This window comes from Phoenix dactylifera, chromosome 2 (assembly GCF_051530095.1).
Source record: "Phoenix dactylifera cultivar Ajwa chromosome 2, Ajwa_hap1_PhDact_Kaust_v1.1, whole genome shotgun sequence".
Lineage (NCBI taxonomy): Eukaryota > Viridiplantae > Streptophyta > Magnoliopsida > Arecales > Arecaceae > Phoenix > Phoenix dactylifera.
Window position 1 is genome coordinate 54,137,721 of NC_143191.1, and position 139,695 is coordinate 54,277,415.

At 41.6% G+C, this 139,695-nt stretch overlaps 7 protein-coding genes and 1 pseudogene across 17 annotated transcripts; 4 read left to right on the plus strand and 4 right to left on the minus strand.

The window, feature by feature from the left end:
* Positions 1-17,190: 17,190 nt before the first annotated feature.
* Positions 17,191-18,012, minus strand: LOC149768411 (uncharacterized). The gene has a single exon (XM_089928463.1). It carries the CDS (start codon positions 18,010-18,012, stop codon positions 17,191-17,193), a length of 822 nt encoding a protein of 273 aa, XP_089784589.1.
* A 10,706-nt stretch (positions 18,013-28,718) lies between these two features.
* Positions 28,719-68,055, plus strand: LOC103720633 (uncharacterized). Of its 9 annotated transcripts, none has more exons than XM_026809824.4 (26): positions 28,720-29,029; positions 34,689-34,769; positions 37,756-37,855; positions 37,965-38,049; positions 38,154-38,203; positions 38,275-38,340; positions 42,231-42,310; positions 42,393-42,437; positions 43,860-43,919; positions 45,300-45,399; positions 45,494-45,571; positions 47,575-47,642; positions 47,716-47,784; positions 47,868-47,945; positions 48,039-48,134; positions 49,176-49,246; positions 52,346-52,423; positions 52,560-52,653; positions 54,983-55,081; positions 58,190-58,407; positions 58,491-58,605; positions 63,994-64,125; positions 64,207-64,314; positions 66,374-66,483; positions 66,567-66,665; positions 67,008-68,055. In XM_026809824.4, the coding sequence occupies exons 1-26, from the start codon at positions 28,985-28,987 to the stop codon at positions 67,489-67,491; spliced, it is 2,709 nt and encodes a 902-aa protein (XP_026665625.4). In that variant the 5' UTR covers positions 28,720-28,984; the 3' UTR covers positions 67,492-68,055. The 9 variants fall into 9 exon arrangements, with proteins under 9 accessions (XP_088573136.2, XP_026665625.4, XP_026665626.4 ...); XM_026809825.4 differs by having other exon boundaries at positions 58,497-58,605; XM_008810434.5 differs by lacking the exon at positions 42,393-42,437.
* Positions 68,056-71,054: 2,999 nt separating this feature from the next.
* On the plus strand, positions 71,055-73,542 carry LOC103720632 (zinc knuckle (CCHC-type) family protein). The gene is made up of 2 exons (XM_008810432.5): positions 71,055-71,180; positions 72,504-73,542. Exon 2 carries the CDS (start codon positions 72,539-72,541, stop codon positions 73,337-73,339), a length of 801 nt encoding a protein of 266 aa, XP_008808654.1. The 5' UTR covers positions 71,055-71,180; positions 72,504-72,538; the 3' UTR covers positions 73,340-73,542.
* Positions 73,543-74,692: 1,150 nt separating this feature from the next.
* LOC148714928 (DNA-directed RNA polymerases II, IV and V subunit 9A-like) lies at positions 74,693-88,286 on the plus strand. The gene is made up of 5 exons (XM_089928464.1): positions 74,693-74,870; positions 74,956-75,031; positions 79,287-79,493; positions 80,156-80,162; positions 87,946-88,286. Exons 1-5 carry the CDS (start codon positions 74,842-74,844, stop codon positions 88,167-88,169), a joined length of 543 nt encoding a protein of 180 aa, XP_089784590.1. The 5' UTR covers positions 74,693-74,841; the 3' UTR covers positions 88,170-88,286.
* LOC113460925 (RNA pseudouridine synthase 1-like) lies at positions 77,694-78,881 on the minus strand (annotated as a pseudogene). Its single transcript, XR_016399596.1, has 2 exons — positions 78,676-78,881; positions 77,694-78,530 (listed from the first exon to the last, which is right to left on the minus strand). The product of XR_016399596.1 is annotated as an RNA pseudouridine synthase 1-like (transcript).
* Positions 88,287-102,693: 14,407 nt separating the features above from the next.
* LOC103720631 (RNA pseudouridine synthase 1-like) lies at positions 102,694-105,526 on the minus strand. The gene is made up of 2 exons (XM_008810430.5): positions 105,136-105,526; positions 102,694-103,839 (listed from the first exon to the last, which is right to left on the minus strand). The coding sequence occupies exons 1-2, from the start codon at positions 105,509-105,511 to the stop codon at positions 103,148-103,150; spliced, it is 1,068 nt and encodes a 355-aa protein (XP_008808652.4). The 5' UTR covers positions 105,512-105,526; the 3' UTR covers positions 102,694-103,147.
* Positions 105,527-109,130: 3,604 nt separating this feature from the next.
* LOC103720630 (uncharacterized) lies at positions 109,131-126,701 on the plus strand. 2 transcript variants are annotated; one of them, XM_088717012.1, is made up of 4 exons: positions 109,131-109,185; positions 109,939-110,061; positions 125,233-125,348; positions 125,958-126,478. In XM_088717012.1, the coding sequence occupies exons 2-4, from the start codon at positions 109,957-109,959 to the stop codon at positions 126,325-126,327; spliced, it is 591 nt and encodes a 196-aa protein (XP_088573138.1). In that variant the 5' UTR covers positions 109,131-109,185; positions 109,939-109,956; the 3' UTR covers positions 126,328-126,478. The 2 variants fall into 2 exon arrangements, with proteins under 2 accessions (XP_088573138.1, XP_008808651.1); XM_008810429.5 differs by having other exon boundaries at positions 109,137-109,185; positions 109,881-110,061; positions 125,958-126,701.
* Positions 126,702-127,317: 616 nt separating this feature from the next.
* On the minus strand, positions 127,318-137,420 carry PRL (Minichromosome maintenance (MCM2/3/5) family protein). The gene is made up of 15 exons (XM_008810428.5): positions 137,204-137,420; positions 137,058-137,125; positions 136,916-136,975; positions 136,613-136,839; positions 135,793-135,970; positions 134,825-134,947; positions 133,275-133,364; positions 132,494-132,636; positions 131,093-131,270; positions 130,493-130,684; positions 129,815-129,987; positions 129,516-129,719; positions 129,241-129,406; positions 128,858-129,079; positions 127,318-127,812 (listed from the first exon to the last, which is right to left on the minus strand). The coding sequence occupies exons 1-15, from the start codon at positions 137,232-137,234 to the stop codon at positions 127,708-127,710; spliced, it is 2,160 nt and encodes a 719-aa protein (XP_008808650.1). The 5' UTR covers positions 137,235-137,420; the 3' UTR covers positions 127,318-127,707.
* Between the last annotated feature and the right edge of the window lie 2,275 nt (positions 137,421-139,695).

Here is a 139,695-nt window from a genome sequence, read left to right on the forward strand (position 1 = left end):
GCTCCGCCGCAGGAGCGGTGGTCGATGGCGTGCCGGCGGGTGGCGTCCTCCTGGGGGGCGTAAGTCCTGCAAGAAAACCGGTGGCCGGGCTCCCCGGCGCCGGCCCTCCGATGCTTAAGTCAGAGGGGGCAAATATGTGGAGAGAGCAGGGAAGAGAGTATGTGGAGAAGACAGAGAGAATATTTGGATAAGATCAAGAGGATCAGTTTCCTCAATTGTCTGTGTTGTTTACTTCTTTCCACCCGGTCTAGGAGGGTTCTCTCCGGCTTCGGGTTTTTCCTCCCGTTTTTGGTCCTCCCTCCCTTTTCCCCCCAGGTTTCCTTTTATAGGAGGATTTTTGTTACCTGGGAGGTGACAGGAGGTTTGTCCTGTTTTGTAATAATTGGGCACGATTTGGCCCATTAATGGCGTGGTGGAAAATAAGGCCGAATCAGACCGGAACCAGGGAGTTGTCACGGTCGATCGGACCTGTTGGGGTGGTTGAACCGCCGGCCGTGGTAGGCCTGGGGTCCGTGGATGGTAAGTGCATTTATTACCGAGTGAACCGGCGGTCAGGGAGAGCCATACACTTTGATGGTTCCGTGATCCGGAGATCGCCTTGAGCCGTGTTCATTAAATGACTGAGTGCATCGGAGACTCGAGGGGGTCTCATGCATTAATGGCAGGTCGTGCCGAATACCTGCGGAGATCTTATGCCTTGATGGCTTGGAGATAGCGGCAGGTTGTAGTGGAGTTGTGAGGTCCCTCAGGCTTTAGAGGGTTAGGCGGAAGTTGAACATTTGGTCCAAGGCAATCGGCTCGGCAGGGGTGCCGAGCCGAGCTGGTCGCCCAATGGGGCGCCCTGTGGCGGGGTTGCTTCATAGTACTTCTGCTCGGCGCCCTTTGGGCGAGCGTCTTTACTTGCGCTCTTCGGTTGGTTTCCTGGTCGGCGCTCTCTAGCCGGGCGCCCTGCTGATCGGCACTATTCGGTCGAGCGCCTTTCTGGCCGAGCATCCCTACTTGGTCATTTCGGTTGGGCGCCTCTTCTTGGCGCTCTCTGGTCGGTGCTCTCTAGCCGAGCACCCTGCTGGTCAGCACTCTTCGGTCGAGCGCCTTTCCGGTCGGCACTCTTTGGCCGAGCGCCTCCGTGACGGTATGACTTGGGGTTTTTCCCCCCAACACTACCTCCCGACTTCCGAGTTCCAGTTGGCTACCAGCTGGAGCGTGGGAAGTAGCTTCAGTTGGGTCATTACGGATTCCGAAAATCCTAATTTATTGCGCATTTTGAATTATCAAGCGCTTCGAGGTGTCTTTAATAGGCGGCGTCTCTTCCTTTCCGAAAAGTCTCATTATTGGGACGCTTTTTGCGAAGCGTCCTCGCGTCGTGGGCTCATGATGGGGCCGCACGATCCGTTGGGGCGCTTCGGCGTCCGAAGCGCTAGCCCTAATTAAATGCGTCGTTCTGTCTTTTGGACCGACACGCGTCGTCATCTAAACAGGATACAGCGTTTTTCTTGCTGATCCGGGCCGTTGGGGAGGTCTATTTAAACTCTCCCCTGGCCCTCTGTGTTCTTCCTATTGTTTTCTGCTTCCAGCTTTCTATTCTTCCAGTCTTCCTCAGACCGAAGTCCCTTCTTTCCGGCATCTTCCCCAGGTCCCCCCTCTTTTTTTGATTTCTTTTTCTCTTGCAATGGGTTCTCTTCCCAGTGAGGTCGAGTCCACCATGAGCGTCCTGGAGGTCGAAATGACCGAAGAGTGGTTCTTCCCTCTTCACGGGTTCCGCTTGGAGCCCGCCAGGCGAAGGGATCGGATAACCGGTCCTCCGGTAGGCCGGATTGGAGTGCACCAGGAATCACTCTGGGCCGGTCTCCGATTTCCTCTTCACGGTTTCGCGAATGAGTTGCTGACAGTATGCCGGTTAGTTCCGGCGCAACTCACTCCGAATGCCTGGAGGACAGTGATGGGTTTCCTATCACTGTGTTTACTGCAGGGGATTCCGACCTCTGTCAATGTTTTCCGGCGACTTTTCATTTTTAAGTCGAATCCGGGAGACGGGGAGTGGCTTTACATCGCCCTTCGGGCGGGTAGGCCACTCTTTCATGGTGCCCCCTCGTCCATTCATGGCTGGAAGGAGAAGTTCTTCTTCCTTGGCTCTGAACGGTCCTGGGGGTTTGACCCCAGGTGGGGGCCGGCCCAGCTTAAGTCTATCAACAGGCCCCCCCAGCTTTCTCCGCGTGAGCAGGAGATCCTCGACACCATCCGCGGCCTTGGGGACGGGATCTTGCTGAACGGCCTCATTAGTGAGGACGCTCTGGTGAACGTGGGGCTGAGCTCGGCACGTCCTCAGGGTAAGGATAATAGCAATGCCTCTTTCATTTCCTTAATTGTTCTAATGTTCTAATTTTGTTCGTCTTTGCAGACATCGACAAGATGGTGACCAAGAGCGAGATCCTCTACGCCCGCTACCAGAAGAGGGCAGCCGAGCTCTCGGGTGAGCCCACCGAGCCGAGGAAGAAGCAAAAGGTCTCGGCAACCTCGACTCCCTCGGCGGCGGCAGTAGCCGAGGCGGGTCCTTCCCGCCCCGCGCATCCCGAGGCGGGCCCCTCTCGTCCCGCACATCCCGAGGCGGGCCCTTCTCGCCCCGCGCGCCCCGATGCTGGTCGGGGGGACGGCGCGGATTCCGGGGGCTCGGGCTCCAGGGGAGCCTCAGGGGCGCCCCCGTGCCCGGCGCCTTTAGCGCAAGTTCCTGGTCGGCAGGATGCTTCAGTTGCCGATCAGGGGAGGAGATCCGCGGGTCCCGTGCTTGCACGGCCCGCTATAGTCGTGCGGCGGTCAGATCGGCCGCTCGTCCGACCCCAGCCCCCTAGCTCCGAACCAGGGAGCAGTCAGGGAGCTTTGGGGTTGGCTCCACCTAGGCCAGCCGACGCTGGCCTCCCGGGTTCGTCAGGCTCGGAAGAGCGGGTGCCCTTTGCACCCACCTGGTCAGTGTTTGAGGGCGATTCGGCCCTCGAAGATCCTCGAGTAGCGCGCGAAGTATTTCAGCTCGCGCTGCTCCCGGCTGACCGGGCCGCGATGCAGTCCATGAGCTACAACGCTTTCATGGACATTACTCGCTGCAACGCCGTTCGGGTAAGTAAAATTTTCCTTCTGTGTAATCTGTATAGATTTTTTACTAGTGGCGCCTTACGTTTTTCTTTTCGTCTCTTTTATAGCGCTTGCACGAGACGGAGATGCTGATGCACCTAGTCCAAGAATACCGGGAGAAGGCCCGGAGGTGCCAGCGCAGTTACGACGAGGCCCAGGCGAGGTACCTAGCCGCCGAGGCGAAGTACCAAGCCGCCGAGGCCGAACGTCAAGTGCTCCAAGGAAAAGTTGGAGCATCCGAGGAGGGAGTCCGAGCTCTGACCGCAGAGCTTGAGGAGGAGAAGGGCGCGCACGCATTGACGAGGTCCGAGCTGCGTGATAAGTGCTAAATAATGCATAAATTAATATCTTATTCATAGCACTTATCATTATTTTAATTCATATATTTAGTGAATTTAACATAAGAAAATGTGTTCCCCTTCATCATGGCATTATTAAAAATAATTCGAGTTTGCTTGATTTTATTGGTCAATTCTAATATGTGCAGATCGAGTCAAACTAATTGGGATGATGTCTGAACTAATTTGTGCAGGTCGCTGAACCCATGTCCACGTCACCCTTTTAGTGCTTAGAAATTAAGCTTCTACGTCACTTTCACTCCCATGTTCAAAGAATGGAACCAAGCCATCCTTTTCTTCTAGCTTAAACTCACAGCATCCTTATCTCTTCTTCGGAATAAATCCCAGCTTCTCCCCTGTTTCAACCTCCATGTTCTTCCCAACGTCCTTGTTCCAACAACCGGATCAAGCTTATCCTATAGAATCATCCCACGATTTGGCTTCATCCCATTCGAACCAACATCCAAACTTCCCCTTGCATCTGTGTCATCTTCCCATCGCTTCTTCATCACAGCGAACATCCCCTGCTACCAGCTCATCACAAATCAAGCCAAGCCATATCCCAGCGTTCATCCTTAGAGTACATCCTCTCCCCACTCCAAGAATCAGCATCCCACGGTCAGCCATCGTTCGGATAAATCCAAACCTCCACGTCCTTCCCGAGCTTATCCTCCCAAAATCAAGTCCTCTGTTTCTCCTCATCATCTTCTCCAGACCACACCAGTGAATATCCGAATCACCCGCGAGCGAGTTCATCTTCCTAACGTCTCTCTCAAACTTCTCTTCATCGCACGAACCCAACGTCCTCCGAGATCCTCTCAACAGACCCTGCTTCGGAACAGGGGTTCAGATTTCACAGATGGATTCTTTCCTCCCAATCTCCTCCCATTCCGGATCAACTCCATCTTCATCCCACGTACATGATTCTCTTCTGCCGAATTCCTCCCATGCATCTCGGCATGCCAACGGGATGAGTTTCAATCTCAGCATCCCATGCGATCGTTTCTAGCAAATCTAAGCCTCCGCATGCACCCCAGATTCCACGGAAATCAGCTCCCAGTTCCGTTCCCAACAACCATCAACATCCTCTGTTTCCGGATCACCTTCTCCCAGCTATCTTATCTTCAGTTTCCGGATCCGCGCCCTCCTACTAGCGAAACAGCCTTGCATCCAAGCTTGATCCGAGTTCCTCCCAGATTTCCTATCCTCTCGGAACAAATCTCATCCCAACGGCAGCACAACCAAACTCCCAGCGTCCAAGGATCAAGGAACAGAGCCGGGATCTTCTCAACCGCATCTCGCTTCATTTCATCCTTATCCCTTGCGTGATAACAGAGGCTGTGAAGGCTATAAAAGGGAATCAATGCATGCAGGCTAGAGGCATTCCTCCTCTTCCCCACGAGGGGAGGGGGCTGATCCCATTCCTTCTTCCCCCACCGGGGGAGGCTATTCCTAGCTCTCGGAGGCAAGTCCCACGGGAGAAGAAGAAATAAAAAATAGAGGGAGAGAGAAACATTTTGGGCATTTCGGAAATGAATTTCCATAGAAGTTCAAGAGGGAGAGTAAGCCGGCGAAAGGAAGAGATGAAAGCCCGCTGCCGTCTCCAACTCTATGCAGGGCTGATCTCCTCTCTAGGGCTGGATGCAGCCCTAACACAGGGACATGGTTTTATATTTTATTTTATGTTCTTGGAGTTGTATGAACTTATTGTTTTTAATGGAATCTTCTTTTGAATCATATTTAATTTCTGTGATTTTAAGTATGATGTTCGTACAACTGTTCTTCATGATCACTAGGTAAATATAAGATAGTCCATATTTAGGGAAGATGCGATGTGCTACCACCTTAGATTAGGGTAGACATTTCATGCCAACCGAAGATGGATTATGCCCAAATTACTTTTGTGAATTTTTATTTAAATGCTTATTAGGCTTGTAGCCAATTTGCATGTTTATCCAAGAATAAATTAAAATATAAATAACCCTTGTTCCGATGTTAGTGGTGAATTCCTTGCCCTAGGTTCTTCCAAATTGATATCATTTTAATTGCATTTTTTTTATTCAATTGCTTAGTTAATAGTCTTCACAAATTCATCATTTTAAATATTTTTATTTTTAAGAAAAATAACTATACCCCAATTCCTGTGGATCGATACCCGTAATTACTATCCTACTAGATACATGCTATTGCGTGGTCTTTAAAGTTGACTATCAATTTTTGGCGCCGTTGCCGGGGATTGGTAGCATAGTTGTTTTTCTTTTTATTAAAAAAAATTTTTTTAAAAAAAATCGAAAAATAAAAAAAATAAAATAAAAATAGTTTCTATTTTTACTTTCCTTATCTCCTTCTCCTCTCTTACTAATTTTTGATTTTTCTTGGTATCATTTGATCAGGAACCAAAGAGGAAGTTTGGGACAATTAGAAAGGGAACGACTGAAAAAGGAATACTGTAGAGTTTTGCTTTTTTTAAAAAAAAAAATTGCTGGAAATTCTGGTAACATCTGAACCTTTCTTATTTAATTTAAATTCCCTTTTGTGGTGATTGTTTGATTTTAAATTCAGCAAAAATGTGAATGCATGCCTGATACACATACACCAATTAATCTGCACATCATAAGGGCAATCACCCCAACAAGATAAGAACTGGATTTCATCACCAGATTCTTGCCCAAATTAGGTGAATCAATTCTCACATAGCCATCATTTTAAATTAAAATCAATTAGACATTGGCCCCTAGGGACATTCGAGCTCAATAGGACGAAGATCACCGAAAGTTGCACCAATTTCGCTCTGTGGCTCAGTTGATGTCTAGGCAAGCTTTGTCCCAAGGAAGACAGTTCATCTGTTCGAGGCAAGTGGTTTTTAAGTGGGACCTTTGCAACGCATCGTGACCCCCCCACTTACCTGGGAGCTTACCTGGTCAACTCAGTTCATTAGACCAGATTGGAGGCTTAGGTGCCCTCTTCAAACCAGTTAGGAGCTGTCTAGTGATTTTAGGGCAAACATGAGGAATTGATGTGTTTTTCTTTTAATGCATGCTTAACTGCACCTGATGCGTCTGGCTGAAGACGTTAAACTTAGCGCTTGTTGGGAGGCAACCCAATTTTCATAGGTTATTTTTGCATATTTTCTTGTCGCATTTTTTTTTATTTTCTTAACAGGATCCCTCATATTACTGATGCAACTACGGTAAAATGCTTCTATCCTCCATATGCATCATATTTTCATCCAAAAAAAAAATATAAAACAATACAAATAATAATATAATATTCAAAAAAAAAAATTCATCAAAAAAAAAAACATTGAGGACAATGTCTGATCTAGGTTGGGGGGTATAGGATTCGAATTTTTGAAGAAATTTTTTTTGCATTTTCACATTTTTAAGTGAATTTCAAAAAAAAATGAATTTCAAAAAAAAAAAAACTAATTTCTATGCTTTAGTGCTGAAATGATAAACACACAAAGTATATAAAATCTAAAAAGCCCAATAACTAGGCAGGAGTAAGTCAATTTGAGTTCTTTTTATTAAAAGTTCTTTTAGTAAGTTGTAAGATAATTTTTACTTTGGAATTTCACAACACACATGGCCTGCACTTCTAAGAGTTAGGTTCAACATGATGTTGTTAAGTCTGGTAGCAACTTGAGTCCTGATGAATCATACCTATCTAATTCACTATTAAAAAAAAAAAAAGAGAGAGATAAGTGAATTTAGTCAGGTACATCGAAAAGGGCTACCTATTGTCAAAGGTCAGCGGGCTTGTAATAAGGAACCCGAGCATAGGTCCGTAGGGGAGTCTTGATGCCCAACACCTTACGCCATCTGGTGTGGGAGTGTTGACTGAGTGCTCGCTACACGGAGGAATCATTACAAGAGTAAAAGTGCGTAATTTATAAATCTCAAAAAAAAAAAGAAAAATAAAAAAAAATAAAAAAAAAAGAGAAAAAGAGAAAATAATATTGACCGTGAAAAAGACGATAGTGTGAAAGCCGTCGTTGTAAAAATTCGAGTAAACTGGAATATTACAGATAAAGCCCATGAGGTATTAAAGTAAACATCCACAACTCTCGAAATCCTGCAAGGTAGGATGATTTTGAATCAGTGATTAGGTCTTATCTGACCAATTCTTGGAAGCTACTAGTTTTAGCGGTATTTTGGAGAATCTAAAGCCTTAGCTTGTGTATGGTCCAGATATCACCGAGCACCCAAGTATGAATTAGCCTTACAACTCTCTAACGGAAACTTAATGACTTCAACTTAAGTTGCATCTTGACCTAGGATTTGGGCTGACTTAGTAATAAAACTTTGTGTGCTTTTGAAATTCTTGGCACTTATGCATTTGAAATCAGATTTTATAAAACAGTAAAATAAATTCTTTAGGTAGGGACAGCAGTTTGTGGGTATCTGAGCCGGAAAACCTCACGAGACAAAACTCGTCCACTAGGGCCACCTAGGGGTTTAAAGCCTTATTGCATACGGTAAATGCAATCGCGATTCCTGCGAAAGTGAGTTAATTTCTTTTTCTATTTTTGCTTGAGGACTAGCAAAATGTAGGTTGGGGGGTGTGATAAGCGCTAAATAATGCATAAATTAATATCTTATTCATAGCACTTATCATTATTTTAATTCATATATTTAGTGAATTTAACATAAGAAAATGTGTTCCCCTTCATCATGGCATTATTAAAAATAATTCGAGTTTGCTTGATTTTATTGGTCAATTCTAATATGTGCAGATCGAGTCGAACTAATTGGGATGATGTCTGAACTAATTTGTGCAGGTCGCTGAACCCATGTCCACGTCACCCTTTTAGTGCTTAGAAATTAAGCTTCTACGTCACTTTCACTCCCATGTTCAAAGAATGGAACCAAGCCATCCTTTTCTTCTAGCTTAAACTCACAGCATCCTTATCTCTTCTTCGGAATAAATCCCAGCTTCTCCCCTGTTTCAACCTCCATGTTCTTCCCAACGTCCTTGTTCCAACAACCGGATCAAGCTTATCCTATAGAATCATCCCACGATTTGGCTTCATCCCATTCGAACCAACATCCAAACTTCCCCTTGCATCTGTGTCATCTTCCCATCGCTTCTTCATCACAGCGAACATCCCCTGCTACCAGCTCATCACAAATCAAGCCAAGCCATATCCCAGCGTTCATCCTTAGAGTACATCCTCTCCCCACTCCAAGAATCAGCATCCCACGGTCAGCCATCGTTCGGATAAATCCAAACCTCCACGTCCTTCCCGAGCTTATCCTCCCAAAATCAAGTCCTCTGTTTCTCCTCATCATCTTCTCCAGACCACACCAGTGAATATCCGAATCACCCGCGAGCGAGTTCATCTTCCCAACGTCTCTCTCAAACTTCTCTTCATCGCACGAACCCAACGTCCTCCGAGATCCTCTCAACAGACCCTGCTTTGGAACAGGGGTTCAGATTTCACAGATGGATTCTTTCCTCCCAATCTCCTCCCATTCCGGATCAACTCCATCTTCATCCCACGTACATGATTCTCTTCTGCCGAATTCCTCCCACGCATCTCGGCATGCCAACGGGATAAGTTTCAATCTCAGCATCCCATGCGATCGTTCCTAGCAAATCTAAGCCTCCGCATGCACCCCAGATTCCACGGAAATCAGCTCCCAGTTCCGTTCCCAACAACCATCAACATCCTCTGTTTCCGGATCACCTTCTCCCAGCTATCTTATCTTCAGTTTCCGGATCCGCGCCCTCCTCCTAGCGGAACAGCCTTGCATCCAAGCTTGATCCGAGTTCCTCCCAGATTTCCTATCCTCTCGGAACAAATCTCATCCCAACGGCAGCACAACCAAACTCCCAGCGTCCAAGGATCAAGGAACAGAGCCGGGATCTTCTCAACCGCATCTCGCTTCATTTCATCCTTATCCCCTGTGTGATAACAGAGGCTGTGAAGGCTATAAAAGGGAATCAATGCATGCAGGCTAGAGGCATTCCTCCTCTTCCCCACGAGGGGAGGGGGCTGATCCCATTCCTTCTTCCCCCACCGGGGGGGGGGAGGCTATTCCTAGCTCTCGGAGGCAAGTCCCACGGGAGAAGAAGAAATAAAAAATAGAGGGAGAGAGAAACATTTTGGGCATTTCGGGAATGAATTTCCATAGAAGTTCAAGAGGGAGAGTAAGCCGGCGAAAGGAAGAGATGAAAGCCCGCTGCTGTGCTGCTGCTGCCGTCTCCAACTCTATGCAGGGCTGATCTCCTCTCTAGGGCTGGATGCAGCCCTAACACAGGGACATGGTTTTTATATTTTATTTTATGTTCTTGGAGTTGTATGAACTTATTGTTTTTAATGGAATCTTCTTTTGAATCATATTTAATTTCTGTGATTTTAAGTATGATGTTCGTACAACTGTTCTTCATGATCACTAGGTAAATATAAGATAGTCCATGCTTAGGGAAGATGCGATGTGCTACCACCTTAGATTAGGGTAGACATTTCATGCCAACTGAAGATGGATTATGCCCAAATTACTTTTGTGAATTTTTATTTAAATGCTTATTACGCTTGTAGCCAATTTGCATGTTTATCCAAGAATAAATTAAAATATAAATAACCCTTGTTCCGATGTTAGTGGTGAATTCCTTGCCCTAGGTTCTCCCAAATTGATATCATTTTAATTGCATTTTTTTTATTCAATTGCTTAGTTAATAGTCTTCACAAATTCATCATTTTAAATATTTTTATTTTTAAGAAAAATAACTATACCCCAATCCCTGTGGATCGATACCCGTAATCACTATCCTACTAGATACGTGCTATTGCGTGGTCTTTAAAGTTGACTATCACTGCGCGCCGCAGAAAGCCGCCTGGCCAAGGCCGAGCAGGCGCTGGCCGCCCGCGAGCAGGAGGTGGAGAATGCCCGCGGCCGCCACTTAGAGCTCGAGCGGGGGCTAAGGGACCTTGAGCGGAAGGCTGCCTATCATGAAGCCCGGGAGCTCGAGGCTCGAGAGCAGGCTCAGAACGCGGTGAGGCTCTTCCGCGAATCGGCGGAGTTTCGCGACCTCCTAGAAGAGGAGGGCGTGAATGGGCTAATCCAGGGCTTCCGGGATTTCCGCAACCAACTGCGGCAGCTCCTCCCGGATTTTGATGTAAACCTGCTCCAGCCGGGAGCAGGGGTCGAAAGGCCGGCTGCGGAGGCAGAAACTCCGGGGACCGAGGCGGCCATAGCCGTCCCCGAAGTGACCGAGGTCGCCTCCGAGGCTACTCCTATCGCTGCCGAGGCCACCGAAGGGGTTCCGGCTGCTGAGCCAACCACTCCTGGCACTGCTGAAGCCGAAGTGGTCGAGCTCGAATCTTAGTGTAATTTTTGCTTTATTTTGTTTAAGTCGGGATGGCCCCCCATACTTGTAAGGGCCAAACCCGAATTTTCGTACTTAGCCTACGGGCTTTTTGGAATGAATATCTTTTTCGGAAACTCGCCTATTGTAGTCCAAGTTTCTCTGCTCGGATCCGTTTTAGGTTCCGAGGATGTGGGCTCTAGGGCCTCAGCTTTTACCCGCCACAGGGCTTTTAGGTTCGGCTTGCCGAGCTCCACTGCTCGGTCTTTCAACGCTTATGCCAAAGGGATTTGGTCTCGGAGAGTCTTTCCGAGCTTAGTCCAGAATTCGACCAAGCCCTAAGGCGGCCTCTGGGACTTAAATTTTAACGAAGTTAGTGAACTTTGGGTCCGAGCCTCGAGTTACCGGGGCGGACCAGATTCTTTCCCACCAATTGGGTTGAATACTCGTCAGCTCGTGACAAGGATTCACCATAGTATAGTAGTTTGGTGTCGTGAGCATTCTTTCGCCGAGGCGATTGAAAATGCACTTCTGCTCGGAGTCCATTTTTTGAGGACGTCGGCAGAGATCCGAGGACAATAGATAATGTAAAAACATTAATGTAAAAGCATAAATGGGTACCTTGTACCGTGTGCGTCCTCGCGCCGAGGCGACTGAAGACGCTCCTCTGCTCGGGGTCCGTTCTTCAAGGACGTCGGCAGAGAGAAGTCCAAGAATAAAATAATGTGAAGACATTAAATGAATGGGTACCTGGTACCAAGTGCGTCCTTGCGCCGAGGCGACCGAAGACGCTCCTCTGCTCGGGGTCCGTTCCTCGAGGACGTCGGCAGAGAGAAATCCAAGGATAAAATAATGTGAAGACATTAAATAAATGGGTACCTGGTACCAAGTGCGTCCTTGCGCCGAGGCGACCGAAGACGCTCCTCTGCTCGGGGCCCGTTCTTCAAGGACGTCGGCAGAGAGAAGTCCAAGAATAAAATAATGTGAAGACATTAAATAAATGGGTACCTGGTACCAAGTGCGTCCTTGCGCCGAGGCGACCGAAGACGCTCCTCTGCTCGGGGCCCGTTCCTCGAGGACGTCGGCAGAGAGAAATCCCAGGATAAAATAATGTGAAGACATTAAATAAATGGGTACCTGGTACCAAGTGCGTTCTTGCGCCGAGGTGACCGAAGACGCCCCTCTGCTCGGGGTCCGTTCCTCGAGGACGTCGGCAGAGAGAACGAGCCGAGCTCGTGGGTTGAAGTCGGTGGAGAACGAGCCGAGCTCGTTTGGTCAATGAAGACCACGTCCCAACGTATTGGGGCATCCCGGTAACCGGGGCATCCCGACGTCTCGGGGCATCCTGACCGTGGTCAGGGTAGGCGAACGAGCCGAGCTCGTCTGGTCAGAGAGGACCGCAACTCATAGTCGGGGAGCACGAGCCGAGCTCGACGGTGGAAGCCGATGGAGAACGAGCCGAGCTCGTCTGGTCACCTAAGACCGCACCCCGACGTCTCGGGCCATCCCGGTAACCGGGGCATCCCGACGTCTCGGGGCATCCTGACCAGGGTCATCTTGACCGTGGTCAGGGTAGGCGAACGAGCCGAGCTCGTCTGGTCAGAGAGGACCGCAACTCATAGTCGGGGAGCACGAGCCGAGCTCGACGGTAGAAGCCGATGGAGAACGAGCCAAGCTCGTCTGGTCAGAGAGGACCGCAACTCATCTCGACGTCTCGAGCATCCCTTTAGCCGGGGCATCCCGACGTCTCGGGGCATCCCGACGGATCGGGGCATCCTGACCGTGGTCAGGGTAGGCGAACGAGCCGAGCTCGTCTGGTCAGAGAGGACCGCAACTCATAGCCGGGGACGCACGAGCCGAGCTCGTCGGTGGAAGCCGATGGAGAACGAGCCGAGCTCGTCTGGTCACTTAAGACCGCACCCCGACGTCTCGGGCCATCCCGACGAATCGGGGCATCCCGTTGTGGCAGGGCATCCCAATATATTGAGGCATCCTGACGTCTCAGGGCATCCCGACGGATCGGGGCATCCCGACGTCTCGGGGCATCCTGACCGTGGTCAGGGTAGGCGAACGAGCCGAGCTCGTCTGGTCAGAGAGGACCGCAACTCATAGTCGGGGAGCACGAGCCGAGCTCGACGGTGGAAGCCGATGGAGAACGAGCCGAGCTCGTCTGGTCACCTAAGACCGCACCCCGACGTCTCGGGCCATCCCGGTAACTGGGGCATCCCGACGTCTCGGAGCATCCTGACCGTGGTCAGGATAGGAGAACGAGCCGAGCTCGTTGGCTAACCTGAAAATAGATAAAATATTGAATTTATTTGAAGCCAAAGTGGCGTCCTGTACCTTTTGAAGATATTTTGATAGCTCTCGAGCTTTGAAGTCCCTCAGGGCTTGGTTCGGCACCGGCTTTCTTTGGCTTGATTTTTTAGGAGGTGTTTTGCGCTCGGGTTTCTGAGCTCGGTCTGCATGAGCTCGGCGGGGGCTTCAGTGATGGCGACGCTCTGAAAGGAGAGCAATGTCGCGGGCGCCGTCCCAAGGACTTACGCCCGTAAGGAGGGAGTACATGCTGGTTTCTTGCTTGCTGCCGGAAGACAGAAGACTTGGAAGGATAATGGGATTTAATGGGGCTATACCCTTTGTCACAGAGGCTTACAATCCCATTTTAAAGCTCCATAACTCTCCTTCTCCAGACCTCAGCTTTTATTTCTCTTTCCCCCCAACTCGTTGACGTGAGACTTGGACTACTACTTCTCACTGGTTGCCCCCACATACGTCGTTGCAGCGGGAGCCATGCCTGATTCGAGATGGCTCGGGAGTCAGGAGAAAGTTTCTTCCTCTGCTTAACATGATTCCGTGGAGGCGGCACAGGAGGGGCCTCCACTTGTTGCAGGCTTTGGGCTGCAAATAGCTAGCGCTTGGACTTGCTGCACAAGCGCATCGAAGTGCTCGAGTTGGACTTGTGGAACTTGATCTACCGGAGATCTTGATGGTGAATTTTGGACTGAGCGTTCGGGACTTGGAGCATGATACTCGAAGGGGAAACCCGCTTGTAGGGGGCTCCGGTTGAACTGGAGCCAGAGGAAGCGGTGCCGTTGGGATGCCCCTGGGTTGCAGGCTTTGGACAGCGGTGGCCAAGGCCTGCACCTGTTGCACCAGGGCATCGAATTGCTCCGGCCGAACTTGATGAACTGACTCGGTCGGAGGTGGTGAGTTTCGGACGGAATGCTCAGGACTGGGTGGAGGACGTCGAGAGGCGTTAGAAGCCCCTTTGCTTCTTAGCTTCATGGCAGCGAACTCGGGCCCTTCCTCTAGCGCCAACTATTGCTGGAAATCGGACCCGGGGACCGCCACGAAGCCAGGGGAGGAGGGGCTCCCGCCGCAGGGACGGTGGATGACTGTGCGCCGGCTACTGGCGTTCTCCTGTAGGGTGGAGCTCCGCCGCAGGAGCGGTGGTCGATGGCGTGCCGGCGGGTGGCGTCCTCCTGGGGGGCGTAAGTCCTGCAAGAAAACCGGTGGCCGGGCTCCCCGGCGCCGGCCCTCTGATGCTTAAGTCAGAGGGGGCAAATATGTGGAGAGAGCAGGAAAGAGAGTATGTGGAGAAGACAGAGAGAATATTTGGATAAGATCAAGAGGATCAGTTTCCTCAATTGTCTGTGTTGTTTACTTCTTTCCACCCGGTCTAGGAGGGTTCTCTCCGGCTTCGGGTTTTTCCCCCAACAAGTAGGTTATCAAGTTATAAATTTTTTCATGTGTTTTGAAGGTCCGTTATTAATTAATTCTAATTTATAAATTCAATATAATATACCATATATGAAAAAATATGAAACCTTTCCAAGTTTGAGTATACTTCATCCATTTTTTTGTATGCTGTGAATTATAGGCATTTTATCAATTAAAATATCTCCTACATGTAAACTGGAAGAATATTTGATTTTTAGTAAAAATAATAAAAAATATTTTTTAAAAAAAAGCTCGTTGTCTCGGTACTGAAATCTATATCAGCGCTATGCTAGCATTGTATCCGCACGATACGTGCAGAATCTTTTCGATGTATCAAATACTGGTACTTCTTTTATACCGGATACTAGTACCGAACTGATACGGTAAACTTTGCTTCTCTTCGTATTCATATCATCTCAAAGCATACTGAAAATTTCTAATATTTAAAATAAAAAATCAAAAACTTCATTTTTTTGTACTTTCTAATAAGATTAATATTTAAAATAGCATCATAATATTATTCAATTATTTGATAAGATATTTTGGTTAATGAAAAAAATATCGGTAAATATATTAAGTAAATATGAACAGTGTATACTGCGCTTGAATTGCATGTTCAATTTACTAGAAATATATATATATATATATATATATTGCTAAGACGGGTGGATTATATCTGACGAGTATGGATACATCCAATAAAATCGAAAAACAAAATATCTCGGAGTATCAGAAGCAATTTCCCATCTCCAGCCTACATAGTACTACCGGAGAGACTGGCTACATAAGCAGCCACCCAGTTCACAGCCTCATTAGCTTTACAGAACACGTGCTTGATCTTGAAGGCCCTCCAGCCTCACTACTGTCCGGATATTTCAGAGCAAAGGATGTTGTTTAGCACTTTCATATGACAAGCAATTTACTATTTGACATGGGTTCGATAATGATTGATTTTAAAAAATGAAGTTAAAATAAAACAAAAATGAAATATTTTAATACAAATGATGTCATTATCCTGGGCATTTATTCCACATTAATAAGTCTCTTGCCCTGTTTGTTTTCCATCCAAACTTACACCAATGCCAAAACAATCACAACTGCTGGTGATCAATTATTAGTTACTAAAAAACATGAGTCAATTCCCGCATGTGGAGCCCACCTTGTCCCACTCGCTATGTTTAATCCATTGGATCTCTAGCCTCAGTAGTTTTTGTTTAATCGTTTGCCTCGTTTAAAGTTCTAGAAGGATCTTGATCTGCTAACTAACCTAATAGGCTAATATATTGAACACATTATTTATTGCAATTTATGATGTTAACGTTACTCCAAGTTGTTATTTGTCCATGCTTATTTTTATATGCACTATGGTTAGGCCAAATTTTGAGAATGCTTAAGTCCGTGCCTACCGGTTATGTTCTAGTTTATGATTGCCATTTTCACTTAAATAGATTAAAATAAATTAGATATGTCTGGCCATCCAGATAAGGTTAAGTATAATCTAAAACCAATCCATAATGTTTTAGTCCATACCGACTCGTAATGAAATTTTAGATGAAACCATCATAGGTGTTATGTATCATTTAGCATCACTTCCACTTTTTTATTTTAAAAATAAAAATAGGATTTTATTATTTTTCTAAATTTTGAAATTTTGACATGCATGTTCAGTATCACTTGTATTTTTATTTTTTTTTTATTTTAAGAATAAAAATATTTTTTGTTTTTGAAAATTACTTTCATTAATTCTAAAAAAATAACTAAGAAATTTTTACTTTCAATATTTTTCAAAAATAAAAAATTCATATTTTTTTTTACCACCAGCATCAGCACTGCCTCTACCATTACCACCACTATTGTCACTATTGCTTAGAGCTAGTCGTGGGCCAGGCCTTGGGCCTAAACCATATTCATTTTTAGCCAAAATTCGGATTGGGTCTATTTATTTTTCATACTCAAATTCGTTCATTATCAACTCTACTATCATTGTTACCGCCACCGCTTTCACTTCATTGCTGGTGCCTCTATTGTCACTTCCTCTACTATAGCACTATTGTCACCATCATCTCTATCATGCTCTTGATGCCTTTGTCACTATCACCATTGGTGTGCGGCCATTGCCACCACCACCATCTCCATCATACCACCACGCATTCACCATACTGCTGCAAAACCTACCACCAACATTGGTGCCGCCTCCCCTACTTTTGCTTAAATACAAAATAAATGGATCTTCTTTTTACTAGCATTTAGAATTACGAAGTAGCCTGTTTTTGTCCTCATTAAATGGGTCTGGTCCTGCTGTTAAAAATGCAGATGAAGCCATGTTTAATTTCTTCTATCGGAAACAAAATGGGTGTATTACATTTGACATGGGATAAAGCCAGGATATAAGTGGAATAACTTCTATGTTTCCTGAAAGCATTCTTTCTTTCTTTTCACTTTTCCCTCACTTCCCCTTCTCTCTCACTCTCTCTATCTCTATTCTTTCTTTCTTTTCTTTTTTCCCCATTTCCCCTTCTCTCCACTCTCTCTGTCTCTATCTCTCTCTCACTCTCCTGTGTGCGACTAGAAATAAGCATTCTTCCTTGAGGCTTTATTTATTTATTTTTTTGGTAAAAATAGCAATTTCATATAATTCTAAAGTGAGTACATCCTGCCAGATCAGAAGAAAGCAAAAAATACAGCAGGAGCGGGAGCTCTATAGTCGAAGTCCAGCAGATCTCCCCTGAATGCCGCGCAACATAAGAGGTGACCCAGTCTGCTGCTCTGTTCGCCTCTCAAAAACATGTACTACCTCAAAATCGTCTATCTCCGAAGCCAGCCTGCGAGTCTCACGAATAAGAGGATGACCATCACTATACCTGTCCGCACCCCGAATCCAATCGATAACTATAGATGAATCCCCCTCGAGGTGCACACGCTTGGCACTGAGCACCCGCCTCGCATAGGATACGCCCTTCCAAGCTGCCCGCAGCTCAGCCCCCACTACTGTGAGCTCTGGCGTACATCGGCCACCTGCTGCAATCAGACGCCCAAGGTGATCCTTGATGACAAATCCAACCCCTTCGGACCTCCCATCCAACGCCACGCTACCATCAAAGCTCACCTTGAGATGACTAGGGGATGGGGGTACCCAAAAAGCAACGACAAATCTAGGCGCTGAAACAGCACAACGAGTACCCCATATGTCCCTGGCCATCCCAAGAGAACACACGTCGAGACCGGAGAAAACCTCCCCAACCTGAAGCACAGCTCTATCCACCACCATCCTCGCTGAGAACCTCCTGCCCTCAAACAATCGCGCATTTCGGTCCAACCAAATGTGGTAGGCCAGATATGCTCTAAGTATCCCCGCCTGGGCAAACCTGGGACTCCGCACGGATACTCTCAGCAGATGTAACAAATCCTGTGCCGACTCCACTGAACAAGGAAGAGGGGCAGGTGACCTCCTCCATATCTCCCTAGCCTTGGGACACTGCACCAGGACATGCTCAATGGTATCCACAGTGCCTGAACACATCTCGCAATACTGAGGGATCCGCACACCTCGCCTGGCTAGCACACTCCTGGTAGGTAGGTAGCCCCAGGCCACTTTCCAGATGAAGAGTGCCACCCGCGGATGAATTCGCATCCTCCAGATCCACCTTTCCTCAATCTGTCTGACTGGCTCCCCATTGAAAAGAGCCAGAAGATCCCTAGCTCGCACCTACGACCCTCCCGATGGCACCCAGATCAGCCTGTCAGACTTTCCCTTGGTGGGCACCGGGAGAGCCAGGATCATCTCTGCCAGCTGTTCCCCAAACACCTCTCGGACCAACCCCATCCTCCACCTACCCTCATTTGGGATCATCAGGTCGCTGACCCTACAGCCCGCTAAGCATCCCGAATCCACCATAGTCGACAGACGGCTGATCGGTTGCGCGGTCACCTAGCAATCCTCCAGTACATCGATCAAGCGTCCGTCACCAACAACCCATCTGATCTCCGGCAGTACCACCTCCGCTCTGGCACATATCTCCCTCCACACCGGAGGGTGGTGGCGGGCTGTTCTTGCTCTGGGTATCAAAACTCCATACTTAGCCCGCAATAACGATGACCACATGCTGTCAGACTCCATAACAAATCTAGCGACATGGCGCGCTGTTAAAGCCTCCCGCCTCTCCAGTAAGGACTGCACTCCTAAACTTCTATATCTGGTCGGCTGACACACCACTTCCCATGCCAGCAAATGAATACCATCTCTACCACCTTGCCTCTTCCAGATGAAACTTCTGAGAAGCTGCTCAATGGTCCTCAGAACCGCCACTGGGATGAAGGAAGTGGAAAGTAGATAGGTAGGGATCGAAGAAAGGACTGACCAAACCAAAGTAATCCTCCCCATCATAGATTGTGAGTGCCTCTACCAACCCTCCACCCTCTGCCTGATGCTGGCCTCCAGAAAAGTACAATCCCTGCCGCGCAGTCGCTGACCAGAAAGCGAGACCCCCAAGTACCTCATCGTGCCATCCTACTCGGCCACCCCCAAAATCTCCATGATAGAGTTCTCCTCCTGTCTGGTCGACGGGCTAAAACAAACTGCAGATTTCGATAAGTTAACCCGTTGACCCGACATAGCACAGTAGTCCCGTAGAACCCTACCAAGCACCCGGGCATCCTGCCGAGCCGACCGGGCTAATAGCAAACAATCATCCGCAAAAAGAAGATGAGAGATCGAGGGAGCACCCACTATTGGCCTGTAAGTCTCCAACTCCTGAGTGAGCACAGCTTGATGCAAGGATCTGGATAAAGCATCCGCACAGATAATAAACAAAAGGGGGGAAAGTGGGCATCCTTGCTGCAATCCTCCTGACGACACAAAAAAAGGGGAAGGTGTGCCATTCACCAGGATGGCAAAGCCCTGACACAACCCATAATCTACCAAATCCATGTCTCCGAAAAACCAAACACCTGCGGAGATTGATGCACAAAGTTCCACCACATCCTGTCATAGACCCTCTCCATATCAAGCTCGACCCCCATCAAGCTCGACCCCCATCAAGCTCCTCCTCATCGGGGCCCTCCCCATATCGAACATGAACTCCTATGCTATCAGTACATTCTCGGAGATGCTCCGACCACCTATGAAAGCACCCTGCTCCGAACTGATCAGCCTCGGAAGTAAATCCCTCAACCTGACGGCAAGAATCTTCGCCATTGCCTTGTACAAAGTGGTGCACAGGCTGATCGGTCGGAAGTGACCCGGCTCAGTAGCATCCTGCCGCTTCGGTATCAGGATAATGAAGGTTCTCTGTCAGTCCGATGACATCACAGATGTAGTAAAGAACTATTGTATGGCCGCCGTCACATCTTGTCCCACTATCATCTAGTACTTTCGAAAGAACAACGGTGGAAAACCATCTAGCCCTGGTGCCTTGTCCTTCTCAAGGGACCGCATTATCGCCCTAATCTCCTCCTCTGATACCGGCCTAATCAGTGCAGCAATCTCCTCCTCTGACCCCCTCACAGTAGGCATCGGCATCTCTACTCGATGCCCCTCACCTAACTACTCCGTCCACCTCGCTCTGAAGAAGCTCTCCACAATCCTCCGGATCATGTCCGGATCATCCGACATCTGCCCATCCTCACTCCTAATGGCTCTGATCCTGTTTTGATGCCTCCCGATCACCGTCGCCTGATGAAAAAAATCTAGTGTTTTGATCTCCCTCCAAGATCCACTGGACCCTGGACTTCTATCTCCATAATGTATCCTACTGCCTAAGGAAGAAATCATGTAAGGCCAAGTGCGATCTGAGCTCCCCCATCTCCTCTTCCGATAACCCTCCCCTCTGTGCCTCCTGAGACTGTAATCTGTTAATGGCCTCCTCCTCCTCCTCTGTTCTCCGAAAATGTTCCCCACCTCCTCACAATTCCACCTTCACAGCCGCCTCCTAGTCAACTGCAACCTTCGGGACACCTGATTCATAGCATCACCCCAAATCGGGGTACTCCATGCCCCCCGCACCATTTTCCAGGACCGTGGGTAGCACAATCAAAACTTTTCAAACCTGAAAGGGGATCGAACTGGGATATGTGCCTCAGTACTCACCAACAATGGATTATGGTCCGATGCAATCCTCGGCAAATGTCTGACATGATGATCAGGAAAGCTCTAGACCCACCCAGCTGTAGCATATGCTCTGTCTAGTCTCTCCCACACACGTGCCCGCCCCTGCTGATTGTTGCACCATTAAAACCTAGGGCCCGAGAAGCCCAAATCAATCAGACCATTGGATGTAAGAGAGTCCTAAAACTCCTTAATCTTCCTTTTGTAGGAGAAAGGTTTCCCCCCTATCTTTTCCTGAGGATCAACAATGCAATTGAAATCTCCTGCCACCAACATAGGATGGCCCAGACTAATCATCTGATAAGCCTCCTCCCACAATATCCTCCTCACCCTGTAATCAGTGCTAGCATATACCGCTAACAAAACCCAAGGACTACGATCTCCCTCTGAAATCACCAAAATCACCTCCTGATTGCAAACATTGAAACAGTCCAATCTACACCGACCCTGTCCCCAAGTAACAATAATGCCTCCTGACAAATCTTGAGATTCCATAGTATAGAACCCCCATGATCTCGGAATCGCCCTTCTGGCCTTCTGTAAACTACCTCCAGAAAGCCGGATCTCAAATAGTACATAAATATCCAGGTTGTGCTGCTGCACCAACCTACGAAAAGCCGAGGCAAAGGAGGGTTTCCCCGCACCACGGCAATTCCACAAGATGATCTTCATAAATCACCCAATGAAGCCGCACAACCCGCATCTCCTGAGCTGTTGCTACCACCTGTGTCCACTTTCATACCCTCTCCATCTCCTTGAGGTTCCATGTTCACTCCCTTTGCTGAAGCCATCATTTGGAGAAGAATTTGAAGATGCTACCCTCCACTATTCCCTTATGCCATATGGCACATAGTGCTCACAGAGCCCGTGCCACAAGCCACAGACTCTCCCTGCTTCCTCCCACTGTCAGCCAAGTTCTTCCCATCCACCAAATCCACCAACTCCCTCTGTTTTACCTTCCCCTAGTTTGGCACAAAATCGGAGCTAGAAATGTTCACCCATGCCATTTGGCACGGATGAGACACAGAGGCATAGTCGGATGAAGAACTTACCTCCTTCTCCCGGTCACTACTGATTCCGCCATCCCTATCAGCCTGTCGCGCCGCCGCCTCCTCCGGACAAGGCCCGAGCGTCGCCGCCGAGTCTCGCTCCGACAGATCTGCCGCCAGCAAGAATGCTCGGGTCAGCCGACGTTTGTGGGGTACCGCATCCCCGTGCCGAGAAGCACCGCTGCCCAGCAAGATCGGTTGCTTTGCCCGAGGAGGTCGTCCTTGCACCGACGCGAGGGGTGGTGGCGAGCTCTTGCTCCTCCGACGGACCACCAGCCGACCGCCCTTCGCAGAGAAGGGAGTCTTTCCCCCGTTCGACACCGATGGGCCCACGAGCGAGCCCACCCCCATCAGATTCCTCGGCAGGCTCCTGAACCGCTTCAACGGGCTCAGGCCCGGCCCGCCCAGGCGAGGCCCACCACTAGAGCTGGGCCTCACCTCGCTCCGGCCCAGATAGGGCGCAGCCCGACTCGAGTCCGACCCTACCCTTAACTCAGCGCGCCACTCGGATCCCGAGTCGAGTTGGCTCGGTCCCCCTGTCGTCACGCCTACACTCGCCACCGCAACATCCTTCTCCGACATTCTCCGGCGAGCCACCTTGGATGGTTTCTGCCAGCCTTCAAGGTTGACTGAAGAGGTCGACGTTGCCGGTTTGTCTCCTGTCGTACTCGAATCGGGACTCGGAGGGGAGGGTACTGGCTTCTTCCTCGCACCGCTGCCCGGCACCTCCTTCTTCTGGGGAGCCATGGAGAATGGTCCGATCCGGTTTGTCACTAGCCATGGTTCGTAGACGCCTTCCTCCCCGGATCGCATACCATCCCTCTCCACTCGTTCTAGGACATCCGCACCAGACTTCCCCTTGGCACCCTCCTCAAATCCAAGCGTCTCCACCACCGGATCCGCTCCCACCACCACTGGAGAAGAAGACTCGCATGCTGTCGCCGAGTGACCTATCCGCCCACATTTGGGACATAGGACTGGTACGTCTCCCCATCACCATCGTTCCGGCTTGAGCGGAGTCCACCTTCACCCTCGCAAAACCATACCTACGCCTCTGCTCCGTGCATTCGTTCAGCGCCAGGGGATTGCCGGCCCACGCCGCGATCCTAAAGATCGTCTCCTTCTTCCAATAGTCCAGCGGCAACCCGAGTAGCTGAAGCCAGACTACCACCCACCCGACATCCTCGATCCCCGGGATGAAGTTGGGGCGCCACCTCTCCATGGCGAGCAGCTGACCTGCCACCATCCAAGGACCATTCCCCATTGCAGACTCTCGGTCGGATTTGTTGGCGAATCTGATGGCGATGACGTCGTCCACCAACATGAAGCTTCCAACATCGTAGTCCAGTTTTTTGGACTGTCGGACCTCCTTCGCCACCCAATCCGCTGGGACACTCCTCCCCAGACTCCGCACTAGAACCGTGGAGCTTCGCCACTCTGACCGCATCTCCTCCAGCTCCTCCTATGGAACCTCAACCACCTCCGAGAACCTCTCCCGCAGCACCTCCAGCTCTTGGGGAGAAATACGATGACTGATCCACACCGGTTGCCTCGGGGCTCCTTTCGCCACCTCTACCCACATCAGGCGCTTAGCCGGAATCCTCGGGCCATTGCTCCTCGGACCTCCAACCTTCCCCGGCCCCGGCGACACCAGCGGTCCAGCCCCAGGTTCGGCCATATCACCCAGGCAACACCCGTTCGACGGAATTCCCGATATGGGTGCACTACAGGCCAGTCGTGGGCCACGTAGGCAAAAAAATAGTAAGCTAGGCCTTCTTCCTGAATAATGGAAAAATTAGTCCACAAGCCTGCCATCTTCATCCCAAGTTATGCATCTATGCCTTCGCACAGCGAAGCAGCTTAACTAATTTGACTTTGACCTTTCATATCTAACGAGAGACTAATGCTTTTTGAAAAGTCCTTTTCTTCCCTCTTCTACCAGGACAAAAAATTGGAAATAATGGAGATGATATCTCCTTTGAAATGCATTTGGATGCACTAAGAAATCATAATATTTTATTTTCTTTAAAAAATACGATTTGTAATTTCTTCTTGGTTAAAAAAAATAACCTCCTGCATTTTGTATGAATTTGCAAATATTACGTATATATCGATATCAATTTTGTGTTTCTCACATTGTTGCAATGTGGCACACTCTCCTCCTAATTAAGGTCAAAGCTCTCCAATTGTGTCTACTTGTCAGCATCTGATGTGGATATAATTCGTCGGAAATGTCTACTTGTCACCTGACGTGGAAGTGATTAGATGATGTTGAGGTAATTAGGTGATGGACAGATAATTAGGTGACTATTATCACCATAACCCTTACAAACAAAATCTATCCTCAAACTTTAACCCTAATCCTATCCCATCCCTTAACTCTAACCCCCGACCCTCCTCCCTAATATGACCACACATCCCTCATTGTCAAACCCCTAGGCACCGTTGCCGCCACCACCATCCTCTCGGTTGCCGCTACCCCTATCCTCCTTCACTTCTCCTCCTATCAATGGCAACCAAATGGCTCTATTCCTGAGAAACCCCCCAACCCCACTACTTCCACCACCTCCTCTTTTGCTCTTTTGCTGCCCCCGAGAGAAGCCATAATGGAAGGAGGAGGAGGAGAGTTGGTGTGCCTTTCTTGTGGTCCTCTCCTACCCCCACCTCGTCCTCCTAATCATCATTGGTGCCATCGTCCTTGGCATCAAGCTTTGCCTCTCCCTTCTATGTTTCTAGTGGCCATGACTTCTACAGTGCCACACCAAAATCCTAGATCCTTCTCTACCTCCGCCACCTCCTCCAAATTCGGCATGGATTCTGGTGAGAATTTGGAATCATGTGGTTTGGATTTTGTGAAGAAGGGCGCGAAGCCAGTAGATTTAAAGAAGGTGGAGAGGGTCAGCGAAATGATCGAGGACCTTTTTGCCTCGAATCGGAACATGGAGGCGGTGCTGGACAAGTGTGGTGTCGATCTCGACCCTTCTCTTGTGATATATGTCTTTTGAGAGGTTCTAGCATGCCCACTAATAACATACCTTAATTTCTCTCTATTCAAATTCAATTTTTGAATTCAAACTATTGTTGTAATTTTTGCACTATTTTTTTTTATTTTTCTTGAATCTGAATTGTTGTTGTAATTTTCTCTCAATTTTTCTCCTATAATTACTCTTGTATATTCTATATATATATATATATATATATATATATATATATATATTCAATACAAACTTAAAGAAAAACCAACTAGTCAAGTTGGATTTTAGCCATCACATTCTGTTTCTTCCTCCCACAAGCCGGTGTGCGGATTCTTCTGATGGACTGGCAGGAAGTTAGGATTCGCACACGACTTTAGCACCTACAACAAGATGTTGAACACTTTGGGGAAGATGAGGCAGTTTGAGACTATGGTGATATTGTTGGAGGAGATGGGGAAAAATGGGATTTTTATGATGGAGGCATTCAAAATATTGATTAAAACCTTTATTTCTGCTAGGGAGATGAAGAAAGAGCTTGGAATCTTCTAGTTGATGAAAGTTACAATTTGGAGGTAGGGTCGGAGATGATTGTTTTCCTCAAAGGCTACAATATGACTGTATTATGGGACATGGTTGGGGGAGGAGATGGGTTTAAGGTTAGGATTTGTTCATGATTGTGATGGTGATGACAGATCTACATCGTTTAATTATCTCCACGTCAGCTGATAAGTAGGCACCTTTTGTGAACTACGTCCATGTCAGCGGACGAGTCGGCACCGCCTGCAAGCTCTGACTCCAATTGAAAGGAGGGTAGGCCACACTGCAATAACAGGAAGAATGCAGGATTGAAATAGGGCGTATTTGCAAATTCATACAAAATACAACAAGTTATATTTTTCAACCTTTCTTCTTTAAGTGGAATTTTCAAACTCATATTTTTATCTGCCTCTTATCTTCAAAAAATTCTCTCTCTAGACTCTCTCTCACTTTAATAACTATCATGTTAATAACCAAACATTCCCTAAGAATCTCAACTTTTAAAATCATAAGCTTCAAGTACATAGTCGAAACAAAATTATATATACTTTTAAATCTAAAATCTCCAAGCATGGTTCGATGGCTGCACCAATGTTTTGAGTTCATACCCCACCAACCAACCGAAACTATGAACTCTAATATCATTTTTACTACTATTTGAAAGATTAGGCATATAAATTTCTTGTTGTTTAATAGATAAAAAGACCAAAAAAGAACCTTCTTATTTGGCTAGCAGGTTTGACACGTTTCACAAAACATTAATGGGCTTTTGTCAAACTATAAGAAAACCAGGTCAACCAGACTCTCAACCAATCCTTTGGACTCCTAATTTTGCTATCATCATCTTGATTTCTATTGACCATACTAAAATTTGAATATGTTCCATTCCTATAAGTGGTCGTGTCATCTCTTGTATCACCGTACGTTAGACTCCAGGAAATTGTTCAACTTCAGGAATGCAACATTGGTTAGAAGTTGGCCTGCAATAGATACTCATTGGTGTTACGTAAACATTTTAATATATAATTCAAAAGGAGGAAAAAAAGGGCTCTCCAAGAAAATCAAAAGTAGGGTGGTTGTGCATGTAGTATGCATTTCATTAGCTCATTTTCTTGAATCATATTGCGAAAAAATAGTCGAAGCAACAGATTTTTTAGAAATACATCTTATGAATCTTTTTTGCAGGCATACCAATATCCCCCCCCCCCCCTCCCCTTTTTTTTTTTGGATACAACGGTTGCTCACCCTACTCTAGTGTTAATGCAGCCAACCGAATTAAGAGCAAGAATCTAACAGAAGGGACCCCCTGATGAGTCCAAAAGACCTCTCTAAAATGCTGAGCCACATAGGTAGACATCCGATAAGCAGTTCAGTTTGCCTCCCGGTAGACATGCACAATCTGAAAGGTGCAGCATACTCCCAACATCTATCGGATATCATGAAGTAGAGGGCTTGCATCCCCCTCCACCCCTCCTCTCGTGTCTAATCTATCATCATGATCGAGTCCTTCTCTAGAATTATGCGCCATCCCTTTCACATGAAGAGGAAGAAAGATGGCAAGACTCCTTCGTGGAACTTTACCTTTACGTCCCATTGATCCATCCAATTCTCTTATAAATATGAATAGTTCTATCTTTCCAAAACACTGTGGTCATTGATCTGTGATCCTCTCACCCTTATGTTGCCACTCATAACCACTCACAATCCTCTCACCGCATGTTGTCCTTTTCCTTCTTATAAACTGGTCTCAAACATGTCTTTGACTTTGAGACGGCAGCGATCTAATGTTCACATCACTCAAGAAGATCTGCATGAAAAAAAGCTCCAAACATCAATGCGAGAGGAATGTATGATCATGAATTTGACGAGCTCATCGTGCTGCTATTTGTTATAATATTCGATGAAAACTATACATGTTATTCTATGGGCCTAGGTGCATTTATTTTATATTGGGTATATATTTATGATGATGCCACCTGCCGATGGTGTATAAAATATGGTTTATAAACAAATATAAGAAGCCACCTGCCAATATAGTTGAGTAAGATATTTCCATAAAGCTTTCTTAGAGATTGTGATTTCCTCTCTCATAGCTGCGAAAAGATTCTTAGAAATCCTATCCTCATGATACAATACCAACACAAAGGTAATATAAGATTGCACTTCTCGATCATGTTTAATAAAGAACCCACATCCAAAAAGAAGTGGAGAAGAAAAGTTTAAAAAAGAAAAGTTGTAAAATAGAAAGTCAAGAAGAAATGGAAAATCAAGAGGAAAGCACGTTGTTAGTCTTAGTTTCTTATGTTCCATAGATTTATAAGTGTCCCAAGATAGCATACGTCTGAAGTAATGTAAGTACTTGGAGTATGAATATTGCACACGTTTCTTTTTAGAAAGATGCAACCATGCTTTTTTTTTTTTTTAAATGTTGTAGATATAGACTTTTCATCAGCGAATGCCTAATGTAGTTTTATTTTCTGAAAAAAACTAATATTATTAGGGAATGGTAAGACATATGTATGTGTTGGTTGCATGACAAATAGTCCATATATTTTTCATGAAAGATCTCAATATATATATATATATATATATATATATATATATATATATATATATATATATATATATATATATATATATATATATATATATATATATATATATATATATATATATATATATATATATATAGTTGATAGTATTAACAAATTGGAAAAAAACACTATATGAAGACCAAACCTCGTCTTCATTCTTGCACAAAAGTTTGCTAATTCAAACGTGTGCATAACATCGTTACTATTCATATAAAGATAGAAGAAAATCAACTTGCAGTCTGCCTTACAAACTTGGTTATAATTTTTCTTTTTTTTCACTTAGGTGCTGCTTTTATTTTATAGAATAGAAGAAAAACAAAAAACGTGTGCTTTTTTTCTTTTATCTTTCTAACTTTCTATAGACTCGATGTATTTTGCTATCTCGTCATTCTGTCCTTTTGGAATTCCTCAATCTCTCTAATTGAGTTTGTCCCACAACTAATGAATTACAAAAGAGAAAACATGAGCACAATAAAATCATATCCACTACAAACAACTAATGCTAATTCCTATCCATTGTTCATGACAAGCCCATCAAAATTAACTTGCTAGAATGTCAAGCTTTCTATTATTTTATAATCCAGTGCAAGCCACACAATACAAAAAAGCTCATTTTCAAACTCCAAAAAGGTGTCATCTTTTACAGCAACAATACAAACTTAAAAGCCCATGAAAAATATGCTCAGAAAATGAATTTAATTTCCCAAACACAAGAATCTTAATATATATGTAAGAAAGCAAATAAAAATCATCAATATATTTAATTATTGGTCTCCCATTAACTTCCCACGTGTGGTTCCCACGGGGCCACATATAGACTCAATCAATTGCAATTTATACGTGTCATACACGTGGAGATTGGAGAAGAAGACCAGCTATGGACTCTTCCCACGGCCAAGGTCAATCCCGTAATTGTCCCAAAGTCCATGGGCACTCGAAACTGCCCTCCTCCCGTCGTATATTTACACCGGAGTCGTGGAGGGGTTCGGGCTGCGGTCCTGCGGTGGACATAATAGAGAGCGAGAAAAAGAGAGAAAGGGGAAAGGGAGGGCTTCGCTGCGACGTTAATGGCGGTCAGGGTTTTCTAATTCTCCACCTAAACCCCGCCTTTTTTCTGCGCCTTCTGCTCCAAGAATCCTCCCCCCCGTCCCCCCAAACCTCGCCTCTTGCCACGAATTCGTCGATTTCGCTCTCGAATTGCCGTCCGGGAAGCTCCGTCGGCCGGAGTCCGCCGATGGCCGCGCACGGGAAGGTCTCTAATTCGCCGAACTCCTTGCAGGTCAGTGGCTCCTGGGGTTTTTCGTACTTCGTTCCCTCTTCTTGAATTCTCGGCTCCTTTTGGTGCCCTAGATTCGTACTTGGTGGTTTCTTCGATTGAATCCGCGGAAGGATTCTTCGGAAAGGGTTTCTTTTCTCCTCCCCTATTTTTTTTCTCCCGTCGTTTTGCTTTACTTTGCTTATTGTGCTAATTTTGTCCTCTTCACGAGCTACGAGCTTGGCTTATTCTTAGCTCTCCAATATTAGCAAAATTTCCAGAACTCTTCATTTGTTTTCTTGGCTCGTTCTTTGAATTTTTTTTTCGGAGAATCACTTTTGACTGCTAGTCTGTATGGGTAGCTTTGTGTGAATTAACAGTTGAAGTTGTTGTTGCGTCTTAATTGAGTATATTAACTTCTTTAGTTGAACACACTAATTGCTTGGATTCTGTTGTGGAAAGTGAGTATTTTTGTTGCTACATTGAGAGTTCTATATGAGTATTATTTTTGGTTCCAATTAGGGTTCTTTTTTTCTGACAGTATGGCATGAGTGACTGTGCTTTTGTGTTTGGGCCTTGCCTGTGTTTCTGACAGTATTTTTTGTTGTTGGAAGTGACTGTGCTTGATGAAATCGTGATTGTATTGGTGCCCTTTAATTGGGATTTGGAAAGAGATTTGTAGTAAGTTTATTAGTCCAGTATACTGGTCGAGCTAAGTGAAAAACTGAACAGTAAAGGCATTACGAAGCACAGTCATAATGTTGCCCATGGAGCATTTAAAATATAATTGTGGCAATGATGATATTCAGGCCTCCTTGTATTAATTTGCAAAGCAATACTTGGGAACAAGTTGGGATTAAAAATATGTGTGCATCGACGTGAAGGGAAGTAGATTAACACTTTTCACATCTCTCTCCTCCTCCTTTATTCTATAACATTAGGAGAAACGGAAAGCTTGAGTCAGTTATATAAAAATGATTTGATTGTCAGTTATGTTAAGATTACAAGTTAGATTGCAACTGCTTCAGAGCATGGAAGGTGAATGTCTTTCTATCAGCACACAGACACTTGAAAAGAATATATTATCTGCAGGAAGAATATGTAAATGTTTTCAACCTAGAGTTGAGTCATTTTAGAACACATTTATAAGTCTCATGGGTGACGATTAATAGGTTAACTTTAAGTATGGTGTATGTGTCACTCAGAGGGTCTTGTGAAAGGTGCATTGACTGCTTAATAACTTTTCTGGAACACATGTACATTTAGTCAAATAATGGAAGAAAAGGATAAATATGCATTTTTCTTGCATAGTCGTGAATTTTTGAATGCTGAAAGTAGGTGTTGTAGATAGTGATGGATTTTTGACACCTTAAACCTCGTATAGACAAGTTATCAGGATAATGCTGAACTAAAACAAGTTACATTTTGATGCTTCACCTTTGCAGTATGCAGTGGGAGATCATTATTTTTCAAGGTCAAATACGGTAACCATATATTAACATAGTATTTATAGTTAATATTGCAAGTTGCAACCTTACTCATTATCATGCAATTAAACTCTAGAAAAACTGTAAAGTGGAAAAAATTCATAGCACATTATTCATACTGATGTCTTATCGCGTTCTTGGTCTTTGCTCTTGTTATTCCTTTCTTTTTATAGTTGAATGTTAACGGTACAATTATGGGGATTCTGTAGTGTTTTTATTTATTTATTTTTTACAGCTCAAAACAAATGTGGGAACAACTGTATTATAATAATCTTTTGCATAGCCATCTTGAAGGGAGTGGCAGGAAACAATTTTGAAGGAGTGTAAAAACTCAAGGTGGTCTGACAGAGAGAATCTAAGAAGAGTTGGACATGAACTATGTGTCTCAAAAAATTACTATTTTTTTGTTATTTCCTTGCAACAATGCCATCCTTCCAAAGAGGCACAAACACGAACTCAATGTGGAGTTATGGGCATTGATCTAGTTTGCATGGACAAAAATACGAGAATCAGATTTGGACATGTATCCAAGTGTTTGACTCTGTAAGAGGGAAAGGAGATATCGGATACGTAGGATAAATTACAGTTTTAGCTAGATTATATATATCAATACCTTTGATATCGTTTGTTTAAACATTATAAATGAACATTAAAGGGAAATTGTTTGTTAAAGTCTTTCAATGTACATGCTTCTTATTTATACTTGTAAAAGTATATAAGAAAAATAATATTTTTCAAGTTATTTCAATACCTATATCCTTGGCCAATCACTAAAATGAATGAATATTTAATTCTAACATGAAAGGTAGGGTCAACTCATTATTGGAACAATTCAACTTTCTGCCAATCTTTGAAAGTTGTAGCTGTAGATTTTTATATGGAGCAAAGTGTCTGATACGTATCTGACACTGATTTTTGGAGCCAGACACGAGTGCCAAAGTAACACAACATTTCTCTTAGGGTGAAAAATCAGTATGGCTTGCCTAGAGAAGACTTTAAGTTGTTTGGGTTTATTTTGCTTTATATTCACAAAGGATGAGTAGCTTGGCTTATTTTTGCGTCGTTGGACTTATAGCTAATTGGCTGGTTTATAATGCATAAGACTACTGATTCACTTTTATGCTTGTGGTGAAACGCAACACCAGAGTTCTGCCTTTTCTCATCAAGAGTTCAAGATATAGGGGGACACTTAAAGTCGGTTAGAAGAATTTTCTATTATTTTGGTTGTTATTTGCAATGGGTAAGTGTTAGTATTCCACGTAAATGAGATTTGGTCATTTTATGGATCATGAGAAACTATTTGAGTTGACAAGTTTTGAATGTTAAAAGAGGAGAAGAATCTTTGTTAAAAGAGGAATTGAAGTGATTGACCATGTGCGGGTCCCAATTATTTAAGAGGGGCATGAGTTAGCCTAGAGCATTTTAGGCACATGGGTTCACAAGTCCCGTTTCTTAAAGTCCCATTTCTTAAAGCAAACTGGCCTATATGGAGCCACCTATAAGCACCTAGATTGCATATTATTTTGGTGTGAAAGGAAACAGAGAAGTTCGAGCAGGTGAATGATACAGCTGAACAATTCTAAGATTCTATGGGCAGATATCCCCAATCAAACCCTTTTTTTGCATCAAGGGTAGAAGGAAAGAAACATTTGCACATCCTTGAACGGTTGAACTTTCAATCTAATTGGTGTTTTAGAAGCTTGCGAGAATGGCCTATTAATTTTTTAATCCCACATTCAAGAATATTAATTTTCTGATGTTTTAAGCTTGTGGCTGATCAGTGACAACTTCTGGATGTTCCAGACTGTAGTCTGTAGCTTGACTTTTTTCTTTTTCTTTTTTTGGCGTATAAAACATGTTTGACTATGGAGAACAATAAAAAAGTTATTTTAAACAGCAAATACATTGATGGAGAGGGTGACAACCTCCTCTATGAAATTTTGACAACAAACAAGGGTTTTAGGGTGCCTTTCTATCAAAGGTCATTTTCACGAGATAGAAGACCATCAAATGGTTTTTCATATTGCTCGAAATGCATAGGAACTGCTTAATTACTTACACATCTTCTTCATGTTTATTTGAAGCTCAGTAAGATGCTTTAATTAACAAAAGGATTCTTCATTTGTTTTCGTATGTAAACCACCCTTCCCCAACAAAAAAAGAACTATTTTCATTTGGTAATTACATGGAATGTTTGTCAAGGCAAAGATAGACATCTCTTTTAAGTCTTGTTTCATTGCCAGAGCAACGTCGTTTCAAGTCATTGTCAACATCATCAAAGTTGGATTGTTTTTAATCCACACTAAAATTCATATGATTACATAGTGTGGGACCTAGAACCTTCCTTGTGATTGGTGTGTTCGTACATTCACTTACAATGGGCTGAACATTGTTACAACTTGTACAAAGCTACTTAGGATCGGATTTGAATATGCAATTAGTTTATAGAAGGCTTGAAATGTGGTGCTTAGGCTATAAGCATTACATTGGCACATGAGGTCAAAAAAGCTATGGGATTTGAACTTGGGAGAATGTGGACACCACAATGGGGAATTATCTTCTTTTCAATTATATACAAGTGCACACATTGTGAACGTGGATCATGGTCTCTTTTGAGATATGAATCTCTTTATAGTGGATTTGGAGGGAAAAAAAGTGGTTTTGCTAGCATTTTGGTGATGTTATGCCAGCAACAGGAAAACATGAATTTTAATGCTTGATGCATGGAATGCCGTACCGGCCGGTACGGGCCGGTACGTACCGGTCCGGTCTTAGACCGGTACCGGAACCACTAAAAAACAGGTATTTCCTGGTTTCTTAGCCGAACCGGCCGGTACGGGTGCGTACCGGCCGGTACGGAGCCCGTACCGGCCTGGTACGGGTGCGAACCCGGTTCGCATCGGTACGATTTTTTTTTATAGAACCACAGCGCCTCGCGCTGTGGTTTTTGAAACCACCGGTACCGGCCGGTACGCACCGGACCGGGCCGGTACGCACCGGACCGGGCCGGTACGCCGGCCGGGCCGGTACGCCGACCGGTACCGGTACGGCGGACCTTGGAGCCTTGATGAATGAATTTGCTAGAATATAGCCTTTGAGAGGATTAATTAATATAAGTAAAGCTGATTTTGAAGGCGCGAGCCAATCAAGACATGTCTGTTCATCTGTTAAATGGTGAGAAAAAGCACGAATCTTTCCTTGTTTCATTTGCTTCAAGTAATGGATGAAAAGTTACATCGCCATGGCAACAAGACATTCAAACCTTGTCAACAGTAGAATGCTTCTGCATTGCTGAGGCCCTTCTTGTTCCTTGAGAAAGAAGGTTAGACTGAGTATGGGTGAACAGGATGGTTCTATTCTCCATTTTGCATTAAGTCGAGTAAGGATCTTCATTGTGGAATTTTACATATTCCTATGTGCAAAAGGAAGCTCGTTTCTGCATTTATCGCTTAAACCTTGGTACTGTTATCGTCGAAATACATGCAGCTGGTAACCAGTGAGCTTTCATTCCGTTGTCCTGTATGCGGGACTCATGACTCATAATTTGATTTGATCACCCCTCTTGAATGCTTAATAAGAGTTTTCGTAACTAACATGTTTGTTTTCTTCTTCTTAAAATTTTATGATTGTGGTTTAATATGTGTATTTAGGTTTGTTAGTTCTATCTCTTTGCTAGCTCTTTTTCTTCTTTTGGGTTGGGGGGTGGGTTGGTAATTCTATGTATATGTTCATTTTTCAGATATTGAAGCTCTTTTTTTCTGTCTCTCTTTACTTTTGCAAGCTCATGTGTAAAAAAATTTCTTAAACTGACTTTGTTCTTGTTCATTGTCCATATACACCTCATTTATTATTATCATGCTGCTGATCTGCATTAGAGTTTTTGACAACTAATTCGTTGTCTAATGCTAATACACATTCCATAGTTTCAACTGGAATGTTTACGGCTAAATAACTTTATGTTATCGATATGAATATATCATTATACTCCATGGTTTATTTTGTCATTTGCTTCATTTACATTCAATGGTTGGTGGTTTTTAATTAATTCAATTGTATGGTTCCATGGATTTTTTTTTTTTTTTGACATATTTAACGACATTTTGGCCCGTTTGTTCATTTTACTGTTGTGACATATCTGCATTGCAACTTCTGGAATATTTGACATTATTAACTGATTAGTGGAAAAAATATTTCAGCGTGTCAAAGTTTATCGCTTGAATGATGATGGCAAATGGGATGACCAGGGAACTGGGCATGTTTCTGTTGATTATTTGGAGGTTTAACCCTTCTACACCCTGCCTTTTCCATTTTTTTCATTTGTAGTTATCTTCTGATTTTTATTTTAGTTATTTCTTGTAGTTTGTTCATGAAAAATTAACTCTTTATTTTTCAATGACATTTTGATTTGCTATTTGTTGGGTAGTTGAAAAAAAAAGTAGATCTAATGTTGAATGGGGGTTTGACATGGATTGATGAAGCAACATTGAATTGTATGAGAGCTGGAGTTTAGGAAAGATTTTAGTAGTCACTCTTATTGGAGGTGTAGGGTTACAGTCATAGAAAATGGATCCTAGGTTTGAACTAGTCTTTGTGGTATCCCTTTAAGGATCACAAGACTCTGTTTTCGCTGGATTTTTTTTTAAATTTGGAATTATTTAAAAGTTGAACCATTGATGATGAGATAATGAAAGAATAACTATGGTATATGCTTGAGAAGTTAAACAGCGAAGACTCAGATTTTTATGTTTCAAGGTAGAGGAGTAAGGAGTTTGAAGTTTTAATCAATGAATTTAACTTGATAAATTTGTCACCAGCAAATACATACTAGTTTTTAGTGTTAAAGGAACCATTCTTTTAAGCATGGAGTTGTCAGCATAAAATAGGACAAAAACGAGAGAAAAATATACATGACCTAGTATGATCCAGCTGTTTATATGGCTATTATGCTTTGGCCGAATCATGTGCATATCGTACTTTGTATTTGATCAAGACCTAAAGGAGAAAGATCGGTTTATGATTTGGTCTTTAGGATGATTAGATCTCAAAAGTGCTGCCACATGGTTACTATAAATGGACTTCCCTTGTATTATACACATCAGGGAATTACTTAGTTTTTTTACAAGCTAGGATGACTAAAAGAAAAGAATTAAATAATGGGTTCGACTTTATGTTATCTTTGACCAAGGTCACTGTTTTTCATGAGATGGCAGACTATGGTGGATTTGGAATCTGTCGGACTTGGCTGGTTCTTAGAACTTGAAACTCCCTGATGCTTCCCTACTTCTTTTTCTTCTCTATTTTTTTGCAGTATTTTTTGATGCATTAGGCTTTTCTGCGGTACGAATACCCTGCATATTTTATGATGGTCCTTTTTGTTCTCACTTGAATTACTTGATTGTACTATGAATTTTCTATTGCTATTTATGCATATGTATTCTTTGTTTAGGCATCTTGATTGCTAATTTCGAGAATGGAATTATTTATAAATTTCTTGGCAAATACGAAGACTAATTATTGTATAAACCTATTTTGGAGTTGTAATTGAAATCTGAGGGTTGAAATACTGTCTTTCGCACTCTAACTGGTCAGGGGCTGGCACATTATGATGTCATTCAGGTGCCTATGCTCATAATAACATGTAAATGTGTTGGGCCAAATTGGTCTGTGCAGGTGCATGCCAAAGTGGCAAGTGTCGGCATGGGTTGGTCCGTTGGTGTAACTGATAGTCTAATACACATGATAAAGGGTACATACTCTTCTAACTTGCCCTTAGCTTGTCAGCAGGGTAAGTGCTGTACGGCAGGGCAGCCTAATCCTTGTCGAAAACATCGAGTCTGTTGGAATGCAACAAATATGTTTCTGTGGATCAGTTATGCATGAATAAATAATTTTTGTAGTGACAAGTAAGACTTAGGTTTAGGGTTTTCGCCTTGCATGTTAATTTGAACATCTAGGAAGACGATCCATCATCCTAATACTTGATGCCTGATTCTAAGCTTGTGTACTTCTGATTGCATGAGAGCCGTCGCCAGGTTCGCCCATCCCCCCAAACACACACACACACACAAAAAAAAAAAAAAAAAAAAAACCATTCAGGGTGGGGTTTTGAGAGAGAGAGAGAGAGAATCGATGGGGATGATGTCCTGATGTCCTGCTCTGCTAATAGTGGCAAACCTTGGGGGAAGAGCCGTGGGGTTGCACATACTAAGCGTAAAGAAACCCCCCTTCTTTATCAAAAGCATAAAAGCAACCTTGTTAGTGCTAACCCAAGCTGGAGCTAGCTGCCTGCTGGTCTGAAGGCTTTGCCAGGCCTGCCTTGTTGCCGGAAACGTAATGTGTGACTTTCATTTGGGTTAAATTATCCAGCAACATGGTGACAGATGTTTGAAATAAGTTAATGTGCTCTGTAGGTTTATGAAAATGTGAAGGTAGGCTAGTATTGGAATTCCTATGATATAGGTCTGGTAAACTCTTATTAAGGAAATTGATTAAATTGTAAGTGATCTAAGAAAATAATACTGAAACTGTTTAAGATTAATATTTTGTATTTAAGGTTAATCGATATATTTGACTACTTTACCTTTGGCATTTTAGTCCTTTTACTGTAACTATATATCATATTGGTCCTCAAGGGATGTGGTAAATACATTGTTTATATTATTGTGTCCATCATGTCCTAGGAATTGATTAGACTCCAGGGAATTCTCTCTCCTAAAAAAAAAAAACCATTTTGCAAGAAATAATTTTACTTTATATATTAGTAGCTGCTAGAATAATTTTATCAAAATTCTTTTGTTATATCACCAGCACTGGATATGCTCTCGGAGCATTCTTTCTGACTTGGCTTCTCTATTTAGTTAGTGGATCCCAGCATTCCGCATCGCATGCCAAGAACAATTGTGAAAACAGTTACTCGCTACATCAGTTTTAGGAACAACATAGCAAACCCACCCTTGGTTCCCTTATTAATGCCTGAAGCAATCAGTTGAGGGTTTACAATTTCTTGTGGATCTTTAAGTATCACCATATGCTAGTATGTTATAAACATTATAAGAACAGAAGAAAAAACACATCTCCTTACCAAATGAATCTCTTGTATAGGATCAGGTCTTCGTCAGGAAACCAACTCTAATAGTATATAGCTTTGTTTTCATGATGATTTTGGAATTTTTATTGGAGGGTTTTAGTCAATGGAAGTTACTTTTTTTTTTTTTAAAACCTATCCCATAACTCCTTATTTTATGTTGATTGTATGATTTGCAGAGGTCGGAAGATCTTGGTTTGATTGTGATTGATGAAGAGGATAATGAGACGTTACTTGTGCACCGCATCTCCTCAGATGACATCTACAGAAGACAAGAAGGTGCAGAAACCTTTTGCCTTGCATTTTCCAAGCTGACCAGCTTTTCTTTTTTTATAAACTTTGTAGAATGTGGTAATTGGTGGCTTACATATATTTCATATTTTTTTAGACACAATCATCTCATGGAGGGAACCAGAACCAGCCACCGAATTGGCACTGAGCTTTCAAGAGGCTATGGGATGCTCCTATATATGGTTTAATTCCCTCTCTAGTGTCTTCTTTGTTAGTCGGTTCTGGGCTTGCCATTTGCTTTATATGCTGTAAATTTATTAACACATATTTTTGCGGAATGTTATAGGGACCATATATGTGGCGTACGAAGAAACTTGCATTTTAGTAGTCTAGGAAGTAAGTATTTGTTTCATAAGTTCTTTTATCTGTTATCATGCTCTTTGTTGTATGACTTATTTCTTTTAAAGATCTCGAGATCGGCCCTCGTCCAGCAATGGAATCGCTAAAAGCTACTAGTGCTTTGCAATCAAATGGTAACTTTTACCCCTGTAGTTGGTCTTCCAATATTGCTTGTATTTTTGTGCTGTAAGACGATTGTTGTTTGAACTACATAATATGTATCACAGATGGGAAAAATCATTTAGAAATGAGAACAACTTAATCCTTGCAAAAATAGAGTATATCGAGAAATATAAAAAATTTGATCATTGAAGATAAATTTTTTGCACTAGTAAGTTTTGCATCCCAAATTATATTTGCCATTAGTAATTTGCCAGTTAGCTGTCCTAGTAGCATTGAGGGAATAAGACTGTTGGCAACATAAACTAAGACAATTGGTTACTCGGTATGAATGGAGCTAAGTTGAGAATAGCCTCTTGTTGTGTCAGGTGTTAAACTACTGCATATAACTGCCTAAACACCAAAGTCAACTGTGTACTCCAATTGGAAATGTAACAAGTCTTTTGATGTTTTATTAGAAAGAGGAATATTTTTATCTTCTAGGTCACTTGGAAGCCAATTTTGAAATGACATTGGATTATCAATTGAAGACAGGAAAAAGCATAAGCATATACAATGGAAACAGATTAATTACAAAATCTGACAATTGACCAGGGGTGCGTGAGTGCTTATCTTTCTAGCAATAAGATGATCGTTTGTAGTGGAAAATTTCTGTGTTTTTACATCTATTTCATAGTACAACATGATGGTTCTGAGGAATCCTTCAGCCACATTTTTTTGGTCACTAAACTAGATCTTGCCAGCCTTCAACCCATGTGTGTTATTCTTTTTCAGTTTTATAGAAATTTTAAAATGGGCATCCTTTAAGACAGATTCCCAAACTTGCTCAAGAACGAGGGACCGCTGCATAACAAAGTGGATTTTTCATTGCTTTATCATGTTTAATATCATTTTCTTTGCCTTGGGCATCACCATCACTTAGGTCTTATAGGAGAAGTCATCTTCTTTGCTCTTGTATTCAAGCTCAATCCCATTAGTTGCTGCCCATTTAGGCTTCTATAACAATTTTACAGGTAAGTTGATTGCTAATCCAATGATGATTGTTGATAATCTTTTTTGCGTCTTTAAACATAACCCTGCAACTGCTCTTGCATTAATTCTCTATTCGAGCAAGTGTTAGAAGATTTATTCTAACTTCTAATAGGAAAAATAAGTACGTACGTTGACAATGACAATAAGAGATGATGACCTTTAAGTGTGATAGGTGCACGAGGAAGTCAAGTTGTAATATTACATATAGTTTGTCACTTTTGTTTTGCACTGATGGATAAAGCTAGCACAAATAAAATCTCTAGGAGGCAAGGTCTGCACTTTAGGTACCGGATATCGTGTCGGTACCTTATCAGTTCGGTATGGTACGATACGCCTCTATACCGAAATAGTTCTCTAACATTTTTCTCAATTTTTAACTCGGTACGCCTCGGTACAGACTGATACACATCTTGGTATGCCTTGGTATAGGTCAGTACGGGGCGGTATGCCACGGTACGAGCCATACGGGGCTTGTACCTACTTGAATGTAAGTTTCGTATCTGTTTTCTTTTGGTACGGTACGATATGGGCGGTACCGTAGACCATGCTAGGAGGTGAGGATAACCATGTGGAACTTGAATTAGACAGACTACATGGCATGTTTTCCTGAGACATGTAAAACATTTTTTTTTAAGGATGTGAAGCATTTGATTCATAACATGATTATGTCGTGCCAGTGGAACGAGAGCCTTGCTCTATGTACCATGCCATGCTGTGCTGGTGTTTGGCATGCATTAGCACAGTTGCACACTAACCACTGGCACACAGCAAGTACCATGCTAGTGTTGCATGCTGGTGAGGCACTGGCACAAAATGCGCAGTGTGAAATTTTTACATACTGACCAGTACTACACAATTAATTGGACATCAGTCTAAAAACACAAAGTTGCAATGATTAAAAGAAACATCTAGCCGTAAGCAATTCCTTTTCCTGGCTATAAGAAAAGAGGCGAGCTAACACTGGTTGGGAATATTACTAGCGAATCTGGGACTGTCGTTTGGGGCAATCTTTCTATGAGATAAGCCGGCCGCGGGTCGAGGGAGCGGGCCCAGAAAAAGCATCCGAAAGCAAGCCGTGCAATCCGGGCTTAGGTCTGGTGCATGGTGTTATCAGAAAGCCCCCTCTGCCGGGTCATCTTGCATGAAGGCTACCATGTAATGACCTCTTTCTGAAGTTTGCCATGCTTTAGTTTGAGACATTAAAGATATGCTCGACCTCGTTTATGTCCATGGTACCATCGCACGTACCTTCAACTATCAACCAGATGAGATAGGACTTTGAAAGGTCAGAGTCAGTCTCCTCTTTTAGGTCGTTTAGCAGTTCCCCAACCAGCTTTCTCCCCGAGAAAGCCTTTTAGAGACCCCTCCCCCGAACCCCCTCCCCTTCCCATCTTTTATAGGATATTCTTACCCCCCTTCGGCCTCTGGCCTCGTCCCCCTCAGGGGGAATATTCCTATACTCTGAAATCCGGTTTAGGAGCATCATATTGATCATCCATGCTCGTATTGAAATTTGAAGGTAATTTCATGTATAGATAGCCAATGTTATCCTAAAGCCACAAATGAATTTGCAAAATAACCGAGCTCAATTTCTATAAAGTGCAAAGAAATCATCTGGAATATCATCCCCGGTGCATAATTTAAGGTTAAAGAACCTGCCATCCTCCATGGATTTGGGGCTATTATGTTATCTATCTCAGCAGTGGTTCCCATCAAAGACCAAATCAAAATTTTAAGCTTTTATGTTTGGAGTCTGCATTACTGCATACTAGAACAATCTATATGACATGTGATATGACCTTGACTATTCGTATGAGGAAAAATTGATGGTTGATTTTTGCCCAACTTAAGGCTATCACATGATATATATATATATATATATATATATATATATATATATATATATATATATATATATATATATTATATCATGAAACAGAAGCAGTTGAAGCATCACCAAAAAGCATAAAGTTACTGCTTAGCTTATGCAATAGCTGAGCAAGTTACTGTATAGAATCTGTTAGACTTTCAAGCAGCCATTTCATAAAATTCATTTTACATGGTTCTCTATTTATGAATAGCTATTGCGTTATGGAAATAAGGTAATTCTAGACTAATAACTAAGAAAAATTGATAAATTTCATTGTTCAGAATATTTGAGTTCTACTTTTAGTAATATGGTAATGTTGTTTAATCTATGAACTCTCATTAAAAGTCTTATTCACACTTTCGTTTGTAAAATTTTCAAATAAAAAAAAATAAATCCATCCTAGTCTTTGACTATGTCAAATAATAATCTAAAGCTGCTTTCTGTGTTATTCTAGAACGGATGCTTACTTGTTTTAAGATTAATGAAGTTAAGTTCATTATTTTTAGCATCAGCCCTATTTAGTATTTCCTTGCTTGTGTTTGGTTTGACATCCATCAAAATCATGTTTTAAGAAGTATGTGAACCTGATATAGCTGGATATAGCTTGATTTTTACATTTTTTTGTTCTTTCTTGGTGTGAGGTATGGACGGTTGATGTCTCATTGCTGCTTTCTGATAGTAATATTTTGGCTGCTTCAAGTAGTTCCAAACTGGTTAATTACCTGAGTTCATGCCTAAATTTCTAGTTTATCACCACGTGCTTAAAATTTCCAATAGCAGAACTTAGTATATTGTGATCCCCTGTTGTTTATATCTTGCACAATGCAGCTTAGAGCATTTCACTAAATAGTTTGCTTTCTATCTGATTTCTGTTTAATTTTTTTATTTCGATTAGTAGATTTTGCCGCCTTATCCTTGTTTTAACACCTCTTATAGTTATTTATAGAGTGGACATTGACTGTACAGTTGCATTATAGATCATCATTTTGGTTATATTTGCAGATGAAACATTTCGTGCTGTTAACAGTGAATTAAGAGAGCTCCCGTCTGTTGAATTATCAACACTCCCTTTAATGTTAAAGGTTAGAATGATATGCATGAAAATAATGATTTTCATTTTCGATTATGCTACTTCATAATACTCTGCTCTATATTCTTTTGTAGTTTGGCATATATGCACTATCGCCGTTATTATTTTTCAGTCAGCTGGTATATTCTGTTACTGCTTAAGTTTTGCTCCTTAATTAATTCAGATACGAAATCCATGCATCCTATGCAATTCCTTCGAAAAAAATTGCACTGTGATTTTTCTTCTTCTGTTTTGTTTGAGTCTTGGGTCAAAGGTTGTTTTATGTAAATATGGCTTCATTGTACTGTACAGGACTTGAAGTTGTTGTTGTTTTTTGTTTAAAAATTCATAGTAGCCACAATTTAAGTATCTTAATTCATATAATACTTGGGTAAAGGTGTAATGGAACTATGGTAATGCCTTTCATCTGGATAATCAAATGCTACTGTGTAACAGTCAGTCACGGTATCTACTAGTGCACATACACACATTCTAGAGTAAACAAGACAATGATACAAGGTTCAAAATCATCAATTTATCAAACATAAACAAGCCTAACTGAGCTATGTTATTCCACGTGTCAATTGAACAAAAATTATATTGATATAAAAAGAGCCTATTTAGGATTATGTTTTTTGGTGGGTAATTTTGGTATTTAAAATCTATGAAGTTTTGACCCATGTCAAACTTAATTCACGAACCTTTTGGTTCATATCTGAATTGCCTATAAGGTCATCTTTCTTATGCAATCTAATCTACATTTCTGATCACATGGCTAAAGGACATTATCTTAAAGCAATATTGTCTTTTGGTCCAAGAATGTGACAAAAGCACCTCTCCTCGAGCAACTTTGAATCAGTGCCATGACAACATTATGCACATAATGTGTTGTTATTAAAGATCAGTTTTTTTAAATCGGTATTTAGCTCTGCAGCTCTAAAATTGACTAACGTCAAGTCCTTAAAAGTGGAAAGTTTCTTCGGATCCTATCTTCTTCATATCATCTGACTTCTTTTCTCCATCTTTTCTTCAGTCATTTCTACCAAAATCCTTGACCTTCTGTTCACCTTTGTCTTTGTTGCGTATATATGTTTGGTCTTTTGAATTTCCAGTTGGGTTCTTCTGAAGTTCAAAGAGGTAACAAAGTAAAATTTAGTGTGATATGCTGGACTTAACCTGAGCCCAAATGTTGGGCCTTGATTTTCTGGATACAAACCTGTTCATTAGCTAATTGATTGGACCATGTTATAGTTACCGGTATTTTTTACAGTCCTTCAAACAGGGGCTAGTTGAAACAACTAAATGGGTGCTTGCTATTTCTATATCCGTATTACTTATATGTTCTCTTGTTGCTTTATAGGTGTTTCTTTTATTGTATCTTCCTGTTCATGCAAATGTGGAAATTCAAAAATTGGTGATCATATATTTTGTTGAGCTCTTCGAGTTAATGCATTAAATTTTCCAATTGGTTATTAATATTATTTGGAATGAAAACTTTCCTGGTTTTTCTTGTTTATCATTGGAACCCTAATGGTGCTAAGTTGGTTGTTTCTAACATGCAGACAGTGTTGGAATGTGGCATGACGGATCAGATGCGAGTAGCAGAATTAATATTGCAAGATGTGAGCATCATGTTGACATTTGTTGATTCAGTTGCCTAGTTAGAAATTCTGCAATTGTCAGTCGGAAAATTAATTATTGTTCATTAGGAATATGTTCCTTCCTTGGATCTTCTTTGGCACCTGATATGTTTCAGATATAAATGGTTTTATTTCAATTGCTGCATGTACAAAGCTAGTTCCTTTAGTTAAGATATGTCATAGAAAGGTTTTTATCGCTTGAAAAGGAGATACAACGCCATAATGGACGGAGCAAAGCAGGATTGTTCCATTGTAATTTTAAGAGAGCATGCATGCCCTTATAACTGTCTTAGGAAATTATTTTAATCTAGTTGAGCACTTGAAGGCATACATTAATTAGGCAGTTGTACACTTTTTATATTTTTTTCTGGCCATGATACTTTTTATCATGCACATTCTCTCAGTGCATATTAATTATCAGATGTAGTTGTGAGTCTGCAATAAAGATGCTCAATGTAAATAATGCTTCTTGTTGCCTCCACTTTTCTCCTGCATAGTGTCTTTTGGTATACCATGTTATCATGATTCCTGCTCCATCAATTAGGGTCTGGTCCTTTGCATGGTAGTGTATATGAACTTCACATAGCTCATCCAAATTATCCACTCCAGGATGTTGGGCCTATGCAAGTTGAGTAACTTACATATCTTGGTTAAATATTGTTTCCCAAGCTAGGCAACCTCAAGAATTTATCATAAGAGAAACTTAAAGGTCACACTGTTTAGACTTACTATGCCGGTGGTGGACCACTGTTGATTGTGTAAGTGTCCATTATTTAGCTTATCAGACTGTTGATAATGTTTCATTCAGAAGTAAAAAGCAGCAGAATAAAGTGAAAAGTGGTTAACATTAGGAGGGAGAAAAGAAGACAATGAAAAGAGAAAGGGCCGGTAAGTGCCATCTGGCTTCTGTGGCCTTGGACACTGGAGTCAAAGGGGGGTTTTACCTGAAATTTCATGGAGGGGTTGTGGGGTTGGTGTGGCAGTTTTGTGGCGGAGAAGGAAAGGAAATATAACAAAGTTTACCAACACCGGACTTCCAAAAAGTTGTCAAAAAATCAGTGGTATGTAGAGTTGATAGTAAGAAATAATTGATACTAACATCTTTACAACAAACTCTCCTGTAACTAGGAACTTTTCTGAGCTAGTCAAGTAACTTTATATGAGATACAGTTACATTCTGAAGTAGAGTATGGTTTCCAAGGAAACACCAACATAAGATACACTCATCTCTCACAAAAACATAGGGAATGCAACATTCACAGAAAAAAAGGAAATAAGGAAGAGAAAAAAAAAGGCATCACACAATCATACTAGTTCGATGTGCCTCCAACTATTACTAACATTTTGTGTGTGTGGGTGCAGCAAGAATTTTTCCCAAAGCTAATGGATCTTTTTAGAATGTGTGAAGACTTGGAAAATATGGATGGTCTCCACATGATTTTCAGATTGGTCAAAGGGATCAGTAAGTGCTTGTCATCATGTGCTTTTTTATGTTCAATATCTAATTCCTTGCTAACGTCACTGACATGATTTTTTTTTTCTTCTTGTTTTTGCAGTTCTATTAAACAACACACAGATCTTTGATAGAATTTTTGGGGATGAACTTATCTTTGACATTATTGGTTCTCTTGAATGTAGGCACATTTAATGTCATGTTACTTGTTATTGCTACTTCCTTTTATCAGTATTAGATACTTAGATATTTTATTGATGGTCTGCAGCTGTAATGCTTTTTTGATGCTTCATGCTTTTTGCATGCTGCTTTTTAACTAACTCTAATAGCACTTGATGTCATTTGTGATTTGGCATTAAATGCCAGCCTTTCTTGCACGTTTGGTCTATCTTTTATTTTCGTTTTGGTACAGTTTTTTTTTTCTTTTTTGAAATAGAGCTGGGGCTGAATCATCCTATCCATGCATGCTGATGACCTTAATTTGTTCATGTGTTTCAACTTTTCTAAATCTACTCAAGGATCACAAACCTATGCATTGGTCACTTGTTACATTGCCCCTTTCTCTGTTTTCTTTTTCTCATGTATTAGTGGGGTTATGTTGTGAATCTGAGTCCATACATACAATGGCAGTTAATTGGAATGATTGGCCAAAGCAAAATTTGCGTGAGAAGTTGATTTTAGAAATATCTATGATCTAAAATCTATGACCATTGTGATGCCATTCTATGTGCTGCAGTTACCTGTGGAAGTATAGGGAAAAGGACCCAATAAAAAATAAGTTTTGTTATATGTTATAGCAAAGCCCTCAATAAATTAAATGTCAAGGTTTGCTGAATTGGAATCGAAGGGTGTATTGGTCAGTGACTAGTTCAGCGTGGTATGCCGTTCTAGGGCTTACAGAAACAGGGAGAGTCGGAGAGGGAGGGAGAGAGGGAGAAGGAGAGAGAGAGGGAGAGGGAGGGAGCATAGGAGAGAGACCGATAGAAAGAGTGGGAGAGGCCGCCATTGTTGTTGGGGGGGGGGGGAGAGGGAGGCGATAGAGTCGTTGTCAAGCTAGGGTACCTCATCGGTGGCATCGTCGTTGTCATCGATGATGGATACTTTAGGGTTTTGACGGTGGGGGAGGGGCGAAGCCAAGAAGATACCGAATGCACGTGACAAAGCAAGGCTTTAATAAAACCTAACCAAAGATATTGAACTGTGCTGGTAGTCGACCAGTTCGGTTTGGTATGCCCCGACTCAGCTGGTTTGACACGGTTCAGCTAACCATGCTAGAAGTATTTCTTTTCGAGGAACTCTTATTGAACTTCTTTTGAGAATAGCTTTTAAAATAAACAGAAACATCACCAAATAGTCTGATATACTCTTTGCTTTATTTATATTTTACTTATTTGTTTATTTTTTAATGTTTTAGGTGCCACCTTATATCAAATAAATAAATAAATAATAATCATAATATTATTCTAGTTTTCTAACATGAAATTGGAAACCCTAATACATCCTGCATGATTTTTTTTAAAAAGGTGTTTTGATAACTTTATGAGAGATATTTGAATTATGCAAATGTGAAAGATTTGGATGTAATAATTTATTAGTCTATGTCTGGTGTGGAATACTTTAGTTGCTTTAACGAGTCGTTCTCTTGGATCCATTGATACCTTAATTGTTACACTATTTAGGTAGAATTTTACAAACATGTAATTGCTCTCGACATTGCTTTGATGTATTATTCTGCTTATCCTTCGTGGCTGTAGCTGGAGAGTTTGTCAGATCATTTACTGACGGGGTTAGATTTTAATTTTCGTCAAATAATTGTGTTTTACGTATAGGGCTATAACATGGCCCGAATCTTCTTGAACCGTGTCTCCAATTTTAGTAGGCATATATGTCTTGTTCTCTCATCTCTTCTTAATTTATTACTCAGACGTGGGTTGCAGATTATATGTTTTTTTGCCGAGTGTCGTCTTGAGCCCGGGGTTAATGTTAAGCAGTGTAATGGTTGGAGTAGTTTCTCTTATTTAGAACAGTTTGCCAACTGATAGGTGTTTTCAGTGTCATATCTTATCGTATGTCATTATTATATCGTGATTCCATTATCTTCAGCATTTCCTTTTTTCTTTTTGATTAACTAAACTAAATGATTAAAAAAAAATCCACTTAATGTTATGTTGCCTTTTTGTACAGATGATCCTGATGTCCCTCAGGTGGTGCAGCATCGTGCTTTTCTCAAAGAGCATGTGGTTTTTAAAGAGGTAAATCAGCTGGGAGATGCAACTGACCATTTCATCTATTTTACTAAATTTCAAAATTTTAATTTTCTTGCAGGCTATCCCTATTAAAGATTCCACGGTATTGTCAAAGATACACCAAACCTACAGAGTTGGTTATGTGAAGGTCTGAAAATATTTGCCCAAGTGTTCATCATTTACTTGAATTTGCTCTTGTATGGATTCTTATTGCTGCTGGAACATCTTTAGGATGTTATTTTACCAAGGGTATTGGATGAGGCTACAATAGCAAGTTTTAATTCGATCATTCATGCAAACAATGCTGCTGTGAGGATCTCAACTTTGACCTTTCAGTTGTTTTAAATTTTGGTGATTCTATCATGCCTATTCTATAACATACTACATATGATTGCGCTGTAGGTTATATCTTTGTTGAAAGATGATGCTTCTTTTATTCAAGAGCTATTTGCAAGGATGAGGTCCACATCAACTTCTGCAGAATCAAAAAGGGAATTGGTAACAATATATTCTGTGTCCATGCTCTGCATATCTATCACAATTCTAATGGTTTCTCATTTTGGGCTTTTATTTTGATTTATTGCCCTTGATGCATGGTCTCAAAATTGTGGGACGTCCCTTGGTACATTGGGACGGGGAGCCATCCTAAGTGTTGAAATAGGATCGTCCTGCTATTGTCCTAGCATCCCGATCGGCACGTCTTGGGACATCCTCTATCCCAAGTGTTGGGACAGGGCGGGACGGCAGCACATTCTGTTTCGTGGGCAAACCGGGACGACCCCGTCCCACGGGATTTAAAACCTTACCTTCATCTATTATGACAGTTGATATTTGGATAGCGATAAGGTTTATAGAGTAACAGAGTTTATTTTGTGGCATGAGGACCATGTATACATTTTCCCCTTGCTGATGGAGTAAGTTAATTTTATTTATTCATATCATGATAATCTTCAGTCTAATATTGCAACAGCTCCCAATTGCAGTATTTTGTATTAAGAAAGACCATACAACAAATTTGTATTTACATCGATCTTGTCTGTATAATTTTAATGACTAATTTCATGTGCTTGTGAGTTGATTCCAAAAGTTCCAAACATCAAAGTATGAACTGCAGATAACTGCAAGAAGTAAAGCATAACTCTTACAATCAATACACACACAAAAACATGTGAAACAAATGCACAGCAGGTTCTTTGCAGTATGTTCTGTGCATGTCTTAAGTCCTTTTTAAGTATAGCACAATAAATTGGGAAAAGTTTCAATGCTGTCTCGAGATCTGGAAGTAACCTAAGCAGTGAAATCCACTTCTTTTTGTATGCCAAGCTCAGGAATGTGTGTGCAAGCAAAATTCCAAGTACAAATATGTAGTGTATGTATGATAGTTGGTCCACAAGTTATATTTTTAGCATGTAAGGGTTTTCGTGCATTCATTATTCAGGACATTGTAGCCTTGCTGAATTTTGAAATTTGTAGCTTCGATTATTATTTATGCCCCTTTCTATATGGACTGACTGATGTACGTTCTTGATCCTTCAACAGGTACTATTTTTGCATGAATTTTGCTCTTTGAGTAAGAGTTTGCAGATGGTACAGCAATTGCGGCTATTTCGGTATGTCATAATTTTGATTCCCTTTCTTCTTTATATCCTGAAAACTTGGTTATTTAGCAAATACCAGAAAGAGGACCTTGTTACAGGCCTAGCATACAATGCTCTTTTGGGATGGTTTAATATATTATGATATTAAAAAATATGATATAATGCTATTCATATTAGTTGGCTACTAGGTAAGTGAGATGCAGGCGCATTCTCCACATGGGATGGAGCCAATCCCAGAATGTATGGGTGACAGATCGGCCATAGGAGTACTCCAGGATTTACACCAGGGCAACTAATGCCGAGCATACGACGATGCCTCCTGTTTTCATTTCGTGGAAGTCCCCGGCAGAGGAAGGGGCTGTAGGTGATGGCGCGTTCTGCTTCTTAGGGCACAGAAATTGTTCCTATGGGGTCGTGCGTGGCAGCTGGTATAGATGATGAAAGGTGGGCTGCTGGAACCGGGACCTATTCTTTTAATAGGTGGCAAGCAAAGCTGAATAGGAAAGGGGGCAACCGAGGCGACTGATGAGTGCCTTTTTAGTCATAATGGAAAAAAGGTTTCATGTGGAGTTAACATGACTGGCTACAAGTATAGCCCAAGAAAGATGAGATGGGACGGACTGTCAGAGGCTGCAGCAGGACCAGGAGATGACACACTTTTCTATTTATTAGTATGTAATCAGATATTATGACCAAAATAACCTAACCCATGAGATGTAATATAGAACCGGTGAGCTTTAGGGATTTAAGGTTACAACTATCTGTTTTGGAGTCTGTATTGGAAAGTCTGTTTTGGAGTTTAGCAAGCAAGATCGGTGATCTCACCATCTGTTTCAGAAGAAGTGCTGTCAGGTCTGAAAAAAAGCCTACTAGTTGGAAAAAATTCACTTTTCCTACAAAATGAGACACAATTCTGGTGCTCTTTAAACTTTTAAAAGAAAGTTATTTGAGACTGTACTTAAACAAAAGCAGTTATGTTAGAGGCATTTTATCACATTGTGATGCTGGGAAAAGATGCCAGATAAGTCTTTCTTTTTCTTCATCCTCTTTCTGTGACTTACAAAGGTTGGGATACTTGAGGCAGTGTCAAACTTGTTATGTTTGATAAATGAGGATTGCTAACAAAGTTCGGGCTCTAACAAAACTTCATATGGGCTCTAAAAAAAACTTCAAAGGTTTTTTTTTTTATTTTTTTTTATTTTTTTTATTTTTGAAGCTTCTTTAACAAATTTAGTTAACTATATCACTAGGAAATCTCACTTGAATCATAAAATTATGGTAACTAGGATCCAACCAAATATATTTCCACTCATAAATTATTATAGCTACCACTACTGCTACTGTTATTATTTTGGGGATATCATGAACTGTGTTGCTTCCTTTCTGAACCGAAATATAGGAGGTGCCACCCTCTTTGCTTTTCTTCTGCAGGCATGGGGAGTTCTATCGTGAGCTTGTGATGCACTTAAGGACTGCCAGTCGCCTACATCAAGCCTAGATTTAGTTTAATCTCTTAATCTGCTGTATTTTCTTTTTTATTTATGTTTTTTGTTCCAGTTTAGTGGAACTTGAGTGTTGATATCTCAGAGTAAAAGATCTCAATGTCTAACTAGTGGTTAGATGGGCTTAGACTTGACACAACTTAATGTAAGATGCCCCATCCTCCTTCTTCTTCGAGTCATGGAACACATATGATGGGCCAACTACTGAAAGAAACAAGAAAAGAGAGAACGGCACATGGACTCTCCTATCACTCCAGCATCCGCACATCCAAAGAGGGACACCTCCCTCCCTTTCTTATTCTTTCTAGTGTGTCTGGCTATTAATAAGGGAAGATTTGGGATTACAAAATTAGTTTTAGGGTGTTCTTTTATTTAAGTCTCCTGTGGTAGATTTTAGTGGAGCTTTGTCCAAATTGGAAATAAAGAAGGGTTTCTTCTTCTTTGGGCTTCCTGGTGTTGTCTTCACTCTTTTCCCATTACACCATCTTTTTTCTTTGCTTTATAGTCTCTATTTTTACTAATTATCTTGCTTCTGATTTTATTTTCTTTTTTGTGCTGGAATCAAACTACATATGTGCTGTTTCAGCTTAACTAAGCACTTGATTTTCTTCTTTGTTTTCGTGCCCAATTTTCTGCTCTTGTCGTGTGCTGGAATTTCAGGACAGTAAGTAAATCCTAATTTTTCTACCTATTCTGCTACGGTAGCGTAGAAACCTTAATCTCATCGTTCTAGCACTTCTATTAGATTCTGTTGTTTGCTGAAATTCCTAGACAGCACCCAGAAATTTGTTGGAAACTTTAATGTTCTTTTGTAAAGTTCTTTGGGCCCTTTTGCATGCAGAACTAACCCTAGGGTTGCATCAGATTGATGCAATATGTGGTATATGTCATGGATGGTGTCACGCCCCCGGCCCGAGATCGCGAACCGGAGGTCCGCACCAACCGCCGCACACTCGTAGGAAACTCTCCCGACGAGCATGCAAGGCATCTTAACCAAATATCTCAAATATGTAACTAAAATAATTCAGCTGCTTGCGATCTCGGGCCGGGGGCGTGACAACACCCAAAATGGCTAGCCGGAAGGTATTATTTAGGTTCCTTGATTCTGTATAAAATAACCGATGTGGGACTAAACACACGCCCGCACGGATCCTCACATACTCCCCCCGTTTAAGCTCTAATGTCCTTGTCAGGCTAAGAGTTTAAATCTATTCAAATCTAATCACAAATACCACGATCGGCCTGTGGTTAGCCCCAATGGATCCATGCTGCAGTGTCTCCTAGTCCACATAGGTTATGGGCCGGGTCCGCTCCGATACCATTAGTAACAATCTAGGATCTCATCCAAAATGGCTAGCCGGAAGGTATTATTTGGGTTCCTTGATTCTGTATAAGTACCCAAGATCTACCCAGCAAATAACCGATGTGGGACTAAACACATGCCCGCACGGGTCCTCACAGATGGAGTCTAAGAAATATCACTTGCATCTTTTTACTTATCTGCTGGTGCATTTAAGTGATGATCTATCATGAAGAACTTCTGAATAGTTTGCAATGATTTTGTATGTTAAATTACTATTTGCAGTTTGACAATATTTATTACTTGCAGGGATCTTGCTGGTGAAGGCATATTTGACATCATAACTGACGTGTTGCAGAGCCAGGATAAGAAGCTTGTATCTGCTGGGTAATTGGTATTCCTTGTGTAGTTGTGTTCATTACATACAAAAAGTTTTTTGTTTTTCAATTCTTTTTCGTCAGTTATATCTCTTTTTTTTTTCACACATTTTGTTGGCTAATGTAAGTATTTGTTCCTAATGCAGGGCAGATATTCTCATTCTATTCCTAAACCAAGATCCTAATATTCTCAGGTCATATGTCATTCAACAAGGAGGAGATTCCCTTCTTGGGCTTTTGGTAATCAAGCTTAAATTTGTCTTGTCTGGGATAAACTATAATGCTTCTTTGTTAACTAGTATATTCTCCATACTCTGTAGTATTATACTTGCTGCCTTTAATCATGTCATGTTTTTTCATATATGCTTATCTTCACCTTGTATTACCAACTTTTTTTTTTATGTGGCATGTAAATTATATGCACAGTCCAACCCTTTCATATGCTGGTACCAGATGACCTGGTCATTAAAATGCACAAACGTGTCTGCTAAGACAATGGCATTTTGATGTTATTCAGAGGTGTCTCTTTGTGCATCCAAAGCTCCATTTTTTAAAAATGTTTTTGTGCTCCAGTTCCATCATTCAAATGTTCATTTGCTGATTTCTTCCTGTTACATCACCAGATACCTTATTAGATCTTTAGCTTATATGCGTAATTTATTGTGTGCTCTTAGGCTTTAGCAGTATCTTTTACACCAAAGGACTTGGTGCTCTTAAATGTTATAAGAAGCATCGAAAGTTGAAAAGTGGGATCTTGAAGATGCTCATAAACATGACATAGTTATGACACATCCTAGTCATAAGTTAGCTGCAGTCTAATATTCCTGAGGACATCCAAATTCTTTGCGGTGCAAGTTATAGAGCTGCTGGTATCTATAAAATATATGATGCCTTGATGTACAAATTGGTGCTGGAGGATATTGGGACAATGATCTTTAAGGGTTAGTTGGGTTTAGAAAATTTAATTTTGAAATATGTGTTCCACTATGAAAGTTGGAATCTTTGTATGTAACTGATTTGGAAGATCGGATCTTGGGCTTGATTTTGTTATAATGGAAGTAATGTTGAAAGATCTACTAAAATCAAGGGTCTACCGTGGCTTATTTCAGCAGGACTTTTTTCTCATATATTTAAAGATCATATAGAATTAGCAATGGGGTAGGGTTAATAGTGGTTTTTGGTTTTTAATGCATAATTATTTAGTTTATGGTTAGATGAGTCTTAGGTTTAGGCATACTTTAGCAGCATCAGATCTAGCTGTAGCTTACTAGCTTTATGGCTAGAACTTAAGACCTGAATGCATGTTTCAGCTTTATAGCATGTTGCCTTCATGAAGAATATCTTTCGAATGTAGTGCACTGACAAGACTTGTATAGACCAAGTTATGATAACAGAAATGCTATATGAGGATTAAGGATGTATATTCTATAATTTGACATCAATAGTTATTAGTTTGGTTTAAGGGTTGTGATTGGTTTAATTAAATCAACATTTTGGATGAAGTTTTGGTTTCTTAGGATTTGAGTTGCTGTTCCCCTGTATATGCAGCAGGATAAGACCATCCCAAGTTGTTTTGAAAAGAATGAACAGATGAATTTATTGCCTTCTTAGTTTTATCGCCCGTGACATGACATCTTCTATCTCCATGCCCTTTGCCTTGGCTGGTGACTGGAATGGCACAGTATGGTTTGGTACGGGTTCCAGTAATTCTTTTTCATTCTTATGCATCATCTGGTGCCCTCAAAATAGCTGTTCTGGTGCCGTTAACTTCAGCATACATCCAATGCTCAATCATATGACCAAGTTAATAAACTTTTGTAATTTTCCTCGCAACCTTCTTGTTGGTCAGTTCCCCAAGTAAATGGTTTCCATGGCTGACTTATATGTAATGGTATATCTATGATTTTTGTTAATTGTTCTTACTTCGATCCGGCAACCTTGCATAACTTATTCATAATCGTAGGTAAATCGTAGAGCATATGCAGGTTATGATGTAAACTGATGGGCTGCATTTTAATATTTCTCTTGAACTTTTAACTGATATTCTTTAAATTATATATAGTCAAGGACTTCATAGCAAGTGTGTGCACCATGATATCTAAAAAAAAAAATTGGTAGTTTATTACACATTGAACTAGCAGTGCACATTTGATCATGGTCTCAAATCTTGGTGGGATGTTCCTCGGGACATCAGGATGGCGTACTGTCCCGAGTGTTGGGACAGGACCGTCCCGCCATTGCCTCAACATCTCAATTAGCACGTCTTAGGACATCCTCTGTCCCAAGTGTTGGGACACGGCTGGATGGCAGCGTGCCCCATTCCATGGGCAAATCGAGATTGCCCTGCCCCATGGGATTTAAAACCTTGATATGATGGATTCAATTTTACCTAATAACACAATTGAGTTCAGCTATTTACAACTACTTGTCTCTCCCATGTAATATAGATGCTTATCTCTAAAATAAATTAATCAGTTTATTGCGAATTTCAGTGTTTATATCTGGAGCCATTAATCTTTCTTTAGCATCTTCTATTGTAAAAGTATTTTATGGATCGTTCCTTTTTTAGGTTAAGGGTATGATTACAGACTTTGGGGAGGACATGCATTGTCAGTTCCTTGAGATCATTCGCATATTGATGGACTCATACACCATGTCCGGATCACAGGTACTCTTAACTTAATAAAAATTTCTTTATTTTATATCTTATATAATACCCATCATGGATTTGTTTTATCGCAACATGCTTGGACAGCTGTTTGTTTATTATTTATGTCTATAAATATAAATACCTGCATCTTTGTTGGTCAACTCCAGCACTTAATGGGAAATTCAGATTGATTAATTTTGACTTTTTGGAAAATATGCTTATATATATATATATATATATATATATATATATATATATATATATATAATTTTCTGTTTTCGTATCTTGGCTCTCATAAACAATATCTGAAACACTAGATGATGTTGATTGGAGCATAGGGACATTGGGTGATAAGAAGTGCATATGTGTCTGCTGTACACATTAGAATTGGGAGCATTGAGATGCTATCTGTGATGAAGGACCTTGCTTTGAATAGGAAAATGAATGGTGGTACTGGCTTTTCTGGACTTAGTCTGAGTATTCGTGGAAGAGCTTATTGATTATGGTTATCGTGTCATTCAAGATGGTGATATGTTAGCCTTGTATAGCAACAGTTTTCAAATATGATCCTTATAATCAAACTCAAACAAACACATGGAAACTCATTGACATGTTCTTTATGTTTTTAATATCTAAATTGAAAGTGCAGTGGCGGTATGCTGTGCATAACCATAGTGCCATCTGAACTCATAGTCAAGGATCAGAAGTAATAAAGATCATTTGATTTTTCTCTCCCTATCTATTGTTTTCCTCATGAAGGTATATAAAAAATGCACCTAAATTTGAGTGATCACACTTCGACAGAGACTGTTAAACTATTATTGGAAAGCGAACGGAAAAGAAAAAAATGTGAGGCCCCCGTCTAATAATCCAATGATTAGTTATCCTATTTTTCTATGCCAGGCCCATTTATTCCCTCCTTGCTGCCCAAATTGATAATTTGTGCTAGAATGAAACCAGTTTTGGGCCAAGATTCAATTTCTTTTGGTTCTGACCTATTTAGTGCTCATACGCTTGGCTGCAATCACTTATTGGATAAGGCTTAGAAGATTGGCTTGAAGGCTCGTCAATTAATTATTGATTCAATATCACTTGAATTGGCTGGTCAAAGGAACCATGGACAAGTATAGACCTCGATGCTTTGTGAAATTGAGGGTTTACCTTATATGGCTAATGGAGATGCTGAGTTGATGTACCGACCGTCTGATCATGGAAAGGTTTGTCTTCTGGCTGTCCAGTTGTGGAGGGTAATTGGTGCTGTCTGCCACTTCGAGCACCTGAGTTAAATGTTAGGTGGTTTTCTTGTAATTTCTGATTGATGTTGGATGCCAGTTTTTGAGTAGGCAAATTACGTGACTTTCAATTAATACTGGGATATGTTAAATAGTCGCATGACTTCATAATTCATCATGCAATTAATACTGGTTTTCTTGTAATTCCTTTTAGTTTTTTTGTGAGAATAGGACTCCTATTTTTAGGGAGAAAGTGTGTGCCTAGACATCTTTTCTTCCTTACAATTGGAGTTCAGAAAGCTCTAGCGTCAGTTGCACTGAGTTTCAAATTTGTTTACATGTCTATCTGTGCAGGGATTACAGGACACTTGCATATCCATTTTTTACTAAACCAAATATACACTTGGGGTCATGGTTTATGTCTTTTTGTTACATAAGGGGTGCATTTGTAGCCTATAAATTTGTAATATTCTCCATGATTAGGATTTATTATCAAGTCTCTTAAGTTTTCTTCTATTTCTCGTCATAACTATTTTGTGTCTTTAATACATAGAATTATTTAATCCCAAGTGAAGGCTCTTATGCTCACCATTAGTTACAATGGTTTCATCTACTTATTTGCTTCATATTGTTGTTAGCATCCTTATTGAACAAGCCTAGATTTTGCGCTTTCCTTTTGATTATGCCCTTGTGAAACCATCCTAATTCCTAGATTCTTGAAGCCAATAAGCTTGAACTGGTCTCTATGCTCTGGAATGATAGCTGCTTTTAAGTTAATTTTAGCATCATCACTGTCCTTCCTCTTGGCCCATTATGACATCTCAACTATGAGATACTAAAACCTAATACTTACATAATGTACCCTTCCAACACTAGAAATTTGCTTTAATAGTCAGGTTCTTAAACTTCAAGCTCCAATTCAGCAAAGTTAGATCCCTTTCATGCTTTTGTTTAGGTGTCAGCGAATTATGATGGCCATTTCTGCATTATGAGGGTTGCTCAGTGGTTTTTTGTTGTTCCATCTAAATCTTCTTTTACCAATCAATGTTGTCATCCAACAGGCACCAATTGCGAGTGATTGACAAGTAAATGAATTGGCTAGTTAAAAGTTGGTTACCTGTTTGAGATATGCTTGATTTTAAGAGAGACTGTCTCTATCATGCAAGCGCCAAATGTGTTTGAGATAGTACCGCTAGGAGACCTGCTGTTGACCTTCTAAAACAGATCAGAGTCCTACTCCCCATCTTTCTGAGTTTGTAGTGAGCCCATGACAGTCTCAATTTGCTAGGGTATTTCAATGCTTGCATACATGATTATACATTCAGACATTTTTAATCCTTTTAACACATGAGGGTTTTATTTTCAATCTTGTTTATCTTATTTTTCTATTTCCTTCTTTTTATTAATTTCTGTGTTGTGTTAAATGAGTACCTTTTAGAACTTGGACTAGATTGGTATTGAAATCATTGCCAATATTTACCAATGCAATGCCTTACCCTGTCACATAGGTATCAGGTCATCAAACACAAAGTTGCTTAGGGAAGAAGGAAAATTCCATGATTCAGCTACCTTCTCCTTTTTTACTTTTTCCTGTTTTATAATGTGCTTTATGACTTGTATATGCTGCTTTGCATGAACTGAAAAATATGGAGATTTCGTGCTTTGGATTTATTATCTGCCACATATTCAGGTTTATTGATGCAGGTAACAACATTAAATGTTCATTTGTAATTGGTATTTTTTTCTGGTCTGAATTGTTGGAAAAATCTTACCAGTGAAATTGGCTTGTAAGGATTTTTTTTGTCTTTTTCTTTTTAATATGCTGCATTTTTTTAATCCTTTTTCTTTGAAATTTACCTTACTGGTTATCAAATGGTTATTCTACTTGTTGCAGAGGGACACAATTATAGAGATTTTCTATGAAAAACATCTGAACCAATTGATAGATGTTATAGCATCATCTTGTCCTCCAAAAGGCTGTTCTCGAACAATGATTAAATCATCTGGCTTTGGTTCAAGGGTTGAGACACATGCTGCAATCAAGCCTGAAATCTTATCAAACATCTGTGAGCTGCTTTGCTTCTGTGTAATTCATGATCTCTACAGGATAAAGTGAGTTCGATGCTGATCCTCAATTGATATGTTGGTTATTTTTTTTTAATAGTGTAAACGTGCTTGCTTTTCTACCTTCGTAGGTGCAGCTTTCTTATGAATAATGCCATGGAGAAGGTCTTGTTTCTGACACGCAGAAGAGAAAAGTATCTGGTGGTGGCAGCTGTTCGCTTTATGCGCACTATAATCTCCCGTAATGTGAGTGGTTTAATTTGTCAGCCAATAGGGGAACTGCAACTCTCAAATGATAAACGTGGATAATATGTTTCTTCCCTCAACACATTTGCATGCTGCATGGGAAAACAAACCTTCCTAATTTTCTGTTATTCTACTAGTTCACAAATGTTCCATTGCACTATCCCAAATGTTAATTTCTGGATCTAAAGTTATAAGAAATTTTAGATCATGTACTGAAAATCTTAGTATGATATATGTTACTTTTGTTTAGCATTACATAACTCGTACGTGAACAAACTGAAGTAATCTCGGTGGTGGAATTTTAATATCGAAAAAATCCATTTAAATGAAATAGAGTCATGCTAAAAGAATGGTAAATGTTAGCGTGAGAAAAAGATGGAAAGATGTGGATGAGGTATGAAAAGGTTATTAAAGATATAATTGTAGTCTATAGTGATCTCAACAGCTTGAGATCAATAGAAGAGACATCAAAAGAGAAAAGAGGTAGGGCCTGAAATAATATAGGAATGCCTGGATATTACTCATGATGAGGTGTATTGAAACTTTATGTTGAAAATATTTAGATGTCTGTTTTCCCACCCTGTATTTTCTGTGTCTCCAGAATTGTTACTCGGGAAATTCTCAATTTTTGTGTGCATAGGAAAATTGCATCTCTCTTCTCTCTCCAGCAATAGGGTTTAATGAGGAGACTCTGAATATTGGTTAACTTATTCAAGTTGTTTTTTTTTGGGTGCCAATTGTTCCTTCAGAAGTTTGAGCCACATTTGACATGTTGATTATTATCTTGCAAGCCCATGTTCCTAAGCATCTTAGTAATCTGAAAGTTGTCCATCATGTAGTTGAACTTCTATCTACAACAAGTATATAAAAGTCTCTGGATATTTGGGCTTTGGTGAAGTTGTAGGAAGTAAAAGAAAGAGTGATTCTTGATTGTTAAACAAAAATGGTTGCAATTGCTTGCCTAGTTTTCCAGAGTCTAAGTACTGGTTCACAGTTTATTGTTGGATTTGATGTGTCTTTTTATACTGTTGGGTTGTTAGCCAAAGTTGTGGTTCCTGGCTTGCTAATTTATTATTTCATCATCTTCAAGACTCCTAGGGGGTGGTGGAGAGATTTGACTCCAAAAGAGATCTTTTTCATGCACTTGGCTGATTGTTCTCTGGTTTGTAGACCAAGTGATATGAGAAAGTAGGGGTCGGAAAATTAGTCTATGTCGAACAAATGGTTCAAGGTAATCAGGGAACCCAGCTATTAATGTTTGAAAGAATATTAAGGTAATATTCTTTCAAACTTTGAAAGAATATCTGTTTACCATCCAAATGAGCTCTCATGGCTCTTTTTTAAGCATAAGATTCAGTAAAATGGCCCGTACAAATTCTCTGCGCCAGAACTTATGGATGATTGCATTTAAAGATGTATGTCTTTAGGTACAGGACCTCATACAGCTCAGGATGGAGCACTTGGGGCAATATTAATGCCCTGGTGTCACTCGTAGACTTGCCAAGATAGGGCAATTACATTGACCTACTAGGTTGGTTAAATTTATCAGTTCATGGGATGGGCAGATGGCCTGTTGGACCTACTCATACTGGCTACTTGACCTTTAGTGCTGATGCAGTGTTGGATGACCCTTCTTTAAAGCCCAATAGGGTTGGAGTCATGTACAAGCCTCATATACCAAAAAGCGAAAATAGTAGGTTGTAAGAAATCGCATCAATTACTTACTGTAAAAGTAACCACTTATTTAGCGTATGTAATGCAGAATTAGCTATGATGTCTTTTGAACCTAGATTGATTAATAAATGCCATTTTCTAGGTTATTGAGTAGTCCAGAATACATTGAATAGCTTGATTAGTAATTTAGTATTTCTAAAAAGTGCTATGAAGCTGCATATGCTGATGGGATCACTTGATGGCACCTTATTCCCTATATGCACTTACTGCATGCGAGGTGAATATGCTGCCTGCTTGGCAGTATGCAGTCACATATGTGGGTTGCTTGATGTTATGCTGTTGTATATGCGACACACTTAGCATTATGCTGCTGCATATGCTGCCCACCCTTTGTACGAGCTTATGTGAGTGGTGCGGGTTTATTCGGTTGGTTTCTGGATGCAGGTTGCCAGTAAGGTTGATGCAGGTCTTGTTGTAATGTTGTTGCTATTAGATATTGAATGCTAAGTACTAATTGTTAGTGTTATTTCTTATTAATTTTGCTACTGCATTATTGTTATCATTGTATTTTTATGTCTTTCAATTTTTAATATTTGAAAATTATCAATTGCATATGTCCGACATAATGCATGTGCCTACGTGGTTCCTGAACCAGCCGCAAACCATGGATGTCAACTGCTGTGACTGTGACCCAGGAACATGCAGAAAAGATATGCATCCATAAATTTTATAATGTGAAGCTCCAATTAACATCCCAAAACAGGAACTTACCACATTCATACTACTGTTCGGATGACATACAAGCAATTACTGTTCCCAATGTAAATTTGAAATGTGCCTTCTAAAAGTTGACTTTTTAACCTTTATAAAATAATGATTCTTTGTTTCCCCAAATTGAGTGTTGAGGCACAAGGTTTGATGTGTCGTTCCATGCCAAGCCAGATTTCTTGAACTTTAACATCATGAGTAGTGTTTCTTAGTAATATCTAACTATAGCAGAAATATTCTTTTTCTAATTGATTTTGATTTTTTTTTGTCAAATCACTTAAGCATAAAGAAGCTTTACAATGAAAACAATTCATCAATACCCAAAAAAAAAGAAAATTCTAGACGTAGGCATAATTAACGTACTGGTCCCGGACATGAGTATAACTATTGTAGTAAAGCAAAAGTTTAGACGTGATATATTTCTTTAGTTATCTTCTCATTGGCATATCTTTTGATTTTTTTGGGTTCATTGTTTTCACCTTAAAAGAAAATGCTGTTCTCCATATAAAACATTGCCTTCTTCCAATATCATCTAGAAGCTTTGCAAATCCATGGAAACTTTGAAGGGTTTCTATTTGGTTGCATGCACTTAAAGGGTACAAAAATTGGCTGACTAGTCTCCGAGATTGCGATAAGCCCCTTGCCTAAGTTGAATTGACCTATTATTTAGACTTTAATTTAGACAGTTGACATGAGATCTAAATAAAGCTGCATGTAAAATTTAGACTTTGATGGATCGTTCCTTGATCCAACAAGCTGACCAATAAGTCTTAATTATCAAGTGGACAGATTTTTCAATTTTGTTTAGGTACTGAAGCCAAAAACGGAATTAACAACTTGGAACCTCTAGTAGGGGTCTCCCTTTTAAATGTCCTGATAAGTAATACGTGGAAGCTCACTTACAAGGTGGCACGGTGATCCATGATTTGGTCCCATGTCAAGATAAATTATCCTTCAGTCTCGTCATAAATGCTCAATCTTTGTTCTTGAAAGACATTCAGATAGAACTTCAGATAACATTAGTGTTTTAAAATGTGCTGCATACTGCTGCATATGCGTATGCAGTCCGTTGACCGCACTACATTGCCTAATTGCAGTTACTATAGGCTGTCATATGGCATATGGAATGAAAAGGTGGTCCACCTAGCCTTGTTTGGCTACATATACGGCTTATTTTGTATTGTACGGCTTCATATGTGAGCTTGCTGTGCAATCTAGAGCCACATATACAACCCACCATGGTTTGCCGTACTTCCTCAGACTGCTTGGTAGGGGGCGTATCGTACTGGGAGGAAACCGGCATCAAACTTGACTTTGAGTCCGTACAACCTCCGTACCGCTCATGTCGTGGTATACCATCCTGCACCGAGGTGCGTATCAGTCCGTACAAGGCGTACCAACCTGTATCAAGGTATATCGAAATAAAAATTGAAAAAAAATAATTAGTAAGCTATTTCTGTACAAGAGTACCTCGTATCATACCGTATCGAACCGATAAAGTACCGATATGGTACTCAGTACCGAGATTGCGGACCTTGCAACCCACTCTTTTATAGGCCCATGAAAATAAAGCAGGTTAGAGTTAATGGCTAGGTTTGATGTATGTTTCAGGATGGCCTGATAGGGGTATTAATGAGTACCAAGCATGGAATGACGTACCGGTCCGGTCCTTGACTGGTATCGGAACCACTAAAAAACCGGTATTTTCCAGTTTTTTAGCCGAACCGGCCGGTACCGGTTCGCACCGGTACGATTTTTTTTTTTAGAACCATAGCGCCTCGCGTTGTGGTTTTTGAAACCACCGGTACGGACCGGACCGGTACCGTGCCGGTCCGGCCGGCCGGCCACCGGTACACCGACCAGTATCGGTACGGCGGACCTTGGTACCAAGTGTTAGTTGTTATTGTTATTAATATTATTATTATTGCCGATTCAAAAATATGTTGCTACTATTATGATTGAAATTGTTCTCAATGTTATATTTATTTTAAATAGTTAAAAAATTGATAACCGCATATGCACCATGCTGCTCCTTGATCGCCTACATGCTGCAGCCACCTCTCAAATCGTTGGATAAGATTGGAGAGATATCGCTAGTCCATGGCTTGACCTTCATCAATATGGTAGATGCCATCTATCTCACCTATAGTACTCAACTTTCTTTGTAGATTTTATTCACGAGTCTTTCTTGCCTTTCTTATCAACACCAAATTTAGAAGAAATTTTAAATATATAGAAAAGAAGAGGTATTTTCTGCATGATATGCAAGTGCAATTGAAAAAACGAAAGGATCGAGTGTTCGAGGTGGTAATGATAGAGAATGGTCAGAAAGGGTTTACTGAGCTAACCCATGCAGGTGGTGAATCTTGTTTATGTGGTTGTAGATAATTTGTCTGGTAGGCCTTAGGCATTATTTTAAAGATTATGAACCTCGGTTGACAGAATAGGGAGCTGGTGCAAGTTGCGGGGAGGCGGATATTGTAGAAACAGTTATGGTAAGGGAGCACTTAGGTAGTGGGTGTGGTTCAAGATTGCAGGAAGATTCTGAAGCGGGTGCATTACCCAATATAGAAGATTCTGGCTACCACGCAATGAACAGCAAATCAGCTTTCAGCGACTTCAAGTCCAGCTTTGTTACTTTTGTTACATATATAGTTAATAACATGATGAATCTCTTGCAGTGATCACTATCATTCATTGTTTCAAACTTTAGGACTTGTGATCTGTTATCTGATTTCATAGATTTGCTTTTAGCTTGTATTCTCTGCTTGTATGTTATTTATACTGATAATTTATTAAATGCAATGTACATGTACGTTGTTCTATATGGTGCTTATTTTGTTATTTTTATATGCAATCTATTTGTAAAAGTAATCTATGGATGGTGGTGTTTACCTCTGTTTACTGTTGGAGGAAAATAACACTGGAACTGGTTCTGATTTCCAGGATGAGCATCTTCTTCGCAATGTTGTGAAAAACAATCTTTTGAAACCAGTCATCGATGCTTTTATTGAGAACGGTAATCGCTATAACATGCTGCATTCAGGTGTTCTAGAACTTCTGGAGTACATCCGTAAGGTACTCAATTTTCAATTCTCTTCTATTGCATATAAAGATTTTGTTCGCATTTGATGTCTCAGCTGTCCTGAATTTATGCAGGAGAATCTGAAAAGTCTAATCATATATATAGTTGATTCCTTCTGGAACCAGCTACAGATGTTTGAGCATTTAGGGTCTATTCAGGCCTTTAAACTAAAATATGAGCAGGTAAAATTTTTATTTCTATATAATTTTATACATTATTTTCTGTTGAGGATTTGAACTAGCACAATATACGTTATTTGTATAAGTCAAAATGACCCTTGATTTTAGAGCTTTAAAAGGGTTTTTGCATATGTACCCCTGCAAATATGTCCAATTGCATATCTATTCCTGCAAAGTTCAACTTAAATATTTACCCCTAGGTCGAGTTCTCTTTGCACATTTATCCTTGCCATTACTCTCTATTAGACAACATTGTTAACTGCTGCTGAAGTATTGTTAAATTTGTGAAATGACATTTGTACCCTTTAGAATCTACTATAAAAATTTAAATTAAACACTGTTTAAGTGCTGAATTGAACCACTAACCATCAAGTAAAACAGTTTGGTTATGGTTTAACATGATGATTCATTTTACTTATGCTGATTAAATTTATTAGGACTAGCTTATAACATTTGAATAGTCCATTTTTTTTTAAAATTGATAAAAATACATACTTCATTTTATTCTTTTGGATATTTTCAAAACTTTGCAATTTAAAACAGGTAAATGGTATTAACTACTTCTATTAGTTTTCCATATTTTCTACATCATATACTAAATTTTCATCATATATTAACTTTTCATGTAATTTTTTCGAAAAGATTACATGGTTATGATTGTTTTATATTTATTCTTCTATAACAAGTAGTATGGAAAATAGATCCATCTAATCTAAAAAGTAATAATTAAACTAAAAAGTTATCAGTAACTATTAGACCTATTCATGGGTCGGGCGACCCGCTCAAGGTTGAAGCCTATTGGGCAGGTTTGGGCCAAGATTCGAGGCCTCGCCAGCCTGGCCGAGCCTGAAAATAAACCCATTTAATAAAGGGGCTAGGCTTGGGCTTGGGGATTAAAGCCCGACTTGAGACCATTATGGCTCGATTTTTTTTATTTTTTTATTTTCTTGTGTTGTTTGTTTATGTCCAATGTATTTATAAGCTTAATTGATAATTATTGGTAATATGTGAACTTAATTGGATAATGGACATGCTGTAGGTTGTAGGTTGTTGGCAATAAAGCCGGCTCGGATCGGGGCTCGGGCCTTTGTAACTTATGTTGACCTTTTGGTAAAGCCCGACCCAGCCTGGCCTATGAACAGGTCTAATGGCTATGCATATTCTTTGACTGAAAAATAAAAGATAAGTATTTTCCATTTTGTTTTCTAGATACTTTCAAAATTTTTTAGTAGTTTCAAAAATTAAAGATATCAATTTTATCACGAAATAACTAAAACATATCAATTTAAATTATCCTACATAATAAAGTTTTGAAATAATCAAAAGAATAAAATGAAGTATATTTATGTTTTCAAGAAAAAAGAATAATACATAGCTACTGATAAATTGTCATATTAATTATTAGTCGTTGTCTCGTGGATCTACATTCTACACCGACTAATAATAGTAAAATAAATATAAAATAATGATAAATCATATAATTTTTTTAAAAAAATTATGAAAATTTAATATATGATGTACAAAAATATGGAGAACAAGCCAAACTAACTATTATATTTTACATATTTTTTAAAAAATAAAGTTAGAAAATATCCATAAGAATAAATGAAGTATCAAAAGGAAAAATTGTCTATTCTAATGTTACCAGCTAGTAGAAATAATTCATTCAATCAATATAAGTAAAATCCATCATTATGTTAATGTATTGTCAAATGTTTTCTAGGTGGTTAAGAGGTTTGTGTTTGACTTAAGGATTTGATTCAGATTTTAAACAATATGTTAATTTTAATTTTTGGAGCCGGTTTTATGCGTGTCCAAAATGTCATTTTGTAAATTAAATAACACTTTAGTGGCAGTTTAATGATGCTGTCTAACGGAGAGCGATGATGGATATATGTGAAAAAGTTGATCTAGGAGTAAATATGCAAATTGGGCATTTTCACCAGGGTATATATGCAAAAACCCCTTTTAATCTACAGCTTACATTGTACTTGGGATTTGTTGTATATGTAATTTTGGATTGTAGCACTTGTTGAAGTTTTGTCAATTGATTACTTGACAGTCCATGGAGAACTGTGACACAAAGAACGGTGCTACCATGGTCGACCCCAGAAAAAGGATCGATGAACGGGCTCTTGAAAAAGAAGAAGAAGAATACTTCAACGAGGACAGGTTTGTTAGAAAACCTTAGAGGTGATTACTTAATGATTATTTGGTAAATTGAAATTTAAAATATTCTTTGGCTTTGTATGCAGTGATGAAGAAGACTCTGCCACCCAGTTACCAAACATGCGGAGCCAAAATTCACGAACAAGTCTGCCTAATGGGACCAAAGTCAGCTACTCATCTTTGGGGTACTTACCAATGCTTTTTTTTTGTTAAAAAAAGATCCAGCATTTGTGCCATAAAACAATCCATTTTGTTGAGCGTGTATGCAATTCAAGTTGGTACACGACCTTTTTTGACATGTGACTTATATTTTTGACATGTTATGACGGTCAATAAAAATACACCCATGGTAATCAATTACCATTTAACATGTAACTATCCCAACAGGTCGTCACGACATCTACCCTATCAGTTTAAGTAATTTGATCTCATGGAGAATGTGGACAGTTTCCTCTGGAACCTTCTTGTTCTTTTAGATGAATGCAGCTTCTGTTTGATGCATGCATGACATTTTCTTCATTTTGTAGGCCTGGTTCTGGTGGACTTGTTGACTATGAAGATGACGACGATGATGATGACTATAATCCACCACCAAGGAAGTCTGAATCTTCAACAGAAAGTGATGAACCCATGGCTTTTACTGAGACTAAACGCAAGTCACCTGCTACAGCTGACGGAAAAGAGGAGGTTCATGAGCTTACAAAGAAGCAAAAGCTGGATCAACATGTGAATGGTTGTAAGATTGCCAGTGGTGTTGCTGGCAGGGCCAGTAAAAAGGAACCGTCACCTCCTGCTGCTTCACACACCACAGACGCAAATGGTGATTTGGATGAACATGATACCGGAATTGAAACTGCTGGTTCCCAAAGTTATATTCATCTGCGGGATGCTGTGGATACCAGACAGGCAGGTGGAGATGACCGTCCATCAATACCCATCAGCAATTCATTGCCTGAGAATGTTCTGAATGGAAAGAATGTCACTGATTCAGAACCGTCTCTAGTGCGATAATGTCATAGTTTCACTTATTTATTGATCTTAGTTTATTCTGTGGGTGAGAAATGATGAGAAGGTAAAACTCAATGGGATTTCCTCTTGTTTTTGAGAGGAGGATGAGATATGATCATGAAAATGCTCAAACCATAATTGAGGGGGTGAAATAGCACAAGAGCCTGTCAACTTCGAGCATGATTCCATCCTGGGTTGTAACCAGGTAAATATTATTGACAGCGACGAGCCCTCGGGAAATGGCAAACAACCTGCTCTTGGCTATGCTGCACAAATGTGACTTTTGCTGTTTCACTTGTAAAACGCTTATGAAGTCTATACATCTTTATTTGTGGGATATGAAAGGAGCACCAATATGTGCTTATTTTTCTCCAAAAATTTTGTGAGGATGTTTGAGTTGATATTATTGTAAAACTGTAGGTTGGTTACAGCAGATGTGAGTATCTCAATTCAAGAGGTAGTGTAATTCATTCTTCGATTAAGACCAGATATAGTTTCTGCGGAGATATTTTCTTGTAACGTGGCTCTGACTTCATATTAAGAAAGTCAATAAATTGAACTTGAACATATGTTCTTTATCACGTTTGTAATTATCCATCGTTATAAACAAGCATTTGGTACCGTTCTATGATTAGTTTTAGATTGTTAAGCACATGTCAGGAAGCTGGGGTCTTTTTTTTTTGTCTAAAAAAAATAGTTCTCATTCTTTTTTGATCCTCTGCCAATGCAGTGCTTATGAGGTTATGTAACTTTCTGCCACACATGCTCTGTAGTTTTGATTATATTGTGCCTGATGATTTGTCTTGGCAACGGAAAGGTCATGCATGCTTCTGATATTAAGAGATGGACTGTTTCCTAGGTACCTGAAATCTACAGCTTGAACATTTCCTTTTATCCATTTCTTTGCAGATAAGCTATTGTAAATTTTTTGAATTTTTAGGCTTGATGGTTACTGTTCTACAACCCAAAATTAGGTGGTGCATTGCGTTGCATTGGTGCCATATGATGATGCATCCATCAAGGCAAGAAGGAAAATCTGCTTGCTTCACAAGCTTGTTTGCATTCTCTTTTGACAAACCGGGATGTGAGGGCTGCCTCTATGCTACAGATGGATAACCTAGGTGTTAATTTGGATGGTTGATGGCAAACATCAAAAATCTGCTGATGAGATGCTCGGTGATTTCGTTGTGCATCCTAAAGCTTTGAGAGGAAGCAGGTCAAGCAGGTGGACATAAAACGCTGTCGGAGCTTTGTTTCCTTCCTATCGAGATCATGATGCTACATGTTAAGATTATTTCATCATATTCTCCTACCACCTTTGTTAGGGGCATGGCAATTTGAGTCTCCATGCTTGCACAGGGCCTATAGCTAAACAACTTGCAGCAGCAAAGGGGGTTATTAAGGCATTAAATGAATGGAGCAAAAATTTTGATACCATGTGATATGATAGGGACTCTTTATTTCTGGTTTGTTGTTACCATTGAGACATCAAGTTCATCAGCCATCAACCAGTATTAATAGGTGGGTATCCTTCTACATCAGCTTAACTTGTAAATCAACAATTCTTTGAACAGATAGCCCTTATCTTCATCATTGCTCTGAATGGTGATTCATTTAAATCAGACTTCTCAGTTTTGCACCCAAAATCCGTATGAACCATGTTACACAGAATTCCTTGGATCTCTCTCAGGAATGGCTGTTAATGGTGTGAGAACTCATCATCACCATTGGTCAAAATCAACATAATATGGATCTTGTCGACAACACCAGAATGTGCGGCAGGGCGGCAACAGGCTGCCTGATGCAGACCCAGCAGTTCTATACTTTTTTTTTTCCTGCTGCTCATAACACTAAAACAAGGTTCTGCAGTTATGAAAACTCACCAGAAAACATAGTGAATGCTCTGTAAAAGATGGTAACAATAAAGACCAGTGCAGTTGATACGATTTAGGTCCATCAGAAGAAATGTGCAAGGCCATAAATCTATACCATCTATGTTATTATGATACCTGACGGCCTCTAGATCAGTTACCTCTAAGACAGCAGAATCAAACATAAGTTGCTAAACCATGCAACAAGTTTTCTTCTTAAATTGAAGACAGTATAATAAGAATGAAAAATTCAAAACCACTCGAAAAGCAGTCCACAATGGGCTGCAAAGAAGGCAGCGAACACCGACGAATGAGCAGCCACAAGCTTAATCAGAATATTTAGGATGGACCAGACCCAGATGGGTCGTCAAGAGGGTCGCCAATTGCGTCACCGATCATGGCAGCCTTGTGAGGGTCAGATCCCTTTGGACCTAGTGACCTTGCATGTTCGGTGGCACCTGCCTGCTTAGAAGTCCCTCTGAATCAGAGAATCAAACAAGCAATATATCTAGAATTATCAGTTCAAAAAAACCATAAAAATCGTTCTTGTTATCAGCGCAATTTCAGCTACAGGAAAACGAAATCTACATTAGGGATCAATACATTCTAAAAGGGACTGGACACTTTGCATTAACCGCAGGAACAACACAAGATGCCTCATTCAAAATTTGCATGGAAATATTATCATTTAAATGTTTCTGTTTGGGAAACCAAACAGAGAAATTTAGTTAACTTCAAACCAGTTAAATCAATTTCAATTGACCCTGAATAACTCAATTCAAGGATTATCTAAGTAGGGGTTGCTGAAGTAGGGGACAGTCATGCAATCATCTTTACAGAAACTAATAAAATCATTAAATCAACAAGCCTAGATTAACTCCAGTTTTTGTAGCTCTCCTTTTCCTTTCACAGAGATAACCCTCTATCCCCTCAAAATAATGAGCAGCAACACCATATAATCTTTATATGATTGGAATAAGAATTTTGGTGGATGCATGCTTGTGATGTTATTAGGTGCACCCAAGTTTGTAAAAGGTGCTTTCGTGAAGGAATTTGGTGGATGATCATGATCTTCAAGTGTTTGAGGATAAAAATTTCGTCAATGATTATGGCAAGGCATGAAACGAGTTGTTTCGGCACATAACTTAAGCCAATAAAGTAGTGTGAATAGGTCGGGGTTGTATCTTTCACATGAGAAAAGGATTTGTCATTTTCTCAAGCTAATCCACCATTGGATCATCCAGTGGTCGCTTTGAGAGCTGTGCAAGCAGATGAATGATGGAATTTAGAGCCTTTTGAGAACCGTGCATCGGGTGATCTAATGGTAGGTTCGTGCGAAGGAAGGTAAATCCTTCTTTTCCTTTTTTTTGATGTAAAAGGTGAATTCTTTTACACGAAAGATGCAACCCATTCTTGTGTGAATAAGTTTTGAGAGAATGCTACAATATTTGCGGGATTACGAGGATGAGAATACATATAAACATCAAGTATCATAAATAGAAGCAATGTGGCTAGTAAGCAGAAACATAGTAAGAATTATACAATTGTAACTTCAAATTGCTGGCCTTGATTTAAATATTCTGAAATATATAGAGACCAACTTTTAGCTAATTTGCGTGGTCTGGTCCTTTCTTTCTGGGTCGGATCAGGCCGAGCCGTAGGCTGGTCCCAGATCCGGCCTGGACCGGGTCAGTCCATGCGAGAGCCGACTTTCTCGTTATAAATTATTATGTTAGAGAAAGAGGAGAGAGATTGGAGACCTGCCCGCACTCGAACGAAAAAAAAAAAAGTTAGGGTTTGTGCCGCCTTCCCAACTCCCAGGTGAATCTCTACATCCGATCTCTCAATCAGGATTAGGTTTCTGTATCGCTTCCATGTCGATTGGTTCTATATTTCTCGGTGAAATCGCTAGAATTTTTTCTTGATCAATTCTCTTTCTTCGATCTTGGGGAGAAGAGAGGAGATATTTGGAGTTAGGGATTCGGGCTCGAGGTTTCAAAGAAGATTCTTCTTGCTAAAAGCGCTCTTAATGAGCCTCATTATACGTTATTGTTGTCTTCTCGGGATCCAGATTGTGCCTTTCTTCTTGTTATTTATGAATTTTATGGGTAATCGAGGAATCGTTTGATTACGGGATCCTAGCTTTTGGGAAGAATTTGGGGTGAGAAGTTAGGGTTTTGGGAGATTTATTAGGCATTGTTTTGAGTCTTTTTTCCTGATTACTGATCAGCTAACATTTTAGGCTTGGTCCTTTGTCGGAAGGAATTGATTTAGGAATTTTTGACGATTCTTTTTCGTGGGTATGATTACTGCTATTGTTGTCTTTGTTGTTTTGCGACGGAGCCGTGCTAGATGAATTTCTCACGATGAAGTTCTTTTCTGGGAGTTGAAGGGTATGGGTTTTTGGATGAGCGTTTGGTTACAAAATTGATGTAGGTGTTTTACATCTCATTTGATAAAAACTGTAGTTCAAAGATTACGAGGGTTTTAGAGTTTCATCGACCTGTATTTTGGGTATTCTCCTTTGTTTTACTAAACATTAAAAGAAAACAAGTTGTTTGTTCATAAGAAGAATTAGGTATTAATTTTCCTGAACTGCAAGATAAAAAGCTAGCGATTGGATTTTGCTTGCACCAGGGCCCATGATATGAGGTTTGAATTTTAATTTGGATTATCTTCACTGGATTTTTTTGGATTAGTCTTTTGGTTTTGTTTTGTTGATCAACCTTTTCTGCATTAGACTTCTATCAAGCATTTTGGACTTTTTTACTTGTTATTATGTTCATTTTACAGAGAACAAAATTTTAGTCTTAGTTTCTTCATGGTTTTTCTATCAAAAGCTTAGGTTTTCTTTGACAATCTTCTTGTTGAAAGATTTAAACACTAACAGTTGGGAGTTTTTTTTTTTAATTTCATTCAAAAATTTATTTTTTTTATTGTAAGTCTTCTATGGAATTGAATATTCGCCTTATTTTTCTCCTTGTTATTCACTAGTAGGTGTTTACATGAAGGAATTGAATTTTAAGTTGAGGATGTGCTTTAAATGATGGTTCACATCAAGTCCTTTGCGAGTGTTAGATACTTTTGAGTCATATGAAAATAATGTCTCTAAATCCATGAAATTCATGATTATTTGTCATGCAGGTGGCTTCTGGCCTTTCAAGACTAGCTAGGCAGGTATGTCGAGCAAGAAGGAAGAGAAAGCACAGGCTGCAGCCGAGCGAATCAAGGCTGCAGCACTTTCAGCTGCAAAGGGTCTCAGCCGTGCTCAAGCTGAGCGGGCAGCTGCAGCAGCTGCACGAAATGTAAATGCTTATGGGCAGAAGGAAGAAGGGCCAAGCAGATGGCAGGAAAGGAAAGAAGCAAAGCGGCAGATGTATCTTATGAGTACAGAGAAAGCTGTGAGATTGGGAGAGAGGAAGGATCTAAAGGCATCAGTTTCCTCTGCCGGTGGCGCAGCCGCTCAATGTCAGAAGTGTTTCCAGTCTGGTCATTGGACATATGAGTGCAAAAATGAACGGGTCTACATGTCACGGCCCTCGAGGACGCAGCAGCTCAAGAACCCAAAGTTGAAGATGAAGCTCTCAGTCTCCTATGAATTAGACAACCCTGATATTGAGAAGGAGCTGCAGGATGAAAGGGGCCAGAAGAAGGAGAAGGGTGAAAGGAGCAGGACAAAGAGCAAGAGGAAACACCGATCAGGAAGTGATTCAGAGGCGGACAGCAGTGAGGCTTCTGTTTTTGAGACGGATAGTGAGTCTTCAGTGACTGAGTCTGACTATTCTTCTGCCGAGAGTAGTTCGAGCTACAGTTCATCAGATTCAGAGGAGCGCAGGAGGAGGAGGAGAAGGAAGCAGAAGAAGAGAAGGCACCGGAGATACAGCTCATCCTCTGACTCTTCCGAATCTGAGTCAGCTTCTGATAGTGATTCAGATGACAAGTACAGGAAGAAGAGTAGAAGGCACAGCCGTAGGCACTAGGCTGGTTCAGAAGTGTGTTTGCTAATTGCTATCCATAATATTTTAAATACTACTGTGTGGTGTTGTGTTCTGACTAATTTGGGCCTCTAGTAGCTGGTTTATCGGCCCAAAATTGTGTGTTTGGTATCATAATATGTTCTCTTAACAAGATGGACGCTTTCAAATGTGGGGGATTTTAACGTTAATCTTTCTCTACCTGCTTATATCTGGGTCAGTTTGGTTTGGCAATGGTTGGTGCTGCTCCTCAAAAATGCTAGTTTCAAGCTTCTTATCTCTGTGATTGTTTAAAACATTGCGTACGAAATTCCATTATGCAAAATATCATTTTGTTTTGGACTGCATTTATTATTTAGGCCTTACATCCATTTATCTGTTAATCCATTTGTAATACTTGTCTTTCTTTTATGGCCAGTGAAATACGATTATCAAAATCTTTAGTTAAAATTTGTTATTAGTGCTGCCACAACTTTTGTGCTGGGTGTTTTAGGTGTCATTTCTAGGTAACTGCTTTTGTAGCTCTTTAGCATTTTACCAGCTGATGACACTAATGATGGGGGAAAAGCAGTAAAAACCTGTTTTCTACTGATAGTTGATAAAGTTTGGTATTTTAGCAGCAAAATGATAATGGCAGATGAAAGCTATACGAGCATACATCAGTCGAGTGTGGAATCTTCCAAGGCTGCTCAATGCCCCCTCAAAGGCTTGCTTCTACTCATCATTCTCAATTATGTTTGGAAAGGCTGTATGTGGGTCATGCACTTGTGGTGTTTTTCTTAAAAAAGAAAAATGACAGGACATAGTATGCTAGTTCAGCATTACCTCATAGGAGACAAGTGTTGGTCTACTTAATGGCGATTGTGAAAAAGATTGTGTGCTCAAAAAAAAAAAGAAGAAAAAATCCACAGAAACTGGTGGCGTAGTGCACTAATTAAACCAGACAGATTTAAGGCATCAAGCATCTTGTTGTAAAATCTTGCACCAATATGGATAATTTTGGCTGAGACAAACAGCTCATTTTCTAGATGTAGATTAAACTGCAATTTACTTCTTAATTTTTGTGAGATAGCTTGCCCTCGATGATAAACTGCCCTAATTTTTGGTTGTTTGGTTTATTACAGAACAGCGTTGCGACATTTTAATTTTCGTAAATTTTTTTTAGAAAGACTGTCCTGCAGTCTTTTTATGAACAACTTGAGGGATCAGCTTTTTATGAACAACTTGTTCTGCAAGTGGCTTAAAGTGTGTAACAAGTTTTCAAGAGGGTTCTAGCACTTCCTTTTGCTCCCACATTGTCCCAGATTATCACCCTAACTGGAAGATTCTCCATATTATTTTATTACCAACCAGAGATATCGTCTTTATTGGGAACATGTCAGCTTTGTTACAGGGCAGCCGGACCCCCATCCCAAATACTTGGCTAAAAAACAGCTAGGAAGAAGATTTCACTGCTCATTCCTCATCAATACTATTGGAAGTTAGAGAAGAAGGCCACAACAGCAGCCATGAGCACCATGAAGTTTTGCCGCGAGTGGTAAGCACATATATGCCAATTGCAGACAGTATATAACGTTACTTATAAATTCTGAGGCTTCAAATTTTCCACCCTGATCGGATAGCAACAACATACTCTACCCAAAGGAAGACTGGGAGCAGAAGATCCTTCTCTATGCCTGCCGCAACTGTGACCACCAGGTCTCCCATTTTCCCCTGCCCTTTTTAGCCAATTTTTTCTTCTTATTTTATATGTAGTGCAGGGTGGCCCTGCCGCCTTGATCAATAATTGAATATCAAAGTATTTGGCTTTAATATTGAACTTGGATGCTGCTTATCTTTCTCATCAATCGTACTCTGTATATTTTATAGTACCGTAGAACTTTAAAAGCTATTTGTTATTTGATAACTATATTTTTAAAATGTCGTAGAACTTTAATGTATTTGGCAAACAAATAGAGAAAGTACTTTTGGTACGACAAAATGATCATAAAACACATTGCATAGTATTATACAACAAAGTATGATAAAATATCATATGTATTAATACTTAAATATATTATATAGTATAACATTGCTGTAATATAATATAACATTATTCTAATATAGTTAATATAATATTGTATACTATAGCATAATAATATAACATAATTTGATATTATATAATATAACATATCAATATATTATGATATAATGTAATATAATATTATATTTATAGTATAATACAATATTTTAATATAAAATATTATCATTATTATCATTATATATTAATATTTTATTAATATAATATTATTAGGAACTAATTTCTGGAAAAAAATATAGAGGCACATAATCATACGAAGTTAGTTAGGTGTGCTATCTGCAATCACCAACAAGCTATTTTCTTCCATGCTATTTCTTCTTCCTGTTTCATTTTAATTCTTATCGAGTTGATGTGTGGTTGTGCCAAATTAATTATCCCAAGGGATGTATGCTAAATATAATAAGTTGCGGCTTCCCCAGATGATGGGTTTAAGACAAAATAGAAATCAGAAAAAGTTTAAAGGTCAAAATTGATATATGTTTTCAGAAAGAGCATAAGAGGGTTTCGTACATGTTACTGAAGAAGGACAAAAGAAATGCTGTTAATGTGCTTCCGAAGAAAATCTCGGCAAGCTACTCTTCTAGAGTATTTGTCACACCTGAAGGGTGTGAGTGATTTTGCTTCCCCTAGGACAGGCCAAACTCTGCTGCATCATTAAAGATGATGGTAAATCTCTGCGGGAAACTTTTTCACTATTAGCTTAACAATGATACTATTAGCTGAGTTAAAAATAGCAGAATGAACTGTCATCCGATTCTTAAATACCCATAGGACAACATACTAATATAATCCCTGGTGCAATGATAAACCACATATCTCCAGCTACCCCAGACTATTAGGGGCCATCTTCTTATTAATAGGTGGTCTGTGGTTGGACATCTCGTATGGAATCAAAACTTCTACAGATAATCTTGTTGTAACTTGTAGTCCATTAATTTTGTGAAGTTGATGCTAGAACATGGAATCAAGTATACAATGGTGTAGCTTGATAATTCATGATGAATTTGCTTTAGTTGTTTCTGTGTGGGATGATTTTAGTGCAAGTTTAGCTGATATTGTATCTGTTCTGAAAAATTTGCAGGCTATCACGAGGGGGAGGAGGGCATGACACTGTTTTTCGTCTGCTGCAACCCAAGTTGTGGCCATAGATGGAGAGATTGATGCAATGACTCAAAACTATATCTTTTTGGCCACATGAACAACAGTTGTAATTTAATTAACACCAAGTATAGGAAGAAGAATAAAGATACAGTGTTTTGGTACTACTGAAACTGAATCTCCACATAAAATCAGTTGACTTCTTGTAACTTTTACTTTTGACTTTTCTCTGCTGTTGCTGAAACACAATATGTCTGATGATACAATGCATGACGGTTTTTCAGGTCAACCTCGTTTCCCTTCACCTTAGCTGTTGAACTAATAGGTTCGTTTGGTTCTAAAGCAAAGAGGAAATCTTTAACAAGAACTAGTAATGCTTGCGTGGCAAGCAGGATTCAGAAATCTGGACTGCTTTCCTTGATTCATTAGTCTGGACAAGAATCAAGCCTCTTTAGAAACTAAAACAGATCTTCGGGTCGGTCTCTAAGAGAGAGAGAAGTCACCTTCTCAAGTCACGACACTTTCAAAGTACCAACTTTTAGAACGTAACTGCTGATCACCAACTTTGAGAATAATTGCAAGACCACATGTGGAATAATGGTTCCCATCTTCGAGAGCTCACCAAATATAAAGATACCTTTTTTTTATGATAAAATTTAATGTAAATAGAAATATAATATAGATATAGCTTTGCAGCAACATGCGACCCTTGTAGTCTTATTCAGAATTATGGCAATGCATGGCAGGTAGAACTTTTTCAAAAAATACATTTGTACAATGCAGCTCTATGTATGAAAGACATTCAAGTGATATAATTTGTAACAAAGTGCTGCTTTAACTTAATAAAAGAAGCTCGGGACCAAAAAAGTGGACATAAACAAAGACGAGCCATGAATCCCCATCAATTGTAAGTTCGCATTCATTTACATCTTGTGTCACTTCAGCGATTTTACACCAACAAACTACTTCCATCAAAAGGATGGCCCAAAATATTTCATCTCTAAACAATGAGTTGTAACAAGAAGTGCAAATGTGCAAGTTTCAACAGCAACTGAAGCAAAATTTGATAATTTTATCACATTATCAAAGACAAACAAATCATAACTCCAATGAATATCTATTCCCCTGCTCGATGCACAACGCTGGAACAATGAACCTTGCTGTCCAAACCACATTCCTGATAAAAACCTTGTTCATGAATATTTCTTAATGTTGGAACAATTAACCTTGCTACTAAAACCACATTTCTTGATAAAAGACTTGCTCATGAATATTTCTTCCTGCAAAACAATGTTTCCGTCACAAGTTCAAACATGATAGAAGCCGATGTCATGAATCTTGTAACATCGATCCACATATCTCACTTGCCCACAAAGGTAGAGGGGCCTGAAACCAGACAGGCGGATCAGTCACAGGGTGTCAAAATGATAGGCTTTCAGCATGAAGTGCATGAGCATCGCATGATATCCCCTTCCATTCAAGAACCCCACCATACTTCACATCACCTTTGATTGGAATTCTAAGATACTGGCAGTGCAGGCGTATCTGATATGTTCGCCTGCTCTAAAGGTATGTCTTAACAAAATCTCATCAACCTTCATGTCATCATTTCTGCTCCTTTCAATTCCGTTCTCTTGGACTATGATTGATTCTGCTTCATGAGCTTCAGGCTCAGTAGGCTCCCTGAACTTCCCCTGCCCATTTATGGACAACACTTCGAAAGATGTGACCATATGCTTCACCAACGACCCACCAGGAAGTGTGCGCCCAACATCCGATGCGGACTACACTCTCCATGCACCGAATTTGATCTCCCATGGCCTCAACTTATTGTGATCTTCTTCCAACTTGGTGCATATCCAATGCAGAGAGCCAGATACGTTTTCTTGACCTTGTGATCGGTGAATGCCTTCACCAACTTCCCTGCAACTTTGTGAGATTTGGTTATGACCATCAGCCCACTGGTGTCGCGATCTAGCCGGTTGGCTAGATGAAGTTCGGATTGTACAGATACAGAGCCTGCAAATTGCGTGATTGGGAATCAAGAGTCCACAACCATATATAAAAGTGAGATGAAAGAGATGATAAGCATTAGATCAGCTGGGTTAGTCTAATTACTGAATTAGGTTCAGGTTCTTTCTAGTTAAACATAACCTTAACTTACCAAGACCATCAGGGACAAGTAAAGACGCCTCTATGTATAGGAAACCTGGGGTATACACATTTTCAAAACACCAGCATGGAGGTTCAGAGGAAATATAAGATAGAATTATTAATTTGCAATTATGTAACGAGCAAAAGAATATCCCGTAGGAACTTAAATAAAATTTTACGAGTTTCCAGAACAAATATTTGCATGAATGAGATCCCAACTATAGACGCGTGCGTCCAGAAAATATAAGTCAACACATGTCCTAGGTTGCAATATCTGAAAAAGTTTCAAGACTACTACATATTTACATTAAGAATTTGCATGCATCTTTCAATTAATAGCAGTATGAAGCATGCTAAGAAACACAGCAACTGCCTGTCACAAAAAGAAAGCGTCCCCCTCTTTTATGTCTTAAAATTAACTACTCTGTGAACAAGTATGTTATGCATTATTCTACTCCTGCAAGGATGAGTCCCTGAATATTGATTTCTTGCTCTTCCATGTCATATACTACATGGCATGCATCAGAACCGAACTTTCATTCCCGTGTTCGCGTAACATTCTCTCAATGTAGGCAAAGTAGTTACAAGTACTAAGCAGTAAACAATTATCATTGGTGGGAGCTCTGCCGGGCAATGACGGCGGTGGCAAGGTTCGGCTCCTTTGAGCTGACTGCTGGCGAGATAGTGCTCGAGGACGAGCGGCTGGTGGTCGCCAACATGCCCTCCGGTGTTTACTGCGAGGCCGTCCTCTCCTCATTCCCGTCTCTCAGCGGCGCCAACCGGTGGGACCAGCGAAGACTCCCTTCCGGCGGGAACTCTAGGCGGCAGGTACCCGACCCCCTTCAGAGAGTTTCCATGCTTGCACAAATGATTTTTTTTTTTTTTTTAAACTTACCTATACTCCTGGGAGAAGGGAAGGAGAATGTCTGGTCTCCAGTTGCAATCCCTTGCTCGAGCGGAGCTCACTTTGTGCGGATCTTTGCTCCAGGAACTACAAGTTTGATTCTCTTTGCTCCTTCGAACGCTTCTTCCATGGATTCTTTGATCCATTTCCTGTTCCTCCGATCCGTCTTGATGTCGTGCCTTCTTTAACTCTAAGAATTGATTATTCTTCATATTGATTATTCTTCTCGTGCTAATAAGGGTCGTTGCACTCCTTGATCAACGTGTTGTTGGCTAGGTTTTTTGTTTTCTTAATTTGTTTCTTGCCGAATTCTTTTTGTTCTTCTTTCTGGGAGGGGAAAGTTATTACTATAATATATCTGCTTTCCGTTCCTTTTCCAGTAATTCCTGTGGATTAGGCATTTTTATCGAAAGTGGGTTTAGTTTTTGATCATAATGCCAACATGATGTTTGGAGCTTCTGGTTTTGTTGGAATATTTCTCACATTGTTTTGTACTTCTTTAATCATATTTCTTCATAATTGTAGGGTTTTAGGTTTTGTTTCTCTTGTTTATTGCTGAAACCTTATTTATTGTTCTTATTTTTAGATGAGAGGTTATTTGCACTTATTAAAAATGACGTCAAGAAATCCTAAGCTTTCTTCTTTGGATTTTTAGGGTTTCGAAGTTTCTTGAGGTTTCTGACCGGTGATCTTAGCTACTAATGGAGGGCTCGGAGGAGGCTAAGGCATCGTAGAAGGACTGCGTTAAGGTTGTCGTCCATATCTGGCCTTTGATCACCACAGAGCTCCTCATGGGGTGCACTGATTGTGTCACCGTTGTTTTTAGGGAACCTCAAGTTTTTTCTCTCTTACCCTCTTTTCTATGTTTCAACACCTGAATAAATTTGGTCCTTAGTTGTATCGTCGATTTTGTTTTCTTTTCAATCCTTCAGAGAGTTTCCATGCTTGCACAAATGATTGTTCCATCCAACTAAGGATTGGAAAAAAAAAATCGACGATCCAACTAAGGACCAAATTTATTCAGGTGTTGAAACATAGAAAAGAGGGGACGAGGGAAAAAAACCTGAGGTTTCCCGGGGACAACGGTGACACATTCAGTGCACCCCATGAGGAGCTCCGTGGTGATCAAAGGCCGGATATGGACGGCAACTTTGATGCAGTCCTTCTGCGATGCCTTAGCCTCCTTCGAGCCCTCCATCAGTAGCTAAAATCACCGGTCAAGAAACCTCAAGAAGCTTCGAAACCCTAAAAATCCAATGAAGAAAGCTTAGGGTTTCTTAACGTCATTTTTAATAAGTGCAAATAACCTCTCATCTAAAAATAAGAACAATAAATAAGGTTTTAGCAATAAATAAGAGAAACAAAACCTAAAATCCTAAAATTATGAAGAAATATGATTAAAGAAGTACAAAACAATGGGAGAAACTTTCCAACAAAACCAGAAAGCTCCAAACATCCTGTTAGCATTATGATCAAAAACTAAACCCACTTTCGATAAAAATGCCTATTCATAGTAATAACTTTCCCCTCCCAGAAAGAATAACAAAAAGAATTCAGCAAGAAACAAATTAAGGAAAAAAAAAACCAATCCAACAGCACATTGATCAAGGAATGCAGCGGAGCACATTGATTAAGGAATGCAGCGGAGCATATTAGCACGAGAAGAATAATCGATATGAAGAAAATCAATTCTTGGAGTTAAAAAAGGCACGGCATCAAGACAGACCGGAGGAACAGGAAACGGATCAAAGAATCCATGGAAGAAGCGTTCAAAGGATCCTGTAGTTCCTGGAGCAAAGATCCTTACGAAGTGAGCTCCGCTCGAGCAGGGGATCGCAACTGGAGACCAGACATTCTCCTTCCCTTCTCCAAGGAGTATAGGTAAGTTAAAAAAAAAAAACAATCATTTGTGTAAGCATGGAAACTCTCTGAAGGGGGTCGGATACATGCCGGAAGGGAGTCTTCGCCGGTCCCACCGGTTGGTGCCGAGAGACGGGAACGAGGAGAGGACGGCCTCGCAGTAGACGCCGGAGGGCTTGTTGGCGACCGCCTGCCACTCGACACTCGTCCTTGAACACTATCTCGCCAGCGGTCAGCTCAAAGGAGCCGGACCTCGCCGCCGCCGTCATCGCCGGGCAGAGCTCCACCTCCTTCGATTCCGCCAGGTTCGGCGGCGATAGCGGGGTCGGGTACCCGACGCCCAGAGTTCTCGCTGGGCGGGAGTCTTCGCCGGTCCCACCGGTGGGCGCCGCTGCCATGCTCGGAGATTGGGCGGCGGAGACAGCAAAGGACCGGGGGGGTATTATATAACAAGATCTGGGGGAGTTGAGGTCCCTCATCTATTTTAGAGAAAGTTTTAAAATAACACTTATATAACAAAAACAAAAAAAATTATAGGAACACCCTACCCCTCTAGCGACGATATGTTCTAGAGACACCTCTAATTTGAAAAATTCCAAATAGATTCTTTAAATTTCCAAACTGTTTCAGACTTCTGACTCCTTGATTAGTAGACATAGCCTGCAGTTACATGTATCTAAAATGCCTTCATCCTCTTCAAAGTGCGAATGAATAAAGGAGTTCGGAGTGCTTTGAGACTTGTGTGGTGGATTATCTATGACTATAGGCGATATGCTAAGAATGCTTTAAAATCTATGTAGGCCAATGGACCATATCCTAAGAATGCTTTAAGATCTACATAGACGGATGAATAAAAAGGCTCAATATTTTTTGAGACCTATGCGGTGGTGATCCTTAATTATAGGCCATATATTAAGAGTGCTTTGAGATATGTGCAGGTATATGAATGAAGGTGTTCGAAGTGCTTTGAGATCTATGTGATGGATGATTCTTAACTACGGGCCATATACCAAGGATGGTTTGAGATTTATGTAGGTGGATGAATAAAGAGGTTTGGTATGCTTTGAGATTCGCACTATTGGTGATTCTTAACTATAAATCATATACTAAGGATGCTCTAAGGCCTTTGCTAGAACTTCACCTCACAAACAACTGATATGAAGGGTAGTTTGGTCACTGTATAATTTTATACAATTATGTGATGGTCACGTGTTACCATTCCATTAATGAAGATAAATGATAGGACATATTTGGAATAATTTAAAATTTTGGAGGATTTGTTTGGAACTTTTTTTATGTCGAGGAGCATCTTTGGACTATACCCTAAGTTGAGGCGGTGTCCTTATAATTGTTTTCAAAAAATAATTATATTTAACAATCATATTATACATATGAATTTAAGAGTATCTATAATTTTATTTTAAAAAGAATTAATCAATATTTTCTAACAATAAAAAGTTATTTTTATTCTCAAAAGAGTGATGTTATTATGTTTTTTTTATCATTACTTTGTCATTCCAGTTTCAAATAAACTCATTCTAGTATATCCGGATAAATAATAACCACTATAACTATTATATTAGCAATAACAATTTCAAAATTAGACCACCACAATGCGATTATGGTAGAATTTTGGTCTAGAATGGAAAGCTTAGCATACGTCAGAGCCATTGTTCAATGTTTTCACTCATGACGGTCGAGAGAGGAGTAGGGTATATATTCTATCATGATGATCACAATGATAAAGAAGGAAATGAGGTAAATCTGTTAATCATAGCAAGAGAATTCAGGTCGATTAGCTCAAATTAGCCGATAGCTTATGATATTCCGGACCTACATCTATTAGAAATCAATCCGAGATATCGACTTAGACTAGTCGAAGATGCAGTCTTCGATTAGCCTTGATCCCCTAATCCAATAAACTAGCTAGGTCAGATTGCATGGATATTGGTTTAGATATCGACCCGATGAATTGGCAGGTCTGTATTTGATCCCAAACCTAGCCATGTGCTCCACTGTATAATTCAAATTCCATAGTGGAGTTTTCATGTGGGTTTTGTGCATCAGCATTGCATGTAACCCAGCTAGTTAAGTCTATAGAGTTGGCAGCCCATGGGCTGCATAATCAATTATATGCACCTCAATATTTAGCCTGGATGATGGATTTTTCAATTAGTAATAGCCTCGAGTTTGAGCCTAAGAATGAAAGTTATCAACTGGTAGCTGAAAATACCCATTGGATTGCAATCTAATGACTATATATTCCAAATATTTAGGGAATAAATAATCTCTCTAAACAAAACTAGAAAAACGTATATTGCCGATCATGGACTACATCAATCCCTCAGAACAAAATTCAGCAACCTTTGCCCATAGTCTAGTTCTAACTTCATCGATATGAATTCTCTCTCTCTCTCTCTCAAAAAAAAAAAAAAAAAAAAAAGAAGAAAAAACTAAAAGACTTCATCAATATAAAAGTTATTACATTTTTGCGACCAAATCTGCTTCTTCATCATCAAGCAACACCCATCCACTGATATCTCCAAGGTCAGTTTCGTATTTTTCCTCCTCCTCAGCATCAAGCCAAGAGAGAGCGTCAATCTTTTCGCAGACGTCTTCGTCATCTCGGCCTTTCTCTTTAGCTCCAAACTGATGAAGGAACTTGCTCTCCCTTTTTTCTTCTTCTTGTTCTTTGCATGAATCTTCGTTCTTGGGCTCAATCCCATGGAGGACCCGGTCGACATGCGCCTCAAATCCCCTGGAAAACAGCGTCGGATTGCGCTGCGTAATGCCATCTTGCATGGTCTTTGCCGCGTCCCAGCTCGAGCGCAGTAGGCCGGTCTCGAGGGTCTTGCCATCAGGCCCGATGGCCAAAGACATAAAGAACTGCAAAAAAAAAAAATAGATAAGAAAAGAAAAGGCGAGGGAGAGAGAGGAACAATGAGCAAGAGAAAAATTAGCTACTTACCGAGTCCAAACTATCGTCAATAGATTCACAGGTTGGTGGCTCCATGGGGCTTCTTTGTTGATGGAAAGAGGAGGAGGAGGAGGAGGAGTTCATGATCGAAGTGAGGCGTGAGAGAGTGTTGGGTTGGGTATTTATAAGCCCCGGAGGCTGTTTACACTCCTTATCCTTTAAGGACAAGGTTTGCCATGAGTTCCCTCGAAACGAAAAAGCTTCAGGCGCCCGGCGTCCCGATTCTACGAGGAAGTGGCCCTGGGGCGCCCCTCACTCGATCGACGACCATGTGGCATCGCGCTATTCGGTAGATTTGGCGAGCTACAAGTGCGGTGCTTCAAATTACACCTAATCCTATTTGGTCTCTGCTTGTAGTTTATTTTTGATAGAATAGTAATCTTGACCTACGAGTCAGAAGTGTTTCCAGTCTGGTCAATGTCAGAAGTGTTTCCAGTCTGGTCATTGGACATACGAGTGCAAGAATGAACGGGTCTACATGCCACGGCCCTCGAGGACGCAGCAGCTCGAGAACCCAAAGTTGAAGATGAAGCTCTAGTCTCCTATGAATTAGACAACCCTGATATTGAGAAGGAGTTGCAGGATGAAAGTGGCCAGAAGAAGGAGAAGGGTGAGAGGAGCAGGACAGAGCAAGAGGAAACACCGATCAGGAAGTGATTCAGAGCCGGACAGCAGTGAGGCTTCTGTTTTTGAGACAGATAGTGAGTCTTCAGTGACCGAGTCCGACTATTCTTCTGCCGAGAGTAGTTCGAGCTACAGTTCACCAGATTCAGAGGAACGCAGGAGGAGGAGGAGGAGGAGGAAGCAGAAGAAGAGAAGGCACCGTAGATACAGCTCATCATAATATGTTCTCTTAACAAGATGGACGCTTTCAAATGTGAGGGATTTTAAAGCTAATTTTTCTCTACCTGCTTATTTTTGGTTCGTCTTTATTGGGAGCATGCAAATACTTCGCTAAAGAACAGCTAGGAAGAAGATTTCACTGTTGGAAGCTAGAGGGGAAGGCCACAACATCCGCCATGAGCACCATATATGGAGTTTTGCATGTATGCCAATTGCAGACAGTATATAACGTTACTTATAAATTTTCCATGAAAACTGTTTTGCAAGTCGTACTACTTCCTTTGCAAATGTATCAGTGCATATTAAATCTTATATTCATGCCCTTTATTAGATTAATTATATGACTGAAAGGTGATGGTCGATATCCTTGTGTAGATATGCTTTAAGTCGTTGAAGACCTGGATGATCTGTTAATAATATAGGGCCATAGGCTAAAATAATATCGCTTAATTGGGAGAATGGAAACATCGACCAGAAATAGAAGGTTGAATGTGCAGTATACCGTAAGTATGGGTACCGCAGGCATGATGGCTTAGCTACATGACCATTAAGTTAGATGGTCATACTGCAATTACAAACTTTTCCTTCTTGTTGCTTTTTTAAAATGAAATGACTCTGATATCCTCCAGTACTTATTTTTAGGCATAGAGTATTAATGCTGGAAAGAAACTTTGTTTATTCTCAATCCAAATTCCAATAGGCCGAAAGGTCGGCCAAAGATTTAGGCTCTATTTGGAGGAGCTGTTGGCGGTAGAGCTTTTGGAAGTAAATCTTTTGGAAGTAGAGCTTTTATAAAAAAAATATTTGATGTTTGGTAACTACATTTCTAAAGTGTTGTACCACTTTAACATGATGTATTTGGTAAACAAACTAACAAAGTACTTTTGGTATGACAAAATGACCATAAAGGACATTGCATAGTATTATACAACAGAGCATAATAAAATATCACATGCAATGATATATAAATATATGATATAGTATAATATTATTATAATATAATATAATATTATTCTAATATAGTTAATATAATATTGTATGTTATGCCATAATAATATAACATAACTTAATATTATATAACACAGCATATCAATGAATTATGATATCGATATAATATAGTAGAATACATTATTTATAGTATAATACAATATTTTGATATAAAATATTATCATTATTATCATTATATATTAATATTTTATTAGTATAGTATTTTTAGGAACTAATTTTTGGAAAAAAAATCTAGAGGTACACAATCGTACTTGCAAAAGTAAGATTTTTCGATTCTTTACTTTCTAATGCTTTTCTTGTTCAAAAAGAGAATAAAAAAATGGAGAAAGAAATAATACCTTGAACACGTGGCAAGAGAGAAAGCTAAGGCCAATTAGGGTTTCTTGTTTGTTGGGGATCCTGCAAATTTCTTTTATCATGCATTATGATATAAAAGGATACTTTCTGTAATTATATAATTTTATCATGGGTCTTTTGGTCTAAAAAGACATATTTTATAAATTTAAACAGCTTTTTGACGTGTGTTAAAAGTACTTTCCGAAGAAGCTCTATTTTGGAGCTTATCCCAAGTAGACGTTTCAGCTTTCTGGCAAAACTAAAATAACTTTTTGATTTTTTTTACCAAACACCATTATTCCATCCAAATGTACTTTTGAAGGATAAAAAAGTACTTTCTGGCTCACCAAAAGCTCTACCAAACAAGGCCTTAGTCCACAAGACTTGGATAGAGTTTACTTGCTTGAGGAGGTGATTGGAAATGTCCCTTAATTAATGGCCTTCTGGTTAAGGCAGCTAGCCTTAATGGGTTTCTTGCGATAAGGGAATAAAATTGTTAAGCCCAGTTTGTTTAATAAAAAGCTTATGACAATGTGGATTGAAATTTCTTCTCGATTCCTTGATAAAATGGGCTATAAACTTATGGGTTGAGTTAGTCCTGGTTGTATTTGGAACTTGCATAACTTCTAGTTTTCTTATATACGGCAGAGTTGCATGATGTCGTCTGTGGACTCAAATTCCAAGCCTGTTTATGACTCTCTCTCTCTCTCCCTCCCTCCCTCCCTCCAAAAATGCAGTGATAACACGCCACCATTAGGGTTTGAACCCTTGACCTCTCACAAGAGCAAGACCTTAGAGAGGAAGCCAGCCATTTGATTCTAGTCCAGCTGGCACATAAATACAAGCCTGACTCAAAACTTTCAAAAAGTGAGCCTCGGCTGAGTAGGATTTAGGACTCATGATTCTCTTCAATCTATGCTGTATTTCATATCCTCATCTGAATGAATAGTATTTCAGGAACCATTGATGCATGATTTATTCCTTCAGAAGTTCAGCTAGGCTTAAACCTTGCCAAGACTTCAGTGATTTTGCTTCCCCTAGGAGAGGCCAAAATCTGCTGCATCATTAAAGAAGATGGCAAAGCTCCGCGGGAAACTTTTCACTATTAGCTTAACAATGATACTATTAGCTGAGTTAAAAATAGCAGAATGAACTGTCATCAGATTCTTAGATACCCATAGGACAACATACTAATATAATGCCTAGTGCAATGATGAACCACATATCTCCGGCTACCCCAGACTATTAGGGGCCATACTCTTATTAATAGGTGGTCTGTGGTTGGACATCTCATATGGAATCAAAACTTCTACAGATGATCTTGTAACTTGTAGTCCATTAATTTTGTGAAGTTGATGCTAGAACATCGAATCAAGTACACAGAGTACAATGGTACGTCTTGATGATTCATGATGATTTTTCTTTAGTTGTTTCAGTGTGGGATGATTTTAGCGCAAGTTTAGCTGATATTGTATCTGTTCTGAAAAATTTGCAGGCTACCACGAGGGGGGAGGAGGGCATGACACTGTATTTCGTCTGCTGCAACCCAAGTTGTGGCCATAGATGGAGAGATTGATGAAATGACTCAAACTGGTCTTTTGACACACATGATCTACGGTACTAGCTTAATTGACACCAAGCAAACCAAGAAGAATAAAGATACATCAAGGTGTTTTGGAACTACTGAAACTGAATCTCGACATAAAATCAGTTGACTTACTGTAACTTTGTTTTATTTTTTACTCTGGACTTTTCTCTGCTGTTGCTGAAACACATTATGTCAGATTATACAATGCATGACGGTTTTTCAGGTCAACCTTGGCTGTTGAACTAATAGGTTGTTTTGGTTCTGAAGCAAAGAGGAAACCTTTAGCAAGAACTAGTAATGCTTGCGTGCCAAGCAGGATTCAGAAATCTGGACTGCTTTCCTTGATTGATTAATCTGGACAAGAAACAAGCCTCTTTAGAAACTAAAATAGATCTTCGGGTCGATTCTTTCTCTAAGAGGAAGAGAGGACACCTTCTTGAGTCATGGCATTTTCAAAGTACCAACTTTAGAATGCATATGCTAATCACTAACTTTGAGAATAATTGCAGGACCACACATGGAATAATGGTTCCCATCTTCGAGAGCTCACCAAATATAAAAATACCATATTTTTTTTTTGATGATAAAATTTAATGTAAATATAAATATAGTATAGATATACCTTTGCAGCAACATGCGATCCTTATAGTCTTATTCAGAATTATGGCAATGCATGGCAGGTAGAACTTTTTCAAAAATTACATTTATACTATGCAGCTCAATATGTATGAAAGACATTCACCTGATATAATTTGCAACAAAGTGCTGCTTTAACTTAATAAAAGAAGCTTGGGACAAAAAAAGCGGACATAAACGAAGATGAGCCATGAATCCCCATCAATTGTAAGTCCGCATTCATTTACATCTTGTGTAACATTAGCGACTTTACACCAACAAACTACTTCCGTTAAAAGGATGGCCTAAACAATGAGTTGTAACAAGTAGTGCAAATGTGCAAGTTTCAACAGCAACTGAAGCAAAAATTTTTCCTGAGGGTACGCTCTTACCAAACTCACGTCAGCCTTCATGTCATCATTAATTTCTGCTCCTTTCAATTCCCTTCTCTTGGACCATGATTGATTCTGCTTCATGAGCTTCAGGCTCAGTAGGCTCCCTGAACTTCCCCTGCCCATTTATGGACAACACTTCGAAAGATGTGACCATATGCTTCACCATCGACCCACCAGGAAGTGTGAGCCCAACATCCGATGCGGAGTACACTCTCCATGCACCGAATTTTGATCTCCCAGGAAGTGTGCCAGTCTTCTCCAGATAATCTTCTTTCCTTATCCTTTATCGGCTTTTTAAAGAAAATTTTGCATAAACATGTTGGTTTTAGAAGAAAGATTCTGTGAGACACGGGGCTGAAGTCGGCAGCCCTCGCCGACTTCAGCCCCGATTCATTTGGGGAAGGAGCCGGAACAGAGGATCGCGTGGGCGATCCTCTCCGGCTCCTCCGGAGGGGCAAACAAGGCAAGGGCGCCGCGAGATTCCCGCGGCGCCCCTCCTAGTCCATCCACGGCCGATTCACGGCCGTGAATCGGCCGTGGATCTCGCTTGACCGCCGCGATTTTCGCGGCGGAGAACCGTTACGATGGGGCTATAAAGCCCCATCTACTCCTTCCCCTAGGGCATCCCGAGCTCCTCCTCCTCCTCCTCCTCCTCTTCTTCCTTCCCTCCTCCTCTTCTCCGACCGGTGTACCCTCCCGACCGAGCGCCGCCCGGATCCCCCTCGCGGCCACCCCCTGTTCTGAGACCCATCTCCTTGGGTTCAAGCGTCGCCGCCGCCGCCTGACACCGGACCGAGCCTCCCTCGGCCGAGATCCCTCCGCCGCCTCTGCCACCGCCGGTAAGCCCTCTTCCTCCATCTGTTTTGGCCCCATCAACCGAGAGCATTCTCGGTTGATCTCGACCCCAGCCACCGCAACGACCGCCGGCCGCCACTGCGGCCGGCTGGCCGTCGACTGAGGGGTGGCCTCCGGCCACCCCGCCGCCGCTGCCGCCTCCCCTTCCTCTTCCGCTCTCCCTCTCGGTCTTCCCCTGCCGTGGGGGGGATTGGGAGAGGAAGACTACCCTACGGGCCGAACAGGGCCAAACATGGGCCCTGTTCACAGTGGGCCCGATCTGGGCTCGATTCACTGTGGGCCCAACATGGGCCCGAAAAAAAAAAAAAAATCCGAACCCGAAACCCGGATCAAACCCGAGAACCCGAACCCGAACCTGAACTGGAATCCGAATCCGAACCCGAACCTAAACCCAAACCTGAACCTGAACCTGAACTGAAATCCGAACTCGAACCCGAAACCCGGGACCCGAAACCCAAACCCATTAGACCAGTAAACAGATTATTTGCAGTTAAGCCCTTGGCAGTATGCTATTTCAGAAATAGGATCTTCAGTAATTTGTATTTGATCCCTATAGGAATGACTTATTACATAAAGGTCCCCAACAATAGTTATTTAGTCCTCTTACTCAAGTTTTATTATAGAACATTACCCTGTAATTAAAATTAGTCCCTGCAATAAATTTTATTGCATAAATGAACCAATTAGAAGCCAACCATGGGGGCCCTATTTAGCCGAGTCCGATATGGGCCCTATCAGGCCATGCCCATTATGGGCCAACTTTGGGCTCTGTTGGACCATGTCCAATAGTATTATTTTTGAATTTTGTTTAGTCTGAAATTAACAAAAAATGAATTAAACTTTAACAGGTGAACCTGATCCGTCTACCTGAAGTAGGAATCAAGCGAGAAGAGGTAAGTAACTTAATGCTTCAAAGTGCATTTCTCCAAATTATTTGGTAAAGTAATTTATTACTGGATTAAATTTTGAAATATGTTTTGTGTTTAGTAAAATGGGTCTGGCATATTAAATTTTATTTGAAAATTATATTATATGCTCTGAATTCCATGAAACATGTCTGTACAGTTTATGAAATCTATTTTTATATTTATGTATTCTCAGCATGGCTATGATCTGTTCTGTTCTGTTCTGGCCCCGCCAATGGGGATTATACGTTGGACCTGTCGACTTGTAATCTGTGAGGAACCGGTTTCGACACCGCGCCACCGGTGATTAGAATAGTGGTTTCTGGACACCGGCTGCCATCGGTGGGTAAAAATAGTGGATTTGGCACTTTGTGCAACCCATGCCACTGGGTTACGTGGCCGTAGCCTATCATGTTGAGATTCTGATATCAGAGTTTTTGAAAAATGATAATAAGTTTTGAAAATAGTATAACGATGTTATTTATGACATATTTCAGTTATTATCCTGTATTATGATTTGATATGCTCTGACCCCACTTTGGGGGTATTTTGTTGCTTACTGGGCTAGTGTAGCTCATTATTTTATTTTTTCTATTTTTCAGATCCAGAGGCTTGATCGCACGGGATTGGGGAGTGCATTAGATTTTCCGACGATTCCTTCAGTTATTAGTCCTTTAGTTAGTTTAGTTTGGACATTTGAATTATATCAGCAAATGCTATTTTAAAACTCTGTAAGACCGTTTTTGAACAATTTAAATAATTATGCCAGTTTTGAATATTTGTATCTGCTTTGATATGATCCGATGCCTTGCACGCCTGTGCGGCCCGCCGTGCGGGTGTGCGGCGTCTGCCGCGCCTCGGGCTCGGGGCGTGACAGATTTGGTGGTATCAGAGCTCAGGTTTAATATCACTAGGGATTGTAACTGAAACAATTATATTGGGCCTAAGTTTTAGGATTCGTAGGATCCGTCAGAAAGGTTGAGAGATGGGTAGGAACCAGATAAGGGGATAACGTTCATTTATTTTATTAACTATTTCGTATTATTCTGTTTGGATGATTTTATAACATCTATATATTTTTACTGAATCAGAATGCCGCCTCGTCGTGTCCGTAGCCTGAATCGGATGGTCAGGGGCTCTTGGGGAAGAGCCCCTACCAACCAAGCTGGCGAGGCATCGCATAGCTCAGGACCCCAGGGTCAATCAACTCCAGAAACTGCCGCCGGAAATCAAACCCGGGTGCTCGAACTGATTGAGGAGGTCGTTGGGTTAGTACGCCAACAGAGGCAACAACCTCAGCAACCAATCCAGCAAGTCGTTGATCCTCCGGAGCAAAGAAGGAGTATAGCTGAATTCAAGAGAATGGCTCCTTCAGTTTTTAAAGGCACCACTAGTCCTCAAGAGGCCGAAGCCTGGATAGAGGAAATGGAGAAAGTCTTCAGAGCAATGGAGTGCACCGATGAAGAGAAGGTTAGATTTGCCACCTATATGCTTCAGGACCGAGCTCATCATTGGTGGATGTCTGTGGAGCGCACATTGGCACCCGAGCAGGAGGCACTTACTTGGCAGAGGTTTCGCACAGCCTTCTACTCCAAGTATTTCCCTTCAAGTCGCCTTAGGGAGCTAGAGAGAGAATTTCTAAATCTGTCTCAAGGAACTATGACCGTGGATGAGTATGAGGCAGAGTTTGACAGGTTAGCTCGGTTTGCTCCCACCCTCGTCATAGATGCAGAGTCCCGGATGAGGAGATTTGAAGAAGGATTGAAGCCTCAATTACGTCGGGGTTTGGCCGTAGTGCACTCAACTAACTATGATGATCTGGTAGATAGAGCCAAGAATATGGAAATTGTCTGGAAGGAAACACAAGATTCAAAAGATAGAATACAAAAGAAGAGGAGCAAAGATGATGATACTCATAGTGGACAAAATTCTAGTAGGATAGCAAAATCTCGTAATAGGTCTGGGCAATCAGAAAAGCAAGGATCTTATGGAGAGACTATTCAACAAGACGAGTCTAAATGTGAAGCATGTGGTGGTGCCCATAAGACAGAACTCTGTAGACGATTATCTGGCGCATGTTTCAGATGTGGCCAACAGGGTCATAAGATAGCAGAGTGCCCTCGCAACCGGCAAGTATCACAATCAGATCAGAGGCCTCAAGCTACAAGAACCCAGCAAGTGCAAGGTTCTCCTGCTCCGGTTCAGTTTGCTCAGCCTTCTTCTCCTAAGCAACAGATAGGACGGAGACCGCATACACATGGTCGTATTTATGCACTGACTCAGTAGGATGCTCAGGCATCCAATACTGTGGTTTCAGGTACATTGCTAGTTGCTTCTGTTTATGCTCATACACTATTTGATTCTGGTGCTATGCATTCCTTCGTGTCATCTACATTTGTGCGAAAACATGACCTACCTTGCGTGCCGTTAGAGTATGATTTACATGTTAACACCCCTGCCAAAAGTGGGATGATTGGTAATCAGGTCTGCAAGACTTGTCCGGTTCAGATAGTAGGTAGAGACTTGCCTGCTGATTTGATAGTTATAGATATGTATGACTTTGACATAATTCTTGGTATGGACTGGTTAGCGTCACACTTTGCTACCATTAACTGCCATGAAAAGTGGATAAAATTTCAGATCCCTGGATACATTAAATTTAGCTTCGTAGGTAGTGTTGCCTATACTTTCCCTTGAGTTCTCTGCTATGCACGTTAGGCAGCCTGTACGTGTGGTTGATAGAAAGGAATATGTGTTGAGGAGGTGCATAATTTCTTATGTTAAGATCCAGTGGAACAATCACTCAGAAAGTGAGGCTATATGGGAACTGGAGGACGAGATGAAGGAGAAATATCCGAACCTTTTTGCAAGCTAAGGTATGTTAAATTCCGAGGACGAAATTTTTTTTTAGGGGGGAAGAATGTGAGACACGGTGCTGAAGTCGGCAGCCCTCGCCGACTTCAGCCCCGATTCATTTGGGGAAGGAGCCGGAACAGAGGATCGCGTGGGCGATCCTCTCCGGCTCCTCCGAAGGGGCAAACAAGGCAAGGGCGCCGCGAGATTCCCGTGGCGCCCCTCCTAGTCCATCCACGGCCGATTCACGGCCGTGAATCGGCCGTGGATCTCGCTTGACCGCCGCGATTTTCGCGGCGGAGAACCGTTACGATGGGGCTATAAAGCCCCATCTACTCCTTCCCCTAGGGCATCCCGAGCTCCTCCTCCTCCTCCTCCTCCTCTTCTTCCTTCCCTCCTCCTCTTCTCCGACCGGTGTACCCTCCCGACCGAGCGCCGCCCGGATCCCCCTCGCGGCCACCCCCTGTTCTGAGACCCATCTCCTTGGGTTCAAGCGTCGCCGCCTGACACCGGACCGAGCCTCCCTCGGCCGAGATCCCTCCGCCGCCTCTGCCACCGCCGGTAAGCCCTCTTCCTCCATCTGTTTTGGCCCCATCAACCGAGAGCATTCTCGGTTGATCTCGACCCCAGCCACCGCAACGACCGCCGGCCGCCACTGCGGCCGGCTGGCCGTCGACTGAGGGGTGGCCTCCGGCCACCCCGCCGCCGCTGCCGCCGCCCCTTCCTCTTCCGCTCTCCCTCTCGGTCTTCCCCTGCCGTGGGGGGGATTGGGAGAGGAAGACTACCCTACGGGCCGAACAGGGCCAAACATGGGCCCTGTTCACAGTGGGCCCGATCTGGGCTCGATTCACTGTGGGCCCAACATGGGCCCCAAAAAAAAAAAAAAAAAAAATCCGAACCCGAAACCCGGATCAAACCCGAGAACCCGAACCCGAACCTGAACTGGAATCCGAATCCGAACCCGAACCTAAACCCGAACCTGAACCTGAACCTGAACTGAAATCCGAACTCGAACCCGAAACCCGGGACCCGAAACCCAAACCCATTAGACCAGTAAACAGATTATTTGCAGTTAAGCCCTTGGCAGTATGCTATTTCAGAAATAGGATCTTCAGTAATTTGTATTTGATCCCTATAGGAATGACTTATTACATAAAGGTCCCCAACAATAGTTATTTAGTCCTCTCACTCAAGTTTTATTATAGAACATTACCCTGTAATTAAAATTAGTCCCTGCAATAAATTTTATTGCATAAATGAACCAATTAGAAGCCAACCATGGGGGCCCTATTTAGCCGAGTCCGATATGGGCCCTATCAGGCCATGCCCATTATGGGCCAATTTTGGGCTCTGTTGGACCATGTCCAATAGTATTATTTTTGAATTTTGTTTAGTCTGAAATTAACAAAAAATGAATTAAACTTTAACAGGTGAACCTGATCCGTCTACCTGAAGTAGGAATCAAGCGAGAAGAGGTAAGTAACTTAATGCTTCAAAGTGCATTTCTCCAAATTATTTGGTAAAGTAATTTATTACTGGATTAAATTTTGAAATATGTTTTGTGTTTAGTAAAATGGGTCTGGCATATTAAATTTTATTTGAAAATTATATTATATGCTCTGAATTCCGTGAAACATGTCTGTATAGTTTATAAAATCTATTTTTATATTTATGTATTCTCAGCATGGCTATGATCTGTTCTGTTCTGTTCTGGCCCCGCCAATGGGGATTATACGTTGGACCTGTCGACTTGTAATCTGTGAGGAACCGGTTTCGACACCGCGCCACCGGTGATTAGAATAGTGGTTTCTGGACACCGGCTGCCATCGGTGGGTAAAAATAGTGGATTTGGCACTTTGTGCAACCCATGCCACTGGGTTACGTGGCCGTAGCCTATCATGTTGAGATTCTGATATCAGAGTTTTTGAAAAATGATAATAAGTTTTGAAAATAGTATAACGATGTTATTTATGACATATTTCAGTTATTATCCTGTATTATGATTTGATATGCTCTGACCCCACTTTGGGGTATTTTGTTGCTTACTGGGCTAGTGTAGCTCATTATTTTATTTTTTCTATTTTTCAGATCCAGAGGCTTGATCGCACGGGATTGGGGAGTGCGTTAGATTTTCCGACGATTCCTTCAGTTATTAGTCCTTTAGTTAGTTTAGTTTGGACATTTGAATTATATCAGCAAATGCTATTTTAAAACTCTGTAAGACCGTTTTTGAACAATTTAAATAATTATGCCAGTTTTGAATATTTGTATCTGCTTTGATATGATCCGATGCCTTGCACGCCTGTGCGGCCCGCCGTGCGGGTGTGCGGCGTCTGCCGCGCCTCGGGCTCGGGGCGTGACAGATTCCTTTAAAAAAAGTCAGATCTTTTAGTCGTTTTTATTTTGTGAAATCAAAATATTGGGGTTCCTTCCTAATTTTTCCACCAAAACTTCCATTGCTGTAACCCTACCCTATTTCTTGATCACTCCTCCTGATCTATTCATGATTTTTGTAACATGGAACATCTGCTCAATCTTGTGTGATCTTGAGGATGATTTATGTATTGTTTGGAATTTATCCTAAATTTCTCATCATTTTTATCATTGTTTGGGGAATGTCCTGGAGCATCTGATATATTATTTGTATTTTTATGGATATTTTGTGAAGTTTGTTACTTACCTTGATTTATGTTGAAGTGGGCTTATATATCGAGATGTTACCAGTAAGATACCTCTCTTTGTGATTTTGGGTCAATCCGAATAAAGGGTCCTAATCCAGAACCGTCGAGCGGCGTGGCAGCCTCCCCATGGCTCCTGCCAAATACTGTTAGATTTGATCGCCTCGATTTTTATTGAATCATCTGTGCCCTACTCTGAGCATGATTCGATGAATTTTACTTTGATCGGACCAACCGGGGTGTCAGGCACTCCTGCTTGGTCAACACTATAAGGGTGTTGGAATTTAGAATTTTTATTTTAATAAAATTCTAATAAAAAATATAATTTTAGAATATTATGCTTTGAGAAGGATTTTCGAAATTAATTGGATCTATTAGTAGGATCGCATTTGCAAGTTAAGTGATGATCTGCCTTTTTTTAGATTCTTTATTTATATAATATTATTTTTACATCGAATAAATTATAAATAGCTTAATATGTGATTTATGAATTTTATGAGACAGTGATTGGAACGAAAAATAGATATGTAAATTAGAGTAATATTTTTGATACTCCTGTTATATTTATTATTTTTGCATCGTATATGCATATTTTGATTGGATTATGATACATCTATTATCTTATAAAAAAAACTTTGATGTGCATCAGATTTGGATCTCTCAGCCTGACTATGTTTTGAACACTGCCAATTCGAGGTTATGCATTGACACTCTAATTCTGGCCCACTCTGCAGGATATAGCTACGAAATTTTGGCCCACTCCATAGGTATAAGTATAGTATTCTGTCCCACTCAGTAGGATATAAGTGTAGTATTCTGGCCCACTCCACAAAGTATGAGTGCGGAATTTTGGTCCACTCCGTAGGATATAAATGTGATATTTTGGTCCACTCCGTAGGATATAAATGAGTACGGTTATGTTTTTGGCCTAGCCACAGGATATAAGTATGGCATTGTTAAAAGCTGTTTAGTTGAATATGATTTGTTTCGAATTAGATTTATGATTATATATATGAATATTTGAAAGACATAGATATTTAATGGATTAATTTGTATTTTGAAACGAAATTGATCATGTCTTTATACTGATTTATTATAATTTATATTTAAATTTTATGTTATTATATGAATTGTCTAGTTAAGATATTCATTACTTACTGGGCTGTCTAGTTTATTATACGATTTCTTACTGTTTTTATAGATCGGAAGAATTAGCTCGATCCGGAGTTTTCCAATTTGGGAGAGCGACTAGAAAAACTATGGCACAAGTTATCTTAGATTAAAGTTTATTTAAATTGATGTATTATCTTAGACTAATGTTACAATTTTGAGACATTAAAAGATGATTTAGTTAATAAAATAAAGATCACATATTTTTAGTTTAAATTATTCTACTGCATATTGATGATATTATGTTGAGATGCTTTACGGAGAGCTCTCTATAAGTATGCAATGGTTGTCGCGACCCCCGGCTTGCGATCTCGGATCGGGGGCATGACACGAATATAGTCATATGCTCCATTGTATAATTCAAATTCTATAGTGGAGTTTTTATGTGGGTTTTGTACTGCATCAAGTTTCCAGCCATATGCATGGTATATAATAACGCAGTAGGTTAAGTCTACTGAGTTGGCCAACCATAGGCTGCATAATTAATTATATGCACCTCAATATTTATGCTCGATGATGGATTTTCCGATTAGTATTAGCATCGATTTTGAGCCTAAGTATGAAATTTATCATTTGCTAGCAGAAAATATCCATTGGATTGCAATCAAATAAATATTCCAAATATTTAGAGAATAAACAAATCTCTCTAAACAAAACTAGAAGAACGTAGACTGCCCATCATGGACTACATCAATCCCGCTGAACAAAATTCAACAATGTCTGCCGAAACTCTAGTTCTAACTTCATCAACATCAATTCTCTCTCTCCCTTCAAAAAAAAAAAAAAAAACTAGAAGACTTCATCAATATCGAAGTTCTTTCATTTTTGCGACCAAATCTTCTTCTTCATCATCAATCAAAACCAGTTCTTTCATTTTTGCGACCAAATCTTCTTCATCATCATCAATCAACACCAGTTTTTTCATTTTTGCAACCGAATCTTCTTCTTCATCATCAATCAACACCCATCCACTGATATCTCCAAGGTCAATTTTGTATGTTTCTCGGCCTTTCTCTATAGCTCCAAACCGATGGAGGAACTTGCTCTCCCTTTTTTCTTCTTCTTGTTCATTGCATGAATCTTCGTTCTTGGTCTCAATCCCATGGAGGACCCGGTCGACATGCGCCTCAAATCCCCTGGAAAACAGCTTTGGATTACGCTGCGTAATGCCATCTTGCATGGTCTTTGCCGCGTCCCGGCTCGAGCGCAGTAGGCCGGTCTCGAGGGTCTTGCCATCAGGCCCGATGGCCAAAGACATGAAGAACTGCAATAAACAAAAAAGATAAAAAAGAAAAGGCGAGAGAGAGAGACTGAGAGGGGAACAATGAGCAAGAGAGAGTTACTCACCGATTCCAAACTATCCTCAATAGAATCACAGGTTGGTGGCTCCATGGGGCTCTGCATGATGCCATCCTGCATGGTCTTTGCCGCGTCCCGGCTCGAGCGCAGTAGGCCGGTCTCGAGGGTCTTGCCATCAGGCCCGATGGCCAAAGACATGAAGAACTGCAATAAAAAAAAAATAGATAAGAAAAGAATAGGCCCGCGAGGGAGAGGAACAATGAGCAAGAGAAAAAGGTACCGATTCCAAACTATCCTCAATAGAATCACAGGTTGGTGGCTCCATGGGGCTTCTTTGTTGATGGAAAGAGGAGGAGGAGTTCATGATCGAAGTGAGGCGTGAGAGAGTGTTGGGTTGGGTTTTTATAAGCCCCAGAGGCTGTTTACACTCCTTATCCTTTAAGGACAAGGTTTGCCATGAGTTCCCTCGAAACGAAAAAGATTCTGGCGGCCGGAGTCCCGATCCTACGAGGAAGTGGCCCCGGACCCCTCACTCGATCGACGACTATGTGGCATCTCGCTATTTGGTAGATTTGGCGAGCTACAAGTGCGGTGCTTCAAATTACACCTAATCCTATTTGGTCTCTGCTTGTAGTTTATTTCCCTCCTAAGGCAGTAGATTCGGGATCTAAAACAGATTTTCTATGCCATTAGAAAGCATCTTGTTATGAGTAGTAATCTTGACCTACGAGTCAGAAGTGTTTCCAGTCTGGTCATTGGACGTACGAGTGCAAGAATGAAGTTAGAAGGGAAGGCTACAACAGCAGCCATGAGCACCATGAAGTTTTGCCGCGAGTGGTAAGCACATGTATGCCAATTGCAGACAGTATATAACGTTACTTATAAATTCTGAGGCTTCAAATTTTCCACCCTGATCGGATAGCAACAACATACTCTACCCAAAGGAAGACTGGGAGCAGAAGATCCTTCTTTATGCCTGCCGCAACTGTGACCACCAGGTCTCCCATTTTCCCCTGCCCTTTTTAGCCAATTTTTTCTTCTTATTTTATATGTAGGGCAGGGTGGTCCTGCCGCCTTGATCAATAATTGAATATCAAAGTATTTGGCTTTAATATTGAACTTGGATGCTGCTTATCTTTCTCATCAATCGAACTCTGTATATTTCATAGTACCGTAGAACTTTAAAAGTTATTTGTTATTTGATAACTATATTTTTAAAGTGTCGTAGAACTTTAATATGTTTGGCAAACAAATAGAGAAAGTACTTTTGGTACGACAAAATGATCATAAAAGACATTGCATAGTATTATACAACAAAGTATAATAAAATATCATATGTATTAATACATAAAATATATTATATAGTATAACATTGTTGTAATATAATATAACATTATTTTAATATAGTTAATATAATATTGTATACTATAGCATAATAATATAACATAATTTGATATTATATAACATAACATATCAATATATTATGATATAATGTAATATAATATTATATTTATAGTATAATACAATATTTTGATATAAAATATTATCACTATTATCATTATATATTAATATTTTATTAATATATTATTATTAGGAACTAATTTTTGGAAAAAATATAGAGGCACACAATCATACTTACAAAAGTGAGATTTTATGATTCTTTTCTTTCCAATGCTTTTCTTGTTCAAAATGATGGATCAATAAATGGAGAAAAAAAATAATACCTTGGTCACATGGCATGGAAGAAGCCAAGGCCGATTAGGATTTCTTGTTTGTTGGGGCTCCTTTTTTTCTTCATGCATTATGATATAAAGGAATACTTTCTATAATTATATGATTTTATTATGGGTATTGAGGGGGGGGGGAATGGATCGTCCTGCTTAAAGTAGGGGATCATCCCACAACACCAACCAGGCAGGACCACAACCCTGCCCAGAACCGGCCCAATCTCAAACTCCGCCGAAGGCTCAGTCGACCTTGGTCGAACCTCCCCACTACTACGACCTGCCGTAACTCCTAATGTCTATAATGATGTCCCGAGCTCGAGCTCGGAACGCCCTACCGAGTCAGTTGCAAGCCAAAGAGCTCCTTCGACCGCGGGACTATTCGCCGAAGCGCCCCGACCAAGCTCGGGGCGCCCTTATATTCGCCGACACGCCCTAACTGAACTCGGGGCGCCTTTTATATTCGCCGCTATGCCCCGACCCGAGCTCGGGGCGCCCTTAATATTCGACAACGCGCCCCGACCCTTGAGCTCGGGACGCCCTACCAAGCAAAACCTCAAAATCGGAGAGGCTAGGCCAACCTCAACACCCGCTAAAACGACCTGCCTCCGCCTCCGCCGTGCGGAGACTCTCCGGCTTCTGCCAGCCGGTCTCTCTCTATCTCCCTCTCCCTCTCCCTCCCTCCCCCGATCTCTCTCTCTTTTCCTCCCTCAGCTCTTGTACTATGTGTGAACGGGCCCGGCACGGCACGACGCAGACCCATATCGACTCGTCCAGCCAGGCAACCGGTGCGGCGCCCGGTACTGGTTCCGCCGATGTTGTATATTAATCTACACCAATACATTCAGTCACCAATTTTTTTAGTGCAGGCCAGACATAAGACCCACATTTTTTAGATTGCCTATGTTTACATTATTTTTCTTACATTTTTAAGAAATTAGGAAACCAATAAGGCTTTCAACTTATTACTTGAGGCATATGCCTAGTTGCGTCAAATCCTGAATGCCTCTTACCTCTGTTATTTTAAAGATTGATCCCCGCTGCAAATTTCTATAAAATCCCATGTACATAAAAGAAACCAGACTGAATGTCGGAATTCCCATTAGAGGTATACTGTCAGTTTTAGTGTTCCAATCCCTTTATTGAAAGCTGAAGTTTTTTTCCTACTGTAATCTGTATCACCTCAGACTCCGAATGTGACTAGATGATTCTTAAGACTTCATATCCTGATTGATCCTTTGCAATTGATGATGATTTTTGATATCTTGTACGTGAATTTTCATCCCCCAACTCATCATAGGCTTTAGAAGTTGAGCATGAATAACCATTTTGGCATCCCACTTTGGTAGGCCAAGTTCTCAAAATGTTCTAGATGAGATTTAAAACCTGGATCTAAACCAAGCGATAGTAAGACACTTCATAATGTGAACTTTTGGAGGTAGTGTCCATATTTGAACTTCCATATGGACAGAAGTTCTATACTTTGTTGATGAAATTTATAACAGTGTGAAGATGAATATGGGAGACCTATTTGATGCATCCAGAGTCTTGATCATGGTTTATACGAGATAAAGAGGAATATTTTCCAAGGCCCAGCTGAGTAGGATTTAGGAATCATGATTCTCTTCAATCTATGCTGTATTTCATATCCTCATCTGAATGGATAGTATATCAGGAACCATTGATGTATGATTTATTCCTTCAGAAGTTCAGCTAGGCTTAAACCTTGCCAAGATGTCACAGAATATTTTTCTATCATGGATATATAAATTCATTCAAGATTATGATAATGGATGATAAAAGTTTTCCAGTCAATGTGACTTTTTTTGGATAGTGTTCTCTTCACCATCCTTATAGTCTTATTCAGAATCATGGCAATGCATGGCAGGTAGAACTTTTTCAAAAACTACATTTATACTATGCAGCTCAATATGTATGAAAGACATTCACCTGATATAATTTGTAACAAAGTGCTGCTTTAACTTAATAAAAGAAGCTTGAGACCAAAAAAGTGGACATAAACAAAGACGAGCCATGAATCCCCATCAATTGTAAGTTCGTATTCATTTACATCTTGCGTAACATTAGCGATTTTACACCAACAAACTACTTCCATTAAAAAGATGGCCTAAAATATTACATCTCTAAACAATGAGTTGTAATAAGTAGTGCAAATGTGCAAATTTCAACAGAAACTAAACAAATTTTTTGATAATTTTATCCCATTATCAAGGACTAACAAATCATAACTCCAATGAATCTATTCCCCTGCTCGATGGAAAATGCTAGAACAATGAACCTTGCTGCCAAAACCACATTCCTGATAGAAACCTTGTTCATGAATATTTCTTAATGTTGGAACAATTAACCTTGCTGCTAAAACCACATTTCTTGATAAAAGCCTTGCTCATGAATATTTCTTCCTGTAAAACAATGTTTTTGTCACAAGTTCAAACATGATAGAAGCCGATGTCATGAATCTTGTAACATCGATCCACATATCTCACTTGCCCACAAAGGTAGGGTAGGCTGAAACTGGACAGGTAGACCAGTCACAGGGTGTCGAAATGATAGGCTTTCAGCATGAAGTGTATGAGCATCGCATGATATCCCCTTCCATTCAAGAACCCCACCATACTTCACATCACCTTTGATTGGAATTCCAAGATACTGGCAGTGCAGGCGTATCTGATGTGTTCGCCCGCTCTGAGGGTACGCTCTTACCAAAATCTCGTCAGCCTTCATGTCATCATTTCTGCCCCTTTCAATTCCCTTCTCTTGGACAATGATTGATTCTGCTTCATGAGCTTCAGGCTCAGTAGGCTCCCTGAACTTCCCCTGCCCATTTATGGACAACACTTCGAAAGATGTGACCATATGCTTCACCATCGACCCACCAGGAAGTGTGCGCCCAACATCCGATGTGGAGTACACTCTCCATGCACCGAATTTTGATCTCCCATGGCCTGAACTTATTGTGATCTTCTTCCAACTTGGTGCATATCCAATGCAGAGAGCCAGATATGTTTTCTTGACCTCGTGATTGGTGAATGCCTTCACCAACTTCCCTGCAACTTTGTGAGATTTGGTTATGACCATCAGCCCACTGGTGTCGCGATCTAGCCGGTTGGCTAGATGAAGTTCGGATTGTACAGTTGCAAAGCCTGCAAATTGCGTGATTGGGAATCAAGTGTCCACAACCATATATAAAAGTGAGATGAAAGAGATGACAAGCATTAGATCGGGCTGGATTAGTCTAATTACTGAATTAGGTTCAGGTTCTTTCTATTAAACATAACCTTAACTTACCAAGACCATCAGGGACAAGTAAAGACGCCTCTATCTATAGGAAACCTAGGGTATACACATTTTCAAAACACCAGCATGGAGGTTCAGAGGAAATATAAGATAGAATTATTTAGTTGCAATTATGTAACGAGCAAAAGAATATCCAGTAGGAACTTAATAAAATTTCACAAGTTTCAAGAACAAATATTCGCATGAATGAGATCCGAACTATAGACGCGTGCGTCCAGAAAATATAAGTCAACACATGTCCTAGGTTACAATATCTGAAAAAGTTCCAAGACTACTACATATTTACAGTTAGAAATTGCATGCATCTTCCAATTAGTAGCAGTATGAAGCATGCTAAGAAACACAGCAAGTGCCTGTAATGTGGCAAAAAGAAGCCTCCCCCTCTTTTATGTCTTAAAACTACTCTGTGAACAAATATGTTATGCATTATTCTACTCCTGCATGGATGAGTCCCTGAATATTGATTTCTTGCTCTTCCATGTCATAAACTTTATGGCACGCATCAGATCCGAACTTTCATTCCCATGTTCGTGGAGCATTCTCTCAATGTAGGCAAAGTAGTTACAAGCACTAAGCAGTAAACAGTTATCATTGGTGGGTGTTTTCTTCTTAAATTAAAGTTCTAATGTATTTCTTGCAAGTAAAATATACAATTCTTACATTATGTTATCTGACAAAGAAACTGTTCTTCTCTGCCATTGATGAATTTTGCATAAAAAAGTCAGATTATTTTATTGTTTATTCCTTTATTTATTGTGCAAAATGATACATATTTAGGAGTTCCTGGATAATTTTGTCCTTCGGTCTAAGTACAAGCAATACACAGATATAAACCAACTGTCCATTGGAACATACAACTTATATTTGTTTAGACTACCAACTGTCTTCTTGTTAGATTCAGAGGCAAAATCATCATGCACCTATCTATCGAAAAAATAAATAAATCTAAACTGTTCTTGCAAAAGAAACATTTGTGTTTGTATTAATAATTAATTGGTTTTTCAATGCAAAATCCACCTACCGTTGCATTGTTTTTTTTTTTTTAAGTTACCTATTTAGCTAAATCATGAGCAAATGAGGAGTTGTGCATGATAAAACAGAGAGAGGTAGAGGAAGGTAAAAGAACCGGCGGAGGAGTATACCGCGGAGAGACGGGAACGAGGAGAGGACGGCCTCGCAGTAGACGCCGGAGGGCTTGTTGGCGATCGCCAGCCACTCGTCCTCGTACACTATCTCGCCAGCGGTCAGCTCAAAGGAGCCGGACCTCGCCGCCGCCGTCATCGCCCGGCGGAGCTCCACCACCTTCGACTCCGCCGGGTACGGCGGCGATAGCGGGGTCGGGTACCCGCCGCCTAGAGTTCCCGCCGGAAGGGAGTCTTCACCGGTCCCACCGGTGGGCGCCGCTGCCATGCTCGGAGATCGGGCGGCGGAGACAGCAAAGGACGGGAGGGGGAAGAGATGGCGGAGGGTTTTGGAGGCAAGAAGACTAGGGAATTGAGGACTGGGCCGGAAGGGCATCACAGTTTTTACCCAAAAAAATCTGGGGGACAAGCTGGGTCCCTCATCTGATATAACTTGTAAAAGCAAGTTTTAAGATAACACTTATATAACAAAAACAAAAAAGTTATAGGAACGCCCCACCCCCTCAATTTTTAAAGCTTGTTCGGTTGGCGGAAAATAGAGGAGGAAAAATATGGTCAAAAAAAAAAGAAAAAAAAAAGAGAGAGAGTAAAGAAATGTCTTTTATTTAGTTAGAGGTTTAAAAAAAAAGATAGACAGAAAAGTTATATTTTTGTGAAAATATAATTTCTACTCTCATGAGAAACATGGAAAAGTTACTTTTCCGTGAGCCGGAAGTCAAAATATTTTTTATTTTTTTCCAAAATGACCCATAGCATCAAATCAAGGATCCTTATTTGATCCAAAATATTAAAAACCTAATTTTTATTAAGAATATAATAGAAATTATACATAATTTTTTTCAAAAAAGTGGATGGTCAACCAAATATAAATATTCTGAAAATCTATCAATTTTTTATGGTCAACCAAACATGCCAAAAGTAATTTTCAAATCATTTTCTTTCCAGAATGCTTACAAAAAATTATATTCCTATGAGAAAAAAATGCTTCTCGTAAACCAAACGAGCCCTTAAATTATAATAAGGATGCTTTGAGATTCGTGCGGGTAGAAAGAGAATCCCCCTGTCAACTGACAATATGTTCTAGAGACTTTAAATTTCCAAACTACTACGAACTTCTGGCTCCTTGATTAGATCCTGCACTGTATAATTCAAATTCCATACTGCATAAGTAATTATATGCACCTCAATATTTAAGCTCGATAATGGATTTTCCAATTATTTATAACGCCAAGTTTGAGCCTAAGATTGAAATTTACCAATTGGTAGCAGAAAATATCCTTTAGATTGCAATCTAATTATGAATATTCCTAATATTTAGAAAATAAATAAATCTCTCTAAACAAAACTAGCTAGAATAGCGTTATTATATTGCCCATCATGGACTACATCAATCCCTCTGAACAAAATTCAACAATCTTTGCCCAAACTCGAGTTCTAACTACATCAATATCAATTCTCTCTCTTCAAAAAAAAAAGAAGAAATAACTATAAGACTTCATCAACATCGAAGTTCTTTCATTTTTAAGATCAAATCTTATTCATCATCATCATCCAACACCCATCCAATGATACCTTCAAGGTCAATTTTGTATGTTTCCTCCTCCTCAGCTTCAAGACAAGAGGGAACGTTAATCTTTTCGCTGACGTCTTCGTTATCTCGGCCTTTCTCTTTAGCTCCAAACCGATGAAGGAACTTGCTCTCCCTTTCTTCTTCTTCTTCTTCTTTGCATGAATCTTCGTTCTTGGGTTCAATCCCATGGAGGACCCGGTCGAAATGCGCCTCAAACCCCCTGGAAAACAGCTTCGGATTTCTCTGCGTAATGCCATCTTGCATGGTCTTTGCCGCGTCCCAGCTCGAGTGCAGTAGGCCGGTCTCGAGGGTCTTGCCATCAAGCCCGACGGCCAAAGACATGAAGAACTGGAAGAAAAAAAGAAAAGAAAAAGGCGAGAGAGAGAGAGAAGAACAGTGAACAAGAGAAAAAGTAGCTACTTACCGAGTCCAAACTATCCTCAATAGGATCACTGGTTGATGGCTCCATGACCATGGGGCTTCTTTGTTGATGGAAAGAGGAGGAGGAGGAGTTCATGATCGAAGTGAGGCGTGAAAGAGTGGATGGGTATTTATAGTAACCCCCGGCGGCTGTTCCACGACCATGTGGCATCTCGCTATTCGCTATTCGCTATTCCGTAGATTCGGATGGGTACATGAATGGTGAGGGGGTACATGAATGGTGAGGCTCTCCGCGGCACCTTTCTCTGGCTATTGGCTACTGCTCTTGAGGGCTCGTTTGGTTCGCAGGAAGTATTTTCCCTCCTAGGAATATGATTCCTGGGAATCAGATTCCTAGGAAGAGGATACCTAGGAAAGTACTTTTGGCATGTTTGGTTAACCATGGGAAAGTGACAAATTTCCAAAGTGCTTATGTTTGGTTGACCATCCACTTTCCTAGGAAAGTTATGTATAATTCCTATTATGCCCTTAATAAAAATTAGGTCTTTAATACCTCTTTAATGCTTCTTTAATGCTGAAGGGTCTTTTTGGGAAAAAATAAAAAAGGAGTGATTCTCACCTCATGGAAAAGTAACTTTCCCATGTTTCTCATGGGAAAGACTTTCCCATGAAATGTGGGAATCATATTCCCATGGGAATACAACTTTCCCATCTCTCTCCTTTGAAAACTCCAACCAAACAAGAGGCATTTCATTACTTTCCCGTTGACCACACTTTTCCCCCTTCTTTTCCTGCGAACCAAACAAAAGCTGAAAGTCATAGTTATCTGGACCTAGGGAATCACTTGAAAGATTAGTGGCCCATGAGCTGTAGCCTGACGTTAATTGAATTTAATACTACGATTGATATGGCAATCACAGAGTTTTTTTTGGTCAAGTCCCCCGACCCGTCTCAAACTCCGAATTTTTTAGATCAAGTCCGAATTATATATGGATCCGACTCGAATGATCTGTTGGGTCAAAAATTGTAGCCGTGGACCTTATCCGACCCGACCTGATCTTTAAATGGGTTGGGTCAGGATCCAAAATTAGAATCCGAACAAGAAATCAAGTTGGATCGGGATCACTTAAGATCCGGCCTAGTTGCACCTCTAGTACCGTCGAAAAATCTATATGGTGTTTGATACCGATTCTGCCGAGTTTAGATTCAAAGGTTTGGCACTCAAGTTGGCAAGGTTACATCTGGAACTTCGAAAGCAACCTATTATAAAGAAGTTTTCTTGTTTGGCTGGTATGGAGGCTACGAGTCTTTTGTGAATTGACATCTTGTTCTAAAAAGAACAAAAAAACTTTTGATAGCTTTTGGTTTTTATGGATTCCTAACGTGGAGCTTGATTGTTTCTAAACATAGAATTTATGGCGATTGCTGCTCTAGTTTTACACTATCAAACTTAATTATTTAATCTGGTGAGGTTATAGCCGCCTCAACCGGCATTTGTCAAACATGGCAAAGCATCAGCCCTCTAATTTTAGAAGCAATCTTAGACCTGTCGATCAAATAGGAGTCCGACACCAAATTAATGTGATTTGGGTTACCCTCTATTTGATCCAAATTATCAATTTATTGATGCAATTAAACTGTTTATTAATATACTGGGTTTAGATTCAAAGGTTCGGCACTCTCGACTCGGCTTGACTTTGTTAACTAATTCGGTCGGTTTGACAGCGCTACAGCTTGAACTTCGAAAGCAACCTATTATCGACCAATTTAATATTGTATAAATAAATTGTATTGATCATATATAAATTAAGTTATATTTATAAAATAGCGTAGAGAATAATTTGAATTGGCTGTTTACATCCCGACCCAACGAGAAGATTTTGACCTGACCAAAACTATTGCCAACCCACGGTTTTTCCTGGTTCAGACTTCAGACCCATTAACTTGGACCGGTTTAGCTTTCTCGGGTGAGACTCGCTTTGGTTCGATGTTGGATCTCGGTCGGACCGTCGTCGTTATACCATTAGCCTATTACTTGGTGCACCCCACCCACCCCCCTCCTCTCTCTCAGGCTTGAGAACGGCGCCAGTCTTCTCCAGGTAATCTTCTTCCCTTATCCTTTCCCTTATCCTTGTTGTTTTTTTTAAAGGAAAAATTCGCGTAAACATGCTGTTTTTAGATGAAAGATTGCTCTCAAAAAAGTCCGATCTTTCGGTCGTTTTTATTCTGTGAAATCGAAATATTGGGGTTCCTTCCCACTTTTCCCACCAAAATTTCCTTTGTTGTAACCCTAGCCTATTTCTTGATCACTCCTCCTGAATCCTGATCGATTCATGATTTATGTGAATAACCTGGAACATCTACTCAGTCTTGTGTGATCTTGAGAATGCTTTGGGAATTGTTTGGAATTTATCCTAAATTTTTCAGCATTTTTATCGATGTTTGGGGAATGTCCTGGAACATCTGATATATTATTTGTAGTTTTATGGATATTTTGTGAAGTTTGTAACTTACCCTGATTTATGTTGAAGTGAGATTATTTATCGAGATGTTACCCAGTCTTTATTTTTCTTCTGAATTTTTTCTCAAGTACAAGCTTCCACCCTGAGGGAATTTATCCCAAGTTCCCACTTTGTGATTATGATCACAGAAGCTTTTGAAGTAGGATTATTATTCAATATGGTGTTCTTTTTGCTTAAAGAAGCTTTTCTTTCCCTTCTTTTCCTTGTGTTTTATTTGTTCCATGGAAAGCACCACTCTTACTTTGCTCATGTGAAGAAGATTACTCATGTAGGTGCTCTACTAGGTACAGTAGTACCATTATTAAAGTCTTTGAGGTAAAGGAGTTGCAGGTAGTTTGTTCAGGTTTCATGGGTTCCCATGTGATAACACCCGAAGATGTACTTGAATCACTAATGAATGATGGCACTATTGATGCTATTAGACTGAAGATTATAAATCAGCTAAAGGCCAATGTATGTATATCAACACCCAACTTTTTTTTGTTATCTAAATTCGGTATTTTTATGCGAAAAAAAATGATACATTTGTTTCTTTCCTGTGAGTGCAAATGTGCTTCCAGACCAAAGATAGAACTTATGCCAAATAAAAGCGTTTATAGGTGTATTCATTTGTTTTTGTTTGCATTATCATCCAATTATGAGCTATTGTCAAGGTGACTTGCTGCCAGTATATGGTGTAACTGCAATACTCCTGTTCTGAATATGATGTTTTTTATATATGATCTGTTGTGTGGTTGCTCTAATTTTGGTTATTATACTTTATATTTTCTGGAAATTATTGTTTTTTTTTATTTGTGAGATGAGACAACTCTAGGTTGGTTTAATGTGACCCAGTTGATTTTTATCTTGTTTTATATTATGAAAATGGGCAATTCTGTTCTATATTAATAGCCTGCAAAGATTATTGTCATAAAGGCCACACATTGACCTCTGAAATTCCTGTGCATCAGATTTTGTTAGAGAATGAGAAAATTAATCGAGCCAAGCCGCACATACGCACATACACGGAGAGTGAGGGAGTGTAATTGAAAATGTCTTGTGGCAACCTCCTGTGTCTTGGTGGTAAATTATTGTGATACATGGTTGTTGGGGGGAAAACCCAAGTCATTCCTCCTCAGAGGTGATCGGCCAAAGAGCGCCGACCAGAGAGGCGCTCGACTAGAAAGCGCCGACCAGAGGCGCTCGACCACAGAGCGCCGACCAGAGAGGCGCTCGACCACAGAGCGCCGACCAGACTCGATTAGAAAGCGCCGACCAGAGAGGCAACCCCGCCACAGGACACTCCGCTAAGCAACCAGCTCGGCTCGGCACCCGTGCCGGACCCGTGCCTTAGCCAAATATCCAATCTCCGCCTAACCCTCTAAAGGATTTGACAACTAAATACATGACTCCACTACAATCTGCCACCATCTCCAAGTCATCAAGGCACAAGATCTCCGCAGGCATTCGGCACGCCCTATCATTAATGCATGAGACCCCCTCAGGCCTCCGATGCACTCCGTCATTAAATGAACACGGCTCAAGGTGATCTCCGGATCACTGAACCATCAAAGCGCATGGCTCTTCCTGACCACCGGTTCACTCAGCAATCAATGCACTTGCCATCTACGAACCCCAGGCCCACCACGGCCGGCGGTTCAACCACCCCAACGGGTCCGATCAATCGTGACAACTCCTTGACTCCGGCCTGATCCGGCCTTATTCTCTACAACGCCATTAATGAGCATGATCGTGCCCAATTATCACGAAAGAAGACAAATCCCCTTGCCACCTCCCAGGTAACGTGATACCTTTCTATAAAAGGGAACCTGGGGGGAAAGAAAAGGGGACGGACACAGATACACACAAAAAAGAGAGAACAAACATTCTTCTCCTTTACTCCCCCCACATATCAGCCCCCTCTGACTTAAGCTTCGGAGGGCCGGCGCCGGGAAGCCCGGCCACCGGCTTTCTTGCAGGATTCCCCAGGAGGACGCCACCCGTCGACGCACCGCCATCCACCGTCCCGGCAGCGGAGCTCCTCTCCTCTCGGTTCGCGGCAGCCCCCGGGTCCAATTTCCAGCAACAGTTGGCGCTAGAGGAAGGGACCGAGTTGCTGCCATGAAACTAAGAAGTAAGGGGGCTTCCAATGCCTCTCGACGTCCTCCACCTAGTCCTGGACACTCTGTCCAGAACTCGCCGCCTCCGGCCGAGTCAACCCCTCAAGTTCGGCCGGAGCAGTTTGATGCCCTGGTGCAACAGGTGCAGGCCTTGGCTACCGCTGTCCAAGGCTTGCAACCCAGGGGCATCCCGACGGCACCGCTTCCTCCGGCTCCAGTTCAACCGGAGCCCCCTACAAGCGGGCTTCCCCTTCGAGGTCAGGACTCTCAAGTCCAGGCCTCCCTCTGGAGAGAACGCCCAGTTAGAGGCCCTGGTGGCTGGCCACAACCCTCGGAGGCTGAGTCGGTTCCAGGGCAACTTGCACCAGAACAAACCGCTGCAGCGATCCTCCAGAATGATGAACTCGACAAGAAGGTCGAGAAGCTGGAGCGCCAGATCCAGGCACTCCACGGAAGGAAATCGGGACGTGATGGTGACTTCGAGTTCACCACGAAGTCCCCCTTTTCCCAGGAGATTGAAGACGAGCCGGTCCCGCCGCGGTTCAAGATGCCCCAGGTGGAGCCTTACAACGGCAGGGCCGACCCCCTTGACCACCTGGATAGTTATCGGGTCTTAATGGCCCTACAAGGAGCCTCGGAGGCCATGATGTGCAAAGCTTTTCCAGCGACACTCCGAGGACCGGCCCGGCTTTGGTTTACCGGGCTGAAGCCGAGTATCGTCTCCTCTTTTGAGCAGCTCGGCAAGCAGTTCGCCGGCAATTTTGCCGCCAGCCAGCCCCAGCGGCGGACATCGGACTCCCTCCTTGACATCAAACAAAAGGAGGGAGAATCCCTCAGGGAGTATTTGGACCGGTTTACCGCCGCGACATGGGAAGTCCGGGAACTTGACCAGTCAATCGCCATGTCAGCACTAAAGACTGGAGCCCGGTCTTACAGGTTCCTCTTCTCTATCGAGAAGAATTTTCCTGCAGACCTCACCGAAATGCTTGTTCGGGCGCGGAAGTACGCCAAGGCTGAGGAAGCCGTGGCTGTTAGGCGGAGCGGGGCCGAGCAGACCTCCAAGAAACAGAAAAGACGTCGCGAGGAGCGTGGCCAGCCCAGAAGCCCGTCCCCGCGCCGAGCTAAAAATCCGCCCCGCTTGAAGAGTCCACCCCGACTACGGGGACCGCCTCAGCAGAGGTCACCACTCCGTCCAAGGTTTCCACCACGGGCCCGTGCACCTGAAGGGAGGTATGAAAACTACACTCCCCTCACCGCTCCTCGGGCCGAAATCCTCATGGAGATTGAGGGCCAGGATTACATCCGGCTCCCACCTCCGAAACGAGACCCCGGAGCTCGGCATGATCCCCGGAAGTATTGCCGTTTCCATCGGGATCACGGCCATGATACTGAGGACTGCTATCAGCTCCGGAACGAGATCGAAGTGCTCATCCGCCGAGGGGTGCTCGATCGATTCGTGCGAGGCCGGCGCGAAGAAAAGAAGCCAGCCGAAGGAGCCGCACGGCCTGAAGGTTCAAATGCCAACAGGCCCATCGCCGGCACCATCAACACCATCCGAGGCGGGGTCTCGGTTGGAGAAGCTTCAGGGGAAGGAACCTCCTCGAAGCGCCAGCGCGCCTCGGAAGCCATTTCTTTCTCAGACGATGATTTGGAGGGAGTCGAAACTCCCCACGATGATGCCGTGGTCATCTCCATGATCATAAATAGATTTGATGTAAAACGCATCTTGATCGATAATGGAAGCTCGGCGAATGTTTTGTATTTTGATGCCTACTGTAAAATGGGGATGACAGGAGAGCAACTACGGAGGATGAATGCTCCGTTGGTTGGATTTACTGGGGATTCAGTCCCAGTAGAGGGCGAGGTCGACCTCCTGGTCACGGTCGGGCTCGCCCCCCGTGAAAGTACCGTGGGGATGAGCTTCCTTGTGATACGCGTACCCTCGGTCTACAATGCCATTCTCGGAAGACCGGGTCTCAACGCCCTCCGAGCGGTAGTCTCGACTCGCCACCTGCTCATGCGATTCCCCACCAGCCAAGGAGTTGGCGAAGTTCGTGGGGACCAAACGGTAGCAAGACGATGCTACATGGCGACCCACGAGGCGAAACGACCAGCTGAGGTGCCTGTCCCAGCAACCGACCAGCCTTCAACTAAAACTCTGGAGGCACGGGTCAACCCTCAGAAAAAGCGGGTAGAGCCTAGTGAGTTACTAATCCAAGTTCCTTTGCGCGAAAACTTTCCCGAGCTAACCGTGCAGGTCGGCTCTGGCCTCAATGAGTGCGAAAGGGATCGCCTTGTCAACTTCTTGCGAGACAACCTGGACGTCTTCGCATGGTCGCCCGCGGATATGCCGGGGATAGATCCAGAGATCATGGTCCACCGGCTCCAAGTAAAGCCAACCTGCAAGCCCGTGCGACAAAAGAAGCGAGGCGCCGCCCCTAAACGACAACGAGCAGCAGCCGAGGAGGTTGACAAACTCCTCGAAGCTGGCTTCATCCGAGAAATATCCTACCCGGAGTGGCTCGCCAATGTGGTCCTCGTCAAAAAAGCCAGCGGGAAATGGCGCATGTGCGTGGACTACACCGACCTGAATAAAGCTTGCCCAAAGGACAGCTTCCCACTCCCCAGCATCGACCAGCTCGTGGACTCCACCTCGGGTCACGAGCTGTTAGCATTCATGGACGCCTTCTCCGGATACAACTAGATCCGCATGGCGCCAGAAGATGAAGAAAAAACGGCCTTCATCACCGATGGGGGAACCTACTGCTACAAAGTAATGCCATTCGGCTTAAAGAATGCCGGGGCAACTTATCAGAGGCTGGTCAGCCGGATCTTCAAAGATCAAATAGGCCGAAACATGGAGGTCTATGTTGATGACATGCTGGTGAAAAGCAAGGTGGCGCAAGACCATGTGGCCGACCTTGATGAAGCATTCTCCACACTCTGAAGGTACCAAATGAAGCTCAACCCAGCCAAATGCGCATTCGGAGTCACCTCCGGCAAATTCCTCGGCTTCATCATTACACAACGGGGAATCGAGGCCAATCCTGAAAAGATCCGAGCACTCCAGGAGATGACACCTCCGAGGACAGTCAAAGAGGTACAACGGCTTACGGGCCGAATTGCAGCTCTCGGGAGATTCATCTCCCGCTCAGCCGAGCGCTGCCTTCCATTCTTTGCGGCTCTCAAGAAGCCGAAAAACTTCCTGTGATCGGACGAGTGCCAGTAGTCTTTTGAAGAGCTCAAGCACCTTCTGGCTTCCTCTCCCCTGCTCACAAAGCCTCAACAGGGTGAACTCCTTTACCTATATTTAGCTGTCTTCCCTGTAGCAGTAAGCTCGGTCCTGGTCCGAGAGGAGGGCAAGCTCCAAAAACTAGTATATTACACCAGCCGGGTCTTGAGGGATGCTGAAACCCGATACTCCAAGCTGGAGAAGACTGCTTATGCCTTGGTCATCTCAGCTCGGAGGCTCCGGCCTTATTTCCAAGCCCACACAATGACCGTGCTGACCGACCAGCCAGTAAAGCAGATCCTGCAAAGATCAGACCGTGCAGGCCGGATTACTAAATGGGCCATCGAGCTCGGAAAATTTGACCTCGAGTACCGACCCAGACCGGCGATCAAAGCACAAGCACTCGCCGACTTCATAGTCGAGTGCACCATACCGGATGAGGTCGAGCCCGAACCTGAGCCTACGCCAACAGAGCAGACCCCGAGTTTGGCATGGACTTTGCATGTCGATGGCTCTTCAAACTCGGGGGGTAGCGGAGCAGGTCTCATCCTCACGAGCCCGGAGGGGGTGGTCGCTGAGCAAGCCCTACGCCTCGAGTTTCCTGCTTCCAACAATATGGCGGAGTACGAAGCACTCGTCGCCGGGCTCAAGCTAGCCAGAGAGCTAGGAGTGAAGGACCTGAAGGCCTTCAGCGATTCTCAGCTCGTCGTCAACCAAATCATGGGTGACTTCGAAGCCAGAGACCCCACAATGCAGAAATATCTTCAGAAGGTACGGGATCTCGCCTCGACCTTGGATTCTTTCCACATCCAACATGTTACCAGGTCGGAGAATCTTAGGGCCGACCAGCTGTCAAAGCTGGTGTCCTCTCGCATGAGCGAGCTCCCCAAAGCGGCGGCACTGGAGTATCTCCAAAAACCCAGTACAGAGGAGCCCGAGCAGGCCCTTTGCATTGAGTCCGAGCCAAGCTGGATGGACGAGCTCATCAGCTATCTGCAAGACGAAGTCCTCCCCAGTGATGAACGAGAGGCTCGCCGAGTAAAGCACTCCGCCACCTGGTACATATTGCATGAGGGAAAGCTCTATCGGAGATCTTTCACCTCTCCCCTCCTCAGATGTCTCCGCCCGACAGAGGCTGATTATGCAATGCGCGAAGTCCATGAAGGGATTTGCGGAAATCATCTGGGAGGACGAGCATTGGCCCATAAAATTTTGCGCCAAGGATACTATTGGCCGACACTCCAGAAGGATGCTGTGGACTTCGTCCGAAGATGCGACCGATGCCAGAGAAACGCCAATGTCCAACGCCGACCCTCGGCTCCCTTAACTTCTATCAGCTCCCCTTGGCCTTTTGCCCAGTGGGGAATTGACATTCTAGGACCATTTCCTATGGCTACCGGACAAAGGAAATTCCTGGTTGTCTCCATCGACTATTTCACAAAGTGGGTGGAAGCCGAGCCCCTTGCCCGGATCACCGAGCAGAAGATGCGGAATTTTGTATGGAAGTCAATAATTTGCAGATTCGGGCTCCCCCGCATCCTCATATCCGACAATGGTCGCCAGTTCGACAACCTCCATTTTAGAGAATTCTGCTTCGAGCTTGGCATCGACCACCGCTTCACCTCGGTCGCGCACCCTCAGACGAACGGAGAAACCGAGGTAACAAACCGTACTATTTTGCAGGGGCTCAAAGCCAGGCTCGACAAATCCAAAGGACAATGGGTCGAAGACCTATACAATGTCCTGTGGGCTTACCGGACTACATTCCGTGTCCCCACCAGCGAAACTCCCTTCAATCTAACGTACGGAACGGAAGCTGTCATCCCGTTGGAGATCGGACTCCCTTCTCCAAGGGTGGAGCATCACGAAGCCAGCTCCAACTCCTCACAACTCAGGAACAACCTCGATCTGATCGAGGAAACAAGGGAGGCCGCCCGAGTTCGCATGGCGAGGTACCAGCAAAAGACAGCACAGTACTACAACGCCAGGGTCAAAGTCAAATCCTTCAAAGCAGGGACCTTATCCTTAGGAGAGCCGAGGCCTCCCGACCAACTGAGCAAGGGAAGCTGGCTCCAAATTGGGAAGGACCTTACCGAGTCACGCGCATCCGCCGGCCCGGAACTTATAAGCTAGAGTCTCTAGATGGGACTCCCATTCCACGAAGCTGGAGTTCTGAAAATCTCCGCGTGTACTACCAGTAGGATCCCAAGGGGTCCCCCACTATTCAACCATAAATTTCATTTTATGTTGGTTTGTGTACTTGTTCGAACTCACCAATTCTCCTAATTGTCTCATGGTGCCAGGCTCATTCTCCATCGGCCAACGAGCTCGGCTCGTTCTCCATCGGCCAACGAGCTCGGCTCGTTCTCCTACCCCGATCACGGTCGGGATGCCCCGATACTTCGGGATGCGGTCTCCACCGACCAACGAGCTCGGCTCGTTCTCCACCGGCCAACGAGCTCGGCTCGTTCTCCACCGGCCAACGAGCTCGGCTCGTTCTCCACCGGCCAACGAGCTCGGCTCGTTCTCCACCGGCCAACGAGCTCGGCTCGTTCTCCTACCCTGACCACGGTCGGGATGCCCCGATATTTCGGGATGATGGAGTACCTACGTGGACTCCCTGAAGATGTTCGTGAGTTCGGGATGCGGTCTCCACCGACCAACGAGCTCGGCTCGTTCTCCATCGGCCAACGAGCTCGGCTCGTTCTCCATCGGCCAACGAGCTCGGCTCGTTCTCCTACCCCGACCACGGTCGGGATGCCCCGATACTTCGGGATGCGGTCTCCATCGACCAACGAGCTCGGCTCGTTCTCCATCGGCCAACGAGCTCGGCTCGTTCTCCTACCCCGACCACGGTCGGGATGTCCCGATACTTCGGGATGCGGTCTCCATCGACCAACGAGCTCGGCTCGTTCTCCATCGGCCAACGAGCTCGGCTCGTTCTCCATCGGCCAACGAGCTCGGCTCGTTCTCCTACCCCGACCACGGTCGGGATGCCCCGATATTTCGGGATGCGTTCTCCATTGGTCACAGAGCTCGACTCAATCTCCTGTTCGTGATCAACGAAAAGCCCATGATTTGCAGCACTGGATTCTTCTATCTTGCCGGCATCCTCAAAGAACGGACTCCGAGCAGAGGAGCGTCTTCAGTCGCCAGGCGAAGTTCACAGCCTCGGCGTAAGAACGCTCACGGTACCAGGTACCCATTCAATTAATGTCTTTACATAATCTCGGTTATTTTCATTTTTGGATTCCTCTATCTTGCCGGCGTCCTCAAAGAACGGACTCTGAGCAGAGGAGCGTCATCAGTCGCCAGGCGAAGTTCACAGCCTCGGCGTAAGAACGCTCACGGTACCAGATACCCATTCAATTAATGTCTTTACATAATCTCGGTTATTTTCGTTCTTGGATTCCTCTATCTTGTCGGCGTCCTCAAAGAACGGACTCTGAGCAGAGGAGCGTCTTCAGTCGCCAGGCAAAGTTCACAGCCTCGGCGTAAGAACGCTCACGGTACCAGGTACCCATTCAATTAATATCTTTTACATTCTCATTTATTTTCATTCTTGGTTAATTAACTACCTGAATGAACCTCCGACCATCGTCGAGGTACCTGGTCGGGCCAATCATCGCTCGGCCTCACCCCTCCTACGTGCACTGTTCAATGGCAAGCTTAGTCTATGCCGTCAGCTCGATGAATTCCCATCTCAAGCTGACAGACGTTCAACTCGTATGTCGGAAAAAAATCTGATCATCCGCCTCGGCAACCCGAGATCCGGGCCCAAAAGTTCACTAGGAACTTTAAATCTAGTGACCCTAGTCCTAGGGCTCGGTCGAATTCTGAGCTAAGCTCGAAAAGACTTCCCGAGCCCAAGCGCGTCCTAGACATAAGCGTCGCTATATTACTGATCTTAGGACCGAGTAACGGAAACTCAGACCTAAGCTCGGCTGTGCCAAGCCTAAACGCAAGTCCAACTATGTGGCGAACGAAGTTGGGGCCGTAGAGCCCAATTCCTTGGAGCCTAAAAGCGGATCCAAGTGAAAGAAATCTAAGTCAACCAAAGCACAAGTCAAGCTGCAAGTTATAACAAATATGTATATTCATTTCAAAAAGCCCGTAGGCTAAGTACAAAGCTCGGGCCCGGCCTTAACAAATGTGGGGGCCATCCCGACTTACAAAAAAAAAAAAAAAAAAAACTATACTAAGACTCAGGCTCGGCGGCTTCAGGAATGGCCGGCTCTGCGATCAAAGCCTCTTCCTCGGCAGCCTCGGCAGCACCAGGAACAGCCTCGGAGGCCATCTCGGTGACCTCGGGGACAGCCTCGGCCGCCTCGGCCAGACCTCCCTGGTCGGCCTCCGGAGTTTCTGCCTCCGCCTCCGACCTTTCGACCCCTGCTCCTGGTTTGAGCAGGTTCAGGTCAAAGTCAGGAAGGAGCCGCCGCAATTGGTTGCGGAAGTCCTTGAAGCCTTGGATCAGCCCGTTCACACCTTCCTCTTCCAGAAGATCACGGAACTCCTCCGACTCGCGGAAGAGCCTAACCGCGTCTTGGGCCTGCTCCCGAGCCTCTTGCTCCCGAGCCTCGTGATACGCGGCTTTCCGCTCGAGGTTTTTTACTTCCCGCTCGAGCTCCAAGGTTTTAAGGCGGGCGTTCCCCACCTCCTGCTCGCGGGTAGCCAGCGCCAGCTCGGCCTCGGCCAGACGAGCCTCAGTGGCGCGCACTTCGGATCTGGCCAGAGTGTGCGCGCCCTTCTCCTCTTCGAGCTCGGCAGTCAGAGCTCGGACCTCGTCCTCGACCGCTCCCACCCTTACTTGGAGCGCCTGGCGCTCGGCCTCGGACGCCTGGCACCTTGCCTCGGCCTCCTCGTGCCCCCGCTGATGCCCCCGGGCCCGCTCCCGGTAGTCTTGCACTATGTGCATCAGCGTCTCCGTCTCATGCAGATGCTGTAAAAGAGACGTGAGAAACGTGAGAAACTAAAAATAAAACTTGCATAACTGTACAAACAGGAAGACTAACTTACCCGGACGGCAAAACAAAGAGTAGAGTCCCTGAAGGCGCCGTAGTTCATGGACCGTATTTTGGCCTGGTCGGCCGGAAGTAGCGCGACCCGGAATACTTCGCGCGCCACTTGGGGATTATCGAGGGCCGAATCGCCCTCGAAGACCGACCAGGCGGGAGCGTAAGGCACCCGCTCCCGTGAGCCCGACGAGCCCGGAAGGCCGACTTCGGCTGGCCTAGGCGGAGCCGACCCCGCAACTCCTTGGCTGCTCCCCGGCTCGGAACTGGAGGGCTGGGGTCGGACAGGCGGCCGATCTGACTGCCGCAAAACCGGAGCGGAGCGCGCGAGCGCCAAACCCGCTGAACTTCCCCCCTGGTCGGCGATTGGGGCTTCCTGCCGACCAGGGACCCGTGAAATTGGCGCCGGGCACGGGAGCGCCACCGTAGCTCCACTAGAGCCCGCGCCCCTAGAGCCCGCGCCCTCCCCCCGACCAGCTTCGGAGCGCGCGGGGCGAGGTGCGCCCACCTCGACCGCTGCGGTCGCCGAGATCTTCGCCTTCTTTCTCGGCTCGATTGGTTCTCCCGAGAGCTCGGCCGCCCTCTTCTGGAACCGGGCGTATAGAACCTCGCTCTTGGTCACCATCTTTGCGATATCTGCAAGGACGAGCAGGATTAGAATTTAGAACTGTAACAAAATGGAAAAGACACCCTACTGTTACCCTTACCCTGAGGACGCGCCGAGCTCAGGCCAACGTTCACTAGAGCGTCCTCACTTATGAGGCCGCTCAGTAAAATACCGTCCCCGAGGCTGCGGATGGTGTCGATGATCCCCTGCTCGTGCGGAGAAAGCTTGGGGACTTTGTTGACGGACCTGAGCTGGGTCGGCCCCCACCTAGGATCAAACCCCCATGTTCGTTCAGAACCTAGAAAGAAGAACTTCTTCTTCCAGTCATGAATGGACGAAGGAGCGCCCTGAAAGAGTGGCCGACCCGCCCGAAGGGCGATGTAGAGCCACTCTCCGTCTCCCGGATTCGACTTCAACACAAAAAGTCGCCGGAAAACGTTGACAGAGGTCGGAATCCCGTACGCTAAACACAGCGACAGGAAACCGACCACTGTCCTCCAGGCATTCGGAGCAAGCTGCGCCGGAACCAATTGATATTCCGTCAGCAACTCGTTCACGAACCCGTGAAGAGGAAATCGTAGGCCGGCCCAGAGTGCCTCCAAGTACACTCCAATCCGGCCTACCGGAGGATCGGTTACCCGATCCTCCCGCCTGGCGGGCTCCAAACGGAACCCTTGTAAAGGGAAAAACCACTCCTCGGTCATTTCGACCTCCAGCACACCCATGGTAGACTCGACTTCACTCGGACCGGAACCCATTAGGAGGAAGAAAGAGAAAAAGATCGAGAGGAAAAGGGACCTGTAAAAAATGCCGGAGAAAGAAAACTTCGGACTGAGAAAAGCTGGAGGAAGAAGACAATAAGAAAAGAACGGGAGGCCAGGTGAGAATTTAAATAGACCCCTCCAACGGCCCAGATCAGCGAGAAAAACGCTGCACCCCGTTCGGATTACGACGCGTGTCGGCCCAAAAGACGGAGCGCCACATTTAATTCGGGCTGACGCTTCGAACACAGAAGCGCCCCGTCGGATCGTACGGCCCCATCATAAGCCCACGACGCGAGGACGCTTCGAAGAAGGCGTCCCAATAATGAGGCATTTCGGGAAAGAAGAGACGCCGCCTATTAATGGCACCTCGAAGCGCCCGATAATTCGAAACGCGCTATAATTTAAAATTTTCATAATTCATAATGACCCAACTAAAACTACTTCCCGCGCTCAAACTGGCAACCAGCTGGAACTCGGAAGTCGGGGGGTAGTGTTGGGGGGAAAACCCAAGTCATTCCTCCTCAGAGGTGATCGGCCAAAGAGCGCCGACCAGAGAGGCGCTCGACTAGAAAGCGCCGACCAGAGGCGCTCGACTACAGAGCGCCGACCAGAGGCGCTCGACTAGAAAGCGCCGACCAAAGGCGCTCGACCACAGAGCGCCGACCAGAGAGGCGCTCGACCACAGAGCGCCGACCAGAGAGGCGCTCGACCAAAGAGCGCCGACCAGAGGCACTCGATTAGAAAGCGCCGACCAGAGAGGCAACCCCGCCACAGGACACTCCGCTAAGCAACCAGCTCGGCTCGGCACCCGTGCCGAACCCGTGCCTTAGCCAAATATCCAATCTCCGCCTAACCCTCTAAAGGATCTGACAACTAAATACATGACTCCACTACAATCTGCCACCATCCCCAAGTCATCAAGGCACAAGATCTCCGCAGGCATTCGGCACGCCCTATCATTAATGCATAAGACCCCCTCAGGCCTCCGATGCACTCCGTCATTAAATGAACACGGCTCAAGGTGATCTCCGGATCACTGAACCATCAAAGCGCATGGCTCTTCCTGACCACCGGTTCACTCAGCAATCAATGTACTTGCCATCTACGAACCCCAGGCCCACCACGGCCGGCGGTTCAACCACCCCAACGGGTCCGATCAATCGTGACAACTTCCTGACTCCGGCCTGATCCGGCCTTATTCTCCACAACGCCATTAATGAGCATGATCGTGCCCAATTATCACGAAAGAAGACAAATCTCCTTGCCACCTCCCAGGTAACGTGATACCTTTCTATAAAAGGGAACCTGGGGAGAAAGAAAAGGGGACGGACACAGATACACACAAAAAAGAGAGAACAAACATTCTTCTCCTTTACTCCTCCCACATATCAGCCCCCTCTGACTTAAGCTTCGGAGGGCCGGCGCCGGGAAGCCCGGCCACCGGCTTTCTTGCAGGATTCCCCAGGAGGACGCCATCCGTCGACGCACCGCCATCCACCGTCCCGGCAGCGGAGCTCCTCCCCTCTCGGTTCGCGGCAGCCCCCGGGTCCAATTTCCAGCAACAATGGTGTACTCAATATTCTTGGAGAAGGTTTGGTTCAACTATGCAAGGGCCATTTTTGGTTCCATGTTTGGTGGGGAAGTGTGACGTCCTACCTGGTAGATAGGAGATAGAGGCTGTTAGCAGAGGCTTTGAGAAAGTACAACACAAGGATTATCGCAATTATGGTTTGTATAACAGATTGAGGTGGCTTAAGGTGTCTATTATGATAAGAGACATGGAACAGCAAAATGAACAAGGAATGCTTGCATCCACACCCGTAGGGTGTGAGCCGCTGTTGTACCAAAAAAAAAAAAAACAAGAGATGCTCGGCCATGTTTGTTGTTTCGAGATGTGTTTTCTATGGAGATTCTTTTTTTTTTTTTTTTTTTTTTGTCTTAGTGTTATTTCTGGAACATTAGAGTAGAGAAGTAGGACCTGGTGGAACATCATGGAGAGCAACAGATTTTAGGGGAAGGGGTTTCTGTATGTATTTTTTATGGGTGTTTTGAAGTGAATTTGGCATTTATTCTTAGGCTAGTAGGCTGTAGTTGGTCTATTTTGGGCTATATTGCATTGAAGGTCAGTGTTAGAGGGTAGGCCTTTTTGGGTTGGAATAACATATGGTTATAAGTCCAGGCCTCGGAAGAATTGGTCCAAAGGTTAAAGTCATGGTCATTGTGGTTAAAATAACATATAAATAGGGTCTGACAAGGCCTATTAAGTGAGATATAGTATGTAAAGCTTGTGTGTTAACATTGAGGCTGGTATTAAGGTTTTAACAGATCCTCTGTATGTGAATATAATGGTTAAGTTGTTACTTTAGGTTTTGGGTTATACAGGATAGGTCAATTGTAGTTATGTATGAGGGTTGTTGGGAGGGAAAACGTTCTGGATAGCATGCATAGGCTAGTGGATAAAGATACAAGCTAATAATTATTGTTAAGGTTGAGGGTCAAATGGTACTAATTGTGATGTTTAAGGATCAGGGGTCAGAGTGGAAGGTCAAAGTCAGTGTATATGAAAGGCTAAGTTTATGGGTAAAAATGATGCACCTTATATCCTGTAGCTTCTTTGTTGAATGTGGAGATTACTAAGCTGCCTAGGTGTTTCCACAATTAGACGTTAATTTTTTTTAGTGAACCTGCTTCTTTAATTTCGAAATTTGTTCTCTTTCATAAGGGTTGATTTTTCATCTCTAGGCTTCTTATAACTACACTAATGTTGGATGCACGGAGAAAATCCCTCAGCTTTGAGGGGCATGTGCAGCAAGCCAGCAACTTATATGATTCTTATTGTTTTTGTTGGGTATGATTTTGTGATATATGTACATTTGTATCCTGCATGTAATTCCCTAAATGATCTTTGAATTATTCATGAGTATTTAAGATAGAACTTAACAAAAGATGAATTACTTACTAATTCATGCATTTTGGTTTGTGGATCCAAGTTACATTTATGGGTAATGTCCTCTGTATATTGCTATGATTGGTCAGATCTCCTTACAGCTACTAAACTTATGGTGGTATACTTGGAGTATGCATCATTACTGAAAGTTTTTCTTCAAATGTTTCGATTCATTGTGAACATTTTGAAGCAAAAGTTTAAAAGTAAAACAAGATGTTTAAATAGGTTTTATGCTGTTTTGTACATGATTAGTTTATTGCATCCAAAAGACAACCATTCAGCTAATATTGACTCGATGATTTAGCCAAAAATTTCCGAACCTGACTGCCTACAGGCAAAATGGTTCTGTCAGTTTTAGTGTAATGAAAATGACTTCTGAAACCTTACAGTCCTCGATGTAGTCGAGCAGGAGAAAATCTCTCCAATGTCGAATTGTTACTAATTTTTTATCTTATTATTTATTCTCTTGCATGACAAGGGCAGGGAGAAGTATTTAACCTTTCATGCCCCTGAAAACAGTCATGTGGGATCCTGAGTGGATTTTAAAGGATGCCCCGAAAAAATGTGGCTTTTGATTAATAAGGGTTAGTTGTGTAAGGTTCCGCTTCTGAGGACTTCAAGCACATTTACTGCCTGACCTTGTGATTAGTGGAAAAGCACCCCTACAACCTCTACCCAATATTCTCTCCTTGTTTCTGCGTAAGCACTTCAAAAACTGCTAATAGGCCTTCTTGTAGTAGTATCAAAAATTAGCTGGCAGACCTGAATCCGAGAGTGTTGTTTGGTCAATGATTTATGCTGAAACAACAAAATATTAGAACAATGTCACTTTTGCTTAAAAGGAAGCTAGATTGTTTTTCTGTTGATTGCTTAAAAAAGAATTAAATTGTCTAAAAAAATCATTTGGTTTAGGACAGCCATCTCTGTGTAAGTTCCTTAATTGCAGGCTGGCTTTGCTTGCAGGAAGAGCTGAAGAACAATACAATTACAATGGTGGAGCAAAGTAAGGTTCTAAACACTCCTGGTGCAGAGAAACAGACCAAGCGAGAGTTATTTGATGCACTTCGTCGAGAACTTGAGTGAGTAGTTGTTCTTACAGATGCACACCAGAAATGTCACATAAAAGATAAAAAGAAAACACAATTATCCTTTTTTTCCCAGTATTGATGTCAAGTATCTGATTAAGATCTATGCTTCTAAATCTTCTTTCAAGAAAGAGGATTACAATATGCTGCTTCTGATTGTTAGCTTGTTAAATCCATTTTATTTAAGAAAATCATCTCCTACGTTATTTCTTTAATGGAAAATATAACTTAGTAGCATTCTCTACTGGGCTTGTCTTCATGTGACTGATTTAATCGTGATATTTTCTACATACTGTGAATGAACTCAATGTCTTGATTTTATGAAGACTGGTAGTTTCATTTTCCTGTGTTTCCCTTGGGGAAAGAACACAAATTTAAGAAAGCTATTTGAGGCTCCGCGAGGTTATATTTCAATTACTTAAGATATTGAGGGAGTAATCTCCTCCCTTTACCCTCGAAAGGGGGAAAAAAAGAACAGGCAGGTTTTCCCTTTTAATCGAAAAAAAAGAAAGAGAAAAACAGAGACTTTGACAGTAAATGTCATTTAGTAAACCACGTTTTATTGCTTTACAATACTAAACTTATTTATTAGTAAATTTGTAGAACTCCAGTGCTCGAAAAGGCTTCGAAAGCAGTTTGGGAGCTGATTCTTGACAACAGTGGTTTGGGGAAGGAGATCAGTGAAACCGTTGAGAGAGTTTACTGCCGGCTAAGTGGCCATGAACTGGCGCCAGTACTGCCTCCACCTCCACCCTCCACCAGTGATGTCCAACCAGAGAAGGAGAACGAAATGAAAGACAAGGGGGAAGGAGAGAAGGCCATGGAGATGGAGAAGTCTGAGTCATCATCAAGGAAGAGGACCTTCAGTGAGTTGAGCACTCAAGGAACAGAGGTAGATGCAAATGGTAGTGTCGACCAGCCTCCGGTTGTATCAGATGATGGTGTGCTACCATCAGCCAACCCAAAGACATGATAAAATGGCAATAGTATTTGCCGACTAGATGAATTTAGGACCTTTTAGTAGAAAAATTATAACCCGGGTTGGTTTTGACTTGAGAAAGCTTGACATGAATTTTATGGTTGAATCTATTGCAATTGCAAGGTGCAGCAAATATTCTAGGGCATGGGATAATCTTGTGAAGTGTATTATCTGGTTCTTCATGAGGTTTGAGTCTTCATGATAGTGCTTTCACCCTTTGCATTTGCCTGCATCCATGTGTTTTTGGAGGGTTTGGAGGCAATTTCATCTGCCTTCAGAAAATTATCAACCACCCTCTCAACAGGTGTTTTATTACATTTCATGGACATTATAAATGTAAGTATATTGTAAGTTGCTATTTTATGACATTTACTTGTCTTCACAAGTGATTCTATTTGTTCACGAAAAAAAAAAAAGATTCTATTTGAAACCCTGAAATGTTCTTGATTCTATATGTAACTTCACTTTCATTTATAACTTGTAAGATCAAAAGCATAAGCAGCACATGCTGCCTCTTTTACGAAAGATCTGTCAACTTAAACCTGCCCATTTTCTGCTAATCTCTAATGATCAAAGCATAACCCTATTAAAAAGCAAGCATCCGTCCGTCTGCTGATAATTATCTTAAGCTTAAATGGTTTTAGCTTAAACTCTTGTATAAAAAGCCAAGATGATGTGAGAACCAACTCCCCCCACTTCCTTGATGCCAGATACTGAAATCTAGATATGAACCAATAGCCCAAGTTTTGGGACTACCGAGCTACATTATTAAGAATTTAATAGCTACTGGAAGTTCAATAGGTACAGAATTCCTGTCTGGGCTCCTTAACTATACAAATCTGAACCAGACCCAAATGAGACTGCGGTAGGTTGGATCAATCTAAGACCCACCCCGGGTATATACCTCTTAAGCTTAGACTCCAAACCCCATCACCTGATGGGGATGATAAACACATGTATTGTAGTTACAGCAGAGACATCCAATTTATATTGGTAAAAATATTTATCTTGACAGTGTTGCTCTCATACAACATGACCACAACGAAGTTTGACAAATAATATACTATCCTCAACATATCAGCACCAGATCAAACATCATAAATATCACGACTGTCACTTAAAATACACTAATGCTGCATTTGTGGAAAGGTTAATAACACATTTGAACGTTTCCAGCATCAGCTGAAACGGCTCCGTACATCACAAAAGAAATTAGTTTTCACATGTTTGGCTTCCATGATAGCTGAGCTCTCCAGATTGACTCAAGGGCCAGCAGATTGGAAATCCATTTCCTGGACTAAAATTTCTAGACTTCCATAATGGCTCTTGAGATATATGAGGCATCATGCCATGTGGTACATGATGCGCCAAAAATCAGGCATCGATAAAATGGATGTCAAAGGTGTTGGGGTGGATCTGCCACACGTTCAAGGCAGCATATTCTTCTAAGCACTCCTTTAGCTGAGCTTCGCTATAACCCTGCCCAAACAATGTCAAAAGGACAATCTCATTAACAAGCAGAAACGAGAAGACAAATATCATGAAAAGGGTGATGCTTTCTAATAAAATGAAAACATCACTATTTCCATAAACTGTGTAGGATAATACAAAGCACATACACTTGTTAGTTCATCTTGTCCCCGTGCAAGTATCAATTGGATAAAGCTCACACATAAATTATTTATGTTCTGACAGAGCATAAAAACTACCTAGAAGCGTAATGACATACAACTTTCAAGGATTAATGGTAAGTGTAAACAGCACCATGCACTGTGATAATAGAGATAAAATGTAAATATCATGAATGCAACGGTGAAGCAGAGGTGAGAAATGGAATTGCAAGGGTAAAATAGGCTCAGAGATGTAATAAAAACATTGGCAATGCGAGGTATTAGTCTGCAGGCACAAAGGAAGACATGCATGGTTACAAGAATATCAAGGTCAAAGAAAAAAATCACCATGATCGGACATCCATCTCAACTAAACCTAAAAATAAGAACTTAGAAAATTATGCCTCTTAACTAGTATGCCATGCAATGTTTTTCTTGAGAAATCCCGTCTTGTTGACAACAAACAAAGACATGCATGTCACCAATTCTAGATCAAGTAATTTAGAGCAAATTTCTCATAAGCACTTATTTTAAGTCATTTTCCCAAAAAAAAGATATTACTAATCATGGAAAAAACAATTTTCATCTTCAATTTCTAATAATGCTAGATTTGTGGACTCTTCTTACATGCCTTATCATGGCACTTCTATAGGAGAAAAGTGCACATCCATAAATAAAGCACAGAAAAAGGGGAAAAATATGGAATCTAGATGTAGCAAATAGGAATTTACAATACATAAAGCAACAATGCAAACTGATTCAATTTGGATGATAGACCAGTCGGCTATTAAAAGTAAGATTACACAAAGTGCTTTATGTGGTTTCAGGAGCTTCTTATAGTTTATAAAATTTATCAATTGTTTAAAACGTATAAGATCATAAAAATCTGAAAGGGTTAAGCAATAAGTGCTAACCTTTCTGGATATCCAGTTGAGAGCATGAGCATAGCTTACATCCATGCTGTTTGTCCTGGCAGCCTCATCTCGTAAGATTGAATAGATATCAGAGATGGCATCTAAACCAGATCTTTGGCGATCATCTGAGTATAATGAGAACTTTGACATCTGCATCAAACGCAGTGCCTCATCCACATCACTCTGAGCTACTGTTTCAGAAAATCGAAGCCTTGCTAATGCCTGCAATTAGAGATGATGATTTCCTGGTCATGAACAAAGAATGAAAATCTGTGTTGGGTATTCAAGCTCTGGCATTGTCAACCCAAGCTATGCCTAAATGCTAAGAACCACTGTTTAATCAGGAAAAAGAAAAAGTACTCAGAATTAAAGATAGGGCTCACAATAGATATCCGCAGAATGCTGAGAAGCGTTCTGACAGTTGTATAAGAGTGTGGTGCATTTGATTTAGCTTCATCTTGGCGGATGCTAGAATATGCAGTAGCAATATACTCCTCAAGTTCCCTTGGGACAGAAGGAACTATTCTTCGTGCAGCTGAGATATATGCTCTGTGTAAGAGAATAAATAGTTACATCATCAAAGGATTTTTCTGAATCAATAACAAAAATATATGACAAGGCTTGTTAGCAGATACATAAAAATATTAAGAAGAATTACCTCAGAACAGATGGTTCAAGTGGTGTGAATCCAAGTGAAGGAGATTCAAGATTTTGATGCACGTGGACCACATGTCTTGCCATTTCAAGGTCACTATCCATGTCTGCTCGATCCAGAATAAGCCATAGGAGGTCAAAACGTGACAAAAGAGCTGGAGGAAGATTAATATTTTCAGCTGGAGTCCTCCGAAGATCATATCTTCCCCTAAAAAAGAAATAGAGATATTAGGCTGTTAAGATAAATAGGCCTTCAGCACAAAAATATCAAAATAAAATAAAAAATGCAGATTCAATTAGGACCAAGCAGGATTGGCAGCAGCAAGAACAGCTGTTCTTGCATTGAGAGACGTAGTGATGCCAGCTTTTGCTATGCTAACAGTTTGCTGCTCCATCACTTCATGGATTGCAGTTCTATCTGATTCTTCCATCTTATCGAACTCATCAATTGCACATATTCCCATATCTGCCAGTACCTGCAAATTTAATATTTCAAGCAACTTAGATTCCATACTCATTTGTAAAAGTTTTATAAAATAAAATGCACAGAGTATGGAATGAAATGGAAAATTTAAGGAATTCTGACAAGCAAAACATCTTTCATTTTTGGTGATTTAGTTTTGCTCCATGTATTTTCCAGGAAGCAAGCGACGAAAGCCAATTGCCAACATATGCTTGCAAGAGCATGCCATGCATGTCCATGCCAGAGAATGCAAAGTTATGACTGGACATGTTGGAAATACCATGAAGATATGAACTATAAGCACAGACATTTATGTTTAGACTCAACTTGCACCTGCATATATCAACAGGCATCATCATCATCATCATACAATTGAAGGATTGAGCGGATGATGAGAGTCCATTATCATATAAATTTTCATATTTATATATGTACATACTATATATGATTAAACAGAAGTAATAATAAATAGAAAAAATAAGCAAAATAAAAGGAAAAGAAAAGAAGATCAGTCTCACCAGTGCTCCTCCTTCAAGAACCATCTCATTTGTGACAGGATCTTTCTGGACAGCTGCAGTTAGACCAACTCCACTGCTTCCTCGACCTGTAGTATACACTCCCCTTGGTGCAACATTAATAATGTGTTTAAGTAGCTGACTTTTTGCAACCCCAGGATCTCCCATTAAACAAACGTGCAGGTCCCCTCTGATCTGCACATCAAAATTGGTTTTCATGCAAGGCTGGTTAATATTCATCTTAAGCCATTTAACTACTGACAGTGAAGAATATTTTCTAAAATAGAAAAAGTTATATTGGTTTTATCTCAGCAAATCACATCTCAGAAATTTCTCTGGCTCTGGAAATGGACTTGAAAGAAGAAAAACCCATTTCTTTCATTGTAAAAGAAAAGAAGGAAAATATATGTCACTGTTTTTTCACTGCAAATGCTTGTGTTTCTTTAAATTTCACACCTGAAGAGTGAGATGAGATACAAGCATTCTGCAATTAGATATTTTATTACATAATAAACTAAAATATTGTGTCAAGTCAGCATAGTCAGGACTGAATGACCTAATCATAATAACACTAATAAGTTAGCAATGTCACTTAATATTTACCTTCATACCATCCGAGAGTTTTCGATGAGGGGCACCCACAAGTAGTAGTAGAAGAGCTTTTTTAACATCTTCATGGCCAAATATTTCAGGTGCTAACGACTTTGCCAACTTATTATATATATCACCATCCTCAGCGAGACGTTCAATTTTCTCCTGCTCATCATCTTTAAGTTCATATCTGCACCAAAGATCATAGCTTTATATGAAATTGTGAATTAATTAAGTGCTTAATGATCAGAAGATTAAGCTTCACTAACTCCTGGTGAAGGAATTTTCAGATCTTCACATGATATTTGACATTTGACAACAAATTTGCACAGAGAAGGATGACAATGTAAAAAGAAGTTTGCATCTGTCAAGCAGGTTTAACTCCAAATTTGGTTTCCTTGCTGAATGTATTCAGCCTGAAGGATGTTTCAATGCAAATTAAAGATAGTACATTAGCCTTTTTTTATTATAGTGCTTATTTGTACCCTAATTGCTATAATTCCATATATAGTACATGATAAATTTCATATCATCATGGACAGTGCAGTCACAGAAATTTCCTGGATTAGAAGTAAAGGACTTGCATCTTAGAAAAATAATACTTGAGAACAGTTTACATTTGCATATAAAGAGAGTTGGATGAGGTAAATCTAGAAGGATAAGACCTAATGAAAGGCCACAGTAGCTAGACAAGCTAATCAAATTTGGACAAGCAAGATCAAAGTAACGCTTACTTGTTTCTACTGCCCTTTTAAGGAACAGTGCTGTGACAACAATAAAATGATTGAAATAGGTGTTGCAGGTTAATGTAGTTGGCCAACCTTCTAAAAGAACACACGTTCTGTTAACATAGCTTTGAGAAAGAATGTAATGAGTGTGAAAAACGTATAGTCCATTTTTTGACAGGCATATATTTCCTCATCTACAAACTTCAAATAGTAGCAGGAGTTAACGAAAGAATTCACTTGTTTTTATTGATGCGCAAATTGGTAGACCAAAAGTAATTGAAGGAGAATCACAAACATAAAATGCCTAAAGAGTTGTTCTCGTTTTATTCCATGCTAACAAAACTGCAGCCTTATTTGCCACATGAAGTCTGCAAATGGAAGAAATAGTGTTTCTACCACCAAGGATATCTTTATTTTCTGTATAGTCCCAGCTAACATATACCATCTCAACAGCTAAGATTTAGAAAATTGTAATTAAAAAATCATGCTGTTACCATATATGTTTGCTCTATTTTTTTTAAAAAAAAACAAAACAATTTTCCATGTGCTTCTAATTGGATGGATGACTTTTAAGGAACAGATATGTTCAATCAGTTACTTTAAAATCTTGACATAAAATCGTCAAAGTACCAACATCGATAAATGGACTGAATAATTAACTGTTGACTGTTATGATCTGACTTACTCTTCATATTTTTTCTTGAATTGGGTAATGGACATGGCTTCCAAATATGTATCTGCAACCAAGCCTGCACGCATTGCTCTGAATCCAGTGTAAGGAATTGGAAGGAAAATCCCCGACAACTCAACCACATCACCTGGGGCAACCTGATAAACCAACGATTTCACCTTCTAGCTTTATTAGTGATAAAGTTTTATAAAACTAATAAAGCTGCAAATGTAATAAAGCACCTCCACCAATTGAAGGCCATTTTTAATTTAGATAGAAGTATATGCGACCCTTATTTCTTGCATCTAATTCTGATTGACTTTCAGATAGAATTAACTGTCCTTGGAAAATTCAATTCACAACCCAATATCTATTCCTTTGCATCTTTTAAGGACAAATCCACGAGGCAAAAGAACCTTTAAAGAGAAGGGAGATGATTATGTTCAAAAGACAGAAAACAATGTGGATCTAGAAGCCTGTCTCATGATGCAACCAACTGGAAGTGGGGCAGTGGTTGGATGTCCCTCTTGAAAAAATAGAAGCATCAAAAAGGAAGATAATTATAAAGTTCAAGGCAAAGAAACACTGGATGATCAGTTTGTGGCTCCTGGTGGGGCACAACATCATTTCACGTCATACTTCTAGAAACAGAGGAGATATTAGATGATTTCCTCTCAAGAACTTGTTATGCATTCAATGAGGGACCAACTTGTGTGGAAAAATTTCAGGTTTACCATGTCTGTTCGCCCACCAAAGAAAAAAAACATGACAAAAGAAATCCTAATAACACACTAACCTTTCTAGTAAGCTCTCCTCTGAGATGAACAGTTAAAGACCGTGGAATGTGGCCCTTTGGAACATGTTCTGCTAACTCCTGAATCCTTGCCTACATGTAAACCACAACAAACAAAAAAGCAATCAATGTATGGATAAGAATAAAAGAGAAAGCAATGCACTGGAACAGAAAAGGGAATGCATTTACGAGAAAAGTTTATAAAGTTTGAAATTGGCATGTCTTATAGTTTCTTTCCATAGTAACCCTATCATAACATCAAATTTGAAGGGAACAGGGATTCCTACTGTATATACACACATCCTTGTGCAAGTCAAATTGTCTAAAGACATCAGAATAGATGCTATAATGCTCCTCTGTTGTATGAAAGTGAACAGTATTAACAATACTGATGTGTATCCAACTGTCGAAGCCCTAAAGGAAAACATAATTTACTATGTGCATAAATGTATGGAAACTCATGAACAGGGAAAATAACAATAAGGTGTCAGAATCTGCATTCCAAATATAAAAAAATAAAGGCTACCTTGGAATCTTATTAGATGCTTCCAATCACATTTGGTTCCATATCTGAGTCCAGAGATCAAAATGCAGGAGAAACATATATTGCTGGTCTAGGAAGCAGGAAGAGAAAAGAGAAAAATGCGATTGAAGCTTTTGGAGAAGAAAGATCAGGAGAATTATAGACGTAAAAGAGAGGCAGAACAATGCAAATTTTCTGAAAAGCAACCATGTTTTAACCGATTACCGACTATTCCATTGCCAATTCAAAGCCACAACTCTTCACAACCAAATTTTTTCATAGCATTTTCATGTAGTCAGTTCTTCCCCTACAGATATGAGTTTGCACTGCTACCAATTTTATGTAACATGAAGTTATATAAGCAGGAAGAGAAGAGAAATGTGCATTGAAGCTTATCCGCAACAGCACAATTTTTCCAAAAAAACAATCATGTTTCAACTAATACCCAACTATTCAATTGCCAATTCAAAGCCCTGGTTCTCCCCAACCAAATTTTTATGCATAGTATTTTTATATACTAAATTCTTCTCATTTGAAGTCATAGAAGCTGCAAACTGAAAAAGGAGAAGATTTAGGTATAGACACAAAGAAAATGAATGAAAAGCAAATCCCAAAACCTTTCAAGTTGATAAAGATACTTGTAACAGAAAGGCTAAATAACATGGCTAAGTCCCACTATGATTCTCACTAATTCCTCAAAGTCTTCATTGATTGCTTTTTTCTCCATTTTTGGCCCTTCAACTGAATGCTAGACGATCTCCTAAATATAGTCACCTCGACCCCCCAACAAGAACCTATACAGACCATCTCAATACCAATTATTGATCTAAATATGTGTTTTCCCAAATAAATGTGATCCTTGCACTGATGCTGCAAAGCATATATACTTTTAGAGGACTGGAGTTGCAGAGGTCGTACCTCTGGCATCCAAAATACTAAAGCAGTTACTAAGAAATAACAGATTATTAACTCTATCAAAGAAAGGCTTTCCTTCCATATAAAGATATGAAGAATAAGAAGCTGAAGTTACCTCTTGAAATTTCAGAAACTTTGATGCTCTAAGCTGAAGGATAAGGTTCCCCTTTGCCTTATTTATTTTGCAGCGGCTTGACGGGCACTCAAATAGGGGCATAAATACTCGAGCAGTCACTTCCTGATTTTGTTGCAACGAAGAAAGAATTGAGCATATAATACCAATGGACATATCACATTGATGCAAAATAATTACGACATTAGAAATAAAGAGAATAAAAAAATTAGTAGGTCAGAGCTAGAATATATACAGCAGAGACTTGACTGGAATTGTCGGACATGAGCCCTCAGTTTCGTTTAACTAATCATTGGGATAAATGATGTGATTGTCACGAAAGATTGTTTTGCATATAGAGTGAAACGTATGTGTTTCAAGCATGGCAAATTGCCAAATTTTCACAGAGAGAATGACACAGGAATTGATACAGCTGTAAATCCATAGAGCGTTCATAAAATTTGAACTATCTTTCATTGTGTATTTGAGCAATAACTGAAGAAAATAAAAATTTAAGAAGAAACTATATAAGTGGCTATAGATCTTCCGAGAGACGGTAACAAGATTGACAACAACATTGAGACCACTGATGGGGATCATAACTCTTCCCATGATCATAGAAATTAAAAAAGAAAGAAAGAAAGAAAGAATCAAGTTTCAGTGGGAAATCCCAATAGACATATTCCATTACAACATCTTGACATATTGATGGCTATAGTTGTTGCTATCGCACTTCCTAGAAACAGGGCAACACATTAAGATTGCTGTAAATTATAAATATTGGTGCGTCCGTAGTGCCACAGGTGCCGTCTGTGAGACACACACCACAGACTACAATATTGACACAAGGATTCAGCATATAGTTTAGAAAAATGAAAAGTAGAAGAGAATCATTGGCATAGCCATTAAATAGTCTGCATCAAATCAAAGGGTAAGATGATGCAAAAGCACATTTTCCAAATTTATGATACCTGATAAATTTCAAAGCCACAGTCTTCACATGTATAAACAGCAACTTGCATCAAGGGCTTAACATCTGAGCAGCGTGTTATAATGCCAGAAATCTTTACAAGTTGGCCAATATTGGATGCTTTGACTTGTCTTATGGTCAGTGGGGTTCCCTTGGAGAATGCCTTGATGTAGACTTCACTGAAAGCCAGAAAGGTTTTCTTGTTAAGAATGGATGGAAATAAAACAAAAGGAAATAAAAAGAACAGATAGAGAAAGAAAAGAGACCAAAATTTTTCCTATAAAAACGAAACAGAGTATCAATGGCATATCAATAATAAAACACAATCCCATAGCAGCAACCAATGAGACATAAATAATTTACTATGCCTGTCAAACTGCAAAGGAAAAAATTAAGCAGCATTCCACTTTTATAAACAAAAAATTTGTCAGATGTGTCTGAACTGTACAGCCTACTTGAAGGGGATTTAGAAAAGCATAAATCTGCAGTACGATCAGTTTCTTTGCAGAAATGTTCCATTAGATTTAGTCGGCTCCTTTCAAAATGTCTCTCTCATACAGCTCCAAAACATTTATATTAGACTAATTTGAGTGTTATAATATAACCTTGGACATTTCGTTGGGTTAGATGATCTTAACACGCACCTCAAAGGTCGTCCCAAGTTTAGTTCTAATCTTGATATATTCTACTGAACACAATCTTAAATCATAAACGTTTTAAGGTGCAACACGAATCATGAGAAGCCTTTAGAAAGAAACAACCAAAAGAAACAACACATCAAAGACAAAATCCGAGTCCTTCATACTTTCAAGCACACTTACAAGAACCGCTTGATTTCCGAAGGCATCTTTTGAAGCGGGTCAGTGTTATCAGCACTATCCGTCCCATCATCCACTCTCTGCGTCATCAAGATGTCACGATCCTCATCCACCGGAAACACCTCGGTCGGCTCCGGCATGAGCTCGTCGATGGCCTCAGCGAAGATGCTGATGTAGCGCCGGGTGTTCTCCGTGACCCGCTGCAAGAACTCCTCATCCAGATCCTTGTACTATTCCCAAAACCAAAACCAAAACCACCATTAGATCTAGGGCAACAAACAAGAAAGGAAAAAGTTGGAGGCTTACATTGAAGAGGTCGTCGAGTTCGATCTGGACGGCGCGGAACTTGCGGTTGGAGACATCTTGCTGAAATTCCAGTTAGGGTTACGGTTAGAAGAAGAAGAAGCGGGGAGGAGATAGAAAGGGGCGGTTGGAGGAGGAAGCTTACGAGGAGCTTGAGGTACTTGGGCTCGCCGAGGGCGTCGGCGAAGTTGCTGAGAAAATCCTTGGCAAGGGCTGAGGATTCGAAGAAGAGGAGTGAGACCGAGATATAATTGCCGGGAGAAATGATAGAAATCAGGAATTTGGAAGTACCTTTGTCGGCATTGAAGTCGAGATTCTTCATGCCTCAGAGCTACCAAACGAGAGAGAGAGAGAGAGAGAGAGAGAGAGAGAGAGAGAGATGGATGGGATTAGAGGAAGAGAGGGGAAGAAAGGGGCCTAGGGCTTTTGGCGGGCGCGAATGCTGGTTTTGGCGGGAAGAGGAGGAGGGGGCCGGATGGACGGCAGCGATTGTTTTCTTTAAAGTGTCGGTAAACTGAGAAGCGCCGCTAATTTAAACGTCGTGGGTGTGCGTCGACGCGCTTCCTGTCTTCGGACAGGAGTTGGGCTGTGAATGATGAGCTTTAGGTGCATTACCAAGTCCCAAAATGGAAGTGAATTGCAGGTTTAGGTTTGAGCATGGTAACCATGTTTTTTTATATAAAAAAATAGATCCAACTATTTTTGACGTTTCCCTGGCTGGATTTTTTTTGTTTTTTACTAAAACGAGTATTTCTACAGGTACGAATACACCCAATCGAAATAGAAAACAAAAGATCCGAAGTTCTCCGAGCATCTCTTCCTTCCCAGTCCATAGGGTGCCTCCTGAGTGGCTCGCTACATATGCTGTCACCCAGTCAGCCGCCCCGTTAGTTTCACAATAGACATGCGTAGCCTGAAATGTAACACCTTCACTCACCATCATCCAAATATCGTGGAGTAAGGAATGAACTCCGCCGACACTGCTCGGGCCCTTTCGGACTCAACTGATAACTGTGGCTGAGTCACCTTCCAACATGACTGACCTCGCCTGAAACACCCGTCGCGCGTAACACATACCCATCTAGGCCGCCCACAGCGCAGGGTTATTCTGGATAAGCAAAATGATCAAGAATTTTTATTCAATTGTTCTTGTTTTTTAGTTGTGTGATTTATTAACTGATTGTTTGCAGTTTAATGATGCTAAATGTTATTATTAGTGGTTTTTTGTTATTATTTGTTGTTCTACTTTTGTTATGCTTGCTTTCATAAGTTAGCATACCTTAACATTTCATGAATAATGCATTCGCTACTTTTGTTATTGTTTCTAATATTTTGCTTATCCAAATTCTTTGAGAAATGAGAACTTTCATGTTATTCTCATAAATTCTAAGTCTGTATTCCTCATTGAGTTGTTCTCCGATGATGGCTTTCTTGTGATGATCGGTGAAAGAAATTTTCAGTGATTGGCTCATGTCTTCCGAATTTTAGGTTATCAAATGCTGACATTCTCACAGCTTCAATGAACCCGAGCGGATGATCAATGCTAACAAATGTCAAACTGGCAGCAATTGCAGCATGTATAGTACTTTCTTTTTCTTCTTTTGGTACAATTTATAGATAACACTTAGTTGCTTCGTACTAACAAGAAATAACAATGTAGACACGGACACTAAAATGCTACGTGAAGCTCTAAATAGAAAATTCATGCTACATGTGCATATGGGATTAAATTACTTCTAAACCAGGTATACCATACCTAATTTTTTTTCAAAAAAAATGAAGACAAAGAAGTATGCATCGAAATATGCTTGAAGTAAGTTTCTGAAAGATCTCACATCGGCTAAACTCGTTTTAGAGCTTGGGCATATGAGGCGGGTGTCTCTAAATCCTACAGACGTGTTTTGGGTGGAAAACAAAATCAAAAAGGCATCTGAGCGGCGCACGTGCGGACTCCGAAATCGGACAATATCTAGCAGGAAAGCCCCGTATTCTCTCCTCATGTGGCCTCCACGTGAGCACTAGGTGCCTCACGTGCCCCGCGCAGGCGGGGGTGTGACAGTTTTCATGATCAACAGAGAAGGAAAATTCCCTATTTTTGCTTTTGCAAAACCATGTTAATATCCTAGATAGGTAGAAGACTTCTATAAAAATCTTATGCTCTGGGATAATGCATAATTTTGAGAAATGAGCACTGCTTGTTGCAACTAAACCTTTCAAAACAGCCATTATATTATAAAAAATAAAATTTGAAACTACAGAAAAACCATATACATACATCGTTGTTAAATGTTAATCTAATAAGTTGGGTGCGATCAGCAATGTGATGTATATCAAGAAACTTCTCCCTATTAATCCTATAACCATGCTTAACAACTACGCAGGCAGCTATTATGTGTCAAAGATTGACTATTTAATGCACAAAAGACAATCTAAGAGTAGAAAAGCAAATCACATGCTAGGATCCAATCCAAGCCAACCCAAAATGGTCTGATTAATTCACAACAATCACTAATTAATGTTAAATCAGAAGCACAATCATTACTCGCTTTGATCAGTCATTTTGGGCAACACTTGTTTGCTGGATCAATAAAGCCATTCTGAAGTGGCAGTGGACCGATGTCCAATAAGAGGCTCCTTCTTAAATGTGATAGTTTTGTTCGCCCCATAGGTACATCCTCAGTACCACAAAGGCTCAGAAACTGAAGGATTTTGAAGCATGCTCTAAATCAGACATTTGCAGCTCTAAACCAGAGTCTGTTGCCATACCCACAAAGGCTGCTCTC

Coding starts and splice junctions, on each gene's coding strand:
- LOC149768411 (XM_089928463.1), bottom strand. CDS start 18,012: ATGTGTTCAGGCACTGTGGATACCATTGAGCATGTCCTGGTGCAGTGT.
- LOC103720633 (XM_026809824.4), top strand. CDS start 28,985: ATGGCCGCGCACGGGAAGGTCTCTAATTCGCCGAACTCCTTGCAG. Junction 42,311..42,392: donor CACTCCCTTTAATGTTAAAG/GTTAGAATGATA, acceptor ATTCTTTTGTAG/TTTGGCATATATGCACTATC. Junction 49,247..52,345: donor CAGCAATTGCGGCTATTTCG/GTATGTCATAAT, acceptor TATTACTTGCAG/GGATCTTGCTGGTGAAGGCA.
- LOC103720632 (XM_008810432.5), top strand. CDS start 72,539: ATGTCGAGCAAGAAGGAAGAGAAAGCACAGGCTGCAGCCGAGCGAATC.
- LOC148714928 (XM_089928464.1), top strand. CDS start 74,842: ATGAGCACCATGAAGTTTTGCCGCGAGTG. Junction 74,871..74,955: donor ATGAAGTTTTGCCGCGAGTG/GTAAGCACATAT, acceptor CTGATCGGATAG/CAACAACATACTCTACCCAA. Junction 75,032..79,286: donor GCCGCAACTGTGACCACCAG/GTCTCCCATTTT, acceptor CATTGGTGGGAG/CTCTGCCGGGCAATGACGGC.
- LOC103720631 (XM_008810430.5), bottom strand. CDS start 105,511: ATGCCCTTCCGGCCCAGTCCTCAATTCCCTAGTCTTCTTGCCTCCAAA. Junction 103,840..105,135: donor CTCGTTCCCGTCTCTCCGCG/GTATACTCCTCC, acceptor CGCAATTTGCAG/GCTTTGCAACTGTACAATCC.
- LOC103720630 (XM_088717012.1), top strand. CDS start 109,957: ATGGGTTCCCATGTGATAACACCCGAAGATGTACTTGAATCACTAATG. Junction 110,062..125,232: donor TAAATCAGCTAAAGGCCAAT/GTATGTATATCA, acceptor CTTTGCTTGCAG/GAAGAGCTGAAGAACAATAC. Junction 125,349..125,957: donor GCACTTCGTCGAGAACTTGA/GTGAGTAGTTGT, acceptor GTAAATTTGTAG/AACTCCAGTGCTCGAAAAGG.
- PRL (XM_008810428.5), bottom strand. CDS start 137,234: ATGAAGAATCTCGACTTCAATGCCGACAAAG. Junction 135,971..136,612: donor TCGGAAATCAAGCGGTTCTT/GTAAGTGTGCTT, acceptor TCTGGCTTTCAG/TGAAGTCTACATCAAGGCAT. Junction 127,813..128,857: donor TCAACTGGATATCCAGAAAG/GTTAGCACTTAT, acceptor TTGTTTGGGCAG/GGTTATAGCGAAGCTCAGCT.